Genomic DNA, 121912 nt, shown 5'->3' with positions numbered 1-121912 from the left:
GAATGGCCAGTTAAACCAGCACTATAGACCAGCAACACCAGCTAAAATGACCAGCTTGAGGTGGTACGACAAACAAAACCGGCTGAATTACCATCATAAGCTGGGAAAACCAGCCGAATTTATGTTTTCGCAAGAGTTTTGTTGGTCTAGCAGGTCAACCATCATAGGGTGGTCAAACAAGCTGGTTAACTGGTCTTGAATTTCCCCTTGAGGATCAATAAAGTATCTATCTAGCTATCTCTATCTACTGTATCTATCTAACAAATAGATACCACCTTTAGCTGGTCAGGCTGGTTTTTTTCAACAGGGATGTAGAGCTCAGCATTGTCATTTTATGAAGGAATATGGTTGAAAACAATATTATGAAACAAGGAACATTGTTATATATGGCTTCACGGCATCCTGATCCATAATATCCACAAGCGGTGATCATCAGGGACTTGAGATGGTATCAAAACATATCAGTAGCAGCTCCTGCTACGGACAGGTGGTTTTTATTATGATTTTAAATTTGCCTTGCAACTTGAGCTTAATAGAAGTGGTTGAGAAGAGAAGTGGGCAAGTGGGCCACGCTGCTGAGAAGTGGGTTTGACGTCACTTGGCAATGTTTGCAGTGATTGGTATTTTCTTCTAGCTGTGGTACCTAGGTTTAAGAAGAAACACATTAACAGCAAATCTACTCCTTCCCATTGTACTTGGTACAACTCCTTTTAACCTGGATCTTTATGTTTAACCTTCTATACTAATGAGCCCATGAGTGCGTTCACATCTTTATTTGTAAGAGAATATCCTGGGGCCCTCACCCATGACTCGTCAGGGTTGACTCGGTTGGAAATCCAATAACTGCTTTGCTGCTGTACCCACAGCTGGACACAGCATTCTCATGTAGCAACATTAGTTACATTACTGAGGCCCTCCGCTGGACACAGCATTCTCATGTAGCAACATTAGTTACATTACTGAGGCCCTCTGCTGGACACAACATTCTTATTCAGTTCCATCTCTAGAAGTCCCCTGAACATTCTAAAGGGTATGAGAGGTGGGGCCTGTTGGTCACATGGCACTCAAACTAATCAGAGGGCTGAATGTGATTGATTGGTTTGGGGCCTTTATCCAGAGGGCTGAATGTGATTGGATAAAGGCCTCGGGTGCCACATTTGGACTGAAGAGTGTATAGAGCAGCAGAATGAGCAAGAACACGGAACCATTAAAGGGATTATCATCAAGAAATACAGTATACGCTCTATAGGGGGCGCTGAGTAGAAATACAGTATAAGCTCTATAGGGGGCGCTGAGTAGAAATACAGATACGCTCGATACGCTCAAATTATCGTCGTCGCAATTCAAATTCCACTGGAGCTCCAAGTGGATTTGTACGCAGCCTTACAACACTTTACAGCTCTTCGAGTCACGGTAAAATGTAATTTTTGGTACATAGCTAATTTAGATAAACTTATGGTGTAGGTGCTAGTGTTTTTTTAGGAATCCGCTGTCTTGGTTTGTATAGAAATGAATATTAAGTGACCTACACGTAAGAGGTTGGAGTCGACATACATGACGGTTGGTAATATGTGACGTTCCTGTATATTTTTTCTAAAAAAACGAGCTATGGAAAATCCATAGACAGCAAAAATCCCATTCATTTTGCCAAACTGTAGGAACGCAACCAGTAGGGGGCGATGAGATGACTTTTCCTCCCCATGTGCCCCTGTGTTTTGTGTCTGGCACCAGAGGCAAATTAACTCCTGCAAGCTCATTTCTCAGTCCAGCAGGGCCCGTATTCACAAAGAATTTTAAGGCTAAAACAGAGCCCATCTACGGAGAGCCTGGCCACTCCCTATTAAGTCCCATTGTACCGAATTTTGGTTTCTTGAATTTCCCCTTGGGGATCAATAAAGTATCTATCTATATATCTGTCTATCTAGTTCCACCAGAGTTCCACTGGGGGCGATCGCCATGAGTGAAAAATGAATGGGAGTCTATGGAGCTAGACAGCAAATTTGTCTCCTTCACCTGATTGTCTTTGAGAAATCTCAGATTTGATTGTAGTTTTTACAACAACATGGGTTATAGGTCGAAAGTACTTGTCCTTTCTATTTCTTACAGGTTGGGTCGTTGTTGCCCATAACACGCTAGCATTGTGCTAATGAATGACATCATTAACACGTTTGAAAGGCTTTTTAGAACAATTAAGTGACTTTAAACAATATAATAGTCAACAGTGTGTAGGCCTATTTTATTTGCCTCCCCTGAAATATAACAAAAAAAATATTTCATATCCCGAGAAAAGTGGATTTTGAGGGGTACAGCTCCATAGACCTCCATTCATTCTGCACTTGTGGACGAGCGCCCTCACGTGGAACCAGAGAAGGAACTGCAACCAGTTCAGAAACCGGAAGTTTCGCCTTATTCACCCGGCCGGTGGTGACTACACTTGCCATAGACCTCTCCAGAATAAGTCCCGCTTCCGTAACTTCCGTATCCATCCAACTTCCGGTCGTCAAATGTCTATGGGAAATAACATGGCATTTCGAAAGATCGTACCCGTCAGACTCTGTAGGTGACAAAGTAGAAAAAGCTGGTGGGCCGATTGGCCTACACCAGGGGTGGCCAACCTGCGGCTCCTTGCCTCCTCTCGTGCGGCTCGCGGCTGCTCAACTGATGTCACTTCTCCTTGGATTTATAGTTTTTTTTTTTTTTGAAATAGCCTATATTTCTAGTAAATGAAAACAGATAGATAGATACTTTATTGATCCCCAGGGGAAATTCAAGGTCTCAGCAGCATACATACAACACAAACACATTCTTTAACAGCAGAAGAGTAATTAAAGTATATAATATAAAAACACAACTAAGCAGTAAGGACAGTAGAAGATAAAGGATATGCTAAATATACTAAAATACAAATTATACTAACACTTAATACAATATATAAAAATATACTAAAATACAAATAACAAAATTACAAATTATACTAACACTTAATCTAAATAAATTCTAAAAACAGTATCCACATAGTGGTGATTAATAAATCAGAGGCGCTTGCAATGACTGAGGCAGGGACTGAGCCTGTGATTCTCTGTGCATAGTAAGGTATGGTAAGGTGCTCTAAGGTGCTCTGTGTGAATGAGTGTCATGGTGGTAGTGCAATGGTGATAGTGGTCATGGTGATAGTGCAAATGAGTAAGTCAACAGTGCAACAATGCAGAAATAAAGTAAAGTCTATATATCTATATATTTAACTATTTAAGAAAATGTATAAGTGTGGCCACAGTTCGGCTGTGGCATGGAGGGGGGGGGGGTATGCATATGTGCTAATGTGCTAATATAGCACGCAAACAGTGAGGCATAAAGACAGTGGTACCAAACATGGAGGGGATGAAGAGGCAGACAGACTATGCAGAGAAGTCTATCTCTCCTCTTCCCTTAAGTGAGGCATTGAACAGTTCAATGGCCCTGGGGACAAATGACTTTCTCAGTCTGTCAGTTGTGCAAGGCAGTGAGCGAAGTCTCCAGCTGATCAGGCTCTTCTGTTTAACAATAGTGCTGTGGAGTGGGTGACACTCATTGTCCAAGATGTTGATCAGTTTGTTCAGGGTCCTTTTGTCAGATAGTGAAGTGATCCACTCCAGTTCAGCTCCCACTACAGAGCCAGCTTTCCTTACCAGCCTGTCAATTCGCCCCACATCCTTCTTCCTTGTGCTTCCACCCCAGCATACTACTGCATAGAAGAGGACGCTGGCAACAACAGACTGGTAGAACATCCTGAGGAGCTTACTGCACACATTGAAGGACCGCAGCCTCCTCAGGAAGTACAGCCTGCTCTGCCCTTTCTTGTAGAGTACATCAGTGTTGGCTGACCAGTCCAGTTTATTGTCCAGGTGGAGACCCAGATACTTGTAGGTGCTAACCACCTCCACATTGACCCCATCAATGTGAACTGGTAGCAGAGTGGGCTTAGACCTGCGGAAATCCACCACCATCTCCTTGGTCTTTGAAGTGTTAAGTTGAAGATGATTGAGTTGGCACCATTGCACAAAGTCCTCCACCAGGCTCCTGTACTCCTCCTCCTGCCCGTTCCTGATACACCCCACAATTGCAGTATCATCAGAAAACACTTTTCATAAGTTGATAGTACTGGCAATAGTTAGGCTGCAATATTTAAATTAAAATAATTTTACTGTCATGTTATGGATAGAAGTCTAGCCCATAAAGAAGCAGAAACATTTGTTTCTTTAGCCAGGTGTAATGCTACTGTTGCAATCAGGAAAACCCTGATGCTAAGAGTAGCCTAAATAGAAAGAGGAACACGGACATTCAAAGGGAGGATTAATCTTTTTTGTAGGCTAGCATAACCCTTCTGGTTTAACATAAACACGTTATTTTGGTTAACACGTTAGTTTGGTACTTGGTATACCAGACTTAACTGATGCATAAAGCTTCAAACCTGAACATTTCCCAAAGGCACTGACTTTCGCAAGTACAAGGTAAAGGTAGGATACATAGACGTCAGTCAGAGAAGCAGACACGGTCACATTTGACAGTCACATTGGCATCTTATCAGTTGTTACATCGGAGCATTTCTCATGCTAATAAGTCATTCAGTGATGGGGAATTTGTGATGTGTCAGATATCTTTGCGGCTCTTTTGAGTTGTGTTGAATTTTTTTTTTTGGCTCTTCATGCTGGACTGGTTGGCCACCCCTGGCCTACACACTTCTGCCATCTAGTTTCCACTGGATTTTTTGATTGTCGGTGCCGTTTAAGTAGTAAACGATTATTAATGCTAACCGGGAGCTAGTTCCGATGTACGCGGGCGGAGGAGGGCGTTAGATCTTGCTCTTAACCAACCAGTCACAACCTAACTGATGGTCATTTTCACATGTGATTCATGCGTGGTTTCAGTGGTCTATAAATGTAAATCGTTTGCAAGGTTCAGCCTCTTTTCAACATGACTTAACTTTGGTTTGACTGTGCGAGTTTGTTGGCTGTTATTGAGATATTTGAAAAAGAAAGAAACTGCCAACGAAGACACTAAAAACATGACGAGATGAGATTTTTTTTTCACGAATAACAGATAATGATAAGCAGACTAGGAATCGTATTGAGTCGATAGCTTTATTTTGCATGACCTTGATCAGAACAGTAATGTTTTCAGAATGTATTAACAACCTATCAAACATGATGATTTCACGCAGGGTTAGTGCCACCTCCGTAGACAGGCTCTGGCAAGGGCGTCAGTTTGTTTTTAGAAGTGGTGGGGACAATAACCATAAGCTTGAGTGTGGTTTGAAAAGTGCGGGGTACCCTTATGTAAGCTATTGATCCATTCAACGCTGCATTACAATATGCACAACAGTAGTGTTGCACCGGTTAAGGTTTTTTAATATCCGCACCCACCCGACCTGTCAGGAGAGTTAATCTGCACCCACTCGACCCTCAAAAATATGCACTGATTAACTACCCGAACCTGACCCGACCCGACAAAAAAAAAAAAAAATGTGCCTATAGCCTAGGCTATCCTTTGCAGTTCATATTGAGGTAGAGACAATGCTTTCTTATTAACTAAACACTAAAACAAGAAGAATTTGCACTGTATGATATGCTTCAACAAAAGGCCTTTTCACACAGAGATCACGCTAAATTTGCGGGAAGAGGAGACGTCTTTTTGCCGCAACATGTGTCTGAAAACGAGGTGAAAATTTGCAGGCCTGCTGATCTGTTCACATTATGCCGCATTTTGGGGAGCCAGAAGGCAGGATCAGCTAGTAATGTGACGTGCAACAGGGGCGTGTGGAGTGATAGGCGAAGGCCTTATTATGCGTGGGCCTTCAAGGTCACATTCACTGAGAAACCGTTTAATACTTGTTACTTTCGAAATACTATAGCTCACTCCAAGTTGCATATGCATGCTGCACGTGAAAATGATCTTCTACCCCCATTGCCCGCATTAGCCAATGAAAGAAAATACACGGAAAAACAAGCGAATCAGAAAGAGCCCTTCCCAATGACGCCGAAGGGAAACTGACTACTCATGGCCTCGCCCACCTTGGCTTGTGACCGCCTACAGGAAGACTGGAAGATTTTGCGGCTAGGGGATTGTCTCTCTGCAGCTAGTAGGAGCTAACAGCAAGTTGCCAACATGGCGGAAAAAAAATCGTGCCTGTTTTATTTCTGGCAATAACACATCAATGTTGCATGCCTTGCCTTAGAAACATGAGTTGAGGAAGAAATGGTTCGGATTTATCGTTGGAACACCACCACCGAAGTAGTGCAACATTAGTTCTGTGTTCCAATCATTTCGACCACACTCACTGCCTTAGAAAGTGGTTTTGCATTGATGTTCTGAAAACCTGGTTCTGTACCGTCATGACGATCGACCACCAGCTCACAGGCTGTAAGTACAAACAAACTTTTCCACCTAACGTCTGTTACAAAATAGCATGTTCATATTCTTCACGTTAGCATGCATGAAAAGGGTACGAGCTAGGCTTAGGCTAGCCTATATTACAGGAAGCTACACCAGGCACGTAACTGAAGTGTTCTGTTCGCGACGTGTAAAATCAGAGAATGCCTAATAGGAAGGGCTCTGGTAAAATCCATTAGAGGAATGGTCTATTTTCCCGAACGTAGCCTACAGGCCACTAACACGCCAGGTGTAGCTACTTCCATTGATTAGGCCTATTGGAAGCTAATTGTTGCAGTACATAACGCGAACGGAATGCTTCAGTTACGTGCCTGGTGTAGCTACACTCATAAGAAATTGACCACACTACCCAGAGATTTAGCTTGTTGAACCTATAATCTTCAAACCTAAGCGTTAAACCACAAATAATAATATTAGCAACAATATTTTATGCTCAACTAAGTACGGGTATTGTTCTAGTCTAAACAGGGAAAATCAAAAATACCCCTGCACTATTAGGCTATCACTAGAGCTCAGGTATTTACACTTCAGTCTAATTTGTCTTCTTGCCATTATTACATTGACATACAATGATGTTTTGTTTGATTACTTGCTGTTTACTTAGTGTTTTGTATGTCTTCCAGAGCACATCCTCATGTCAGGCTACACAGCTTTCTAGCCTACATTAGGTCATCACGTTAGAAGCAAAGGTTTGTGATCTAACTTTTATTGTTGTGCTAGTTAGTTTCTAGAAGTCTTTTTCTAGTAGGCTAATACAGGTTCTTATGTGCTCGTCAATGTTTTGGAAAGTCAATTCATGGGTTTCTTCAGGTCACTTTCCACAGGTGTATAAAATCAAGCACCTCGATTATGAATGCAGACTGCATGGTGCTTGATTAATACACCTGTGTAAATGGACCTGATGAAACCCATGAATTGCATAACCGATAGAATTGATATTACTGAATGTCTTCTTGTGGGTGTGCTACTTAGTACATCATACACCTTACCACAGTCACTAAAATATTTTTGTTTCCATTGTGCCAGTACAGTTTTGTGAGATAGTGAATGTCCTGTGTACTATAAGTATATTGTAACTTGACAGTAATACACATTTATTTACTTTAGGAACCCAAACAGAATACTTCATGAAAAGTATGAGTATTGATACAAGCACTTCGGATACACCATGGGCATGGGGGCCTGCTACCTCTACTGCCATCAAGCCTGTTCATCCAAGGCCAGCTAGAAGACCTCGGGTTGATCAAGAGGAGGAGGAGGATGAAAGCGACATCTCCACAATAACACCTGATGGCTCCACCTATGGCCCAGCGCAATCAAAGAGCAATGTAATAAAATCATCACAGCCAACGAATGTGTTTTGTGTGTTGTCCCTTCGGATCCCCAGGACAATACAAGCCGAAACAACAACTCAGACCTTTTTCCCTAAATAATCCCAGCACTATCTTACAAAGGATCTGTAGGCCAGATGTCTGCATTGTCTGGCAAAAAAAGGACATTGTTAATTCTGTGCATAGTTTGGATGTTCTTGTTTTGTGTTTGCATTATTTTAATAGACTGCAATATTACTATTTGTCAGTGTTTCATGGACCACCTAGCAAAAAAAAAAAAACAGTAGACCTACTTCAACAGTATATTACACAATAGGCCTTCTTACTGAACCACCTTGCTTATTGTCTTTGCACCTTGCTTATGGTGTCGGAGGATTCATATGATTTAAACTGGCATAGGTTACATCAGTGTTGCAGAACTGTTTGGATTTACATACAAGTTGGTTCAATATTGCAAACAACTCATCTATTATATTTTACCACATCTACTTGTGGAACACTTGAGAGAGCTTGCGGACCACACTTTGAGTACCACTGCTGTATGTAAATATAATAAAAAGTTGTTTATAGAAAATTGACCTGTTTTGTATATTTGTTTTAGGAGTTTCATCAGTTTTTGTCCCTTTTAAGCTAAAGGTTTATCTTACCTTTCATATCTTCTGTCTCACAGAGGGCCATAGTCGTCATAGTCGAATGTTTAGTGCATTTTGAAGGGAGTACATTATGCTAAGGCAAACTGGTTCTAATCCTGGGTACAGGGTCATACAGACAACAGGGGTACTGGTGTTGCCCATTTTTCTAACCACATGAGCAATCTCCTTACGAAAAAGTAGTATAGGAATCTTATAGTATTTGGGACAAAATATTATAGTAATCTTATAGGAATAATTGGGACATACTGTAGAAGTACTACTAATAACTCTATAATATCCTGTAACCGCTATAGTTTTTCTATAGTAGTCTTATAGTATGTCCAAATACTATAGTGTTCCTATAAGATTACTGTAATATTTAGTCCCAAAATACTATAAGATTCCTATAGTAGGCTACTTTTTCTGTCATACATGACGGAAAACAACTAGAGTAGGCTAACCTGCCAATGTCAGGCTATCAAAGCCATAGTTCTCATTACCGGAGAAGTCTTGCAGCACACATTCTCTGCTTCTGTAGGCATTCTGGTACAATTCCAGCAAAATATAGCTAGGTAGGCGTGTTTGCATTTAGATCTATATATATATTGGGCTATGACCAAGTGGTCTTTCAATGATAGTATCATGGAATTCAAACCATAACTATCTAGCTATTCCGATAGCATTAGCAGGCTAGGTCAGTGGCTGAACTGCATTTAGGGTGCTTACCTGTGTTATGAAGTAAAATATCTACTAGGAAGATTGCAAAGACTTTTGACTGTGTAAAGAAATAGGTCTTTATTTTAAAACGTTTCCAACTGTTTATTACTTGAAAGCAAGATGACGATTGTCACAAACGTTTACCTCTTTTAGGAGAAATTTTAAGCTGACAGGCAATTGTTACCATTCTATTAAACCAACGTTCACCGACAAACGATCAGGAAGCGGTTCTTCTTCCTACTCGAATACTAGGATCAAACACATGAAGTTGTATCTCCGAAGACATTTTGTGCAACAGTTTTGACTCGAGTTTTAGCCAGGTTTTAGCACTGTAAAGTTGAATATGGAGCACAGGCAGAATCGGATGAGGACGCACTGGAGGAAGCGTCACAGTACTGTTAGCCAATCAGAGGTGAATTCATTAGCATGTCATTAATATTCATGACTAGAGGCGAAATCCAGTCGTTCCTCCCCGCCCACCTTCCCCACCAAACTAGAACAGCATGAAACAGACGCAGGAGCATTTTTTTCACCAGAACCGGCTCACAGGGCATTCATCAACACTACAGACCACTGCATCATTAATGAAGAAACCATGAGATGAGACCTTTCAGCAAGTGTGTGATTTCCAAAACCAGAACCGACTGCACTTTAGCTTGCATTTGCTTTGCTGTTGCTTAGAATGTTAGATTCTTGCGATAGATGTCTTCAGACAATAAAAAGTAATTTGGAAGGGAAATTGAAGAGAAGAGTTGCCCCCTGCATTGGCCGTGATTCCCCTTTGAAAATCAGAGGTTCACAGGCTACTGTGGCCTTGGTCAGTGGCGCCGCCAGCCGTAATCCTGTAGCCTATGCACCAGAGGTGGGACCAAGTCACTGTTTGGCAAGTCACAAGTAAGTCCCAAGTCTTAGCACTCAAGTCCAAGTCAAGTCCCAAGTGAATAGAGAGAAGGGCAAGTCGAGTCCAAGTCCAAGTCTCATCAAAGCCAAGTCGAGTCCAAGTCCAAGTCCCAATCTTTTTCAAGTCCTGAACAAGTCATCAGGTACTCTTCACTTAATAATGGCATTATTAGACTATCGATCATAATTTTAACACTTCCATCTAATCCACAGAATTTTTTTTTATAAATACAGATTAAACTACACATACACACTACAGGTGCACACTACACATACACACTACACACTACACACTAAAGGTGCACACTACACATAAACACTACACAATACACACTACACACTACAGGTGCACACTACACACTACACACACACACTACACATACACACTACAGGTGCACACTACACATACACACTACACACTAAAGGTGCACACTACACATACACACTACACACTACAGGTGCACACTACACACTACACAATACACACTACAGGTGCACACTACACACTACACACACACACTACACATACACACTACACACTACAGGTGCACACTACACATACACACTACAGTTGCACACTACACACTACAGGTGCACACTACACAATACAGGTGCACACTACACACTACAGGTACACACACACACTGTGCACTACAGGTGCACACTACACATACACACTACACACTACAGGTACACACTACAGGTGCACACTACACATACACACTACAGGTACACACTACAGGTGCACACTACACGTGCACACTACACATACACACTACAGGTGCACACTACACACTACAGGTACACACTACACATACACACTACACACTACAGGTACACACTACAGGTGCACACTACACACTACAGGTACACACTACACACTACAGGTACACACCCTACACACTATAGATACACACTACAGGTGCACACTACACACTACAGGTGCACACTACACATACACACTACACATACACACTACAGGTGCACACTACACATACACACTACACACTAAAGGTGCACACTACACATACACACTACACACTACAGGTGCACACTACACACACACACTACACACTACAGGTGCACACTACACACTACACAATACACACTACACACTACAGGTGCACACTACACACTACACACACACACTACACATACACACTACACACTACAGGTGCACACTACACATACACACTACAGTTGCACACTACACACTACAGGTACACACACACACTGCGCACTACAGGTGCACACTACACACCACACATACACACTACACACTACAGGTACACACTGCAGGTGCACACTACACATACACAGTACAGGTGCACACTACACACTACAGGTACACACTACACACTACACATACACACTACACACTACAGGTACACACTGAGATTAACGGGCTGTCGTTCAACGATACGGGCACCATGCTGGCTGCGGGTGACGACTCGGGCGACGTGAGGATCGTGGAGGTGCAGAACGGGAAAGTTGTCCGCACGCTGCGCAGACACACAAACATCTGCTCATCTGTCGCCTTCCGACCGCAAAGACCGCAAAGCCTGGTGTCTGCTGGACTCGACATGCAGGTAAGGGTGTGTGTGTGTGTGCTTGGGTAATGCCTGTGTTCCATGTACTATGTACGATGTATAATGAGTCTATGTAAAATGGTCTATAATTGTTGTAGCTTGTATGACATCTTTTTTATGTATGTGTCGCCGATGCTCTCTGGTTGCCCAAAGACTTACTTACACTTACTTACTTGCTTACAACCATCACATCATACAACCATCACATCAGCAGACAAATACATCTCAATGCCCACAACTCCAGAGGAACTGTATTCAACTCGACTCCAAACACGAATGATTAGCAGTGGTCAGAAGAATTGGCCTGCGCAGATCAGAGCACGGGTCACTCTGCTCCAGAGTCCTGCACGGGTCCATGCCCACACCTGCCAAGTTCAGCACCAGATCCGACCCGTCACCCGTGTTAATATCAAAACCGTTTTGGTTCTCATCCGCTACCCGCCAGCACAGATGCTCAATAGCACACACAGTAAACATGCTCAATAGCACACACAGTAAACATGCTCAATAGCACACACAGTACACAGATGCTCAATAGCACACACAGTATAAACAGATGCTCAATAGCACACAGTATAAACAGATGCTCAATAGCACACACAGTAAACATGCTCAATAGCACACACAGTACACAGATGCTCAATAGCACACACAGTATAAACAGATGCTCAATAGCACACACAGTAAACAGATGCTCAATAGCACACACAGTAAACATGCTCAATAGCACATACAGTAAACATGCTCAATAGCACACAGTAAACAGATGCTCAATAGCACACAGTAAACATGCTCAATAGCACACACAGTAAACATGCTCAATAGCACACACAGTAAACATGCTCAATAGCACACACAGTAAACGTGCTCAATAGCACACACAGTAAACGTGCTCAGTAGCACACACAGTAAACAGATGCTCTGGGTGAGGGTCAGCTATGATTGGTAGCCTCTTCATCTGTAAGCGCAGGTGTTACCTTTGCCCCTAATGTGCACGTCATGGTGTTAAACTTTACTGCTATTAGATACTCCTAATGTGCACGTCATGGTGTTAAACTTTACTGCTATTAGATACTCCTAATGTGCACGTGATGGTGTTAAACTTTACTGCTATTAGATACTCCTAATGTGCACGTCATGGTGTTAAACTTCACTGATATTAGATACTCCTAATGTGCACGTCATGGTGTTAAACTTCACTGCTATTAGATACTCCTAATGTGCACGTCATGGTGTTAAACTTCACTGCTATTAGATACTCCTAATGTGCACGTCATGGTGTTAAACTTCACTGCTATTAGATACTCCTAATGTGCACGTCATGGTGTTAAACTTCACTGCTATTAGATACTCCTAATGTGCACGTCATGGTGTTAAACTTTACTGCTATTAGATACTCCTTTACCCCTCGTGCAGGTCATGGTGTTAAACTTTAAGGGCTCAACATGCTTCTACGTCAACTCCACGGCGTAGCTATGCTGCCATTCCTACAGCGTCGTGACCATTTTATGGCAACTAAACGTGTGTGTTGCAGGTGCTGCTGTGGAACCTGCAGAAGACTCGGCCGCTGTGGGCAGTGGACCTGCAGGACTCCCATGAGCAGGCGGAACAGGCGGGTCGTCCCGGTCAGCTGTTCAACCCCCCGCTGGCCCACTGCCCATCCAGTTCAACCCCCCGCAGGCCCATCCGCCTCCTCCTGTGGGGATCTGCTGGCCTGCGCTGCCGAGGACGGCCGTCTGCACCTGCTGCGCGTGGGCACAGGGTCTCATCTGGACCACCAGGGGGCGCTACAGGGCCACAGCCAGGGCGCCTCGCAGGCCCACTTCGTCCACTTCCTGCCGCACCCCTACTGGCTGCTCTCCGCCGGCAACGACGGCCTGGTGGCCCTGTGGGACGTCAGCGCTCACGCGCGCCCCCCGGAGGCCAAGGCCAGCAACAGCAGCCGACCGCCAGCCAGCCGCAGGAAAGCCAGAATCAGGCCGAAGGGTCGACGCCCACCAGCCACAGCCACGCCCCTGGGGGAGGAGCATGCAGGAGGCCCAGAGAGTGCAGCCGCGGGGGAGGGTGTGTGTGAGGGGGCCGAGGCGGGTGTGTGTGGGGCAGGCCCAGGGACACAGGAGAGTACCGGACCCGCTCTCAGCTTCACACACACGGACAAAGTGAACTGGGTCTGCCCCGCCCTGCTCCAGGGCACACCCAGCGTGGTGGTGGCCGACCAGAGCGCCGATCTATACGTGTACCCCCTGACCCTCTAGTGCTGCCCCCTACTGGCCGACCAGAGCGCCGATCTATACGTGTACCCCCTGACCCTCTAGTGCTGCCCCCTACTGGCCGACCAGAGGGCCGATCTATACGTGTACCCTCTGACCCTCTAGTGCTGCCCCCTACTGGCCGATCAGAGCGCTGATTTATACGTGTACCCCCTGACCGCGCTCTAGAGTGTGTGTTTATTAGTGAAAGGTAATAAACTGTGGGCTGCAACATTCACAAAGTATTTCTAACAGAAAGAGAGGTGATGAGTCTGTGTGTGTGTGTGTTTGTCTGTGTGTGTGTGTGTTTGTATGTATGTGTGTGTGTGATGGTGATGATGATGATGATGGTGATGACCTGATATGTGTGTGTGTGTGTGATGGTGATGATGATGGTGGTGATGACCTGACGTGTGTGTGTGTGTGTGTGTGTGTGTGTGTGTGATGGCGGCAGCGGTGATGATGGTGGTGATGTCCTGATGTGTGTGTGTGTGTGTGATGATGATGATGATGATGATGATGATGTGTGCCCCTGATGGAGCTCACTGCACCTGAAGTGTGTGCAGCACGAGACTCACCTGCAGCACGAGACTCACCTGCAGCAGAACTACTGGGTCCTGGTCAGTGAATCCTGATTGGCTGGGATCTTAGATCAGTGAGCCCTGATTGGCTGGGATCTTAGTTTGGGGCAACATATCAACCCGTTCAATCTTATCTGACATCACTGGCTTTGAATAAAAACAAAAACTGTGCCTCTGGCAGAAAGCCTTGTGTGTGTTATATTCTTTATGAAAGACTTGTGTGTGTGTTTGTTATATACTTTAGGAAAGTCTTGTGTGTGTGTGTGTTATATTTTTAAGAAAGCCTTGTGTGTGTGTGTGTGTGTTATATTTTTAGGAAAGCCTTGTGTGTGTGTGTGTGTTATATTTTTAGGAAAGCCTTGTGTTTGTGTGTGTTATATTTTTTATGATAGCCGTGTGTGTGTAGTTTTTATGTGTCTTGTGTATTTCAGTAGGTTCTTTGTTCCAGTGATGCTAATTTTGAACAGGTGTAGTATCTCACTGATAAATGATTATAAACAGGTGTAGTATCACTGATAAATGATTATAAACAGGTGTAGTTGTGTGTCACTGATAAATGATTACAAAACAGGTGTAGTGTTAGAGTGTATGTTTACTGTGTATCCATTCCATGACGAGAATATGTTCTAACTAACACACTGTAGGAGTGAGTTGAAAACGTACTCAAGTAGAAGGTTGGTCAAACAGATCTTTGCCACCATTTACTGGATTCACTCCCCCTACGCTACCCTATGCTCCGGAACAGCTGCTGTGTTCCACCAAGGTACAGGTGCTGCTGTTAATTTGCATATATAAACATAAAATCTCAAAAACTTGTAATACATTTTTTCTTTGGTATGATGTCATTAATCAACTGGAGAAGTTTCATAGTGATATAAATTATTCCCCCCCCTATTAGAGTGTTGAGCACAACTTTGGCCTTTAATCTAAAAAAATAATTTAAAAAAAATATGTTCCACTCCATCCTCGGCGGAAGACTTTTAGTATATGATTCAGGAGGGTATTAGGACCAATAAAAACTATAAGGCATTTCTGTTGCAATTTTCTTTTTGGGCTAGATTGACTGGCCTAATAGGCCTATTCTAACTTTCGCACTGCACCATGGACTTCTCTTCGTCATTCACACACACAGAACACAAACACGCTGAATTAAATGCCCATGGCTGCACATGTCATTTTACATTAAGTCGTCCACTCTCAAGTGAAGGAAATAGGCCTACATTTCTTGCACATCAGACTGCCAGTAAGGCTCGCAGCGAAGGACGTTGCTGAGCACGCCCACATACCGTTTATCTAATGTGGCGCAGGCGCAACACAGCACCGAACACTTGGTAGACGCGGTCCCGTTCCCCAACGCCGCACTCTCTACAGGTGAGACACTCTACACGTTTAACTTCAGGCTCTACCGCGGTGCGACGCCAGCCTCATAGATATTGGAGCCTATCAGGTAAAGCAAGCCTCTACTTCAGACTCACTGACGAACACGTGGTAGACGCGGTCCCGTTCCCCAACGCCGCACTCTCTACAGGTGAGACACTCTACACGTTTAACTTCAGGCTCTACCGCGGTGCGACGCCAGCCTCATAGATATTGGAGCCTATCAGGTAAAGCAAGCCTCTACTTCAGACTCACTGACGAACACGTGGTAGACGCGGTCCCGTTCCCCAACGCCGCACTCTCTACAGGTGAGACACTCTACACGTTTAACTTCAGGCTCTACCGCGGTGCGACGCCAGCCTCATAGATATTGGAGCCTATCAGGTAAAGCAAGCCTCTACTTCAGACTCACTCGGGAAAAAGTTTGATAAAACAATTCACATTGTGGATTTCATAATTGTGATATGTAGATGGAATAGACGCATTAACATTCATTTATCTGGACCACAAACGAGCGCTTTCCTTTATAATTTACATTAAATCCGTCCAAATGTTTGGGAAAGTTGTTGCGTTTTGTTCAGCCGCGCAAGAGGGGCGATGTGGAGGCGTTTACCTGCATGCTGGTTAACTCGGTGTCCTCAGACTGCGCAGTAAAGTTTGCCCTTCGTAGGCCTCCGAAAACCTCGCGGACATGTTGAGATGGGGTGGGGGCCAGGAGATTCAAATGGAGAAGTTTATGTTTGCGAGCTTTAACAATTTAAAACCCAATGGTTTATCCATTGTGGCTACTTTCATCTCTGCAGACTCTTTAAAAAGTAAGCTACTACCAGTCAGCCATTCAAGTCCTTTGTGTATCTTTATGTTACAATCCTGGTCCTTTTTGGGACAAAAGTATTGATCATAGGCCAAGTCATCCCACGCAGCTATTGATATCTGAAGACACGCTGACAGGGATCCGATTGGCACGATTGCATTCATTCCTTAAATGTGAACAAACATTACACTACCAGCACACACACACGTTTATTACATTAAGCACATTGGAGGCTCCACTTAGATAGATAGATACTTTATTGATCCCAAAGGGAAAATTCAACTTATTTACCATGATCCCTAGCCTGGCGAGCCAGACCCACATTAAAATGTAGGGTCTGGGCACTCACCGTTCGCAGTGCTCAGTCCGAGGGGCGGAATAATCAGTTGTCTTTCAAATTCCCTCTGCAAGCAATAGGACGCAATAGGATATTTGTTTTCAAGTAGCAGGGAATTCAAGCCAAACCGTTGAAGCTCTGCCATCAATCATTATGTTAAGCCCACCAAACGACTCTATACACAATTTCAATGCCCTGATTAAGTTTCGATTTCTGGAGCTCACAAGCCAACGGAGAGTTGCTAGACTAGCCCTGGCAGCAAATGTAATTGTAGCCCTGCTGGGGCGCGTCTAGATTTCTAGGCTACATGATCCCCCCCCTAACTCAGTGATTTTCAACCAGTGTGCCGTGAGAGATCAGGTGTACCGCGGGAAATTGTCCAATTTCACTTAATTGGTCCTAAACATTAACTATTTAGTTGTTGCAAAGTAGGCTAGGATATTGTTGAGTAGGCTATCTGTGCCTGCAATGTAGCCTTGAGAACTGGCGGCGAAAATGGATATTAGAAAGCTACAGTGGGCAGTGCTTCGACTTGGCCAGCTTCACTCGCGGTCCATGCGGTATCACGCGACTTTAATTTGTATTTTTCCAGTGAGACGCTGCAACAACCCAAACAACCGGTAGATGGCTCAAGTGAGCAGGGTGTCTCGTAAAAAGAAATGGAGCCTGGAAAACCCTACACAGACTTCACTACAGACTTTAGCAGACTGGTTTAGAAATAATGTAATAGCCAGAAATATGCCTGCCCTGCCCTAATAAAGAAATATTTGGTTAACTGCGAGTGAATCCCGTTTGCAGCCGTAGACGCAGGACAAATGAAACATTCTGGTTTTCTCCGAGTGCAACGATGATAGACAGACATCATTTGGAGTATTAACCTCCGTTGCTCAGCCAAATGCCTTCCTGTTACGTCCTGTTATCACGGAGTTACAGGCGATAAACGATTTTTGATGGTCACAAGTTTACTTCATTAGGGACTGTTCGTTATTTATTTAAGGGGCTACCGGAGGAGTTTTGGGAGCATTAGTCCAAAAAGACGTGACCCTCCCTCGCCAGCAATACATTTTTCTATGACCCTCCAAAGTGATTATGAAAGAATCACTGTGAACTTTTTCCGGGTTTATCGCCTACTGTATTTTAACGTTTTCACATATTTGGCCATAAGCCGTTTATCATAGGCTATCACGAAACCAAACTACAAAGGCGAACACTTTAACAGGGGGAATTAATTGGGCATGAATCATGCTGAACGCTATTTCGCTACCTTAGAATAATAAGGTTCTATCTGCGTTTTGAGTAGGTAGAACCGGGATGATTGAAACGGGGACGAATGAAACATTCCGGTTTTCTCCGAGTGCAACGATGATAGACAGTCATCATTTGGACAAAACATGGAGCATATTAACCTCCGTTGCTCAGCCAAATGCCTTCCTGTTACGTCCTGGTATCACGGAGTTACAAGCGATAAACGATTTTTGATGGTCACAAGTTTACTTCATTAGCGGTTTATTTTTTTGGATTATTAAAGAGTGTTTTTCATTTAAAGGGTTGACTTCGTGCTTATTCAGTAGAGCATGTAGTGCTCTCCCCAATCCCAGACGTTCACATTGCATGTTTGTTTGTAATGGATGCAACCGCGAGATAGGCTATGCATTTGACAATGAGTTGTTAACAGAACCAAGACCTATAGCCCAGCAGCAATCTAGTGACTGATCGTTATTTATTGAAGGGGCCACCGGAGGAATTTTGAGTGCTTCAGTTGGAAGTTGCATGACCCTCTCTTGCCTGCTAGAAATTGTTCAATGACCCTCCGACAGAATTGTTAAAGACATGACCTGCCAATTGTCTTCCGCCCGCGCCACAGCCACACACTTTGTGATAACGTTCTTAAATCAATCTTTCCCGTGAGCTTGCATACCAGTCCTTCCTTTTCAAATGTGTTGCGCCTGTTTGCACAATTTCACAAATAATCATATGTGATTAATAGTATGACAAATAATCCCTGTGCACGGGGACCGAAACAATGCATGCCAACTGTTTCCGTGTTTATCACGTATTTTAACTTTCCCCGCTGTCTTGCCGTTTTAATGTTTTCGCGTAGAATATCCCATATTTTAATACTCTCATAACAGCCCTGCCATCGGGCCTGTCTCTGTGTTGCTCTGTTGCTACCCCTTGCCCTTCCAACGAAACAGATGTCTTCAAATAATCGTTTTCTTTGCTTGAAGGCGAACTTAGAGTGATGTTAACCTATTTAAGTTTAACGGCGCGATTGTCGCGAAAGCACGATTCATTGGCGCTTGCATGTTCGGCCTTATGTCTACGTGCGCACCTGAGGCTACTCGGCTGCAAGAGAAATAATTTCCCCTGTTTGTATGTTCACTGCAAGTTGGCCTACCATAACTTACCAACTCTGCACTGTAGACTGGCTATTTATATTTTTCTGTGAAATAAGCAAATGTATTTGTTCAACTTTATGAAGCAGAATTACGCATAGGGTACTTGGAACATAATACATTTGACAAAGGAAAGATGAATGTTGCTAGTGACAAAATATTAACTTTCAGTGTTTTACGATGTCTTTGTCATGGGGAAGTGTTTTTCCCCATGCATTTATTCTAGGTTACTGTCAGTGACTGCCGTGAGAGAAGCGGGTTCTGTGTTTCGTTCATGTCAGTGACTGACGCGAGAGAAGCGGGGTCTGTGTTGTGTTGCGTTGCGTTGCGTTAATTTATTTTCATTGGGCATACCGTGCCGTGCCGTCCACAGCTCTTCAGTTCTGACAAAGCCAAAATTACTCCTTTTGAAACAATGAGTGCAGGAAGCGCGTTTGTATGGTTATATTGCTTGACGGAGGGGGGGGGGTGGTGTCCCAAGCAGCTTTCAGCCATAAGGCTACTTTGAGAACATTTCAATTCACCCGACACTAATATTCAAAATGTTGAAAACTATTTCGGCATAGCCTATAAAGCAGTTTAATTAAATGGAATGTTAGTTGTAAACAAACGAGCTACTTGGTGAGGCTTGGCCTCACAGATGCGCTCGTGCCTTAGATGGCAGGAAAAATCTTCACGATAGGCCTATTAAATAACCACCCGATTCACGTTGGCTGGGGGGAAGGGGGGCCATCAGACAATTGTGCCCAGTTAATCCGGCCCATCCCCCAAAAAATCACACCTTCCCACCTCTGACAGCTTAAAAGAAGTCAAGAGGACTCCTTACTCACAGACCTATTCACAAACCTGCTGTTTTGAAATCCTATGCAGCTACAGGAGCTTCCAATCGCGAGGAAGCAATTTTGCATTGTAGGCATAACTAACATGCAATAACGCCGCCAACAACAACCAAAACTAGGCTAATCATTGTCAACATGTACATTAAATGTAACATTATTGTGAATCAAATTAAAATGTTCTCTTTTGCAAACGTAGGCATAGTAACAGAATAATTTAATAATGTTACAAAGATACTACATCAATCCGTATGTTTCATTGGGCCACTAGGCTATTTGTTTTGCCTTGATTCATTTAGGCTAGGCCTTTTTATTCAGGGGCCGTATTCACAAAGAATTTTAAGGCTAAAAGTAGCTCCTAACTGGCGAATTTAGGAGCAACTCCTAAAAATAATGGGCGTGGCACTCCTAACTTCAGGACTCCTAATTTTTTCACAAAAAGTAATTCACGAAGCATTTTAGACCTAAAAGTAGCACCTAAGTCTGGGACAGCTTAAGTCGAGAGGACTCCTAACTCACTAAGACCTATTCATAAACAGCTTTTTTGTGGCATTTTACGTTGCGATGTTTTGAAATAGCCTATGCACAACAGGAGCTTCCAATCGCGAGGGAACAATTTTGCATTCATAAAAGGGATGCAATAACGCCACCAACAACAACCAAAACTACTCATTGTTAACATGTAAATGAAATGTAACGTTTCATTGTGAATCAAATTAAAATGTTCTCCTCTTTGCAAACGTAGCCTAGGCATATGGTGACAGATTAATTTAATAATGTTGCAAAGGTAGGCTACTGCATCAATCCATAGGCCTATGTTTCATTAGGCTACTAAGCTATCTGTTTTGCTTTACTCTTTATTCATTTAGGCTAGGCCTTTTTATTCAGTTATTAATCATCTTCCGTCCTTCGCACTACTTGTGTAGCGCACGCATTCTCCGACCTGTCACCTGTCAGTCATCATCGGAAGAGAGGTGTTGGGAATTCCCGCGTTACAATCGTCAGCCAATCAAGGTGGTCACTTCAGTCAAGCTCGTGCATGAGTAATGACGTCATCCATAGCCACGAAGACTCACTCCTAGTTTAGGAGTTGTCTGAAAGGCTTTGTGAATAACTTTTAAGAGAAAACTCCAATCTAAAATCTGTAAGTGCGATTTAGGAGTAGCCTACTCCTAGTAGTAAGATAAAAGCCTTTGTGAATAGCCTACGGCCCCAGTTATTCATCATCTTCTGTCCTTGTGTAGCGCACGCATTCTGAGACCTGTCACTCATCATCGTAAGGGAGGTGTTTGGAATCATGCCCGCCAGCTCGCGTTACAATCATCAGCCAATCAGCCAATCAAGGTGGTCACGCTTGCCCATTTACCCAAATTAATGTTCGAATATTACTGATGATCATTGTTATTTAAGAACATGCAGTGTGCGTAGGGTACCAAAAACATCTTGCTCGTAAAAAAGCATCATAACGCACATTCTGGCGGGTCTGTTATTTACTGTAGGCTGCGCAAACCACATGCCTTTATTTTGGGCAAGCCTGCATTCATTCAACCTTTATTTATTCTCGGAGGGTCATTGAGGGAAGCCCTCATTTTCAATGAAGCCGAAATTACAGAAGCGAAGCAAAGCGCCCCACAAACAAGACAACATTCGAGGCCTTCTGTTGAAGAATTTTATATAAAGCCTGCGCTGACAGTAATCCTCCTGCCCCTGATAGGCCTACCACAGCTGTGGATAGTGTGGAATGTTCAAGTAATAACACAATCCAATGTGTGTCTCAATTGTCCCCCGCTGACCACCTCACACATTTCTCTAGATTTTGCAAAGAACTTACATGACACAATGTCATAAAATATGCCAGTTTTAGGACACAGAATAATGTTTGTAATGATGCCAGGTATTGTCGAAGGTGCATGGTGAAGTGAAATTCTTACTTTGGAAAACAAACATTTGCCGATATCATCGCCGATCATCAGAATATTGCAACAGATTCTGTGTTCTGGACTGTAGGTAACTTGTTAAGCCAGTGGTTCTCAAACTTTTATTTCATTCCCCACTTTGATCAAGGGGCATGACTGATGATAGTGGAGATAACGTGTTATCCCGAGGCTTTTGCAAGTCAGCATCTTCGACGGTAGTCTATTAAAAATATAAGTTTTCAATGTCCTAAACGGAGAGCCATACTTTATTGTTTTTAACGATCTCTATGCTACTCACAAAAATGTAGGCATGGGGACATGATGAAGTAGGTTATCCAACTGTCGTGTGTTAAATTATTGTGATTACGAGCCAGTGGTTTTCAAACATTATGCGTGACTCGGACATCTAACTAAATGCAACAGGCTCATATCGTCCTCGCATTCGCAAAAAGAGGACCAGTGTTTTGTCAAATTGCAAATAGCTATTCGTTTTAACTATTTTTTTATGATGGTAGCCTATACAAAAAGCACTTCATACTATCTTAATCTTGGAATATGGGGAGGGAAGTGGCGCGTCTGCAGTCAGCCAAATATGAATGTAATTCTGTGGCATAAAGCAGATGTAATTGTTTATTGTACAGAGAAACCAAAACGTGGGTCATAGTTGTCTAAGCCTCTATTGCGTAGCCTGTTAAAAACGTCGCCAGATAGTATTAAATCGGCAACAACATTGTTTTCTGCAGAAGCCTACCCAAGGCTACAGATTAATTCTGAACAGTTATTTCTCTACTGGCTCAATTATCACACCACTGTTTTGATTTGCGTAGTTGCGTTAACCCCAACACTGACAATAATGTAGACGGCACATTTCGATTTTCGTGTAGTCAAGCCTTAAGCACCCAAGTAGCCTAAATCGAGGTAATGTTTAATTATGCATGATTTATTTTGTTATTGAATTCGTAGGCTGGGATTACTCTCGGCAACAATTATGTAAGGGACGGCAGGCAGAGCGACGCACAGTGGCTGAAAGTGGTACTAAAGCTTCACGCAGCTTCACGCCGCGTAATGCGCGAATGAAGTGGTCATTTGAAAGCGATGCCCACTGTAGATACGCATTTGGCTCCAGAACATAATCATGATATGGCGGCGACAATCAAGGCCAAAGAAGTATGGAGCTAAATTTGTCTCAATCAGGCTTGGAATTTCACCATTCTGGGGGCAAGGCCACTTGGCCTTCAGTTGGGCATATTTGGTGGGGGGCACAAAGGCCCCATGTCAGGGCCCCAAGGCCAAAGTTAACTATACAGTAGTAGGCTATAAAAATGATCAAAGTTGTATTTAGCCTATTCACTGCAGTAGACCTGCATCACTGTATGAAACATTACAAAAACATGAAACATGACATATTACATAGAACTGTAAATCATCTGATCATCTAATATTTACAGATATATAGGCTATATATAACATTTATTTTATATTTGGCCTGTTATGAAATCATGTATTGAACAATTTAAGCACAGCTCAGCTTTAAGAAACTCAAATAGCCTAGATGCATGCTTAGCATTTTGTGATCATTAATGCTACTTTCACATACTCTTAGTCAGCTGTCCTGATTTATCAATATCTAGGCGATATTTGTAACATTTATTTTGTATTTGGCCCGTTATTAAATCATGTGGAACAGTGCAAAAGCCAAAATTTGGAGACATCCATGGATGTCGAACTTTACTGCAAATTCAAAACTGGATTACTCTGGAACGGCTAACTGTACAGGGGACTGCTTTACACCTTTGTGTTCGGTAAGGTCTCCTGTTTATTCGGATATATGGTTTGTCATGTGTTAAAAGAAGGGTTCGTAAAGTATTCCACCGAGATGAATGGGTAGGGAGATCATGGGACGCAAAACCTTCAGTAGAATGTATGATTAAATTGAATGATATTATTTACTTTTCTCGCGAACCGTTCAACACAGCAATTATCGGCTAACATTGTTTAAAAGGTGAGAAAAAGCTCTTTCATGTGATACTTGTGATGTCTGTGTGATGAATAGGCTACGTCGCGAGTAGTTCAACTGAAAAAGGGTGAATTTGGACGCACTTTCTTTCTTGCGCTGTCACTTTCTCCACTGCGTAAAAGACTAAATTAATTTGCGCTGTGAATGCCAAGATTATTTTGACAGGCCACAGGCTAAATAAAAATCGCTATTAGTAGGACGCAAAGCAGAATATTGAAAGAAGGGGGCACCAAGGCCACCGTGGCCTGTAAACCTCTGATTTTCAAAGGGGCCTCACGGCCAATGCAAGGGGCTACGACGGCCATGGCCGTCGTGGCCGCCGTGAAATTCCTACCCTGGTCTCAATAATATTTGTATATGTGCAGAGGGGGATCCACAAATATTTCTTGACTTGCATTTGTGTTTTGACATCCACAAATAAAAAAAAAAATAAAAAAAATCATTTATAACTTGTAAATTGGTTTTCACAATTGTAGATGTGTATTTGTAAACTAAATGGCATTGGTAAAACTGAAAATTGCCTTTGTGAAATCTAATTTTGCATTTGTGGATCACCAGCACACACAGTTTTCGTTTTCGCATTTGTGGATCAGCATTTGTGGATCACGTATTTTTGAGACAAACTTTGCGGCAGAGAAGCCACCCAGATCCACAAGTAGCCTGCTGACACTGTCTAATCCAGTAGATGGCAGTGTTGTTCTATGGGACTCGTAACCAAAGATTCTTTGCTCATAACACACAGAGCTAGCGAACCTAGTTCTTAAATCTAACAAGTTATGCCTTTTACAACAAGCTTTTTGATGGATAAGTGGTGTTTAATTTCCATAATCTTTGTTTAGTAAACGCATAAAACTGTCAGTTTGCAAGCGAAATCAAGAATTACGATCTTTGAGTTTGAGAAATATTTGTGGATCCCCCTCTGCGCATACATGTATGCAAATATTATTGAGACAAATTTAGCTCCATAAAGAAGCAACGGGTGTCTCTGATTGACGGCAAGTGTCTACACGACTCTGGGTTTTTTGAAACCGGTGAATTTATTTGATCGGTTAATGGCCTCCTTACACCAAACAACTTTGACAAGATTTGGGAAAGATTCTTAAGAGTGGAGTGTTTTGAATAAAGCTTGAATGGGAGGCATTAGTTAAAAGACTACAATCTTTCAAGAATCTTTCCCAAATCTTGTCAAAGTTGTTTGGTGTAAGGGGGCCATTAGGTGTTTGCCTCAAGCAATATGGCCGCCGATGACTGCTAGATAAGTAGGCCTACTTGAAAAGGAAAGGTGCAGAATCTGAACTGATCTGTAAACAAATGAGATTACACTGTGTGGAATTCTGTTACATTTTCAGTTGATGGTGTGCTGCTGTACACGGCCCTCGTATACCAGGAGCCTCCGCTCATCACCAAGATCAAAAAGGAACTGGAGCAGCTTTTAAAGGTGATGCTGCTCTCTGATGTTGCCCTGATGAACTCAGGAAAGGTCCTAGGTCATACTATCTACATGGTAATGTGGGGAAATGTTTGTTTGTGTGGAGACTGAAGTCCACCACACCGAGGACATCATGCCTCCCTCTCCCTCTTGTCAGCACAGCAGCAGGAGCATCAGGCTGAGTTAAGAGAATCAGCGCAGAATGGCCCTCACCAGGATCCTGATTGCTGGAGGGCTGCTACTCTGCCTCTACACACTCTGCTCCTCCACAGCAACGGCAGAGCCGTAAGTGTGTGTATATATATATCACACACACACACACACACAGCAACACCAGAGCCGTGAGTATACACCCCCCCCCCCCCCCCCACACACACACACACACACACACACACACAGCCACGCCAGAGCCGTCAGTATACATACACACACACACACACAGCAACGCCAGAGCCGTGAGTATACATACCCCTTGTCCACACAGATCACCTCTTGTACCTCCTGCTGAGGCTAGCAAGGGGCATCTATCAGGTGGAGAGGGTAGTGGGGGCATCTATCAGATGGAGGGGGTAGTGGGGGCATCTATCAGATGGAGGGTAGTGGGAACCAAATGAGAGATAAAGGATGCTTTGTGGTTCCCTTTTGGAGGTGGGATGTGTAGTCTTTGGCACGCGGACAGGGTTCCGTGTAGTGCTGGGCGGTATCACCAAAAATGTATATGACGGTTTCATGGTATATGACGGAATTTTTTTTTTTCATGCCTAATCAGGTGTTCAGCATTTTCTACTGAACAGAACAGAATTCATGTGGATGTCTTGTTAGCCAACCATGACAGTCAGGATCTTTACTAGCCAGCTAGTATTGTTCAGTTCATGTCTAGAACATTTTTATTTTTAAGGTGAGATGAATGATCCGATCGCCTACTAGCCAAATAGTTACAGCTGTGGAACAATCTCTGTGGAAACTATAGAAATTTTGTGCCGGGAAATCCCTTAACGTTTTTCCTTAACTAAGGAAACCATTTATGGTATTCCGTGCAACACCCTTAAATAAATCCCTTACTTAAGGAGAAATTAAGCCTTAAGGAGAAATTGAGCCTTAAGGGTCACAAACAGGGGTCCTGTCTGAAACAGTGTCGTGCGGTGCAGCGTTCCGAACGTTGTGTAATCAAATGCACCGGTATGGCGGTATATTAAACATTCATATCATAACGAAAATATACACCGGTATTCTGTGAACCGGTATACCGCCCAGCACACCTGCAGTATACATGGAACTAGTGCTATCTCCTCATTTGCAAGCATGAGTGGCATTAAAACATCCCCTTAGTCCTGGGCTTGCCAACCTTTTTTGGCAGGTGAGCCTATTTTGATGTCACAAAATGTTGGCGACCCATATCACAATATGAGCGCGCATCTCATCTCTGGTGTAACATCCAGTCGAGAGCGGTACTTTGATTTTTAAGCACATCAATCAAATATGTCATCCGCGCTGTCTTAAGTTTATTTTTACGTTGCTAGTACATACTAGTTTCAAGAGGTTTTTATAAATATATATTCTTATGTAACATGCTAGTACATTTTAAGATGCCTTATACTCAGCCGACCCCCATTTGAATTTCAGGCGACATGGGGTCCTGACCCCAAGGTTGGGAAACGATGCCTTAGTCATTTAATGGTCATTTAATCTGTACGAATGCTCAGAGGGGGTGTGGGGAAACACATTGCATCTCTGTAGGTCGTTCCTGGTGACCTTCCCTGCCCAGATGAGGTCAGCATCCGAAGCCAAACTGTGTGCCAGCCTCCAGAGTCCTAACGAGACTCTGCACATGTCCATATATCTGACCACCGGAGACGAGAAGAAGATGCTGCACCAGGAGACGTCAGACACAGACTTCCACCGCTGCGTCCACTTCCAGGTCAGTAGCCGGGCCAGGTACATCCACACCTGCAGGGCAGGGGCCAGGTACATACACACCTGCAGGTCCAACTACAAGCACAGGTAGACTGGGCCACAGCGTGCACTCCTCAAGCTCCAGATACGTAGCTGTGTGTGTGTGTAAAATGAGCAGGTGATTGTGCTGCCCCCTTCTGCTTAGATGTAGAGTGGCCACTCTACCTGCTGTAGGTTAGCCTGTAGTCACTACCTGCTGTAGGTTAGCCTGTGATTGTGGTCACTACCTGCTGTAGGTTAGCCTGTGGTCACTCTACCTGCTCTAGGTTAGCCAGTGATCTTGTGTTTACTCTGTTGTTGAACAGGCCCCATCGGTAAATAAAGACTCTGTGCAGAGTATCAAAGTAGAGGTCCAAGGTCGTACATCTCACTGGACTTCAGAGAGTCGGGTGAAGTTCAGGCCAAAACCTGATCCTGTGACCTTCATCCAGACAGATAAACCCATATACAGTCCAGGCCAAACAGGTACGTCCTCCTATAGACGCTTGCATGTACAGCTCAGGCCAAACGGGTACGTCCAGTCATAATAGACGCTTGCATGTACAGCCCAGGCCAAACGGGTACGTCCAGTCATAATAGACGCTTGCATGTACAGCCCAGGCTAAACAGGTACGTCCTCCTATAGACGCTTGCATGTGGTCGCAGAGTCAGTTGTTGTAAACACCCAGATGGTCCAGTTCAAGGTCTGATTCTAACTCTGATTCTCACTTGCAGTGCATTTCAGAGTGGTTACCATGGATACGGAATTCATTCCCCTTCAGCAGAAGGTGAGTCCTGCTGAGTTTTCTGACTGTTTGTGTAGTGAGATAGACGTCCCCTCAGGAGCTGTACTGTAGTGAGGTAGACGTCCCCTCAGGGACTTGTGTAGCGAGGTAGGCGTCCTCTCACTTGAGCACCCATCCAAAACAAAAAACACGAGCTCCATGACGCGCAGCCTTTATTTACTTTACTTCCTATAGCAGGATTTAGTATACATCTATTAAGTAGCGTATTCTAGTCGCCTCCGCTAATACGATTAATGATCTGCCATTCACAGTGGGGCATGTTCTTCCCTGCACACATGTAAAATATGTTAAGCCTACATTTATTCTGCCTCTCATTGGTGCTTAATGGTGTCTGTTAGTCACTTAGGGCGGCGCAAACCAGAACTCTGGGTATTTCTCATATGCATGTTTCTGATATTCTAATTGACACATACTGCCCATGTTCTGCTCTTGACTTTAAAATAAGAAATGGCAGATTTTGAAGCTGCTCTGCCTGAAGCTCATAACTGCCTAACTGGCATGTGAACAGAAACAGAGTCAACAGAAATGTACGTGTGTGGGCTGAATCTCTTAGCTGAGTGCTTTTTGCTCATATTGGGGAGTTTGGCCCTCTCTCTCTGAGGCGTAATTCAACATAAAAACTGAATGTCTGTGGCTCCCTCTACTGGTAGGTCATGGTAACTGTAACTGCCGACAGCTCGGAGCAGTTCCACGCACTGCTATGTAATCACCATCCATTCCAAATATTCTCCTCTGTAGTGCTTTATAGTGTTGGTTTTTAAACACGATCATCATTTAAATAAAGATAAAAGCACTAATCATTTCTCTTCTGTGTCCACAGTACAGCCTGGTGACACTTCAGGTGTGTACATAACGGTGTTTTATATATGTATAATCCTGTGAGGGAAATTTGGTCTCTGCATTTAACCCAATCGGTGAATTAGTGAAACACAAACGGCACACAGTGAACACACAGTGAAGTGAAGCACACACTAATCCCGACGCAGTGAGCTGCCTGCTACAATGGCGGCGCTCGGGGAGCAGTGAAGGGTTAGGTGCCTTGCTCAAGGGCGCTTCAGCCGCGGCCCACTGGTCGGGGCTCGAACCGGCAACCCTCCGGTTACAAGTCCAGAGTGCTGACCAGTGGGGCCATGGCTGCCCCTCAATGTGATGATAATGATAATTATATTATGTTTATCTAATTTACTAATGATAATTATATTTATCTATCTTACGTGCCTTTATGTTTACTCCCCCACACCATACTGTGTTTCTCCCTCGGAATTATTCTGTAGATTAATACATTAGTCATCTCATATTCCACTTGAAAATATCCTTTATTAAATTCCTTTGAACTTGACCATACATATTGTGTGAGTCTAAGGAAAAAGTGCTTGTAGACTGAAATTGAACTGGTGCAACAGCAGCACAAGTTTTAGAGTTCTGTTTTCTCAAAATGTGCGGTTTCATCAGAGTATTAAACTCTGTCGCTTGTTGGCCGTTCTCAGGATCACCGTGGCAACACCATTGGCCAGTGGCTGAACGTGTCGTCGGAGCGTAAGATGCTGCAGCTGTCTCACGCCCTCAACCCAGAGGCTACCCAGGGCTACTACATGCTGTCTGTGACCGGAGAGCAGGGTACAGGGTCTCATCAGTTTCAAGTGAAACAATATGGTATGTTGTTGTTGTCTAGCGTGACACGTGTGTGTGTGTGTGTGTGTGTGTGTTAGTGGCTTCTTGTCCCAAAGTGGGCGTGTCCCTTCGTGCTAGTCCTCCTCCAGAGTCCCACTTTCATTCCAAACTGATGAACATTCCACACTCATATTCCACATTCCACACTCATATTCATGAACATTGCACACTCATATTCCACATTCCACACTCATATTCATGTGCAGATGAACATTCCACACTCATATTAATGAACATTCCACACTCATATTAATGAACATTCCACACTCATATTCATGAACATTGCACACTCATATTCCACATTCCACACTCATATTCATGTGCAGATGAACATTCCACACTCATATTCATGTGCAGATGAACATTCCACACTCATATTAATGAACATTCCACACTCATATTCATGAACATTGCACACTCATATTCCACACTCATATTCATGTGCAGATGAACATTCCACACTCATATTAATGAACATTCCACACTCGTATTAATGAACATTCCACACTCATATTCATGAACATTGCACACTCATATTCCACATTCCACACTCATATTCATGTGCAGATGAACATTCCACACTCATATTCATGAACATTCCACACTCATATTCATGTGCAGATGAACATTCCACACTCATATTAATGAACATTCCACACTCCTATTAATGAACATTCCACACTCATATTAATGAACATTCCACACTCATATTAATGAACATTCCACACTCATATTCCACATTCCACACTCATATTCCACATTCCACACCCATATTCATGTGCAGATGAACATTCCACACTCATATTAATGTGCAGATGAACATTCCACAAAAGGTTGTATATTTAGCACAAGAATATATCTGTTATAAAGTCATCCATGTATTTAGAAGACGGGTTGGAAAATTGTCTTGGCGGACAGCCACCAAATCCAGTAAGTGACGAGTCCCTGACATTTTCCCTCACTACACATTTGGCCTACAACCTTTTTAGTCTGTTCTTGTAAGATTAGCAATCCTTCAAGATGACGCGCTATAGAGCTTTGTTTGTGTTTATATATAATATGTATAGCTATATAGGTTTGTCAGTATGTTTTTTAGGATGTTTTAAGAATAGTGGAAAGCCAACTGGCACGTTTAGGATAATAAAGTTTTTTTGTTACCATGGCGTCTCTTCCTCCTTTCAGTTTTACCCAAGTTTGACGTGACTCTCAACAGCCCAGAGTCAGTGAGTGTGGGAGCAGCAGAGATCCGACTGCAAGCATGTGCCAAGTAAGTGACATGGGGACGGGTCATTCTCAGGAAGTTCATGTGCTTTGCTGTCAATGTGTGAAAAACATGGATGCCACAACAAAGGTTAAAACATATGCTCACCAATCTGAAATACAACTGTGTTTGCTTAAAAATATGGTGTAAGATGCTGGTGAAAGAAGGATATGCAGATTTGGCAAATTCCCAAGTTCACATTAAAACTGCTGGACATGAAAGTCCACATAGACTACAGATGAACTACAACGTGACTACAAAAGTGACGACGAGCCCCCAACTGGGCAACTCCGGTGAAGTACAACAATAACATCTTCAAATAAAGTGATCCGGTGAAGTACAGCGGCCATTAAATGGATAAATCTTCAAACAGAGTGACTTGGGCTGCATCTAGATACATAGATAGATACTTTATTGATCCCCAGGGGAAATTCAAGAATCTCATTCATCTCAAAGCTCTCCTCGCTCCTCCTGCTAGTGCCCCGGAAATCGTTCAAAGCTTATGGTCATCGAGGACGTCTCATTTATCTAATTGTTCCAAGCTCGATGTCATCGAGGATGTCTCATTTATCTAAATGCAACCAGAGGAGGAGAGAATGAGGAGAGGAGGAGAGAGGCGACAGCGCCGATACGCGAGGAAATACGAGAGCATCCTATGGGGAAGTGTTCGGACGAAATTGTGCGATCATGGTCAAAGTCAAGTCGACTTTATTTATATAGCGCATTTCATACAGCGGTCATTCAATGTGCTTTACATAAACAAAAACAGGAATAGCTGATAAAAGCATAGAAGGGCAAGATCATAATAAAAAGAAAACGCACAAGGTAAAATCATTTAAAAATAAAGAACAATTAATAAGAAAAAAAGTAAAGTAATAAACGACAAGGTAGAATAAATATGTAGAAACAGTTTGGTCTGAAGTAAAACTGGCTACAGTTGGGGCCTTTTTTGATATCAAAAACCTAACAGTAGGTTTTACTAACAGGTTTTTCACCTGGGACCATGGAGGCATGTCTGATGGGTATTTAGGTCCTGCTCCATTTACTGATTTAGAAACAAGTAGTAGTGCTTTAAAGTCAAGTCCCTGCACTGGCTTCCAGTAAGTCACAGAATTAAGAATTGGAGTAATGTGGCCAGTTCTTTTTAGTTTTTGTTAGAATCCTAGCTGCATTTTTGTATCACCTGAAGCTGTTTGATAGTCTTTTTAGGAAGGCCTGTGAACAGTCCATTGCAGTAATCAACCCTGCTGGAGATAAATGCATGAATGAGTTTTTCTAAATCATGTTTTGACATCAGCCCTCTAAGTTTGGCAATATTTTTGAGGTGGTAAAAAGCTGATTTAGCTATCGCTTTCATGTGGCTGTTGAAATTTAGATCACTGTCAATTAATACACCCAAGATTTGTAACCGTACCCTTTGCTTTCAACCCTTTTGTGTCAAGGAGAGTGGCAACCCTAAGTCTTTCCTCCTTTTTACCAAATATAATTACTTCAATTTTTTCTTTGTTCAGCTGAAGAAAAATTTGAGACATCCAGGTGTCGATTTGTTCTATACACCGAGACATAGCTTCGTCACCAAACGACTATGGTCCTCTTGAATCTAAGCAAATGTGTGTCATCTGCCATCACCCATCTTGCAGTACAGCTGCAGTTGATGGAGGTTGTTTTCACCTGTTAAGCGTTGTGATTGTGTGGTCTTTTAGCCTTTAAGCGTTGTGCTGTGTGACCTTGTATCCCGTGTTGACCTTGTAGGCCGTGATCTTGTAACCCGTGTTGTCCCTGTTCTCAGGTACACGTTTGGGGCGCCTGTGCCAGGGAAGGCTACTCTGTCTTTGTGTCGAGAGACGGATATCCGAGGATTTGGAGGCGATGACGTTGATCCCACACAATCAGTATGTTGGGAAGAACTGGTGGAGGTAAAGATCTACTTCCACATCATAGTTATTCACTCTTCTGTAAATGTTGCCTCAATATGACTGATTTTGATATTAACGAAATGAACATTAAAATATAAATTAACATTTGTTATGTTTGCCACACATTTATTTCATTTCTGGCATTTAAAATGAAGTTATAACAGTAGGGATTAAAGGGCCAAGTAGACAGTGGTGGAGGAAGTTTACATTCTGACCTACAATTCTAGAGACTGTAATTCTGGTTATCTACTAGGGTGATCTGCTGAGTAATATCATTCAGCAAAACAGGAGAGCCTGAAGTTTAACGGGGTAGACAAGGGAAACGTCGGGTGGATCGTAATGCCAATTATGCTGATTGAACAGAAAAGTTGCTGAGAAAGGTGTCTTTATGATTAAGTTCAGTTTCACTTGCGCAGACGCATAGACATTGAATGAGCGCTCACGTTACTACCCCCCAATTGTAGGCTATGCATCTTTATTTAATCACACACAATTAAGGAATATTTCCTAATCTGGAAAATGTTACGTTTTTTCCGGCCACCGGTTCATTAATAGTCTACCATTCATTTGTGCCGCAAATGATCAGACGTGTGACAGAAGCATGGGCATAGCCTGTAACTTCGCTGATCCGCGGATAGCCCTAACGCTGCAGATAACAGACAGAGAAAGGCACAGAACACAGTTGCATGTACAGTGTAGCCATGGGTCTGGTGAATATAGCCTACCGAATGCAGATGGCTACAAGCTCACGCTTTGCCTGGTCTAGACTAGAAGCTTATGTTTCTAAGAATGCACGTAGCGCTCCAGAATCTTTGGTAGCAACCCCCTGGTAAAACAAACGTGTTTGTCAGAGAGAAAAAAAAAAACTGATCATAAAATGTATCGTAAAAAGGAACGATGGTGTTGTAGAAATGTAGCTGAGTAAAAGTACAGATAATTGCTGTAAAATGTAACGAAGTAAAAGTCAAAAGTATGCACTATAAATTTTACTTAAGTAAAGTACAAATACGTGGAAAATTTACTTAAGTACAGTAACGAAGTATTTGTACTTCGTTACATTCCACCACTGCAAGTAGACCATACTTGTCAACCCTCCTGTTTTTTCCGGGTTTCGGACCTATTTTAACTTTTTTCCCACTGCCTTCCCATCTTAATATTTTTTTCCCCGTAAAATATCCAATATTTTAATACTCTCATAACATTAGCCCTACCACCGCACCTGTCTGTCTATGTAGCCTACTGTTGTCCTGTTGCTACCCCCTTGCCCTTCCAGCGAAGCAGATGTTTTCAAAGCATTGTTTTGCTTGCTTGAAGGCGACTTGGTGATATTAGTCTATTTAAGATAACAGCGTGGTTGTTGTGAGCATGATTTTGATGCCAATCTGTAGGCCATGTAACGGTAGACCTAGCTCTACACCTTGTTTAGTTAGTGCAGCAGTTTTGTTGTCTGATCTTCCTGTTGCTATCAGCAAGAATTCTATGTTGTTGATCTCGTATTTTGGGTGAGACGTGGGGATCTCCCTTATTTTCAACGCTCAATGTTGACAGCTATGAAGTAGACTGACAAACACTTCCTGAGGCTGTGATGATGCAGGTTTGTGGAGTGTTTAATTGTAACTGTGCTTGTTTTATGCCCACAGATGGACAAGTCTGGCTGTGGCTGTTATGTATTCTATATGGCAACATTTACACAGCAAGACTTGAACCAAAAACTGAGGGATATTCTAATATTCAAGGCCACAGTAGTTGAAGAAGGAACAGGTAAGCTAAAGCGACCCTTTTGAAAACTGTTTGTCCACCAAAGGTGCCTTGTCTATATTTCATTTTGTCTTCAGGTATCAGTCGTTCAGAGGTCAAAAACATAGATTTGGACTTCTCTCTTGGGAAACTCTCCTTTGTTGATACACCAAACGTAATTGAGGACGGGGCAGTTATGGAGGGCAAGGTAGGTGAAAAGGTCGTCTCTGCAAACACATCTGCCATGCATGCACTAGAAGTGCATGCACTAGTAGAACCTGCACTAGTAGAACAACAAAAACTAAAAGAACTGACCACATTACTCCAATTCTTAAGTCCTTGCACTGGCTTCCAGTAAGTCACAGAATTGACTTTAAAGCTCTATTGCTTGTTTATAAATCAGTAAATGGAGCAGGACCTAAATACCCGTCAGACATGCTTCAGCAGTACACACCTTCGCGTCCTCTCAGGTCCCAGGTGAAAAACCTGCTAGTAAAACCTACTGTTAGAACTAAACATGGTGAAGCAGCTTTTAGCTGCTATGCGGCTCAGCTGTGGAATCAACTTTCGGATGACATCAAAAAGGCCCCAACTGTAGCCAGTTTTAAATCTAGACTTAAGACCAAACTGTTCTCAGATGCTTTCTGCTAACTGTGCCAAGTTACAAATTCTGAATCTGCCTTGATAATTATTCTACTTTATCTTTTATTACTTTTTTTTTACTACTTTTGCCTTTGTTTTTTGCTTACTAATTATCCTTTATTTTTAAATTATTTTACCTTGTGTTTTATGTTTTCTTTTTATTATGATCTTTACCTTTTAACTATTCTTTGACTATATTGCCCTTCTATGCTTTTATTTGTTATTATTGTTTGGTTTTGTTTATGTAAAGCACATTGAATGACCTCTGTGTATGAAATGCGCTATATAAATAAACTTGACTTGACTTGACTAACCTTGCATGCAAAATAATTGCCCTTCTGGGACAAATAAAGTGTTACTACTACTTTCTCTGCAGATCAAAGCGACCCATTACAATGACACTGGCATCGCTGGGAGGATGGTCCATCTGTTCAAAGGTCCGAGATGGAATGCAGAACTTCTGCTGAACCTGACCACAGACTCCGTTGGAGTGGCCCAGTTCTCTCTCAACACAGCTCCTTTCCCAGGGGACTTTGAGCTCTTTGTAAGCTGGTCACTAGAGTCTTCTGGAAAAATCAGTGAATGCACTGCAGAAAAGCTACGTCTAGTGTCTATGTGAACGTGTTGTGTATAGATTGTGCACAAGCTAATGCTAGTATATTTGAGTCTCTGCGTGTGAGTGCGTGATGCGTATATTCTACACAAGCTACTGCTAGTGTAGTTGAATCTTTGTGTGAGTGTGTCATGTGTATATTGTACACAAGCTAGTGCTAGTGTAGTTGTGACGGTGCTTTGTGGAAGATCCAGGCATTCCTCCTTTCTCATCTCTAATGCCTCTTCCTTTCCAGGCCAGCCTAACTACAGACACCAACACATACAGACCATATAACACCCCATACTATGACTCGGCATCAAAGTCTGTGTCCAGATTAAGAACAGCATCTCCAGACTCGGCGTCCTCCAGCTCTCTGGCCATAATAGATGACAAAATAGATGATGCTCTTCAGTGTGGCAAAGACGTACCCATCACCATTAAGTACACCTTCACTGGGGAGACTTTCAACGCAGACTCTGTGGATGTCATTTATATGGTATGTGGAATACAGGTTCCATTACAGACATCTAAAGTCATTTGAATACTTTGTCATTAGGTTTCCTTGTTTGTTGCAGGTTTTATCAAGAGGACAGATTGTTCATCATGGTTTTGCTGAAGCTTCAGTGAAGGGTTCTCCACCAGTAACTCTGGGTGAGGTTTCCTTCCAGTTGTCCGTCAGTGCTGAGATGGCCCCCTCAGTGCAGGTCCTGGCCTACTGTGTCTTACCCAGTGAGACGGTTCTGGCTGACAGCAAAACCTTCTCAACGGAGAAGTGCTTCATAAACAAGGTACCACACTACAGCATGATATTGTCATGGTAGCACACTACAGCATGTTGTCATGGTAGTGCACTACAGCATGATGGTTGTCATGGAACACACTACAGCATGTTGTCATGGTAGCACACTACAGTGCAATGGTGTAATGGGAGCACACTACAGCATGTTGTTGTCATGGTAGCACAGTAGAGCATGTCATGGTAGCACGCTAGATCAAGGTAGTGGAAAGTTGTCTTTGTCCTCCTCTGCTGCTCTGTGATTGGTTGATAATATGCTGTTGTGTACACAGGTGTCGGTGCAGTTCTTCCCCCCTAAAGCGGTTCCTGGAGAGAAGAGCTCCCTGCAGCTGTCCGCCCAGCCTGGCTCTCTCTGCGGCCTCAGCGCTGTGGATCAGAGCATCTTCATCCTGGAACCTGGGAAACGCCTGAACGCTGACAAGGTTACCAGCACCATGACGACATAGATCTGACCCAGAGGGGACTGGGCCTCTGACGCTCATATGTATTACTGCCCATTACTGCCTGAAGAGAGGAGGAGGAGGGTGGGGGGGGGGGGGGGGGGTGATGCCTGGAGAGAGGGGGGGGGGGGGGTGATGATGATTCCTGAAGAGGGGGGGGGTGATGGGGAGGAGGGGGGTGATGATGCGTTCCTCTTCCCCTCTAGGTTTTTGATCTGTTCCCGCCGATGGACTCATTTGTGGATTATGAAGTTGAAGATCCAGTAGAGTGTCTGAAAGTGAGACCGCGGCGATCTTTGTACTATCCTCCGGGACTCTCTGCAACTGATGCCTTTGCAGCTTTCCAGGTCTGAAAAATAAGCACTTGAACACAGAATAAGTCCATATCCTAATGTCCATAATATCTGTGAAGGAGGAGTCTATCTGCATCTGTGTCTGTTTTAGAGGTTGGGGCTGAAGGCTGTAACTAACCTGGTTTTGCGGACACCAGACTGCTTACTGTACCGGGGGGAGACGTACCACAAGGGATTCGGTAAGAGCACTTAAACATGAAACACACTGTAGACCTTGAATTGAGACACTGTAACCTAATTTAACAATGAGGCTCAATTTACTTGGTGTTTGTAGACCTGACCATTGACCAAGGCCTCTGATTGCTCTAATTAACACTACAGTCCTGTGTCAATGCCATCGCCATAGCAATAACAATGGCTCCCAAGCCTCTCCGAAGGCCTCCAAGCCATTTGTAAAGCAGAAGATGTTATACCTACCAGTCTAAAGCAGAGAGCAGTTTGCTGTGGATGGCAGTAGTAGCACCTTATTTCCAGATCGCGTAGCGTCACAGAGAGAGAGATATGGCACATTCACTGCCTTCAGATCAGCGTAGCGTCAGAGAGAGAGATATGGCACATTCACTGCCTTCAGATCAGCGTAGCGTCACAGAGAGAGAGATATGGCACATTCACTGTCTTCAGATCAGCGTAGCGTCAGAGAGAGATATGGCACATTCACTGCCTTCAATATCAATGGGATCAGATCTCTTACGAAATTCTTACCTTTATGTCAGCAGTAATTGTTTAGGCGCAAACACAAATTCACCATTTAACAAGGGACATTCGAGGGACATTTAAAGTTTCCAATGTCGAGGGACATTTTCTAAATCTGTGAACCCCATTTTAATACCTTAATGCTGTCTGTGTCTGTCTGTGTGTCTGTCTGTCGTTAAACAACATGTAAAGGATTTGGTCAGCGTCAGTAGGTCAGTAGGTATGGGCACTCTACCTTTCATGTCCACAGATGCAGGCAGACTATCACCTCAAGCCTCTGCTGCTGACATGGGGGGTTAATCGTGATGTGCACCGGTGCCTTGACGTGGGGGGGGAGGGGGAGAGACTGGGGGGGGGGGAGCAGAGAGGGCAGGTACTGCATACTGCATACTGCACATGTTGTACGAGTTTGTTTCTGCTTGATAGGGTATCCGTATCGCAAGGTGGCCTTTGGAGTTGCTGGAAATGCTGCACCAGATGCTCCAGTGCCGGAAAGTGTTGGTGTGACTGTTCGTACAATCTTCCCTGAGACGTGGATCTGGGACCTGGCAGAGGTCGGGTAAGTGGCCATGTAGAATCAGGGATCCTGTTTCCAGCACTAGTCTCCAGCCCCATAACCAGCTCCCCATATCCAGCCCCATCACCGTTGCTCTAACGTTGCTCTAACGTTGCTCTAACGTTGCTCTTCACAGGGGGTCTGGAGAAACACAAGTCCCTCTCACTGTCCCTGACACCATCACCACCTGGGAGATGGAGGCGTTCTGCCTGTCCCCCCAGGGCTTCGGTCTGGCCCCACCAGTTCAGCTCACAGTGTTCCAGCCCTTCTTCCTCGAGCTCTCCCTGCCCTACTCCATCATCCGTGGAGAGACCTTTGAGCTCAAAGCAACAGTTTTCAACTACCTGCCCAAGTGCATCATGGTATTACAACAGTTTTCAACTACCTGCCCCAGTGCATCATGGTATTGCAACAGTTTTCAACTACCTGCCCAAGTGCATCATGGTATAGCAACAGATCATGCTCTGAGCATAAGGACTTTGAACTTTCTGGTAGCCAAAGTGTGTTCTGATTGAATTACTTAATTAGCTGTGTGTGTGTGTGTGTGTGTGTGAAACTCGATTCCCTCTCTAGCTTTTTATTTCAACATACCGTATTCGCCCCACAGGGTTACATTGTAGAATCATCCGACGTTGGTATGAAACATGGTGCCCATGATTTGAGTCGTCTGAACTCTTTATTTTTATATGTGTGTGTGTGTGTGTGTGTGTATGTATATATATACACACACACATATATACACACACACATATACACACACACACACACACACGGTATATGTGTGTATGTATGGCTCTGTAAAATACTGTGTACCGTTGCATCTCGTGTGTGTGTTAAACGAGTCCCTCTCTGGTAGGTCACAGTGACTCCAACCCCTTCATCAGACTTCACTCTGACCCCCTCCTCTGATGGCCAGTACTCCTCCTGTCTGTGTGCAGATGGGAGAAAAACCTTCAAATGGACGCTAGTGCCCTCTGTACTCGGTGAGTAACGCTGAGAGAGTTAAAGGAAAGTGGGTAACTTTATTAGACACTGGGACCCTCTGTACTCTGTGAGTAATGCTGAGAGCGTAGAGACACTGTAGTAGTGGACACTGCTGACCTGGGGAAACTTGCCTGCAGGAGAGATGAGCGTGACTGTGAGTGCGGCCGCTGAGCCGTCTCGGACTCTGTGTGGCAATGAAGTGGTGACCGTCCCAGAGAGAGGCCGCGTAGACGCAGTCACTCGCTCCCTCAAGGTCAAGGTAGGCATGCCAGTAGTCCTGCACAAGAACCTCTAGAGCTAAAATCACACTTCTAACATCTGTAACTTCTCTTTTGTAAGGCGGAAGGAACCGAGAAGGCAAGAAGTTTCAGCTGGCTCTTATGTCCAAAGGGTGAGCTCCAATCTTCTGTGTCTATAGTTCACGTGTTGTCCTTATGCATACTCTATGGAATGTATTAATAGATTCTTGTGTTAAAAGGAACCTGATGCTATTCTTGCATGCACTGTTATGTCCATGTATTTTGCCCAGACCTTTATTCATATTAGACCACTGGCCATTGGCCTGCTTGGCCCCCAACTCAGTTCCATGTTGTGTCCACAGGGGGCGCCCTGACGGAGGAGGTGGAGCTGACACTCCCAGGGGATGTAGTTAAGGGATCAGCCAGAGCCTCTGTGTCTGTGCTAGGTACCAACAGTCACATACAACACACGCTTCATATGCACAGCAGAGCCTTACATTGGCTGACTGACTGCTGAAACCCTAACCATGTTTGTCCAACACTCCATGCCTCCTGCAGGAGACATCTTAGGTCGTGCTCTGAAGAACATCGACAGCCTCCTGCAGATGCCTTATGGTTGTGGGGAGCAAAATATGGCCGTCCTCTCCCCAAATATCTACATTCTGCAGTACCTGCAGAACACTGGCCAGCTCACTGCAGACATTAAGGAGAAGGCCACCAACTTCCTCAAAAGCGGTGAGATGTTCTCTTCCTTTTGACAGTAGAGGGCAGTAGAGGGCACATGTCTATGTTCATTATTATGTATCCATCCTGGATAGTAAACCCCTGAACAAGATGGCACCTCTAACTTTTGAGTTCTGTGTGGTAGGCATGACTAATGACTATTTCCCATTTACCTTTGTAGCACCGGGTTGAACCCCTTTTGCCTTCAGAATTGCCTTAATTCTTTATAGCATACACTACCACTACCTCACGGGATCAAAAGAGTATACATACTTATATCTACCAGTCAAAAGTATGGACACACACACACACACACACACACACACACACACACACACTACATGGTACAACAATACCTACAACATCCAAAGTATGACAGAAGACAAAGCTCTCTAGAAATATATTATGACCATGTGTCACATTTCGTATTCTTCACTGTTTACCTCTATATCAAATTTGTTGATAATTGATTTGATATTATTAAAGCCAACTTCATTCTTTTGAAGCAGTGCCTCCCTGTGGCCACACCCCTGGACACGCCCCTGATCTTTAGCAGTGCTCTCGATCACGTCTACATGCCTAAATGCATTGAGTTGCTGCCATGTGATGGGCTGAATAGATATCTGTTAATGAGCAGTTGAACACATGTGCCTAATACAGTGGCTGGTGATTTGGAACATAATAATGAGTAATATGGTTCTAATCAACAGGATACCAGAGGCAGCTGAACTATAAGCATCCTAATGGAGCATACAGCACGTTTGGAACAGGAGATGGAAACACATGGTGAGTCCATCCTGGTTCACAAAGTAAGACACCTGTAGACCACAAGACTCTTGATGTTGTTCTATCACATGCTTTTAATCTGGACATGGTTGATGTAATAGATACTGCATTCTCTGACCACAAATCGGTAACGTTTAATGCGCCGTTTCCCATGATTCAACACATGGCTACTAAAACATCACAGTGCCACTCAAGGAGGTCCTCCCCCTCTACGGCCTCAAATGCATCCTCTCCCCGATCTCTGCACTGAACAGGTGCTTTAAAGCTAATTGTGTTTCTGCATTAAAGCGTAACTCACCAAAATGCAACCTAGGGTCGTCTTGTGAATGTACCCGAGTCAAACTTTCATTTAAAAGCATAATTAGGACCGAAGCGCCACTTTTAAGATTGACAGTATTGTAATCGCCTTGTAATTATTGTATTGCCCTTTATACTGGAGTTGATGAATCATCTCTTGCAAGAGTTGGTACAAAACGCAACCGCTAGACTGCTTACCAGGACAAGGAAACGGGAACACATCACTCCAGTACTGCACTGGCTTCCTGTTAAATTTACAATCCAGTATAAAGTGGCATTGACTGTTTTTAAATCACTAAATGAGCGTGCTCCCGGTTATGTCACAAACATGCTGAACTTTTCCACTCAATAACGACCACTAGGATCTGCATCCCACGCAGAGCTGCCGAGCCAAAGCAAGGAGCGCAGCGGATGGAGTTTTGTTGGAGCGCTTTTTAATTTGGAGGCCGGAGCAGCCCCTCTGTTCCGCTCCGATTCCGCTCACACCAAGAGTCTGAGGCCCAAATTCACCCAGATTTCATTAGGGATGTGCCGATCCAGCTTTTTGCACTTCCGATCCGATACCAATATTGTAGCTTTTAGCATCGGCCGATATCGATACCGGCCGATCCAAGCATGTATTAAAGATTAAAGATATTTACTTATTTTGTTGTTATGCTCATGTTGAAAAGGGTTTTACTCTTAAGAACAACTAGCCAACTTAATTAGGTTAGTTTGAATAATCCACAGTGGTTGGTAATGAGAAGCTGACCTGTTTATTCTTAACAGGGTTAAATAAATACAAAATAATAAATAGTCAATTAACCACACAAACTGAATTGGCATCAGTGCTCTGCTCAAGAGTGTAAACCAAGGCTTAAAAAAGCCATCAGTGTAAACAATATTGTAAACAATATAAAATTACATATAAAAGCAACACACACAAAACCTGAGTAGAAAATAGTCAAATTACCACACACACACTGCATTGGCTATAACAACCCAAATAACTGTCACGCCTTCTACAGTATTGCTATCTCCTCCACACTTTACTGCTCCATCTCCATACTCCAATTTCTACTGTTTGCCCTGGCTGCAGTCTGAGCATGATGGGGAGATTCTTCTTCACAAAGGTGATCATTTCAACATGCTCAGGTGTCAGCCTGCTCCTGTGCTCATCAATGATAAGTGAGACTGCGCTAAAAAGCCTCTCACTGTTGCGTTTTAAAAGCGAAACTGATGCCACAACTGGTCTGTGTTTGCTGAAGTAACCTAGGCTACATTTTTTATTACAGAAAATCAAGCAACATAGCAAGTAGGCCTATCTACACTATTTAGAGACAGGAGCTTAAGTTTACCGCGACAACAGCTGCCACTAATTCACATCGTCGTAGGCTGCGCTGATGCACAGACTAAACGGTAAAAAAAGTTATGATGGCCTACTGGAAGCTTCTGCCCTTTTGGATGTGTAGAGTTGTAGGCCTAGGTGCACTTAGTTGTTAGCGATTGACCAGGTTGCTTTTTGAAATGAAATGCGTTTGTTAGACTTTAATAGGAAAATTAAAGTGCGTGCTGTGCCTATACATTACACAACAATCTTAAATCGCGGAGATAGCTTTGCCTGTCTAACGAATGTTGTCAGCAGCAACATGCATAAGAGCCTTAATAGTAAGAGGGTCTCGCGGACACTCGCGGTCGCGGTTAACATTTAGGCTATATTAATTCAACTGACATGAAATGTTTGCTCGATAACTTTAAATTCTTAGTTGGACATGCACAGACAAGTGGGATGCTGGACAGGTCGCTAGGTGTGCTGAAAAACGCGGACCGGATTTGGGGGGAAAAGCTGAAAAACTGGAATGGATTACCTACATCGGTGCGCTGGAAAACACGGACCGGAGTTTTGAAAACAAACTGTATCGGGAGTCCGGATCGGGCCGATCCCATATTTTTTGCTAATATCGGCGGCCGATCCGATCCAAATATCGGATCGGGACATCCCTAGATTTCATGTCTTCGGAATGAAACCAAGACCGTTACATTTCAAAGATATTGGCCATAGTAAGTTCGTTAGGGATGGAGTTGCTAAATATTTTAGAAAGGAAACTGAATGTCATAGCCTAGGGCCTACTGTACAAGCGTACTATTCCTACAAAACAACTAGATACTAATAATGTAGAGCAAGAACATCCATGTGGTGGTTCCAGTGAGTAAACATTGATTTTGGAATTTAAGATGGTGTGGAATTTTGCGGAAACATGAGTGTTACGGAGAGCAAAAACGTGAGCAATTTGAATATGCTTCATATCAAGTAGCCTAAGGCTGAAGTATAACTTGGATGCTAAACCTGTGTTATTTAGGCAATTAATCCCACTGATCCTTTTAGTTTTAGGTTTATGTGTATTGACATTACCAAGCTTGTTCCTTGTTGCACTGTCGGTGTTGCATTATCTTTTACAATAAATGTTCTATGAGTGACATTGCCGTTGCTCTTAGATCTTTGGGATTTACGTTTTCTAAGGTGACAATTTGGCTTGTAGATTATTGCTTAGTATTATATTAGTAATAGTAATATTGCTTAGAATTGCTTTAAATTGCTTAGTATTATATTAGTAATAGTAATATTAGATTAGTGCTTTCAGTATCCATGCAACGCCTCTGGAACAGCTTACCACCGGAACTCTAATCGGCATCACCTGTGACTGTTTTTAAATCCCTACTAAAAACCCATCTCTTCAGCCCCAGCTGGGGCACCTGCACCGTACGGCGGCGGCCCGGGTCCGATTCCCGCCTCGTGGTCCTTTCCGGATCCCACCCCGACTCTCTCTCCCATTCACTTCCTGTCACTCTCCACCGTCCTATCATTAAACGCATAAAAAGACCAAAAATATATTTTAAAAAAATGTATTATATAATATCTAAAAATTTTTTTTAAAAAAACCATCTCTTCAGACTTGCTTTTAACAGCCACTGAGCCTGTGGAACTATGGATTTGATGCCACTTGTATTTTGTCTGTATATTTATATGTCTGTTTCTCTCGTTTTGGTTTTTGTCTGGAGGTGTCGGCTGTAGTTGATGCTTGAATCATCTTTTAAACTCTGTCTTTTTTAACTGTGAAGCACTTTGGAATGTAATGTGCTATAGAAATGAAAATGACTTGCATACAATGCTCCTAACCTTAGACCACAGCTCTTACCTCTGGACAGAAGCAAACTCAGCGTTGTGTCCATCTCTTCTCCCAGGCTCACTGCATTTGTGTTGAGGTCGTTTGGAAAAGCAAAGTCCTTTGTCTACATTGATCCAAAAGTTATAACGGATGCGAGCACTTGGCTTGGAGGAAACCTTCGACCAGATGGTGTTTTCAATATGCAGGGGAAACTCTTCAACAACAGAATGAAGGTCTGACCTGTATGATACTGGATGCTGAATTCTATTTCATTTCTACTGCTTTCAGCACCTGGATTTCAATCACATGCACGTGCAGGTCGAGTGTTTATATCAACAAAGTCACTCGTGACATGGGGTGACGCATGACCCCGTCCTGGTACTTAAGGTGTGCTCACCCCGGAAGTGACCTCTTGAAATCTTCTCGTGTGGAAGCAGGTTGTTTAGAGTGTTGGCATATTTTCGTGGACGAACGCTGGAATCTTTTCAAACCGTACAGTTGGAGCTGCGATTTTCTCGCCCTCTTATAAGACTGCGATTTGTCTACGTGACTTTCTATTATGATCGGTAAGTACACTTTTCTTTATTAATACCGTTACGAGTGAGCTCGCTCTACTGTGGCAACTAGGCCTATGTGGAATCGTTTGGGTGTTTTTTCGCCTTCTAGCGATTCAGGGTGCCTTAAATACATTTTTGTTTATTGAAATGCTTTCGCGGTCTCGCGGGCTTCTTGAGTTAATGACGGATCTTGTGTTTTCCGCAACATCTTCCTAAGTGAGTTAGAATTCAAGCGAATTCCGCTTTTGTATTGGAAGTGCTAATTTCACGTTTATGAGATTGTTTGTTCGCGTTTTCAAACGCTCTCTTCTGTTTCTTATTTCTAAACTAAGGTGGCGAGGTGAGCGCGTGTTCGCTCCTTATTTGCGCATATTTGTTTAGCCTACTGCGTTTGATAGCCTCCCTGATTTGTTGCGTTTGATTAGCCTCCCTGATGAACTGGAGGATGGCCACGATAAGTGTCCAAGCTGTCTGGGCATGGAACACTTAAGGCAGGGTTTGACAGACCAGGCTTGCATGAATTGCAGTTGCCTGAGCGTAGCTGCAAGGACTGCTAGGCTAGCCCAACTAGAATGGGGGTTAAACTCCCAACCACCCCCTGCAAGGAGCCGCATGGGATCCCCAAAAGCAGAAACGCAGAGCAGACACACGGGAGGCCTCTGCTAAGAGGAGGCTTAAACTCCCTACGCCAGATCCTTTAAACCAGAAGGTAGAAGACATGGCTTCGGAGTTCACTCAGATTAAAGCGATGCTCCTTAATCTACAAGGGGAGCACAGCCTGCTGGCGATCACGCAGCAGCCGCTTCAAGGTCTTCATCAGAGCAGCCCCCTGTGCTGTCCCCAGCTGGGGGTGCCCGAGAGGAGGATGGGCTCTCCGAGGCTCTGATAGAGAGCACATCGACGGTTGATGAGTGGGCGGATGATCTGGGAGATGTAGAGTCTTATGGCTCGTACACCCAGGATGCTTCTGGACACAGCTCACAGAAGGGCTCAGTTGCTAGCCACACATCAGCGATCAAACCCGCTGTGAAGATAGCGCTGGCACGCCTGGGCTTAGATGCAGCACCAGCGCAGGTAGGCCCCTTCTACTGCATCTTTTAGCGTGCCTCCTTCAGCTCCTTTCATTGAGGAGTTACAGAGATGCTGGGCTGACCCCAGACGTTTCTCCCATCTCCCCAGCGACTGCAGAACCCTGGCTAGTATGCAGGATGCAGCCAGTCATGGGCTGGACCGCATGCCGTTTATAGGGCCGGCACTTGCCGCCCTTATCCTTTCACCTGATGAGGCATTAAGGCCAGATGCACGTTGTCCCCGGCCACAGTGTCGCCTGACTGACGAGCTTATTGGGAAGAGCTATGACTCACCGGCGCGGGTTGCGCGCATAGGCAACTCAATGTCGCACCTTATACTGTCCCTGTCACAGACCCTCCAGTCCTCTGGAGCAGACCAGTCGGCAGAAGTGCTGAGTGAGGCCTCACTGAAAGCATTTGGGTACATGACAAGGGAACTGGGGAGACTAATGTCGTCCCTGACCCTGACACGGCGACAGATATGGCTGGCTCAGTCACCATTGTCTGAGCCCTGCAGGAAAGCCCTTTGTTGTCTCACGGTGGTTCCTGGACAACTCTTTGGGCCTGCCGCACAGCAAACGCTCGAACGCAGCCTACAGGTAACGCAAACCAGGCAGCAGTTTGCTAGCCTGCGCCGTGTATCCGTTCGGGGACAGAGGCCCGCTACGGCGGGTGATACTCTTCAGCCAATAAGGCGGACCTTTGCACAGGGGTCAACAAGGCCAGAGCGGTTTCGCCGGCCTGCTGAGAACCAACCCTCACAGGGAACGGCGCACGCCTGAATATTGCCCCTTTCGGAATAGGAGGGGGCGAGGAGGTAGACAGTGACGTCTACAGGCCGGCGGTCGGACGTTTCACCAGAGAACAGCTCAATTACTGGGAAGTGAATACAGCAGACCCCTGGGGTAGTGTCAACCCTGTCAAAAGGGTACACCATCCAGTTCAAGCACCGACCGCCGAGGTTTCAAGGGGTCAAAATGACTGAAGGACCAGGGCAAGGCTCTGGCCCTACGCCAGGAGGTTCGGGCCCTCCTGGAAAAGGGGGCCCTCCAGCAACTAGGGTCACCATCACAAGACTGTGGGTTCTATACACATATTTTTTAATTCCAAAGAAGGGGGGTGGACTTCGCCCCATACTGGATCTAAGGCTGTTGAACAGCCATCTAAAGGTATTCAAATTCCATATGCTTCACACAGCAGAGGTATTACAAAGCGTCAAGCAAGACGTCTGGTTTACAACCATAGACCTGAAAGATGCATATTTTCATATTCCAATTGCACTTCACCACAGGCAATTCCTCCGCTTCGCTTTCGAGGGGAGGTCTTACCAGTTCCGGGTCCTGCCATCGGAATCTCTCTGGCCCCCCGGACCTTAACAAGATTTGCTGCGGCAGCCCTGGCTCCGCTTCAAGGCAGAGGTATGCGCATCCTTCTTTACCTAAATGATTGCCCTTGTCTGGGAACAGAGAAGCCAGAGGCATTAAGGGACTCAGCCCTGCTAGTCGCTCATGTCACCAGGCTAGGGCTAACTGTGAATTTCGGGAAGAGCTCCCTAATCCCCAGCCAGCAGACGGTGTTCATTGGAATCGAAACTGGACTCGCAGACAATGAGGGCAACCCCATCTCAGAGGAGGGTAGGCGAGATTCTCCTCTGCATAGTGTGATTCAGGAGAGGCTGAGCTCTGACGCTCAGGTCCTTCCAGGCGCTGTTGGGCATGCTTACAGCAGCTTCTTCCGTAGTCCCCCTGGGCCTTCTTTTCTTTGAGGCCTCTCCAAATATGGATGAACAGGCTAGGGTTTCATCCAAAGCACCACAGGCACAGACTGGTGACCGTTACCACCAGTTGCCTAAAAGGGTTACAGCCATGGAAGAAGCATTCGTTCCTGACTGCCGGGGTTCGTTTAGGGATCATACCTTCTCGCAGAGAAGTGGTAGAGACCGACGCATCCCTGGCCGGATGGGGGGCTGTTTGGCAGTGCAGAACTGCCCAAGGCACATGGGACCCTTGACAGAGGGAACAAAACATAAATTTGTTGGAGCTACAGGCAGTCGCTCTTGCTCTCGAGCATTTCCTGCCAGTCTTAGCAGGGAGACATGTCCTTATAAGGACAGACAACATGTCAGTGGTTTACCATATCAACCACCAGGGGAGCACAAGGTCTCTAGCATCCCTGAGGCTGATTCAGCAGCTACTCTCATGGGCCTACCCTCGGCTATTGAGCCTGAGGGCAATGCACATCCCAGGCACACGGAATGTCACAGTGGACTTCTTGTCCAGGCAACACCCCGATCCAGGGGAATGGAGGCTGAACCTAGAAGTGGTGCACGCCATCTGGCACCAATATGGCAGAGCGGAGGTGGATCTTTTCGCCTCTCAAGCCACAACACACTGCCCCCTCTGGTTCTCACTCAGGGAGTCAACAAGCCCCTTGGGCCAGGATGCGCTGCCGCATGGGTGGCCCCAGCAGCTCCTATATGCATTCCCCCCACTCCCGCTCATACTACCCACTCTAGAGAGGATTCTCTGGGAGGGCCACCAAGTGCTGCTTGTAGCCCCCAGGTGGCCAGGGAGAGTCTGGTTCCCGGTGCTATGCAGCCTACTGGACGGACAGCCTTGGCGTCTCCCTGTGCGCATAGACCTCCTCTCTCAGCTGGGTGGCCGGATCTGGCATCCGAACCCAGCACGATTGCAACTTTGGGTGTGGCCTCTGAAGGGCCTGAACCACTGCTAGGGGCATGTGACCCTGCAGTGGTACAGACTATCCACAACTCACGGGCACCTTCCACTAATGCGCTTTACGCTAATAGGTGGAAGCTTTTTATACAATGGTGCCAAGAACATGGACAGGAGCTATCCTCAGTTTTCTACAATCGCGGTTTGATGACGGACTGGCGGCATCCACTATCAAGGTGTATGTAGCTGCAATATCAGCTAGGCATAACAAGGTAGAGGGAGTTACAGTGGGATCCCATAGTCTGGTGACCCGTTTTCTCAAGGGTGCTCAGCGACTGAGGCCCCCTCAAAGAAGGATGATACCTTCCTGGGACTTGCCGCTGGTGCTGAATGCACTGTGTCGGCACCCTTTTGAACCTCTGGGGAGGTCGGGATTAAAATGGTTGTCTTTGAAGACTGCTTTTCTCCTAGCCATGTCATTGGCGAAGAGAGTGGGAGAGCTACACGCGCTGTCTGTCAGCCGGGAGTGCCTACAATGGACTTCCGATGGCACAGGGGTGACCCTGTGGCCGAACCCGGCATTTTTACCTAAAACCTTCTCTGCAACGTATGCTAACCAGCCGCTCAGTCTGGGAGCATTCGAGCCCCCAGCCCAGGGAGAGGAACCGGGGCAAGGTGACATTCTTCTATGCCCAGTCCGAGTATTGAAAGCCTATATCGAACAGACCGCTGCCCTCCAGCAGTCACATTCATTATTCATCTGCCACACTGGACATGCGCGGGGCCTGGCTTTGTCCAAGCAACGGCTATCCAAGTGGATCGTGGAGGCCATCAGCTATGCCTACTCTGATAGTGGCTTACCGGTTCCACCTCGCGTTCGTGGTCACTCAACTCTGAGTGTAGCTGGGTCATGGTCAGTACTACGCGGAGTCCCACTTTCCGACATATGCATGGCGGCCTCATGGGCATCGACTTGCACATTTGCAAGGTTTTATAGGGTCAATAGCCACAGCCACCCTCTCAAGCCATTAAAAGGGTATGTAGATCTTCCTCGTGACCCTGTTGGAATTTGTCATCCAGGTGCTGAAAGCACCGCCTCTGGCGGTCAGTAGAAATGAAATAGAATAATTGTTACGTATGTAACCGCGGTTCTATGAATTTCGGATGACCGCCAGAGCTTGGCAGTCACTCGGAAGGCGAACGAGAAGATTGCCAAGAGGTCACTTCCGGGGTGAGCGCACCTTAAGTACCGGGACGGGGGTCATGCGTCACCCCATGTCACGAGTGACTTTGTTGATAAACACTCGACCTGCACGTGCATGTGATGGAAATCCAAAATTCATAGAACCGTGGTTACATACGTAACCATCGTTTTCAGTGTTGATGAGAGTTTTTCATTGTTTTATAGGGGGGTGTAAGCGATGATGTAACAATAACAGCTTACATCGCTGCATCAATGCTTGAGCTGAATATGAGCACTGTTACGGTAGGTAAATCTGTCTCAAACCATCTCCTCTATCAAAGGTTTCATTGAGATGCTTTATCTTTTCCATAGCTGTCTGAACATGACTAGAAAGTCATACCCCTTTTGTACCGCTCATGAGAAATATAACCTTTGACCAGAATGTTTAAAAAATAATCTATTTTTATTACTTCAGCAAGAAACCATGAGGTTCCTGAAGTCCTCCGCCAGTGACCGCTCCAACACCTACACCACCGCTCTGCTGGCCTACACCTTCAGCCTCGCTGGGGAAGCAGACCTCCGAGCTGAGCTGCTGAAACACTTGGACAGCGTAGCGACCTCTGCTGGTAGGACACGTTGTGCAGTGTGCCAGAACCGACATAGATGAGCAAACACGTGCATCTGCTGCCTTTATCTCCTACGGCTCATGTCTTTATCTCATACGGCTCATGTCTTCAACGAGAAGATATGATCACATATCGCCAGTACTAAAATCACTACACTGGCTCCCAGTAAAACAAAGAATTGATTTTAAAATACTTCTTATTGTTTTTAAATCATTGAATGGCTTAGCCCCATCATATATCTCTGATATGATCACTGCATATACTCCAGCCAGATGCCTACGGTCCTCAAGCAAAGGTCTCCCCGAGAATCCCGAGAATAAATACTAGTTCCGCTCATGGTGCTTTTAGTCACTATGCCCCTACTCTCTGGAACTCCCTACCTTCTGAACTGAAATCTTCCCAATCAGTGAACTCTTTTAAAAACAGACTGAAAACATATTTATTTGCCTCAGCTTTTGGTTAAAATTGAAGGTCTTTCCAAGTTGGTGTGGCGACTTTCATTTTTATTACTTTTATCAGAAATTCTTATTTCTAGTACCATTTTTTTATTTTACTATTAATGTGTTTTAATGTCTATTTGATAATGTTTTCTAAAAGCACATTGGAGTCTGTGTATGCATATGAAATGTGCTATATAAATAAACTTGAATTGAATGTCTATCTCCTACGGCTCATGTCTTCTCAGGGAGTCTCCTGCACTGGTCTCAGTCCTCATCAGAGCAAGCTGATTCCCTGGCAGTGGAGACGAGTGCTTATGTGCTGTTAGCTGTTCTCACCAAACCCGCCCTGACGGCTGCAGACCTGGGCTATGCTTCCAGGATCGTCAACTGGCTGGTGAAGCAGCAGAATCCGTATGGAGGCTTCTCTTCCACACAGGTGCTCCACACACCTTTCCTTTCTAAGCTGTTTGTGTGTGTGTGTGTGTGTGTGTGTGTGTGTGTGTGTGTGCTGACGGCTGGGTGTGTGTGTGTGTGTGTGTGTGCTGACGGCTGGGTGTGTGTGTGTGTGTGTGTGTGCTGACGGCTGGGTGTGTGTGTGTGTGCTGACTGCTGTGTGTGTGTGTGTGTGTGTGTGTGTGTGTGTGTGCTGACTGCTGTGTGTGTGTGTGTGTGTGTGTGTGTGTGTGTGTGTGTGTGCTGACTGCTGTGTGTGTGTGTGTGTGTGTGTGTGCTGACTGCTGTGTGTGTGTGTGTGTGTGTGCTGACTGCTGGGTGTGTGTGTGTGTGTGTGCTGACTGCTGGGTGTGTGTGTGTGTGTGTGTGTGTGTGCTGACTGCTGGGTGTGTGTGTGTGTGTGTGTGTGTGTGCTGACTGCTGTGTGTGTGTGTGTGTGTGTGCTGACTGCTGGGTGTGTGTGTGTGTGTGTGTGTGTGTGTGCTGACTGCTGTGTGTGTGTGTGTGTGTGTGTGTGTGTGTGTGTGCTGACTGCTGGGTGTGTGTGTGTGTGTGTGTGTGTGTGTGCTGACTGCTGTGTGTGTGTGTGTGTGTGTGTGTGTGTGTGTGTGTGTGTGTGTGTGTGTGTGTGTGTGTGTGTGTGCTGACTGCTGGGTGTGTGTGTGTGTGTGTGTGTGCTGACGGCTGGGTGTGTGTGTGTGTGTGTGTGTGCTGACTGCTGTGTGTGTGTGTGTGTGCTGACTGCTGGGTGTGTGTGTGTGTGTGTGTGCTGACGGCTGGGTGTGTGTGTGTGTGTGTGTGTGTGTGTGCTGACGGCTGGGTGTGTGTTCTCTCAGGACACGGTGGTGGCACTGCAGGCTCTGGCTCTGTATGCCACCAAGGTCTTCAGCCCACATGGCTCCGGCACAGTGACCGTGCGGTCAGCAGGGGGCGACACACACCAGTTTGATGTGAACCAGCACAACACACTGCTGTACCAGGAGAGGGCGCTGCGCCACGTTCCTGGGAAGTACAGCGTGGACGTGAAGGGCTCTGCATGCGCTTCTGTGGGGGTCAGTGGAAAAGAACTTGTTTCTAAACTATTGATGATGGATACTCTGTCCGTGACATTTCTTCACATCTCTCGCCCTCTTCAACAGGTCGCTCTCTTCTACAACATCCCCACTCCCAGTAAACATTCAACCCTGAGCATTAAGACTCAAGCCAAGCCTCTGACTGAGGGACAGTGCAACAAGGCCGATGGGCAACAGGCCTTCAGCCTCCACATCACAGTCCAGTATGTGTGTGTGTGTGTGTGTGTGTGGGCAGCAGGCCTTCACAGTACAGTATGGAGCTCCATGCAGCGCCTGCTTCTGCTCTCTTTGACTGAACTAGTCTGACCGCATCCGTTCTAATAGTTATTCCTCCTTTCTTGTGCAGATACACATCCGTTCTAATAGTTATTCCTCCTTTCTTGTGCAGATATAACGGACCACTGCAGAGCACGAACATGGTGATAATAGATGTGAAAATCTTATCTGGCTTCACTGCTGACGCTGAAAAAGTAAGTTGTCCCTCCTACATCTGTTGCTCTGTGTGCACCATCCATAATGTTGCTGATGGAGGCTGTGTTGTGTGTGTGTGTGTGTGTGCACCATCCATAATGTTGCTGATGGAGGCTGTGTTGGTGTGTGTGTGCACCATCCATAATGTTGCTGATGGAGGCTGTGTTTGTGTGTGTGCACCATCCATAATGTTGCTGATGGAGGCTGTGTTGGTGTGTGTGCATCATCCATAATGTTGCTGATGGAAGCTGTGTTGGTGGGCGTGTGTGTGTGTGTGTGTGTGTGCACCATCCATAATGTTGCTGATGGAAGCTGTGTGTGTGTGTGTGTGTGTGTGCGCGCGCCATCCATAATGTTGCTGATGGAGGCTGTGTTGGTGTGTGTGTGTGCGCACCATCCATAATGTTGCTGATGGAGGCTGTGTTGGTGTGTGTGCACCATCCATAATGTTGCTGATGGAAGCTGTGTGTGTGTGTGTGTGCACCATCCATAATGTTGCTGATGGAAGCTGTGTTGGTGTGTGTGCACCATCCATAATGTTGCTGATGGAGGCTGTGTGCACCATCCATAATGTTGCTGATGGACGCTGTGTTGGTGTGTGTGCATCATCCATAATGTTGCTGATGGAAGCTGTGTTGGTGGGCGTGTGTGTGTGTGTGTGTGTGTGCACCATCCATAATGTTGCTGATGGAAGCTGTGTGTGTGTGTGTGTGTGTGTGCGCGCGCCATCCATAATGTTGCTGATGGAGGCTGTGTTGGTGTGTGTGTGTGCGCACCATCCATAATGTTGCTGATGGAGGCTGTGTTGGTGTGTGTGCACCATCCATAATGTTGCTGATGGAAGCTGTGTGTGTGTGTGTGCACCATCCATAATGTTGCTGATGGAAGCTGTGTTGGTGTGTGTGCACCATCCATAATGTTGCTGATGGAGGCTGTGTGCACCATCCATAATGTTGCTGATGGACGCTGTGTTGGTGTGTGTGTGCACCATCTATAATGTTCTGTGTTTTAACAGCTTCAGGGCAGCATGTTTGTGGACCGAGTTGACAGGAAAGATGACCACATCCTTGTGTATCTGTCAGAGGTAAGGCCATCTGTAAGAATCCTGGTTTTCACTGAAACATGCTGCACCTACTTGCGCTCTGTCCATCTGATGTGATGTGTTTCTTTTGATTTCCAAACAGGTTCGAAAGGATATACCTGTTGACTACGAACTGACCATCCAACAGGATTTGCCAGTCACCAACCTGAAGCCAGCAGGGGTCAAGGTGTATGACTACTACCAGACCAGTAAGACTCCATAGACCAAGACCAGCATTACATATATGTATAATTACATTGCCATGGATACAGCAGTGCTAGTAAGCCCCTGACCAATGAAATCTCTCTCTCTCAATCAGGTGACCAAGCTGAGGCTGAGTACTCCTCCCCTTGTGCAGGTCAGTTAGTCTGCTGAGTCCTCTAAAGAACAACAACAGGTCCCAATATTCTATTTAACGTGTGTGTGTGTGTGTGTGTGTGTCCTCCCCTTGTGCAGGTCAGGGGACAGCAGAAGGAAGAGGTCATTAAGTGGAAATTATTTTGACATTTCAACTCTTTAACTTGCTGATGTGTTTGATTGTATATCTGTAATAAATACTGCAATCCTAGCATTTGTCTCATGTTCATACTGTTCAGAGGATTGTCAGTTGAAGACAATATGTTTATGAAAGAATATGAATGAAAACAGTATTACCGTACATCCCTGCTGAAAAAAACGGCAAGAAACCAGCTTCTGCTGGTCTTTGCTGGTTTTCTTCCAGCTATTGCTGGACTTTGCTGGTTGGGCCACCAGCTGGATATGCTGGCGTGACCATCTGAGGAAGTTGGTCATGCTGGTGTGACCAGCCTGTCTTGTGGGATACAGCTGGTGCAAGATGGTCATGCTTGTGACCAGTCTGTCAAGCTGGCCATGCTGGTTTGCTAGAATGACCAACATAAACTGGAATGGCCAGTTAAACCAGCACTATAGACCAGCAACACCAGCTAAAATGACCAGCTTGAGGTGGTACGACAAACAAAACCGGCTGAATTACCATCATAAGCTGGGAAAACCAGCCGAATTTATGTTTTCGCAAGAGTTTTGTTGGTCTAGCAGGTCAACCATCATAGGGTGGTCAAACAAGCTGGTTAACTGGTCTTGAATTTCCCCTTGAGGATCAATAAAGTATCTATCTAGCTATCTCTATCTACTGTATCTATCTAACAAGCTGGTCAACCAGCAAACCACCTTTAGCTGGTCAGGCTGGTTTTTTTCAACAGGGATGTAGAGCTCAGCATTGTCATTTTATGAAGGAATATGGTTGAAAACAATATTATGAAACAAGGAACATTGTTATATATGGCTTCACGGCATCCTGATCCATAATATCCACAAGCGGTGATCATCAGGGACTTGAGATGGTATCAAAACATATCAGTAGCAGCTCCTGCTACGGACAGGTGGTTTTTATTATGATTTTAAATTTGCCTTGCAACTTGAGCTTAATAGAAGTGGTTGAGAAGAGAAGTGGGCAAGTGGGCCACGCTGCTGAGAAGTGGGTTTGACGTCACTTGGCAATGTTTGCAGTGATTGGTATTTTCTTCTAGCTGTGGTACCTAGGTTTAAGAAGAAACACATTAACAGCAAATCTACTCCTTCCCATTGTACTTGGTACAACTCCTTTTAACCTGGATCTTTATGTTTAACCTTCTATACTAATGAGCCCATGAGTGCGTTCACATCTTTATTTGTAAGAGAATATCCTGGGGCCCTCACCCATGACTCGTCAGGGTTGACTCGGTTGGAAATCCAATAACTGCTTTGCTGCTGTACCCACAGCTGGACACAGCATTCTCATGTAGCAACATTAGTTACATTACTGAGGCCCTCCGCTGGACACAGCATTCTCATGTAGCAACATTAGTTACATTACTGAGGCCCTCTGCTGGACACAACATTCTTATTCAGTTCCATCTCTAGAAGTCCCCTGAACATTCTAAAGGGTATGAGAGGTGGGGCCTGTTGGTCACATGGCACTCAAACTAATCAGAGGGCTGAATGTGATTGATTGGTTTGGGGCCTTTATCCAGAGGGCTGAATGTGATTGGATAAAGGCCTCGGGTGCCACATTTGGACTGAAGAGTGTATAGAGCAGCAGAATGAGCAAGAACACGGAACCATTAAAGGGATTATCATCAAGAAATACAGTATACGCTCTATAGGGGGCGCTGAGTAGAAATACAGTATAAGCTCTATAGGGGGCGCTGAGTAGAAATACAGATACGCTCGATACGCTCAAATTATCGTCGTCGCAATTCAAATTCCACTGGAGCTCCAAGTGGATTTGTACGCAGCCTTACAACACTTTACAGCTCTTCGAGTCACGGTAAAATGTAATTTTTGGTACATAGCTAATTTAGATAAACTTATGGTGTAGGTGCTAGTGTTTTTTTAGGAATCCGCTGTCTTGGTTTGTATAGAAATGAATATTAAGTGACCTACACGTAAGAGGTTGGAGTCGACATACATGACGGTTGGTAATATGTGACGTTCCTGTATATTTTTTCTAAAAAAACGAGCTATGGAAAATCCATAGACAGCAAAAATCCCATTCATTTTGCCAAACTGTAGGAACGCAACCAGTAGGGGGCGATGAGATGACTTTTCCTCCCCATGTGCCCCTGTGTTTTGTGTCTGGCACCAGAGGCAAATTAACTCCTGCAAGCTCATTTCTCAGTCCAGCAGGGCCCGTATTCACAAAGAATTTTAAGGCTAAAACAGAGCCCATCTACGGAGAGCCTGGCCACTCCCTATTAAGTCCCATTGTACCGAATTTTGGTTTCTTGAATTTCCCCTTGGGGATCAATAAAGTATCTATCTATATATCTATCTATCTAGTTCCACCAGAGTTCCACTGGGGGCGATCGCCATGAGTGAAAAATGAATGGGAGTCTATGGAGCTAGACAGCAAATTTGTCTCCTTCACCTGATTGTCTTTGAGAAATCTCAGATTTGATTGTAGTTTTTACAACAACATGGGTTATAGGTCGAAAGTACTTGTCCTTTCTATTTCTTACAGGTTGGGTCGTTGTTGCCCATAACACGCTAGCATTGTGCTAATGAATGACATCATTAACACGTTTGAAAGGCTTTTTAGAACAATTAAGTGACTTTAAACAATATAATAGTCAACAGTGTGTAGGCCTATTTTATTTGCCTCCCCTGAAATATAACAAAAAAAATATTTCATATCCCGAGAAAAGTGGATTTTGAGGGGTACAGCTCCATAGACCTCCATTCATTCTGCACTTGTGGACGAGCGCCCTCACGTGGAACCAGAGAAGGAACTGCAACCAGTTCAGAAACCGGAAGTTTCGCCTTATTCACCCGGCCGGTGGTGACTACACTTGCCATAGACCTCTCCAGAATAAGTCCCGCCTCCGTAACTTCCGTATCCATCCAACTTCCGGTCGTCAAATGTCTATGGGAAATAACATGGCATTTCGAAAGATCGTACCCGTCAGACTCTGTAGGTGACAAAGTAGAAAAAGCTGGTGGGCCGATTGGCCTACACCAGGGGTGGCCAACCTGCGGCTCCTTGCCTCCTCTCGTGCGGCTCGCGGCTGCTCAACTGATGTCACTTCTCCTTGGATTTATAGTTTTTTTTTTTTTTTAAATAGCCTATATTTCTAGTAAATGAAAACAGATAGATAGATACTTTATTGATCCCCAGGGGAAATTCAAGGTCTCAGCAGCATACATACAACACAAACACATTCTTTAACAGCAGAAGAGTAATTAAAGTATATCATATATAAAAACACAACTAAGCAGTAAGGACAGTAGAAGATAAAGGATATGCTAAATATAATAAAATACAAATTATACTAACACTTAATACAATATATAAAAATATACTAAAATACAAATAACAAAATTACAAATTATACTAACACTTAATCTAAATAAATTCTAAAAACAGTATCCACATAGTGGTGATTAATAAATCAGAGGCGCTTGCAATGACTGAGGCAGGGACTGAGCCTGTGATTCTCTGTGCATAGTAAGGTATGGTAAGGTGCTCTAAGGTGCTCTGTGTGAATGAGTGTCATGGTGGTAGTGCAATGGTGATAGTGGTCATGGTGATAGTGCAAATGAGTAAGTCAACAGTGCAACAATGCAGAAATAAAGTAAAGTCTATATATCTATATATTTAACTATTTAAGAAAATGTATAAGTGTGGCCACAGTTCGGCTGTGGCATGGAGGGGGGGGGGGGGGGGTATGCATATGTGCTAATGTGCTAATATAGCACGCAAACAGTGAGGCATAAAGACAGTGGTACAAGTGGCTAGTGGACAGACAGTACCAAACATGGAGGCAGACAGACTATGCAGAGAAGTCTATCTCTCCTCTTCCCGTAAGTGAGGCATTGAACAGTTCAATGGCCCTGGGGACAAATGACTTTCTCAGTCTGTCAGTTGTGCAAGGCAGTGAGCGAAGTCTCCAGCTGATCAGGCTCTTCTGTTTAACAATAGTGCTGTGGAGTGGGTGACACTCATTGTCCAAGATGTTGATCAGTTTGTTCAGGGTCCTTTTGTCAGATAGTGAAGTGATCCACTCCAGTTCAGCTCCCACTACAGAGCCAGCTTTCCTTACCAGCCTGTCAATTCGCCCCACATCCTTCTTCCTTGTGCTTCCACCCCAGCATACTACTGCATAGAAGAGGACGCTGGCAACAACAGACTGGTAGAACATCCTGAGGAGCTTACTGCACACATTGAAGGACCGCAGCCTCCTCAGGAAGTACAGCCTGCTCTGCCCTTTCTTGTAGAGTACATCAGTGTTGGCTGACCAGTCCAGTTTATTGTCCAGGTGGAGACCCAGATACTTGTAGGTGCTAACCACCTCCACATTGACCCCATCAATGTGAACTGGTAGCAGAGTGGGCTTAGACCTGCGGAAATCCACCACCATCTCCTTGGTCTTTGAAGTGTTAAGTTGAAGATGATTGAGTTTGCACCATTGCACAAAGTCCTCCACCAGGCTCCTGTACTCCTCCTCCTGCCCGTTCCTGATACACCCCACAATTGCAGTATCATCAGAAAACTTCTGCATGAAAATACTTTTCATAAGTTGATAGTACTGGCAATAGTTAGGCTGCAATATTTAAATTAAAATAATTTTACTGTCATGTTATGGATAGAAGTCTAGCCCATAAAGAAGCAGAAACATTTGTTTCTTTAGCCAGGTGTAATGCTACTGTTGCAATCAGGAAAACCCTGATGCTAAGAGTAGCCTAAATAGAAAGAGGAACACGGACATTCAAAGGGAGGATTAATCTTTTTTGTAGGCTAGCATAACCCTTCTGGTTTAACATAAACACGTTATTTTGGTTAACACGTTAGTTTGGTACTTGGTATACCAGACTTAACTGATGCATAAAGCTTCAAACCTGAACATTTCCCAAAGGCACTGACCTTCGCAAGTACAAGGTAAAGGTAGGATACATAGACGTCAGTCAGAGAAGCAGACACGGTCACATTGGCATCTTATCAGTTGTTACATCGGAGCATTTCTCATGCTAATAAGTCATTCAGTGATGGGGAATTTGTGATGTGTCAGATATCTTTGCTCTTTTGAGTTGTGTTGAATTTTTTTTTGGCTCTTCATGCTGGACTGGTTGGCCACCCCTGGCCTACACACTTCTGCCATCTAGTTTCCACTGGATTTTTTGATTGTCGGTGCCGTTTAAGTAGTAAACGATTATTAATGCTAACCGGGAGCTAGTTCCGATGTACGCGGGTGGAGGAGGGCGTTAGATCTTGCTCTTAACCAACCAGTCACAACCTAACTGATGGTCATTTTCACATGTGATTCATGCGTGGTTTCAGTGGTCTATAAATGTAAATCGTTTGCAAGGTTCAGCCTCTTTTCAACATGACTTAACTTTGGTTTGACTGTGGGAGTTTGTTGGCTGTTATTGAGATATTTGAAAAAGAAAGAAACTGCCAACGAAGACACTAAAAACATGACGAGATGAGATTTTTTTTCACGAATAACAGATCATGATAAGCAGACTAGGAATCGTATTGAGTCGATAGCTTTATTTTGCATGACCTTGATCAGAACAGTAACGTTTTCAGAATGTATTAACAACCTATCAAACATGATGATTTCACGCAGGGTTAGTGCCACCTCCGTAGACAGGCTCTGGCAAGGGCGTCAGTTTGTTTTTAGAAGTGGTGGGGACAATAACCATAAGCTTGAGTGTGGTTTGAAAAGTGCGGGGTACCCTTATGTAAGCTATTCATCCATTCAACGCTGCATTACAATATGCACAACAGTAGTGTTGCACCGGTTAAGGTTTTTTAACATCCGTACCCACCCGACCTGTCAGGAGAGTTAATCTGCACCCACTCGACCCTCAAAAATATGTACTTATTAACTACCCGAACCTGACCCGACAAAAAAAAAAAAAAATGTGCCTATAGCCTAGGCTATCCTTTGCAGTTCATATTGAGGTAGAGACAATGCTTTCTTATTAACTAAACACTAAAACAAGAAGAATTTGCACTGTATGATATGCTTCAACAAAAGGCCTTTTCACACAGAGATCACGCTAAATTTGCGGGAAGAGGAGGCGTCTTTTTGCCGCAACATGTGTCTGAAAACGAGGTGAAAATTTGCAGGCCTGCTGATCTGTTCACATTATGCGGCATTTTGGGGAGCCAGAAGGCAGGATCAGCTAGTAATGTGACGTGCAACAGGGGCGTGTGGAGTGATAGGCGAAGGCCTTATTATGCGTGGGCCTTCAAGGTCACATTCACTGAGAAACCGTTTAATACTTGTTACTTTCGAAATACTATAGCTCACTCCAAGTTGCATATGCATGCTGCACGTGAAAATGATCATTGCCCGCATTAGCCAATGAAAGAAAATACACGGAAAAACAAGCGAATCAGAAAGAGCCCTTCCCAATGACGCCGAAGGGAAACTGACTACTCATGGCCTCGCCCACCTTGGCTTGTGACCGCCTACAGGAAGACTGGAAGATTTTGCGGCTAGGGGATTGTCTCTCTGCAGCTAGTAGGAGCTAACAGCAAGTTGCCAACATGGCGGGAAAAAAAATCGTGCCTGTTTTATTTCTGACCACCAGCTCACAGCTGTAAGTACAAACAAACTTTTCCACCTAACGTCTGTTACAAAATAGCATGTTCATATTCTTCACGTTAGCATGCATGAAAAGGGTACGAGCTAGGCTTAGGCTAGCCTATATTACAGGAAGCTACACCAGGCACGTAACTGAAGTGTTCTGTTCGCGACGTGTAAAATCAGAGAATGCCTAATAGGAAGGGCTCTGGTAAAATCCATTAGAGGAATGGTCTATTTTCCCGAACGTAGCCTACAGGCCACTAACACGCCAGGTGTAGCTACTTCCATTGATTAGGCCTATTGGAAGCTAATTGTTGCAGTACATAACGCGAACGGAATGCTTCAGTTACGTGCCTGGTGTAGCTACACTCATAAGAAATTGACCACACTACCCAGAGATTTAGCTTGTTGAACCTATAATCTTCAAACCTAAGCGTTAAACCACAAATAATAATATTAGCAACAATATTTTATGCTCAACTAAGTACGGGTATTGTTCTAGTCTAAACAGGGAAAATCAAAAATACCCCTGCACTATTAGGCTAAGTTGCTATCACTAGAGCTCAGGTATTTACACTTCAGTCTAATTTGTCTTCTTGCCATTGACATACAATGATGTTTTGTTTGATTACTTGCTGTTTACTTAGTGTTTTGTATGTCTTCCAGAGCACATCCTCATGTCAGGCTACACAGCTTTCTAGCCTACATTAGGTCATCACGTTAGAAGCAAAGGTTTGTGATCTAACTTTTATTGTTGTGCTAGTTAGTTTCTAGAAGTCTTTTTCTAGTAGGCTAATACAGGTTCTTATGTGCTCGTCAATGTTTTGGAAAGTCAATTCATGGGTTTCTTCAGGTCACTTTCCACAGGTGTATAAAATCAAGCACCTCGATTATGAATGCAGACTGCATGGTGCTTGATTAATACACCTGTGTAAATGGACCTGATGAAACCCATGAATTGCATAACAGATAGAATTGATATTACTGAATGTCTTCTTGTGGGTGTGCTACTTAGTACATCATACACCTTACCACAGTCACTAAAATATTTTTGTTTCCATTGTGCCAGTACAGTTTTGTGAGATAGTGAATGTCCTGTGTACTATAAGTATATTGTAACTTGACAGTAATACACATTTATTTACTTTAGGAACCCAAACAGAATACTTCATGAAAAGTATGAGTATTGATACAAGCACTTCGGATACACCATGGGCATGGGGGCCTGCTACCTCTACTGCCATCAAGCCTGTTCATCCAAGGCCAGCTAGAAGACCTCGGGTTGATCAAGAGGAGGAGGAGGATGAAAGCGACATCTCCACAATAACACCTGATGGCTCCACCTATGGCCCAGCGCAATCAAAGAGCAATGTAATAAAATCATCACAGCCAACGAATGTGTTTTGTGTGTTGTCCCTTCGGATCCCCAGGACAATACAAGCCGAAACAACAACTCAGGCCTTTTTCCCTAAATAATCCCAGCACTATCTTACAAAGGATCTGTAGGCCAGATGTCTGCATTGTCTGGCAAAAAAAGGACATTGTTAATTCTGTGCATAGTTTGGATGTTCTTGTTTTGTGTTTGCATTATTTTAATAGACTGCAATATTACTATTTGTCAGTGTTTCATGGACCACCTAGCAAAAAAAAAAAAAACAGTAGACCTACTTCAACAGTATATTACACAATAGGCCTTCTTACTGAACCACCTTGCTTATTGTCTTTGCACCTTGCTTATGGTGTCGGAGGATTCATATGATTTAAACTGGCATAGGTTACATCAGTGTTGCAGAACTGTTTGGATTTACATACAAGTTGGTTCAATATTGCAAACAACTCATCTATTATATTTTACCACATCTACTTGTGGAACACTTGAGAGAGCTTGCGGACCACACTTTGAGTACCACTGCTGTATGTAAATATAATAAAAAGTTGTTTATAGAAAATTGACCTGTTTTGTATATTTGTTTTAGGAGTTTCATCAGTTTTTGTCCCTTTTAAGCTAAAGGTTTATCTTACCTTTCATATCTTCTGTCTCACAGAGGGCCATAGTCGTCATAGTCGAATGTTTAGTGCATTTTGAAGGGAGTACATTATGCTAAGGCAAACTGGTTCTAATCCTGGGTACAGGGTCATACAGACAACAGGGGTACTGGTGTTGCCCATTTTTCTAACCACATGAGCAATCTCCTTACGAAAAAGTAGTATAGGAATCTTATAGTATTTGGGACAAAATATTATAGTAATCTTATAGGAATAATTGGGACATACTGTAGAAGTACTACTAATAACTCTATAATATCCTGTAACCGCTATAGTTTTTCTATATAGTAGTCTTATAGTATGTCCAAATACTATAGTGTTCCTATAAGATTACTGTAATATTTAGGCTACTTTTTCTGTCATACGTGACGGAAAACAACTAGAGTAGGCTAACCTGCCAATGTCAGGCTATCAAAGCCATAGTTCTCATTACCGGAGAAGTCTTGCAGCACACATTCTCTGCTTCTGTAGGCATTCTGGTACAATTCCAGCAAAATATAGCTAGGTAGGCGTGTTTGCATTTAGATCTATATATATATTGGGCTATGACCAAGTGGTCTTTCAATGATAGTATCATGGAATTCAAACCATAACTATCTAGCTATTCCGATAGCATTAGCAGGCTAGGTCAGTGGCTGAACTGCATTTAGGGTGCTTACCTGTGTTGTGAAGTAAAATATCTACTAGGAAGATTGCAAAGACTTTTGACTGTGTAAAGAAATAGGTCTTTATTTTAAAACGTTTCCAACTGTTTATTACTTGAAAGCAAGATGACGATTGTCACAAACGTTTACCTCTTTTAGGAGAAATTTTAAGCTGACAGGCAATTGTTACCATTCTATTAAACCAACGTTCACCGACAAACGATCAGGAAGCGGTTCTTCTTCCTACTCGAATACTAGGATCAAACACATGAAGTTGTATCTCCGAAGACATTTTGTGCAACAGTTTTGACTCGAGTTTTAGCCAGGTTTTAGCACTGTAAAGTTGAATATGGAGCACAGGCAGAATCGGATGAGGACGCACTGGAGGAAGCGTCACAGTACTGTTAGCCAATCAGAGGTGAATTCATTAGCATGTCATTAATATTCATGACTAGAGGCGAAATCCAGTCGTTCCTCCCCGCCCACCTTCCCCACCAAACTAGAACAGCATGAAACAGACGCAGGAGCATTTTTTTCACCAGAACCGGCTCACAGGGCATTCATCAACACTACAGACCACTGCAACATTAATGAAGAAACCATGAGATGAGACCTTTCAGCAAGTGTGTGATTTCCAAAACCAGAACCGACTGCACTTTGGTTAGCTTGCATTTGCTTTGCTGTTGCTTAGAATGTTAGATTCTTGCGATAGATGTCTTCAGACAATAAAAAGTAATTTGGAAGGGAAATTGAAGAGAAGAGTTGCCCCCTGCATTGGCCGTGATTCCCCTTTGAAAATCAGAGGTTCACAGGCTACTGTGGCCTTGGTCAGTGGCGCCGCCAGCCGTAATCCTGTAGCCTATGCACCAGAGGTGGGACCAAGTCACTGTTTGGCAAGTCACAAGTAAGTCCCAAGTCTTAGCACTCAAGTCCAAGTCAAGTCCCAAGTGAATAGAGAGAAGGGCAAGTCGAGTCCAAGTCCAAGTCTCATCAAAGCCAAGTCGAGTCCAAGTCCAAGTCCCAATCTTTTTCAAGTCCTGAACAAGTCATCAGGTACTCTTCACTTAATAATGGCATTATTAGACTATCGATCATAATTTTAACACTTCCATCTAATCCACAGAATTTTTTTTTATAAATACAGATTAAACTACACATACACACTACAGGTGCACACTACACATACACACTACACACTACACACTAAAGGTGCACACTACACATACACACTACACACTACAGGTGCACACTATACATACACACTACACACTACAGGTGCACACTACACACTACACAATACACACTACACACTACACACACACACTACACATACACACTACAGGTGCACACTACACATACACACTACAGTTGCACACTACACACTACAGGTGCACACTACACAATACAGGTGCACACTACACACTACAGGTACACACACACACTGCGCACTACAGGTGCACACTACACATACACACTACACACTACAGGTACACACTACAGGTGCACACTACACATACACACTACACACTACAGGTACACACTACAGGTGCACACTACACATGCACACTACACATACACACTACAGGTGCACACTACACACTACAGGTACACACTACACACTACACATACACACTACACACTACAGGTACACACTACACACTACAGGTACACACTACACACTACAGGTACACACCCTACACACTATAGATACACACTACACATACACACTACACACTACACACTAAATGTACACACTACACATACACACTACACACTACAGGTGCACACTACACATACACACTACACACTACAGGTGCACACTACACACTACACAATACACACTACACACTACAGGTGCACACTACACACTACACATACACACTACACACTACAGGTACACACTACAGTTGCACACTACACACTACAGGTGCACACTACACACTACAGGTACACACACACACACTGCGCACTACAGGTGCACACTACACACTACACATACACACTACACACTACAGGTGCACACTACACATACACACTACACACTACAGGTACACACTGCAGGTGCACACTACACGTGCACACTACACATACACACTACAGGTGCACACTACACACTACAGGTACACACTACACACTACACATACACAGTACACACTACACATACACACTACACACTACAGGTGCACACTACACACTACAGGTACACACCCTACACACTATAGATACACACTACACACTACACATACACACTACAGGTGCACACTACACACTACAGGTGTACACTACACACTACACACACACACTACACACTACAGGTGCACACTACACACTACAGGTACACACTACACACTACAGGTGCACACTACACATACACACTACAGGTACACACTACAGGTGCACACTACACGTGCACACTACACATACACACTACAGGTGCACACTACACACTACAGGTACACACTACACATACACACTACACACTACACACTACAGGTGCACACTACACACTACAGGTACACACTACACACTACAGGTACACACCCTACACACTATAGATACACACTACACACTACACATACACACTACACACTACACACTACAGGTGCACACTACATGTGCACACTACACACTACAGGTGTACACTACACACTACACACACACACTACACATACACACTACACACTACAGGTGCACACTACACATACACACTACAGGTGCACACTACACACTACAGGTACACACACACACTGCACACTACAGGTGCACACTACACACTACACATACACACTACACACTACAGGTGCACACTACACACTACAGGTGCACACTACACACTACAGGTACACACCCTACACACTATAGATACACACTACACACTACAGGTGCACACTACACATACACACTACACATACACACTACAGGTGCACACTACACAATACAGGTGCACCCTACACACTACAGGTACACACACACACTGCGCACTACAGGTGCACACTACACACTACACATACACACTACACACTACAGGTGCACACTACACATACACACTACACACTACAGGTACACACTGCAGGTGCACACTACACGTGCACACTACACATACACACTACAGGTGCACACTACACACTACAGGTACACACTACAGGTGCACACTACACACTACAGGTACACACTACACATACACACTACACACTACAGGTACACACTACACACTACAGGTGCACACTACACACTACAGGTACACACCCTACACACTATAGATACACACTACACACTACACACTACAGGTGCACACTACAGGTGCACACTACAGGTGTACACTACACACTACACACACACACTACACATACACACTACAGGTGCACACTACACATACACACTACAGGTGCACACTACACACACTACAGGTACACACACACACTGCACACTACAGGTGCACACTACACACTACACATACACACTACACACTACAGGTGCACACTACACATACACACTACACACTACAGGTGCACACTACACGTGCACACTACACATACACACTACAGGTGCACACTACACACTACAGGTACACACTACACATACACACTACACACTACAGGTACACACTACACACTACAGGTGCACACTACAGGTGCACACTACACACTACAGGTGTACACTACACACTACACACACACACTACACATACACACTACACACTGCAGGTGCACACTACACATACACACTACAGGTGCACACTACACACTACAGGTACACACACACACTGCACACTACAGGTGCACACTACACATACACACTACACACTACAGGTGCACACTACACATACACACTACACACTACAGGTGCACACTACACACTACAGGTGCACACTACACACTACACATACACACTACAGGTACACACTACAGGTACACACTACACACTACAGGTACACACTACACACTACAGGTACACACCCTACACACTACAGATACACCCTACAGATACACACTACAGGTACACACTACACACTACAGATACACACACACTACAGATACACACTACACACTACAGATACACACTACAGATACACACAGGACCTTTTCAAGGCACTTAGGGGGCCTCAGGTTTAATGGGACCTAGAGGGCCCTACATCCAACCACATAATCTTTCCTATCTTGTGTTTTATTTATAAAGTGCGTACAGTGCATACGCATAAAATGGTAACATTTGAACACAACCCCCCCCCCCCCCACACACACACACACACACAAACACACCAACCCCCCACCAAAATCCCGTATAATTAAGCAATATAGCACGAGTGAGAGTGGGGTTGGTCATGGATATTCCCACGGGTGTTGTTCGGCCGTAGCCACGAGGCCGGAGGCCCACTCTCACTCGTGCTATATTGCTTAATTATACGTCAAATTGTGTCAAATCTTCGCATTGTATCGCGGAGTGATTTATTATTAGCTGTGCAAAGTCTGAGTTGAAATGTCCAGGGATATTCCAACTCATGGAAAGTCTCTCGGCCAATCAGAAACAAATAAATAGTTCCATAGAACCCAATTGTTGTATAATCTTTTTTGTAAACATTATATCGAATTTTATATGTGCATACACATGTAAAAAATAATAACTGACCAAAATAATTGACCAAATGGTCAGTGGTTATATTGCGTGCTATGTCAGTGTGCACCATCCCATTGTAGATCGCTGGTCTGATTTCGTTGTTTTGTCGTCCTGTGTCCAGACTATAAAGCCGGCGGACATCGCCACAGTGCGGAAGCTGGGGAAGCCGCCTCACCTGATCATGCGCATCATGGACGCAGTGCTGATCCTCTCCCCAGCGGCGCCCGGCCTCCTGTACGTACCGCACGGGGAGGCGGTGAGTGTGTTGGACCCCAGGAACCTGAAAGAGCCCGTAGAGCATCTGAGCGGAATCGGTGAAGATGAGATTAACGGGCTGTCGTTCAACGATACGGGCACCATGCTGGCTGCGGGTGACGACTCGGGCGCCGTGAGGATCGTGGAGGTGCAGAACGGGAAAGTTGTCCGCACGCTGCGCAGACACACAAACATCTGCTCATCTGTCGCCTTCCGACCGCAAAGACCGCAAAGCCTGGTGTCTGCTGGACTCGACATGCAGGTAAGGGTGTGTGTGTGTGTGCTTGGGTAATGCCTGTGTTCCATGTACTATGTACGATGTATAGTGAGTCTATGTAAAATGGTCTATAATTGTTGTAGCTTGTATGACATCTTTTTTATGTATGTGTCACCGATGCTCTCTGGTTGCCCAAAGACTTACTTACACTTACTTACTTGCTTACAACCATCACATCATACAACCATCACATCAGCAGACAAATACATCTCAATGCCCACAACTCCAGAGGAACTGTATTCAACTCGACTCCAAACACGAATGATTAGCACTGGTCAGAAGAATTGGCCTGCGCAGATCAGAGCACGGGTCACTCTGCTCCAGAGTCCTGCACAGGTCCATGCCCACACCTGCCAAGTTCAGCACCAGATCCGACCCGTCACCCGTGTTAATATCAAAACCGTTTTGGTTCTCATCCGTTACCCGCCAGCACAGATGCTCAATAGCACACACAGTAAACATGCTCAATAGCACACACAGTACACAGATGCTCAATAGCACACACAGTATAAACAGATGCTCAATAGCACACAGTATAAACAGATGCTCAATAGCACACACAGTAAACATGCTCAATAGCACACACAGTACACAGATGCTCAATAGCACACACAGTAAACAGATGCTCAATAGCACACACAGTAAACAGATGCTCAGTAGCACACACAGTAAACATGCTCAATAGCACACAGTAAACAGATGCTCAATAGCACACAGTAAACATGCTCAATTGACCGATCCCAAGCCCCGCCCCCTTTTGCTATGTCACAATGAGGACTTCGGAGGACCTCGGTCAACCTCGGTCAATTTTGAAATTTCTAGTGGCCATTCGGTATGACAATACGCCAGTTATGCGAATGCTATAATGCTTCTTTTGCGAGTAGCTTAAGTAACTAAATAACTAAAGAGCTCAAAAAGGTTCAAAGATAAGCCTGGGATACTTGTAGAAGTGACATCCGATATCCTGACCGTGTGAAACGTTAACACACATAGGCCTAACTTTGCATAACAACCTTTGCATAACTTTGGATAGGCTGCTACTTTTCAGTAAAGAAATCTGAGTGTGTACGAAAATGTTCCCTTTATTTGTGTTCATAACTAGGCTACACACAAAAACATAACTAAATATGGTTTCCACTGATGAAACGACAACATAAGCCTACGCAAAAAATTATACCTACCTTGCAGGAACTGAACTCGCATATTCATACGATTGGAAGACGCGCAAAAGAATACACCTTCAATCACGTATCGCCTTACACACAACAAGAATACTTTCAGCTTTGCTACCTTGCCATGTTTAACTTGGGATAGAAGACTGTTCACAGAAATAAGCTAATGATCATTTTTTCAACAAACGCAATAATAGCCTATACTGCGATGCATTATTGATGGCTGAACGAGAGATAGCCAATGTCTTCTAAAGATCGAATCATGTGCAGATTCAAAACTATGCAGTCTCGAAATCGCCCATATTAGACAAAGGCTACTACATTGCCCACGTTTAAATTAATTATAGCATAAGCGGGCAAGTCTAGTGCAAGACAAATCACGTCTGCAAACTGCAGATATGTCAAACGTGATAGGCATGGGTTTGAACTCGGAGTGGTTTTTTTTTTCAATACACTTGTATCATGTTTATTTGAACTCTTCCTTCTAAAGCAGCCATTCAAAATAATAAGTAGGCTATCGGCCTACCGAAGAGAAGCTATCTCTCCACCTCCCCAACATGAGCTGCTTGGCTAGTCACTCTCCCAAGTTGCGTGGGAACTTGGATCTGCAGCACTTGGTCCCGTCTTCTATTAATCCTCGAAATATGGTTAGATTTTGTTATGGACACGTCAACACCATATTTTTGCACAGACCTGTTTATTGAATCAGTCACATCTGCAGCAAATAAGGTAAACTACCTGCTCGTGATAACGTGCTAATTGTTTATCCCCAGTTAACATGCATCCCATTAAGATCCACGACACCGGATTTGTTTGTCCTCAATTTGTGGTGTTCCACCTCGTTGATAACAGCAGACATTGTGAATGTGTACATCTGCATACTGAAGGCCTTTCTGGCCTCTGTTTTTTGAATATGTCAAGATTACTTGACCCCCAGAAATCCAGCATACACTGTTGCACTCGGCTAAATGGGAGTGCTGCGTCCCCATGTTGAACACGCGTTCTCGCACACTTTCCTGCAAACTTGTCCGACTTAGCAACAGTAACTATGGGACTGACAATGGGAGGAGGGGCTTGGGATCGGTCAATAGCACACACAGTAAACAGATGCTCAATAGCACACACCGTAAACAGATGCTCAGTAGCACATACAGTAAACATGCTCAATAGCACACAGTAAACAGATGCTCAATAGCACACAGTAAACATGCTCAATAGCACACACAGTAAACAGATGCTCAATAGCACACACAGTAAACATGCTCAATAGCACACACAGTAAACGTGCTCAATAGCACACACAGTAAACATGCTCAATAGCACACACAGTAAACATGCTCAATAGCACACACAGTAAACAGATGCTCAATAGCACACACAGTAAACGTGCTCAATAGCACACACAGTAAACATGCTCAATAGCACACACAGTAAACAGATGCTCTGGGAGAGGGTCAGCTATGATTGGTAGCCTCTTCATCTGTAAGCGCAGGTGTTACCTTTGCCCCTAATGTGCACGTCATGGTGTTAAACTTTACTGCTATTAGATACTCCTAATGTGCACGTCATGGTGTTAAACTTTACTGCTATTAGATACTCCTAATGTGCACGTCATGGTGTTAAACTTCACTGCTATTAGATACTCCTAATGTGCACGTCATGGTGTTAAACTTTACTGCTATTAGATACTCCTAATGTGCACGTCATGGTGTTAAACTTTACTGCTATTAGATACTCCTAATGTGCACGTCATGGTGTTAAACTTTACTGCTATTAGATACTCCTAATGTGCACGTCATGGTGTTAAACTTTACTGCTATTAGATACTCCTTTACCCCTCGTGCAGGTCATGGTGTTAAACTTTAAGGGCTCAACATGCTTCTACGTCAACTCCACGGCGTAGCTATGCTGCCATTCCTACAGCGTCGTGACCATTTTATGGCAACTAAACGTGTGTGTTGCAGGTGCTGCTGTGGAACCTGCAGAAGACTCGGCCGCTGTGGGCAGTGGACCTGCAGGACTCCCATGAGCAGGCGGAACAGGCGGGTCGTCCCGGTCAGCTGTTCAACCCCCCGCTGGCCCACTGCCCATCCAGTTCAACCCCCCGCAGGCCCATCCGCCTCCTCCTGTGGGGATCTGCTGGCCTGCGCTGCCGAGGATGGCCGTCTGCACCTGCTGCGCGTGGGCACAGGGTCTCATCTGGACCACCAGGGGGCGCTACAGGGCCACAGCCAGGGCGCCTCGCAGGCCCACTTCGTCCACTTCCTGCCGCACCCCTACTGGCTGCTCTCCGCCGGCAACGACGGCCTGGTGGCCCTGTGGGACGTCAGCGCTCACGCGCGCCCCCCGGAGGCCAAGGCCAGCAACAGCAGCCGACCGCCAGCCAGCCGCAGGAAAGCCAGAATCAGGCCGAAGGGCCGACACCCACCAGCCACAGCCACGCCCCTGGGGGAGGAGCATGCAGGTGGCCCAGAGAGTGCAGCCGCGGGGGAGGGTGTGTGTGAGGGGGCCGAGGCGGGTGTGTGTGGGGCAGGCCCAGGGACACAGGAGAGTACCGGACCCGCTCTCAGCTTCACACACACGGACAAAGTGAACTGGGTCTGCCCCGCCCTGCTCCAGGGCACACCCAGCGTGGTGGTGGCCGACCAGAGCGCCGATCTATACGTGTACCCCCTGACCCTCTAGTGCTGCCCCCTACTGGCCGACCAGAGCGCCGATCTATACGTGTACCCCCTGACCCTCTAGTGCTGCCCCCTACTGGCCGACCAGAGGGCCGATCTATACGTGTACCCCCTGACCCTCTAGTGCTGCCCCCTACTGGCCGATCAGAGCGCTGATTTATACGTGTACCCCCTGACCGCGCTCTAGAGTGTGTGTTTATTAGTGAAAGGTAATAAACTGTGGGCTGCAACATTCACAAAGTATTTCTAACAGAAAGAGAGGTGATGAGTCTGTGTGTGTGTGTGTTTGTCTGTGTGTGTGTGTGTTTGTATGTATGTGTGTGTGTGATGGTGATGATGATGATGATGGTGATGACCTGATATGTGTGTGTGTGTGTGATGGTGATGATGATGGTGGTGATGACCTGACGTGTGTGTGTGTGTGTGTGTGTGTGATGGCGGCGGCGGTGATGATGGTGGTGATGTCCTGATGTGTGTGTGTGTGTGTGATGATGATGATGATGATGATGATGATGATGTGTGCCCCTGATGGAGCTCACTGCACCTGAAGTGTGTGCAGCACGAGACTCACCTGCAGCACGAGACTCACCTGCAGCAGAACTACTGGCTCCTGGTCAGTGAATCCTGATTGGCTGGGATCTTAGATCAGTGAGCCCTGATTGGCTGGGATCTTAGTTTGGGGCAACATATCAACCCGTTCAATCTTATCTGACATCACTGGCTTTGAATAAAAACAAAAACTGTGCCTCTGGCAGAAAGCCTTGTGTGTGTTATATTCTTTATGAAAGACTTGTGTGTGTGTTTGTTATATACTTTAGGAAAGTCTTGTGTGTGTGTGTGTGTGTGTTATATTTTTAAGAAAGCCTTGTGTGTGTGTGTGTGTGTTATATTTTTAGGAAAGCCTTGTGTGTGTGTGTGTGTTATATTTTTAGGAAAGCCTTGTGTTTGTGTGTGTTATATTTTTTATGATAGCCGTGTGTGTGTAGTTTTTATGTGTCTTGTGTATTTCAGTAGGTTCTTTGTTCCAGTGATGCTAATTTTGAACAGGTGTAGTATCTCACTGATAAATGATTATAAACAGGTGTAGTATCACTGATAAATGATTATAAACAGGTGTAGTTGTGTGTCACTGATAAATGATTACAAAACAGGTGTAGTGTTAGAGTGTATGTTTACTGTGTATCCATTCCATGACGAGAATATGTTCTAACTAACACACTGTAGGAGTGAGTTGAAAACGTACTCAAGTAGAAGGTTGGTCAAACAGATCTTTGCCACCATTTACTGGATTCACTCCCCCTACGCTACCCTATGCTCCGGAACAGCTGCTGTGTTCCACCACGGTACAGGTGCTGCTGTTAATTTGCATATATAAACATAAAATCTCAAAAACTTGTAATACATTTTGTCTTTGGTATGATGTCATTAATCAACTGGAGAAGTTTCATAGTGATATAAATTATTCCCCCCCCTATTAGAGTGTTGAGCACAACTTTGGCCTTTAATCTAAAAAAATAATAAAAAAAAAATATGTTCCACTCCATCCTCGGCGGAAGACTTTTAGTATATGATTCAGGAGGGTATTAGGACCAATAAAAACGATAAGGCATTTCTGTTGCAATTTTCTTTTTGGGCTAGATTGACTGGCCTAATAGGCCTATTCTAACTTTCGCACTGCACCATGGACTTCTCTTCGTCATTCACACACACAGAACACAAACACGCTGAATTAAATGCCCATGGCTGCACATGTCATTTTACATTAAGTCGTCCACTCTCAAGTGAAGGGAATAGGCCTACATTTCTTGCACATCAGACTGCCAGTAAGGCTCGCAGCGAAGGACGTTGCTGAGCACGCCCACATACCGTTTATCTAATGTGGCGCAGGCGCAACACAGCACCGAACACTTGGTAGACGCGGTCCCGTTCCCCAACGCCGCACTCTCTACAGGTGAGACACTCTACACGTTTAACTTCAGGCTCTACCGCGGTGCGACGCCAGCCTCATAGATATTGGAGCCTATCAGGTAAAGCAAGCCTCTACTTCAGACTCACTGACGAACACGTGGTAGACGCGGTCCCGTTCCCCAACGCCGCACTCTCTACAGGTGAGACACGCTACACGTTTAACTTCAGGCTCTACCGCGGTGCGACGCCAGCCTCATAGATATTGGAGCCTATCAGGTAAAGCAAGCCTCTACTTCAGACTCACTCGGGAAAAAGTTTGATAAAACAATTCACATTGTGGATTTCATAATTGTGATATGTAGATGGAATAGACGCATTAACATTCATTTATCTGGACCACAAACGAGCGCTTTCCTTTATAATTTACATTAAATCCGTCCAAATGTTTGGGAAAGTTGTTGCGTTGTGTTCAGCCGCGCAAGAGGGGCGATGTGGAGGCGTTTACCTGCATGCTGGTTAACTCGGTGTCCTCAGACTGCGCAGTAAAGTTTGCCCTTCGTAGGCCTCCGAAAACCTCGCGGACATGTTGAGATGGGGTGGGGGCCAGGAGATTCAAATGGAGAAGTTTATGTTTGCGAGCTTTAACAATTTAAAACCCAACGGTTTATCCATTGTGGCTACTTTCATCTCTGCAGACTCTTTAAAAAGTAAGCTACTACCAGTCAGCCATTCAAGTCCTTTGTGTATCTTTATGTTACAGTCCTGGTCCTTTTTGGGACAAAAGTATTGATCATAGGCCAAGTCATCCCACGCAGCTATTGATATCTGACGACACGCTGACAGGGATCCGATTGGCACGATTGCATTCATTCCTTAAATGTGAACAAACATTACACTACCAGCACACACACGTTTATTACATTAAGCACATTGGAGGCTCCACTTAGATAGATAGACAGATAGATAGATACTTTATTGATCCCCAAGGGAAAATTCAACTTTTATTTACCATGATCCCTAGCCTGGCGAGCCAGACCCACATTAAAATGTAGGGTCTGGGCACTCACCGTTCGCAGTGCTCAGTCCGAGGGGCGGAATAATCAGTTGTCTTTCAAATTCCCTCTGCAAGCAATAGGACGCAATAGGATATTTGTTTTCAAGTAGCAGGGAATTCAAGCCAAACCGTTGAAGCTCTGCCATCAATCATTATGTTAAGCCCACCAAACGACTCTATACACAATTTCAATGCCCTGATTAAGTTTCGATTTCTGGAGCTCACAAGCCAACGGAGAGTTGCTAGACTAGCCCTGGCAGCAAATGTAATTGTAGCCCTGCTGGGGAGCGTCTAGATTTCTAGGCTACATGATCCCCCTAACTCAGTGATTTTCAACCAGTGTGCCGTGAGAGATCAGGTGTACCGCGGGAAATTGTCCAATTTCACTTAATTGGTCCTAAACATTAACTATTTAGTTATTGCAAAGTAGGCTAGGATATTGTTGAGTAGGCTATCTGTGCCTGCAATGTAGCCTTGAGAACTGGCGGCGAAAATGGATATTAGAAAGCTACAGTGGGCAGTGCTTCGACTCACTCGCGGTCCATGCGGTATCACGCGACTTTAATTTGTATTTTTCCAGTGAGACGCTGCAACAACCCAAACAACCGGTAGATGGCTCAAGTGAGCAGGGTGTCTCGTAAAAAGAAATGGAGCCTGGAAAACCCTACACAGACTTCACTACAGACTTTAGCAGACTGGTTTAGAAATAATGTAATAGCCAGAAATATGCCTGCCCTGCCCTAATAAAGAAATATTTGGTTAACTGCGAGTGAATCCCGTTTGCAGCCGTAGACGCAGGACAAATGAAACATTCTGGTCTTCTCCGAGTGCAACGATGATAGACAGACATCATTTGGAGTATTAACCTCCGTTGCTCAGCCAAATGCCTTCCTGTTACGTCCTGTTATCACGGAGTTACAGGCGATAAACGATTTTTGATGGTCACAAGTTTACTTCATTAGGGACTGTTCGTTATTTATTTAAGGGGCTACCGGAGGAGTTTTGGGAGCATTAGTCCAAAAAGACGTGACCCTCCCTCGCCAGCAATACATTTTTCTATGACCCTCCAAAGTGATTATGAAAGAATCACTGTGAACTTTTTCCGGATTTATCGCCTACTGTATTTTAACGTTTTCACATATTTGGCCATAAGCCGTTTATCATAGGCTATCACGAAACCAAACTACAAAGGCGAACACTTTAACAGGGGGAATTAATTGGGCATGAATCATGCTGAACGCTATTTCGCTACCTTAGAATAATAAGGTTCTATCTGCGTTTTGAGTAGGTAGAATCGGGATGATTGAAACGGGGACGAATGAAACATTCCGGTTTTCTCCGAGTGCAACGACAGTCATCATTTGGACAAAACATGGAGCATATTAACCTCCGTTGCTCAGCCAAATGCCTTCCTGTTACGTCCTGGTATCACGGAGTTACAAGCGATAAACGATTTTTGATGGTCACAAGTTTACTTCATTAGTGGTTTATTTTTTTGGATTATTAAAGAGTGTTTTTCATTTAAAGGGTTGACTTCGTGCTTATTCAGTAGAGCATGTAGTGCTCTCCCCAATCCCAGACGTTCACATTGCATGTTTGTTTGTAATGGATGCAACCGCGAGATAGGCTATGCATTTGACAATGAGTTGTTAACAGAACCAAGACCTATAGCCCAGCAGCAATCTAGTGACTGATCGTTATTTATTGAAGGGGCCACCGGAGGAATTTTGAGTGCTTCAGTTGGAAGTTGCATGACCCTCTCTTGCCTGCTAGAAATTGTTCAATGACCCTCCGACAGAATTGTTAAAAAAGACATGACCCTCCCCTGCCAATTGTCTTCCGCCCGCGCCACAGCCACACACTTTGTGATAACGTTCTTAAATCAATCTTTCCCGTGAGCTTGCATACCAGTCCTTCCTTTTCAAATGTGTTGCGCCTGTTTGCACAATTTCACAAATAATCATATGTGATTAATAGTATGACAAATAATCCCTGTGCACGGGGACCGAAACAATGCATGCCAACTGTTTCCGTGTTTATCACGTATTTTAACTTTCCCCGCTGTCTTGCCGTTTTAATGTTTTCGCGTAGAATATCCCATATTTTAATACTCTCATAACAGCCCTGCCATCGGGCCTGTCTCTGTGTTGCTCTGTTGCTACCCCTTGCCCTTCCAACGAAACAGATGTCTTCAAATAATCGTTTTCTTTGCTTGAAGGCGAACTTAGAGTGATGTTAACCTATTTAAGTTTAACGGCGCGATTGTCGCGAAAGCACGATTCATTGGCGCTTGCATGTTCGGCCTTATGTCTACGTGCGCACCTGAGGCTACTCGGCTGCAAGAGAAATAATTTCCCCTGTTTGTATGTTCACTGCAAGTTGGCCTACCATAACTTACCAACTCTGCACTGTAGACTGGCTATTTATATTTTTCTGTGAAATAAGCAAATGTATTTGTTCAACTTTATGAAGCAGAATTACGCATAGGGTACTTGGAACATAATACATTTGACAAAGGAAAGATGAATGTTGCTAGTGACAAAATATTAACTTTCAGTGTTTTACGATGTCTTTGTCATGGGGAAGTGTTTTTCCCCATGCATTTATTCTAGGTTACTGTCAGTGACTGCCGTGAGAGAAGCGGGTTCTGTGTTTCGTTCATGTCAGTGACTGACGCGAGAGAAGCGGGGTCTGTGTTGTGTTGCGTTGCGTTGCGTTAATTTATTTTCATTGGGCATACCGTGCCGTGCCGTCCACAGCTCTTCAGTTCTGACAAAGCCAAAATTACTCCTTTTGAAACAATGAGTGCAGGAAGCGCGTTTGTATGGTTATATTGCTTGACGGAGGGGGGGGGGGGGTGGTGTCCCAAGCAGCTTTCAGCCATAAGGCTACTTTGAGAACATTTCAATTCACCCGACACTAATATTCAAAATGTTGAAAACTATTTCGGCATAGCCTATAAAGCAGTTTAATTAAATGGAATGTTAGTTGTAAACAAACGAGCTACTTGGTGAGGCTTGGCCTCACAGATGCGCTCGTGCCTTAGATGGCAGGAAAAATCTTCACGATAGGCCTATTAAATAACCACCCGATTCACGTTGGCTGGGGGGAAGGGGGGCCATCAGACAATTGTGCCCAGTTAATCCGGCCCATCCCCCAAAAAATCACACCTTCCCACCTCTGACAGCTTAAAAGAAGTCAAGAGGACTCCTTACTCACAGACCTATTCACAAACCTGCTGTTTTGAAATCCTATGCAGCTACAGGAGCTTCCAATCGCGAGGAAGCAATTTTGCATTGTAGGCATAACTAACATGCAATAACGCCGCCAACAACAACCAAAACTAGGCTAATCATTGTCAACATGTACATTAAATGTAACATTATTGTGAATCAAATTAAAATGTTCTCTTTTGCAAACGTAGGCATAGTAACAGAATAATTTAATAATGTTACAAAGATACTACATCAATCCGTATGTTTCATTGGGCCACTAGGCTATTTGTTTTGCCTTGATTCATTTAGGCTAGGCCTTTTTATTCAGGGGCCGTATTCACAAAGAATTTTAAGGCTAAAAGTAGCTCCTAACTGGCGAATTTAGGAGCAACTCCTAAAAATAATGGGCGTGGCACTCCTAACTTCAGGACTCCTAATTTTTTCACAAAAAGTAATTCACGAAGCATTTTAGACCTAAAAGTAGCACCGAAGTCTGGGACAGCTTAAGTCGAGAGGACTCCTAACTCACTAAGACCTATTCATAAACAGCTTTTTTGTGGCATTTTACGTTGCGATGTTTTGAAATAGCCTATGCACAACAGGAGCTTCCAATCGCGAGGGAACAATTTTGCATTCATAAAAGGGATGCAATAACGCCACCAACAACAACCAAAACTACTCATTGTTAACATGTAAATGAAATGTAACGTTTCATTGTGAATCAAATTAAAATGTTCTCCTCTTTGCAAACTGTAGCCTAGGCATATGGTGACAGATTAATTTAATAATGTTGCAAAGGTAGGCTACTGCATCAATCCATAGGCCTATGTTTCATTAGGCTACTAAGCTATCTGTTTTGCCTTACTCTTTATTCATTTAGGCTAGGCCTTTTTATTCAGTTATTAATCATCTTCCGTCCTTCGCACTACTTGTGTAGCGCACGCATTCTCCGACCTGTCACCTGTCAGTCATCATCGGAAGAGAGGTGTTGGGAATTCCCGCGTTACAATCGTCAGCCAATCAAGGTGGTCACTTCAGTCAAGCTCGTGCATGAGTAATGACGTCATCCATAGCCACGAAGACTCACTCCTAGTTTAGGAGTTGTCTGAAAGGCTTTGTGAATAACTTTTAAGAGAAAACTCCAATCTAAAATCTGTAAGTGCGATTTAGGAGTAGCCTACTCCTAGTAGTAAGATAAAAGCCTTTGTGAATAGCCTACGGCCCCAGTTATTCATCATCTTCCGTCCTTGTGTAGCGCACGCATTCTGAGACCTGTCACTCATCATCGTAAGGGAGGTGTTTGGAATCATGCCCGCCAGCCCGCGTTACAATCATCAGCCAATCAGCCAATCAAGGTGGTCACGCTTGCCCATTTACCCAAATTAATGTTCGAATATTACTGATGATCATTGTTATTTAAGAACATGCAGTGTGCGTAGGGTACCAAAAACATCTTGCTCGTAAAAAAGCATCATAACGCACATTCTGGCGGGTCTGTTATTTACTGTAGGCTGCGCAAACCACATGCCTTTATTTTGGGCAAGCCTGCATTCATTCAACCTTTATTTATTCTCGGAGGGTCATTGAGGGAAGCCCTCATTTTCAATGAAGCCGAAATTACAGAAGCGAAGCAAAGCGCCCCACAAACAAGACAACATTCGAGGCCTTCTGTTGAAGAATTTTATATAAAGCCTGCGCTGACAGTAATCCTCCAGCCCCTGATAGGCCTACCACAGCTGTGGATAGTGTGGAATGTTCAAGTAATAACACAATCCAATGTGTGTCTCAATTGTCCCCCGCTGACCACCTCACACATTTCTCTAGATTTTGCAAAGAACTTACATGACACAATGTCATAAAATATGCCAGTTTTAGGACACAGAATAATGTTTGTAATGATGCCAGGTATTGTCGAAGGTGCATGGTGAAGTGAAATTCTTACTTTGGAAAACAAACATTTGCCGATATCATCGCCGATCATCAGAATATTGCAACAGATTCTGTGTTCTGGACTGTAGGTAACTTGTTAAGCCAGTGGTTCTCAAACTTTTATTTCATTCCCCACTTTGATCAAGGGGCATGACTGATGATAGTGGAGATAACGTGTTATCCCGAGGCTTTTGCAAGTCAGCATCTTCGACGGTAGTCTATTAAAAATATAAGTTTTCAATGTCCTAAACGGAGAGCCATACTTTATTGTTTTTAACGATCTCTATGCTACTCACAAAAATGTAGGCATGGGGACATGATGAAGTAGGTTATCCAACTGTCGTGTGTTAAATTATTGTGATTACGAGCCAGTGGTTTTCAAACATTATGCGTGACTCGGACATCTAACTAAATGCAACAGGCTCATATCGTCCTCGCATTCGCAAAAAGAGGACCAGTGTTTTGTCAAATTGCAAATAGCTATTCGTTTTAACTATTTTTTTATGATGGTAGCCTATACAAAAAGCACTTCATACTATCTTAATCTTGGAATATGGGGAGGGAAGTGGCGCGTCTGCAGTCAGCCAAATATGAATGTAATTCTGTGGCATAAAGCAGATGTAATTGTTTATTGTACAGAAAAATAAAAATGACATGTCAAGCAGTCAATTGACTACATTGCAGTCAAGAAGTAGGGCAAATTAATTTACGAAACCAAAACGTGGGTCATAGTTGTCTAAGCCTCTATTGCGTAGCCTGTTAAAAACGTCGCCAGATAGTATTAAATCGGCAACAACATTGTTTTCTGCAGAAGCCTACCCAAGGCTACAGATTAATTCTGAACAGTTATTTCTCTACTGGCTCAATTATCACACCACTGTTTTGATTTGCGTAGTTGCGTTAACCCCAACACTGACAATAATGTAGACGGCACATTTCGATTTTCGTGTAGTCAAGCCTTAAGCACCCAAGTAGCCTAAATCGAGGTAATGTTTAATTATGCATGATTTATTTTGTTATTGAATTGTAGGCTGGGATTACTCTCGGCAACAATTATGTAAGGGACGGCAGGCAGAGCGACGCACAGTGGCTGAAAGTGGTACTAAAGCTTCACGCAGCTTCACGCCGCGTAATGCGCGAATGAAGTGGTCATTTGAAAGCGATGCCCACTGTAGATACGCATTTGGCTCCAGAACATAATCATGATATGGCGGCGACAATCAAGGCCAAAGAAGTATGGAGCTAAATTTGTCTCAATCAGGCTTGGAATTTCACCATTCTGGGGGCAAGGCCACTTGGCCTTCAGTTGGGCATATTTGGTGGGGGGCACAAAGGCCCCATGTCAGGGCCCCAAGGCCAAAGTTAACTATACAGTAGTAGGCTATAAAAATGATCAAAGTTGTATTTAGCCTATTCACTGTAGTAGACCTGCATCACTGTATGAAACATTACAAAAACATGAAACATGACATATTACATAGAACTGTAAATCATCTGATCATCTAATATTTACAGATATATAGGCTATATATAACATTTATTTTATATTTGGCCTGTTATGAAATCATGTATTGAACAATTTAAGCACAGCTCAGCTTTAAGAAACTCAAATAGCCTAGATGCATGCTTAGCATTTTGTGATCATTAATGCTACTTTCACATACTCTTAGTCAGCTGTCCTCTGATTTACCAATATCTAGGCGATATTTGTAACATTTATTTTGTATTTGGCCCGTTATTAAATCATGTGGAACAGTGCAAAAGCCAAAATTTGGAGACATCCATGGATGTCGAACTTTACTGCAAATTCAAAACTGGATTACTCTGGAACGGCTAACTGTACAGGGGACTGCTTTACACCTTTGTGTTCGGTAAGGTCTCCTGTTTATTCTGATATATGGTTTGTCATGTGTTAAAAGAAGGGTTCGTAAAGTATTCCACCGAGATGAATGGGTAGGGAGATCATGGGACGCAAAACCTTCAGTAGAATGTATGATTAAATTGAATGATATTATTTACTTTTCTCGCGAACCGTTCAACACAGCAATTATCGGCTAACATTGTTTAAAAGGTGAGAAAAAGCTCTTTCATGTGATACTTGTGATGTCTGTGTGATGAATAGGCTACGTCGCGAGTAGTTCAACTGAAAAAGGGTGAATTTGGACGCACTTTCTTTCTTGCGCTGTCACTTTCTCCACTGCGTAAAAGACTAAATTAATTTGCGCTGTGAATGCCAAGATTATTTTGACAGGCCACAGGCTAAATAAAAATCGCTATTAGTAGGACGCAAAGCAGAATATTGAAAGAAGGGGGCACCAAGGCCACCGTGGCCTGTAAACCTCTGATTTTCAAAGGGGCCTCACGGCCAATGCAAGGGGCTACGACGGCCATGGCCGTCGTGGCCGCCGTGAAATTCTTTCCCTGGTCTCAATAATATTTGTATATGTGCAGAGGGGGATCCACAAATATTTCTTGATTTGCATGTGTGTTTTGATGTCTACAAATAAAAAAAATAATATTTGTAACTCGTATATTGATTTTTACAAATATAGATGTGCATTTGTAAATACAAGAAATTCACATTTATAAAACCGAAAATTTCATTTGTGAAATGTGATTCTGCATTTGTGGATCACCAGCACACGCATTCTTCGCTTTCCAAAGTTACGTGTTTTTGAGACTTTCTTCACATGAAAGTCACACAAATCCACACATAAATAGGCCTACTTTAATTCACCGGCACACAGAAATCGCAATCCAGTAGATGGCGACATCCACAAATATTTCTTGACTTGCATTTGTGTTTTGACATCCACAAATAAAAAAAAAAAAAAAAAAAAAATCATTTATAACTTGTAAATTGGTTTTCACAATTGTAGATGTGTATTTGTAAACGAAATGGCATTGGTAAAACTGAAAATTGCCTTTGTGAAATCTAATTTTGCATTTGTGGATCACCAGCACACACAGTTTTCGTTTTCGCATTTGTGGATCAGCATTTGTGGATCACGTATTTTTGAGACAAACTTTGCGGCAGAGAAGCCACCCAGATCCACAAGTAGCCTGCTGACACTGTCTAATCCAGTAGATGGCAGTGTTGTTCTATGGGACTCGTAACCAAAGATTCTTTGCTCATAACACACAGAGCTAGCGAACCTAGTTCTTAAATCTAACAAGTTATGCCTTTTACAACAAGCTTTTTGATGGATAAGTGGTGTTTAATTTCCATAATCTTTGTTTAGTAAACGCATAAAACTGTCAGTTTGCAAGCGAAATCAAGAATTACGATCTTTGAGTTTGAGAAATATTTGTGGATCCCCCTCTGCGCATACATGTATGCAAATATTATTGAGACAAATTTAGCTCCATAAAGAAGCAACGGGTGTCTCTGATTGACGGCAAGTGTCTACACGACTCTGGGTTTTTTGAAACCGGTGAATTTATTTGATCGGTTAATGGCCTCCTTACACCAAACAACTTTGACAAGATTTGGGAAAGATTCTTAAGAGTGGAGTCTTTTGAATAAAGCTTGAATGGGAGGCATTAGTTAAAAGACTACAATCTCAAGAATCTTTCCCAAATCTTGTCAAAGTTGTTTGGTGTAAGGGGGCCATTAGGTGTTTGCCTCAAGCAATATGGCTGCCGATGACTGCTAGATAAGTAGGCCTACTTGAAAAGGAAAGATGCAGAATCTGAACTGATCTGTAAACAAATGAGATTACGCTGTGTGGAATTCTGTTACATTTTTAGTTGATGGTGTGCTGCTGTACACGGCCCTCGTATACCAGGAGCCTCCGCTCATCACCAAGATCAAAAAGGAACTGGAGCAGCTTTTAAAGGTGATGCTGCTCTCTGATGTTGCCCTGATGAACTCAGGAAAGGTCCTAGGTCATACTATCTACATGGTAATGTGGGGAAATGTTTGTTTGTGTGGAGACTGAAGTCCACCACACCGAGGACATCATGCCTCCCTCTCCCTCTTGTCAGCACAGCAGCAGGAGCATCAGGCTGAGTTAAGAGAATCAGCGCAGAATGGCCCTCACCAGGATCCTGATTGCTGGAGGGCTGCTACTCTGCCTCTACACACTCTGCTCCTCCACAGCAACGGCAGAGCCGTAAGTGTGTGTATATATATATATATATATATATCACACACACACACACACACACACACACACACAGCAACACCAGAGCCGTGAGTATACACCCCCCCCCCCCCCACACACACACACACAGCAACACCAGAGCCGTGAGTATACACCCCCCCCCCCCCCCACACACACACACACACACAGCCACGCCAGAGCCGTCAGTATACATACACACACACACACACACAGCAACGCCAGAGCCGTGAGTATACATACCCCTTGTCCACACAGATCACCTCTTGTACCTCCTGCTGAGGCTAGCAAGGGGCATCCATCAGGTGGAGAGGGTAGTGGGGGCATCTATCAGATGGAGGGGGTAGTGGGGGCATCTATCAGATGGAGGGTAGTGGGAACCAAATGAGAGATAAAGGATGCTTTGTGGTTCCCTTTTGGAGGTGGGATGTGTAGTCTTTGGCACGCGGACAGGGTTCCGTGTAGTGCTGGGCGGTATCACCAAAAATGTATATGACGGTTTCATGGTATATGACGGAATTTTTTTTTTTCATGCCTAATCAGGTGTTCAGCATTTTCTACTGAACAGAACAGAATTCATGTGGATGTCTTGTTAGCCAACCATGACAGTCAGGATCTTTACTAGCCAGCTAGTATTGTTCAGTTCATGTCTAGAACATTTTTATTTTTAAGGTGAGATGAATGATCCGATCGCCTACTAGCCAAATAGTTACAGCTGTGGAACAATCTCTGTGGAAACTATAGAAATTTTGTGCCGGGAAATCCCTTAACGTTTTTCCTTAACTAAGGAAACCATTTATGGTATTCCGTGCAACACCCTTAAATAAATCCCTTACTTAAGGAGAAATTAAGCCTTAAGGAGAAATTGAGCCTTAAGGGTCACAAACAGGGGTCCTGTCTGAAACAGTGTCGTGCGGTGCAGCGTTCCGAACGTTGTGTAATCAAATGCACCGGTATGGCGGTATATTAAACATTCATATCATAACGAAAATATACACCGGTATTCTGTGAACCGGTATACCGCCCAGCACACCTGCAGTATACATGGAACTAGTGCTATCTCCTCATTTGCAAGCATGAGTGGCATTAAAACATCCCCTTAGTCCTGGGCTTGCCAACCTTTTTTGGCAGGTGAGCCTATTTTACATTACATTACATTACATTTGGCTGACGCTTTTTAACCAAAGCGACTAACAACATGGTAAACAGTAAGTTTTAGAACAATTCTCACAATTTTAGGACAGTTTAAAAAAAAACATTAGAGTACAGTAAGAATAAGTGCGTCGGTGAGTGCTGTTTTTAACATTTACTTGTCAGTTTAAAACGGCTGGTGAGTGCTAGGATCAGTAAGACTTGTTGTAAGTGTTGCTATGAGAGTAGATGTTCTCTAAAGAGCTGGGTCTTCAGGAGTTTTTTGAAAGTGGAAAAGGATGTCCCTGCCCTTGTAGGAACTGGCAGTGTGTTCCACCAACGAGGAACAACAGATGAGAAAAGTTTGGATTGGTTTGAGCGCACCGGTGGTAGAGCTAGACGTCGTTCGTCAGAGGAGCGCAGCGGTCTGGAGGTAGTGTAAGTCTGTATGAGGGCATTCAAGTAGGTGGGAGCAGAACCGGAGACTACTTTGTAGGCAAGCGTTAGAGACTTGAATTTGATGCGGGCCGCCATAGGTAGCCAGTGTAGCTGGATGAGCAGCGGGGTAACATGTGCCCTTTTGGGTTGGTTGTAGACCAGGCGCGCCGCCGCGTTCTGGATCATCTGAAGTGGTTTCACTGCGCAGGCTGGGAGACCTGTCAGGAGGGCATTGCAGTAGTCGAGTCGTGAGATGACTATTGCCTGAACCAGAAGTTGGGTAGCATCTTGAGTCAATTAAGTCCTGATTTTCCGTATGTTGTAGAGTGCAAAACGGCATGACCGGGCGACTGAGGCAACATGATCCGAGAAGTTTAGTTGGTTGTCAAGAACAACTCCTAGATTTCTTGCAGTCCTGGTCGGTGAAACAGACAGGGAGTCAAATTTGATGTTGATGTCGTGGTGTATGGTAGGTTTAGCTGGGATGACCAGCAGTTCAGTCTTTGATTTTTTGATTTTGATGTCACAAAATGTTGGCGACCCATATCACAATATGAGCGCGCATCTCATCTCTGGTGTAACATCCAGTCGAGAGCGGTACTTTGATTTTTAAGCACATCAATCAAATATGTCATCCGCGCTGTCTTAAGTTTATTTTTACGTTGCTAGTACATACTAGTTTCAAGAGGTTTTTATAAATATATATTCTTATGTAACATGCTAGTACATTTTAAGATGCCTTATACTCAGCCGACCCCCATTTGAATTTCAGGCGACATGGGGTCCTGACCCCAAGGTTGGGAAACGATGCCTTAGTCATTTAATGGTCATTTAATCTGTACGAATGCTCAGAGGGGGTGTGGGGAAACACATTGCATCTCTGTAGGTCGTTCCTGGTGACCTTCCCTGCCCAGATGAGGTCAGCATCCGAAGCCAAACTGTGTGCCAGCCTCCAGAGTCCTAACGAGACTCTGCACATGTCCATATATCTGACCACCGGAGACGAGAAGAAGATGCTGCACCAGGAGACGTCAGACACAGACTTCCACCGCTGCGTCCACTTCCAGGTCAGTAGCCGGGCCAGGTACATCCACACCTGCAGGGCAGGGGCCAGGTACATACACACCTGCAGGTCCAACTACAAGCACAGGTAGACTGGGCCACAGCGTGCACTCCTCAAGCTCCAGATACGTAGCTGTGTGTGTGTGTAAAATGAGCAGGTGATTGTGCTGCCCCCTTCTGCTTAGATGTAGAGTGGCCACTCTACCTGCTGTAGGTTAGCCTGTAGTCACTACCTGCTGTAGGTTAGCCTGTGATTGTGGTCACTACCTGCTGTAGGTTAGCCTGTGGTCACTCTACCTGCTCTAGGTTAGCCTGTGATTGTGGTCACTACCTGCTGTAGGTTAGCCTGTGGTCACTCTACCTGCTCTAGGTTAGCCAGTGATCTTGTGTTTACTCTGTTGTTGAACAGGCCCCATCGGTAAATAAAGACTCTGTGCAGAGTATCAAAGTAGAGGTCCAAGGTCGTACATCTCACTGGACTTCAGAGAGTCGGGTGAAGTTCAGGCCAAAACCTGATCCTGTGACCTTCATCCAGACAGATAAACCCATATACAGTCCAGGCCAAACAGGTACGTCCTCCTATAGACGCTTGCATGTACAGCTCAGGCCAAACGGGTACGTCCAGTCATAATAGACGCTTGCATGTACAGCCCAGGCCAAACGGGTACGTCCAGTCATAATAGACGCTTGCATGTACAGCCCAGGCTAAACAGGTACGTCCTCCTATAGACGCTTGCATGTGGTCGCAGAGTCAGTTGTTGTAAACACCCAGATGGTCCAGTTCAAGGTCTGATTCTAACTCTGATTCTCACTTGCAGTGCATTTCAGAGTGGTTACCATGGATACGGAATTCATTCCCCTTCAGCAGAAGGTGAGTCCTGCTGAGTTTTCTGACTGTTTGTGTAGTGAGATAGACGTCCCCTCAGGAGCTGTACTGTAGTGAGGTAGACGTCCCCTCAGGGACTTGTGTAGCGAGGTAGGCGTCCTCTCACTTGAGCACCCATCCAAAACAAAAAACACGAGCTCCATGACGCGCAGCCTTTATTTACTTTACTTCCTATAGCAGGATTTAGTATACATCTATTAAGTAGCGTATTCTAGTCGCCTCCGCTAATACGATTAATGATCTGCCATTCACAGTGGGGCATGTTCTTCCCTGCACACATGTAAAATATGTTAAGCCTACATTTATTCTGCCTCTCATTGGTGCTTAATGGTGTCTGTTAGTCACTTAGGGCGGCGCAAACCAGAACTCTGGGTATTTCTCATATGCATGTTTCTGATATTCTAATTGACACATACTGCCCATGTTCTGCTCTTGACTTTAAAATAAGAAATGGCAGATTTTGAAGCTGCTCTGCCTGAAGCTCATAACTGCCTAACTGGCATGTGAACAGAAACAGAGTCAACAGAAATGTACGTGTGTGGGCTGAATCTCTTAGCTGAGTGCTTTTTGCTCATATTGGGGAGTTTGGCCCTCTCTCTCTGAGGCGTAATTCAACATAAAAACTGAATGTCTGTGGCTCCCTCTACTGGTAGGTCATGGTAACTGTAACTGCCGACAGCTCGGAGCAGTTCCACGCACTGCTATGTAATCACCATCCATTCCAAATATTCTCCTCTGTAGTGCTTTATAGTGTTGGTTTTTAAACACGATCATCATTTAAATAAAGATAAAAGCACTAATAATTTCTCTTCTGTCTCCACAGTACAGCCTGGTGACGCTTCAGGTGTGTACATAACGGTGTTTTATATATGTATAATCCTGTGAGGGAAATTTGGTCTCTGCATTTAACCCAATCGGTGAATTAGTGAAACACAAACGGCACACAGTGAACACACAGTGAAGTGAAGCACACACTAATCCCGACGCAGTGAGCTGCCTGCTACAATGGCGGCGCTCGGGGAGCAGTGAAGGGTTAGGTGCCTTGCTCAAGGGCGCTTCAGCCGCGGCCCACTGGTCGGGGCTCGAACCGGCAACCCTCCGGTTACAAGTCCAGAGTGCTGACCAGTGGGGCCATGGCTGCCCCTCAATGTGATGATAATGATAATTATATTATGTTTATCTAATTTACTAATGATAATTATATTTATCTATCTTACGTGCCTTTATGTTTACTCCCCCACACCATACTGTGTTTCTCCCTCGGAATTATTCTGTAGATTAATACATTAGTCATCTCATATTCCACTTGAAAATATCCTTTATTAAATTCCTTTGAACTTGACCATACATATTGTGTGAGTCTAAGGAAAAAGTGCTTGTAGACTGAAATTGAACTGGTGCAACAGCAGCACAAGTTTTAGAGTTCTGTTTTCTCAAAATGTGCGGTTTCATCAGAGTATTAAACTCTGTCGCTTGTTGGCCGTTCTCAGGATCACCGTGGCAACACCATTGGCCAGTGGCTGAACGTGTCGTCGGAGCGTAAGATGCTGCAGCTGTCTCACGCCCTCAACCCAGAGGCTACCCAGGGCTACTACATGCTGTCTGTGACCGGAGAGCAGGGTACAGGGTCTCATCAGTTTCAAGTGAAACAATATGGTATGTTGTTGTTGTCTAGCGTGACACGTGTGTGTGTGTGTGTGTTAGTGGCTTCTTGTCCCAAAGTGGGCGTGTCCCTTCGTGCTAGTCCTCCTCCAGAGTCCCACTTTCATTCCAAACTGATGAACATTCCACACTCATATTCCACATTCCACACTCATATTCATGAACATTGCACACTCATATTCCACATTCCACACTCATATTCATGTGCAGATGAACATTCCACACTCATATTAATGAACATTCCACACTCATATTAATGAACATTCCACACTCATATTAATGAACATTCCACACTCATATTAATGAACATTCCACACTCATATTCATGAACATTGCACACTCATATTCCACATTCCACACTCATATTCATGTGCAGATGAACATTCCACACTCATATTCATGAACATTCCACACTCATATTCATGTGCAGATGAACATTCCACACTCATATTCATGAACATTCCACACTCATATTCATGAACATTCCACACTCATATTCCACATTCCACACTCATATTCATGTGCAGATGAACATTCCACACTCATATTAATGTGCAGATGAACATTCCACAAAAGGTTGTATATTTAGCACAAGAATATATCTGTTATAAAGTCATCCATGTATTTAGAAGACGGGTTGGAAAATTGTCTTGGCGGACAGCCACCAAATCCAGTAAGTGACGAGTCCCTGACATTTTCCCTCACTACACATTTGGCCTACAACCTTTTTAGTCTGTTCTTGTAAGATTAGCAATCCTTCAAGATGACGCGCTATACAGCTTTGTTTGTGTTTATATATAATATGTATAGCTATATAGGTTTGTCAGTATGTTTTTTAGGATGTTTTAAGAATAGTGGAAAGCCAACTGGCACGTTTAGGATAATAAAGTTTTTTTGTTACCATGGCGTCTCTTCCTCCTTTCAGTTTTACCCAAGTTTGACGTGACTCTCAACAGCCCAGAGTCAGTGAGTGTGGGAGCAGCAGAGATCCGACTGCAAGCATGTGCCAAGTAAGTGACATGGGGACGGGTCATTCTCAGGAAGTTCATGTGCTTTGCTGTCAATGTGTGAAAAACATGGATGCCACAACAAAGGTTAAAACATATGCTCACCAATCTGAAATACAACTGTGTTTGCTTAAAAATATGGTGTAAGATGCTGGTGAAAGAAGGATATGCAGATTTCAAGTGACAAAAATGGCAAATTCCCAAGTTCACATTAAAACTGCTGGACATGAAAGTCCACATAGACTACAGATGAACTACAACGTGACTACAAAATTGACGACGAGCCCCCAACTGGGCAACTCCGGTGAAGTACAACAATAACATCTTCAAATAAAGTGATCCGGTGAAGTACAGCGGCCATTAAATGGATAAATCTTCAAACAGAGTGACTTGGGCTGCATCTAGATACATAGATAGATACTTTATTGATCCCCAGGGGAAATTCAAGAATCTCATTCATCTCAAAGCTCTCCTCGCTCCTCCTGCTAGTGCCCCGGAAATCGTTCAAAGCTTATGGTCATCGAGGACGTCTCATTTATCTAATTGTTCCAAGCTCGATGTCATCGAGGATGTCTCATTTATCTAAATGCAACCAGAGGAGGAGAGAATGAGGAGAGGAGGAGAGAGGCGACAGCGCCGATACGCGAGGAAATACGAGAGCATCCTATGGGGAAGTGTTCGGACGAAATTGTGCGATCATGGTCAAAGTCAAGTCGACTTTATTTATATAGCGCATTTCATACAGCGGTCATTCAATGTGCTTTACATAAACAAAAACAGGAATAGCTGATAAAAGCATAGAAGGGCAAGATCATAATAAAAAGAAAACGCACAAGGTAAAATCATTTAAAAATAAAGAACAATTAATAAGAAAAAAAGTAAAGTAATAAACGACAAGGTAGAATAAATATGTAGAAACAGTTTGGTCTGAAGTAAAACTGGCTACAGTTGGGGCCTTTTTTGATATCAAAAACCCAACAGTAGGTTTTACTAACAGGTTTTTCACCTGGGACCATGGAGGCATGTCTGATGGGTATTTAGGTCCTGCTCCATTTACTGATTTAGAAACAAGTAGTAGTGCTTTAAAGTCAAGTCCCTGCACTGGCTTCCAGTAAGTCACAGAATTAAGAATTGGAGTAATGTGGCCAGTTCTTTTTAGTTTTTGTTAGAATCCTAGCTGCATTTTTGTATCACCTGAAGCTGTTTGATAGTCTTTTTAGGAAGGCCTGTGAACAGTCCATTGCAGTAATCAACCCTGCTGGAGATAAATGCATGAATGAGTTTTTCTAAATCATGTTTTGACATCAGCCCTCTAAGTTTGGCAATATTTTTGAGGTGGTAAAAAGCTGATTTAGCTATCGCTTTCATGTGGCTGTTGAAATTTAGATCACTGTCAATTAATACACCCAAGATTTGTAACCGTACCCTTTGCTTTCAACCCTTTTGTGTCAAGGAGAGTGGCAACCCTAAGTCTTTCCTCCTTTTTACCAAATATAATTACTTCAATTTTTTCTTTGTTCAGCTGAAGAAAAATTTGAGACATCCAGGTGTCGATTTGTTCTATACACCGAGACATAGCTTCGTCACCAAACGACTATGGTCCTCTTGAATCTAAGCAAATGTGTGTCATCTGCCATCACCCATCTTGCAGTACAGCTGCAGTTGATGGAGGTTGTTTTCACCTGTTAAGCGTTGTGATTGTGTGGTCTTTTAGCCTTTAAGCGTTGTGCTGTGTGACCTTGTATCCCGTGTTGACCTTGTAGGCCGTGATCTTGTAACCCGTGTTGTCCCTGTTCTCAGGTACACGTTTGGGGCGCCTGTGCCAGGGAAGGCTACTCTGTCTTTGTGTCGAGAGACGGATATCCGAGGATTTGGAGGCGATGACGTTGATCCCACACAATCAGTATGTTGGGAAGAACTGGTGGAGGTAAAGATCTACTTCCACATCATAGTTATTCACTCTTCTGTAAATGTTGCCTCAATATGACTGATTTTGATATTAACGAAATGAACATTAAAATATAAATTAACATTTGTTATGTTTGCCACACATTTATTTCATTTCTGGCATTTAAAATGAAGTTATAACAGTAGGGATTAAAGGGCCAAGTAGACAGTGGTGGAGGAAGTTTACATTCTGACCTACAATTCTAGAGACTGTAATTCTGGTTATCTACTAGGGTGATCTGCTGAGTAATATCATTCAGCAAAACAGGAGAGCCTGAAGTTTAACGGGGTAGACAAGGGAAACGTCGGGTGGATCGTAATGCCAATTATGCTGATTGAACAGAAAAGTTGCTGAGAAAGGTGTCTTTATGATTAAGTTCAGTTTCACTTGCGCAGACGCATAGACATTGAATGAGCGCTCACGTTACTACCCCCCAATTGTAGGCTATGCATCTTTATTTAATCACACACAATTAAGGAATATTTCCTAATCTGGAAAATGTTACGTTTTTTCCGGCCACCGGTTCATTAATAGTCTACCATTCATTTGTGCCGCAAATGATCAGACGTGTGACAGAAGCATGGGCATAGCCTGTAACTTCGCTGATCCGCGGATAGCCCTAACGCTGCAGATAACAGACAGAGAAAGGCACAGAACACAGTTGCATGTACAGTGTAGCCATGGGTCTGGTGAATATAGCCTACCGAATGCAGATGGCTACAAGCTCACGCTTTGCCTGGTCTAGACTAGAAGCTTATGTTTCTAAGAATGCACGTAGCGCTCCAGAATCTTTGGTAGCAACCCCCCGGTAAAACAAACGTGTTTGTCAGAGAGAAAAAAAAAAACTGATCATAAAATGTATCGTAAAAAGGAACGATGGTGTTGTAGAAATGTAGCTGAGTAAAAGTACAGATAATTGCTGTAAAATGTAACGAAGTAAAAGTCAAAAGTATGCACTATAAATTTTACTTAAGTAAAGTACAAATACGTGGAAAATTTACTTAAGTACAGTAACGAAGTATTTGTACTTCGTTACATTCCACCACTGCAAGTAGACCATACTTGTCAACCCTCCTGTTTTTTCCGGGTTTCGGACCTATTTTAACTTTTTTCCCACTGCCTTCCCATCTTAATATTTTTTTCCCCGTAAAATATCCCATATTTTAATACTCTCATAACATTAGCCCTACCACCGCACCTGTCTGTCTATGTAGCCTACTGTTGTCCTGTTGCTACCCCCTTGCCCTTCCAGCGAAGCAGATGTTTTCAAAGCATTGTTTTGCTTGCTTGAAGGCGACTTGGTGATATTAGTCTATTTAAGATAACAGCGTGGTTGTTGTGAGCATGATTTTGATGCCAATCTGTAGGCCATGTAACGGTAGACCTAGCTCTACACCTTGTTTAGTTAGTGCAGCAGTTTTGTTGTCTGATCTTCCTGTTGCTATCAGCAAGAATTCTATGTTGTTGATCTCGTATTTTGGGTGAGACGTGGGGATCTCCCTTATTTTCAACGCTCAATGTTGACAGCTATGAAGTAGACTGACAAACACTTCCTGAGGCTGTGATGATGCAGGTTTGTGGAGTGTTTAATTGTAACTGTGCTTGTTTTATGCCCACAGATGGACAAGTCTGGCTGTGGCTGTTATGTATTCTATATGGCAACATTTACACAGCAAGACTTGAACCAAAAACTGAGGGATATTCTAATATTCAAGGCCACAGTAGTTGAAGAAGGAACAGGTAAGCTAAAGGGACCCTTTTGAAAACTGTTTGTCCACCAAAGGTGCCTTGTCTATATTTCATTTTGTCTTCAGGTATCAGTCGTTCAGAGGTCAAAAACATAGATTTGGACTTCTCTCTTGGGAAACTCTCCTTTGTTGATACACCAAACGTAATTGAGGACGGGGCAGTTATGGAGGGCAAGGTAGGTGAAAAGGTCGTCTCTGCAAACACATCTGCCATGCATGCACTAGAAGTGCATGCACTAGTAGAACCTGCACTAGTAGAACAACAAAAACTAAAAGAACTGACCACATTACTCCAATTCTTAAGTCCTTGCACTGGCTTCCAGTGAGTCACAGAATTGACTTTAAAGCTCTATTGCTTGTTTATAAATCAGTAAATGGAGCAGGACCTAAATACCCGTCAGACATGCTTCAGCAGTACACACCTTCGCGTCCTCTCAGGTCCCAGGTGAAAAACCTGCTAGTAAAACCTACTGTTAGAACTAAACATGGTGAAGCAGCTTTTAGCTGCTATGCGGCTCAGCTGTGGAATCAACTTTCGGATGACATCAAAAAGGCCCCAACTGTAGCCAGTTTTAAATCTAGACTTAAGACCAAACTGTTCTCAGATGCTTTCTGCTAACTGTGCCAAGTTACAAATTCTGAATCTGCCTTGATAATTATTCTACTTTATCTTTTATTACTTTTTTTTTACTACTTTTGCCTTTGTTTTTTGCTTACTAATTATCCTTTATTTTTAAATTATTTTACCTTGTGTTTTATGTTTTCTTTTTATTATGATCTTTACCTTTTAACTATTCTTTGACTATATTGCCCTTCTATGCTTTTATTTGTTATTATTGTTTGGTTTTGTTTATGTAAAGCACATTGAATGACCTCTGTGTATGAAATGCGCTATATAAATAAACTTGACTTGACTTGACTAACCTTGCATGCAAAATAATTGCCCTTCTGGGACAAATAAAGTGTTACTACTACTTTCTCTGCAGATCAAAGCGACCCATTACAATGACACTGGCATCGCTGGGAGGATGGTCCATCTGTTCAAAGGTCCGAGATGGAATGCAGAACTTCTGCTGAACCTGACCACAGACTCCGTTGGAGTGGCCCAGTTCTCTCTCAACACAGCTCCTTTCCCAGGGGACTTTGAGCTCTTTGTAAGCTGGTCACTAGAGTCTTCTGGAAAAATCAGTGAATGCACTGCAGAAAAGCTACGTCTAGTGTCTATGTGAACGTGTTGTGTATAGATTGTGCACAAGCTAATGCTAGTATATTTGAGTCTCTGCGTGTGAGTGCGTGATGCGTATATTCTACACAAGCTACTGCTAGTGTAGTTGAATCTTTGTGTGAGTGTGTCATGTGTATATTGTACACAAGCTAGTGCTAGTGTAGTTGTGACGGTGCTTTGTGGAAGATCCAGGCATTCCTCCTTTCTCATCTCTAATGCCTCTTCCTTTCCAGGCCAGCCTAACTACAGACACCAACACATACAGACCATATAACACCCCATACTATGACTCGGCATCAAAGTCTGTGTCCAGATTAAGAACAGCATCTCCAGACTCGGCGTCCTCCAGCTCTCTGGCCATAATAGATGACAAAATAGATGATGCTCTTCAGTGTGGCAAAGACGTACCCATCACCATTAAGTACACCTTCACTGGGGAGACTTTCAACGCAGACTCTGTGGATGTCATTTATATGGTATGTGGAATACAGGTTCCATTACAGACATCTAAAGTCCTTTGAATACTTTGTCATTAGGTTTCCTTGTTTGTTGCAGGTTTTATCAAGAGGACAGATTGTTCATCATGGTTTTGCTGAAGCTTCAGTGAAGGGTTCTCCACCAGTAACTCTGGGTGAGGTTTCCTTCCAGTTGTCCGTCAGTGCTGAGATGGCCCCCTCAGTGCAGGTCCTGGCCTACTGTGTCTTACCCAGTGAGACGGTTCTGGCTGACAGCAAAACCTTCTCAACGGAGAAGTGCTTCATAAACAAGGTACCACACTACAGCATGATATTGTCATGGTAGCACACTACAGCATGTTGTCATGGTAGTGCACTACAGCATGATGGTTGTCATGGAACACACTACAGCATGTTGTCATGGTAGCACACTACAGTGCAATGGTGTAATGGGAGCACACTACAGCATGTTGTTGTCATGGTAGCACAGTAGAGCATGTCATGGTAGCACGCTAGATCAAGGTAGTGGAAAGTTGTCTTTGTCCTCCTCTGCTGCTCTGTGATTGGTTGATAATATGCTGTTGTGTACACAGGTGTCGGTGCAGTTCTTCCCCCCTAAAGCGGTTCCTGGAGAGAAGAGCTCCCTGCAGCTGTCCGCCCAGCCTGGCTCTCTCTGCGGCCTCAGCGCTGTGGATCAGAGCATCTTCATCCTGGAACCTGGGAAACGCCTGAACGCTGACAAGGTTACCAGCACCATGACGACATAGATCTGACCCAGAGGGGACTGGGCCTCTGACGCTCATATGTATTACTGCCCATTACTGCCTGAAGAGAGGAGGAGGAGGAGGGGGGGGGGGGGTGATGCCTGGAGAGAGGGAGGGGGGGGGGGGGTGGTGATGATTCCTGAAGAGGGGGGGGTGATGGGGAGGAGGGGGGTGATGATGCGTTCCTCTTCCCCTCTAGGTTTTTGATCTGTTCCCGCCGATGGACTCATTTGTGGATTATGAAGTTGAAGATCCAGTAGAGTGTCTGAAAGTGAGACCGCGGCGATCTTTGTACTATCCTCCGGGACTCTCTGCAACTGATGCCTTTGCAGCTTTCCAGGTCTGAAAAATAAGCACTTGAACACAGAATAAGTCCATATCCTAATGTCCATAATATCTGTGAAGGAGGAGTCTATCTGCATCTGTGTCTGTTTTAGAGGTTGGGGCTGAAGGCTGTAACTAACCTGGTTTTGCGGACACCAGACTGCTTACTGTACCGGGGGGAGACGTACCACAAGGGATTCGGTAAGAGCACTTAAACATGAAACACACTGTAGACCTTGAATTGAGACACTGTAACCTAATTTAACAATGAGGCTCAATTTACTTGGTGTTTGTAGACCTGACCATTGACCAAGGCCTCTGATTGCTCTAATTAACACTACAGTCCTGTGTCAATGCCATCGCCATAGCAATAACAATGGCTCCCAAGCCTCTCCGAAGGCCTCCAAGCCATTTGTAAAGCAGAAGATGTTATACCTACCAGTCTAAAGCAGAGAGCAGTTTGCTGTGGATGGCAGTAGTAGCACCTTATTTCCAGATCGCGTAGCGTCACAGAGAGAGAGATATGGCACATTCACTGCCTTCAGATCAGCGTAGCGTCAGAGAGAGAGATATGGCACATTCACTGCCTTCAGATCAGCGTAGCGTCACAGAGAGAGAGATATGGCACATTCACTGCCTTCAGATCAGCGTAGCGTCAGAGAGAGATATGGCACATTCACTGCCTTCAATATCAATGGGATCAGATCTCTTACGAAATTCTTACCTTTATGTCAGCAGTAATTGTTTAGGCGCAAACACAAATTCACCATTTAACAAGGGACATTCGAGGGACATTTAAAGTTTCCAATGTCGAGGGACATTTTCTAAATCTGTGAACCCCATTTTAATACCTTAATGCTGTCTGTGTGTGTCTGTCTGTCGTTAAACAACATGTAAAGGATTTGGTCAGCGTCAGTAGGTCAGTAGGTATGGGCACTCTACCTTTCATGTCCACAGATGCAGGCAGACTATCACCTCAAGCCTCTGCTGCTGACATGGGGGGTTAATCGTGATGTGCACCGGTGCCCTGACGTGGGGGGGGGAGGGGGAGAGACTGGGGGGGGGGAGCAGAGAGGGCAGGTACTGCATACTGCATACTGCACATGTTGTACGAGTTTGTTTCTGCTTGATAGGGTATCCGTATCCCAAGGTGGCCTTTGGAGTTGCTGGAAATGCTGCACCAGATGCTCCAGTGCCGGAAAGTGTTGGTGTGACTGTTCGTACAATCTTCCCTGAGACGTGGATCTGGGACCTGGCAGAGGTCGGGTAAGTGGCCATGTAGAATCAGGGATCCTGTTTCCAGCACTAGTCTCCAGCCCCATAACCAGCTCCCCATATCCAGCCCCATCACCGTTGCTCTAACGTTGCTCTAACGTTGCTCTAACGTTGCTCTAACGTTGCTCTAACGTTGCTCTAACGTTGCTCTTCACAGGGGGTCTGGAGAAACACAAGTCCCTCTCACTGTCCCTGACACCATCACCACCTGGGAGATGGAGGCGTTCTGCCTGTCCCCCCAGGGCTTCGGTCTGGCCCCACCAGTTCAGCTCACAGTGTTCCAGCCCTTCTTCCTCGAGCTCTCCCTGCCCTACTCCATCATCCGTGGAGAGACCTTTGAGCTCAAAGCAACAGTTTTCAACTACCTGCCCAAGTGCATCATGGTATTGCAACAGTTTTCAACTACCTGCCCCAGTGCATCATGGTATTGCAACAGTTTTCAACTACCTGCCCAAGTGCATCATGATATTGCAACATTTTTCAACTACCTGCCCAAGTGCATCATGGTATAGCAACAGATCATGCTCTGAGCATAAGGACTTTGAACTTTCTGGTAGCCAAAGTGTGTTCTGATTGAATTACTTAATTAGCTGTGTGTGTGTGTGTGTGAAACTCGATTCCCTCTCTAGCTTTTTATTTCAACATACTGTATTCGCCCCACAGGGTTACATTGTAGAATCATCCGACGTTGGTATGAAACATGGTGCCCATGATTTGAGTCGTCTGAACTCTTTATTTTTGTGTGTGTGTGTGTGTGTGTGTGTGTGTGTGTGTGTGTGTATGTATATATACACACACACACACACACACACACACATATATACACACACACACACACACACACACGGTATATGTGTGTATGTATGGCTCTGTAAAATACTGTGTACCGTTGCATCTCGTGTGTGTGTGTGTTAAACGAGTCCCTCTCTGGTAGGTCACAGTGACTCCAACCCCTTCATCAGACTTCACTCTGACCCCCTCCTCTGATGGCCAGTACTCCTCCTGTCTGTGTGCAGATGGGAGAAAAACCTTCAAATGGACGCTAGTGCCCTCTGTACTCGGTGAGTAACGCTGAGAGAGTTAAAGGAAAGTGGGTAACTTTATTAGACACTGGGACCCTCTGTACTCTGTGAGTAATGCTGAGAGCGTAGAGACACTGTAGTAGTGGACACTGCTGAAGCTGACCTGGGGAAACTTGCCTGCAGGAGAGATGAGCGTGACTGTGAGTGCGGCCGCTGAGCCGTCTCGGACTCTGTGTGGCAATGAAGTGGTGACCGTCCCAGAGAGAGGCCGCGTAGACGCAGTCACTCGCTCCCTCAAGGTCAAGGTAGGCATGCCAGTAGTCCTGCACAAGAACCTCTAGAGCTAAAATCACACTTCTAACATCTGTAACTTCTCTTTTGTAAGGCGGAAGGAACCGAGAAGGCAAGAAGTTTCAGCTGGCTCTTATGTCCAAAGGGTGAGCTCCAATCTTCTGTGTCTATAGTTCACGTGTTGTCCTTATGCATACTCTATGGAATGTATTAATAGATTCTTGTGTTAAAAGGAACCTGATGCTATTCTTGCATGCACTGTTATGTCCATGTATTTTGCCCAGACCTTTATTCATATTAGACCACTGGCCATTGGCCTGCTTGGCCCCCAACTCAGTTCCATGTTGTGTCCACAGGGGGCGCCCTGACGGAGGAGGTGGAGCTGACACTCCCAGGGGATGTAGTTAAGGGATCAGCCAGAGCCTCTGTGTCTGTGCTAGGTACCAACAGTCACATACAACACACGCTTCATATGCACAGCAGAGCCTTACATTGGCTGACTGACTGCTGAAACCCTAACCATGTTTGTCCAACACTCCATGCCTCCTGCAGGAGACATCTTAGGTCGTGCTCTGAAGAACATCGACAGCCTCCTGCAGATGCCTTATGGTTGTGGGGAGCAAAATATGGCCGTCCTCTCCCCAAATATCTACATTCTGCAGTACCTGCAGAACACTGGCCAGCTCACTGCAGACATTAAGGAGAAGGCCACCAACTTCCTCAAAAGCGGTGAGATGTTCTCTTCCTTTTGACAGTAGAGGGCAGTAGAGGGCACATGTCTATGTTCATTATTATGTATCCATCCTGGATAGTAAACCCCTGAACAAGATGGCACCTCTAACTTTTGAGTTCTGTGTGGTAGGCATGACTAATGACTATTTCCCATTTACCTTTGTAGCACCGGGTTGAACCCCTTTTGCCTTCAGAATTGCCTTAATTCTTTATAGCATACACTACCACTACCTCACGGGATCAAAAGAGTATACATACTTATATCTACCAGTCAAAAGTATGGACACACACACACACACACACACACACACACACACACACTACATGGTACAACAATACCTACAACATCCAAAGTATGACAGAAGACAAAGCTCTCTAGAAATATATTATGACCATGTGTCACATTTCGTATTCTTCACTGTTTACCTCTATATCAAATTTGTTGATAATTGATTATTTTATTGATTTGATATTATTAAAGCCAACTTCATTCTTTTGAAGCAGTGCCTCCCTGTGGCCACACCCCTGGACACGCCCCTGATCTTTAGCAGTGCTCTCGATCACGTCTACATGCCTAAATGCATTGAGTTGCTGCCATGTGATGGGCTGAATAGATATCTGTTAATGAGCAGTTGAACACATGTGCCTAATACAGTGGCTGGTGATTTGGAACATAATAATGAGTAATATGGTTCTAATCAACAGGATACCAGAGGCAGCTGAACTATAAGCATCCTAATGGAGCATACAGCACGTTTGGAACAGGAGATGGAAACACATGGTGAGTCCATCCTGGTTCACAAAGTAAGACACCTGTAGACCACAAGACTCTTGATGTTGTTCTATCACATGCTTTTAATCTGGACATGGTTGATGTAATAGATACTGCATTCTCTGACCACAAATCGGTAACGTTTAATGCGCCGTTTCCCATGATTCAACACATGGCTACTAAAACATCACAGTGCCACTCAAGGAGGTCCTCCCCCTCTACGGCCTCAAATGCATCCTCTCCCCGATCTCTGCACTGAACAGGTGCTTTAAAGCTAATTGTGTTTCTGCATTAAAGCGTAACTCACCAAAATGCAACCTAGGGTCGTCTTGTGAATGTACCCGAGTCAAACTTTCATTTAAAAGCATAATTAGGACCGAAGCGCCACTTTTAAGATTGACAGTATTGTAATCGCCTTGTAATTATTGTATTGCCCTTTATACTGGAGTTGATGAATCATCTCTTGCAAGAGTTGGTACAAAACGCAACCGCTAGACTGCTTACCAGGACAAGGAAACGGGAACACATCACTCCAGTACTGCACTGGCTTCCTGTTAAATTTACAATCCAGTATAAAGTGGCATTGACTGTTTTTAAATCACTAAATGAGCGTGCTCCCGGTTATGTCACAAACATGCTGAACTTTTCCACTCAATAACGACCACTAGGATCTGCATCCCACGCAGAGCTGCCGAGCCAAAGCAAGGAGCGCAGCGGATGGAGTTTTGTTGGAGCGCTTTTTAATTTGGAGGCCGGAGCAGCCCCTCTGTTCCGCTCCGATTCCGCTCACACCAAGAGTCTGAGGCCCAAATTCACCCAGATTTCATTAGGGATGTGCCGATCCAGCTTTTTGCACTTCCGATCCGATACCAATATTGTAGCTTTTAGCATCGGCCGATATCGATACCGGCCGATCCAAGCATGTATTAAAGATTAAAGATATTTACTTATTTTGTTGTTATGCTCATGTTGAAAAGGGTTTTACTCTTAAGAACAACTAGCCAACTTAATTAGGTTAGTTTGAATAATCCACAGTGGTTGGTAATGAGAAGCTGACCTGTTTATTCTTAACAGGGTTAAATAAATACAAAATAATAAATAGTCAATTAACCACACAAACTGAATTGGCATCAGTGCTCTGCTCAAGAGTGTAAACCAAGGCTTAAAAAAGCCATCAGTGTAAACAATATTGTAAACAATATAAAATTACATATAAAAGCAACACACACAAAACCTGAGTAGAAAATAGTCAAATTACCACACACACTGCATTGGCTATAACAACCCAAATAACTGTCACGCCTTCTACAGTATTGCTATCTCCTCCACACTTTACTGCTCCATCTCCATACTCCAATTTCTACTGTTTGCCCTGGCTGCAGTCTGAGCATGATGGGGAGATTCTTCTTCACAAAGGTGATCATTTCAACATGCTCAGGTGTCAGCCTGCTCCTGTGCTCATCAATGATAAGTGAGACTGCGCTAAAAAGCCTCTCACTGTTGCGTTTTAAAAGCGAAACTGATGCCACAACTGGTCTGTGTTTGCTGAAGTAACCTAGGCTACATTTTTTATTACAGAAAATCAAGCAACATAGCAAGTAGGCCTATCTACACTATTTAGAGACAGGAGCTTAAGTTTACCGCGACAACAGCTGCCACTAATTCACATCGTCGTAGGCTGCGCTGATGCACAGACTAAACGGTAAAAAAAGTTATGATGGCCTACTGGAAGCTTCTGCCCTTTTGGATGTGTAGAGTTGTAGGCCTAGGTGCACTTAGTTGTTAGCGATTGACCAGGTTGCTTTTTGAAATGAAATGCGTTTGTTAGACTTTAATAGGAAAATTAAAGTGCGTGCTGTGCCTATACATTACACAACAATCTTAAATCGCGGAGATAGCTTTGCCTGTCTAACGAATGTTGTCAGCAGCAACATGCATAAGAGCCTTAATAGTAAGAGGGTCTCGCGGACACTCGCGGTCGCGGTTAACATTTAGGCTATATTAATTCAACTGACATGAAATGTTTGCTCGATAACTTTAAATTCTTAGTTGGACATGCACAGACAAGTGGGATGCTGGACAGGTCGCTAGGTGTGCTGAAAAACGCGGACCGGATTTGGGGGGAAAAGCTGAAAAACTGGAATGGATTACCTACATCGGTGCGCTGGAAAACACGGACCGGAGTTTTGAAAACAAACTGTATCGGGAGTCCGGATCGGGCCGATCCCATATTTTTTGCTAATATCGGCGGCCGATCCGATCCAAATATCGGATCGGGACATCCCTAGATTTCATGTCTTCGGAATGAAACCAAGACCGTTACATTTCAAAGATATTGGCCATAGTAAGTTCGTTAGGGATGGAGTTGCTAAATATTTTAGAAAGGAAACTGAATGTCATAGCCTAGGGCCTACTGTACAAGCGTACTATTCCTACAAAACAACTAGATACTAATAATGTAGAGCAAGAACATCCATGTGGTGGTTCCAGTGAGTAAACATTGATTTTGGAATTTAAGATGGTGTGGAATTTTGCGGAAACATGAGTGTTACGGAGAGCAAAAACGTGAGCAATTTGAATATGCTTCATATCAAGTAGCCTAAGGCTGAAGTATAACTTGGATGCTAAACCTGTGTTATTTAGGCAATTAATCCCACTGATCCTTTTAGTTTTAGGTTTATGTGTATTGACATTACCAAGCTTGTTCCTTGTTGCACTGTCGGTGTTGCATTATCTTTTACAATAAATGTTCTATGAGTGACATTGCCGTTGCTCTTAGATCTTTGGGATTTACGTTTTCTAAGGTGACAATTTGGCTTGTAGATTATTGCTTAGTATTATATTAGTAATAGTAATATTGCTTAGAATTGCTTTAAATTGCTTAGTATTATATTAGTAATAGTAATATTAGATTAGTGCTTTCAGTATCCATGCAACGCCTCTGGAACAGCTTACCACCGGAACTCTAATCGGCATCACCTGTGACTGTTTTTAAATCCCTACTAAAAACCCATCTCTTCAGCCCCAGCTGGGGCACCTGCACCGTACGGCGGCGGCCCGGGTCCGATTCCCGCCTCGTGGTCCTTTCCGGATCCCACCCCGACTCTCTCTCCCATTCACTTCCTGTCACTCTCCACCGTCCTATCATTAAACGCATAAAAAGACCAAAAATATATTTTAAAAAAATTTATTATATAATATCTAAAAATTTTTTTAAAAAAAACCATCTCTTCAGACTTGCTTTTAACAGCCACTGAGCCTGTGGAACTATGGATTTGATGCCACTTGTATTTTGTCTGTATATTTATATGTCTGTTTCTCTCGTTTTGGTTTTTGTCTGGAGGTGTCGGCTGTAGTTGATGCTTGAATCATCTTTTAAACTCTGTCTTTTTTAACTGTGAAGCACTTTGGAATGTAATGTGCTATAGAAATGAAAATGACTTGCATACAATGCTCCTAACCTTAGACCACAGCTCTTACCTCTGGACAGAAGCAAACTCAGCGTTGTGTCCATCTCTTCTCCCAGGCTCACTGCATTTGTGTTGAGGTCGTTTGGAAAAGCAAAGTCCTTTGTCTACATTGATCCAAAAGTTATAACGGATGCGAGCACTTGGCTTGGAGGAAACCTTCGACCAGATGGTGTTTTCAATATGCAGGGGAAACTCTTCAACAACAGAATGAAGGTCTGACCTGTATGATACTGGATGCTGAATTCTATTTCATTTCTACTGCTTTCAGCACCTGGATTTCAATCACATGCACGTGCAGGTCGAGTGTTTATATCAACAAAGTCACTCGTGACATGGGGTGACGCATGACCCCGTCCTGGTACTTAAGGTGTGCTCACCCCGGAAGTGACCTCTTGAAATCTTCTCGTGTGGAAGCAGGTTGTTTAGAGTGTTGGCATATTTTCGTGGACGAACGCTGGAATCTTTTCAAACCGTACAGTTGGAGCTGCGATTTTCTCGCCCTCTTATAAGACTGCGATTTGTCTACGTGACTTTCTATTATGATCGGTAAGTACACTTTTCTTTATTAATACCGTTACGAGTGAGCTCGCTCTACTGTGGCAACTAGGCCTATGTGGAATCGTTTGGGTGTTTTTTCGCCTTCTAGCGATTCAGGGTGCCTTAAATACATTTTTGTTTATTGAAATGCTTTCGCGGTCTCGCGGGCTTCTTGAGTTAATGACGGATCTTGTGTTTTCCGCAACATCTTCCTAAGTGAGTTAGAATTCAAGCGAATTCCGCTTTTGTATTGGAAGTGCTAATTTCACGTTTATGAGATTGTTTGTTCGCGTTTTCAAACGCTCTCTTCTGTTTCTTATTTCTAAACTAAGGTGGCGAGGTGAGCGCGTGTTCGCTCCTTATTTGCGCATATTTGTTTAGCCTACTGCGTTTGATAGCCTCCCTGATTTGTTGCGTTTGATTAGCCTCCCTGATGAACTGGAGGATGGCCACGATAAGTGTCCAAGCTGTCTGGGCATGGAACACTTAAGGCAGGGTTTGACAGACCAGGCTTGCATGAATTGCAGTTGCCTGAGCGTAGCTGCAAGGACTGCTAGGCTAGCCCAACTAGAATGGGGGTTAAACTCCCAACCACCCCCTGCAAGGAGCCGCATGGGATCCCCAAAAGCAGAAACGCAGAGCAGACACACGGGAGGCCTCTGCTAAGAGGAGGCTTAAACTCCCTACGCCAGATCCTTTAAACCAGAAGGTAGAAGACATGGCTTCGGAGTTCACTCAGATTAAAGCGATGCTCCTTAATCTACAAGGGGAGCACAGCCTGCTGGCGATCACGCAGCAGCCGCTTCAAGGTCTTCATCAGAGCAGCCCCCTGTGCTGTCCCCAGCTGGGGGTGCCCGAGAGGAGGATGGGCTCTCCGAGGCTCTGATAGAGAGCACATCGACGGTTGATGAGTGGGCGGATGATCTGGGAGATGTAGAGTCTTATGGCTCGTACACCCAGGATGCTTCTGGACACAGCTCACAGAAGGGCTCAGTTGCTAGCCACACATCAGCGATCAAACCCGCTGTGAAGATAGCGCTGGCACGCCTGGGCTTAGATGCAGCACCAGCGCAGGTAGGCCCCTTCTACTGCATCTTTTAGCGTGCCTCCTTCAGCTCCTTTCATTGAGGAGTTACAGAGATGCTGGGCTGACCCCAGACGTTTCTCCCATCTCCCCAGCGACTGCAGAACCCTGGCTAGTATGCAGGATGCAGCCAGTCATGGGCTGGACCGCATGCCGTTTATAGGGCCGGCACTTGCCGCCCTTATCCTTTCACCTGATGAGGCATTAAGGCCAGATGCACGTTGTCCCCGGCCACAGTGTCGCCTGACTGACGAGCTTATTGGGAAGAGCTATGACTCACCGGCGCGGGTTGCGCGCATAGGCAACTCAATGTCGCACCTTATACTGTCCCTGTCACAGACCCTCCAGTCCTCTGGAGCAGACCAGTCGGCAGAAGTGCTGAGTGAGGCCTCACTGAAAGCATTTGGGTACATGACAAGGGAACTGGGGAGACTAATGTCGTCCCTGACCCTGACACGGCGACAGATATGGCTGGCTCAGTCACCATTGTCTGAGCCCTGCAGGAAAGCCCTTTGTTGTCTCACGGTGGTTCCTGGACAACTCTTTGGGCCTGCCGCACAGCAAACGCTCGAACGCAGCCTACAGGTAACGCAAACCAGGCAGCAGTTTGCTAGCCTGCGCCGTGTATCCGTTCGGGGACAGAGGCCCGCTACGGCGGGTGATACTCTTCAGCCAATAAGGCGGACCTTTGCACAGGGGTCAACAAGGCCAGAGCGGTTTCGCCGGCCTGCTGAGAACCAACCCTCACAGGGAACGGCGCACGCCTGAATATTGCCCCTTTCGGAATAGGAGGGGGCGAGGAGGTAGACAGTGACGTCTACAGGCCGGCGGTCGGACGTTTCACCAGAGAACAGCTCAATTACTGGGAAGTGAATACAGCAGACCCCTGGGGTAGTGTCAACCCTGTCAAAAGGGTACACCATCCAGTTCAAGCACCGACCGCCGAGGTTTCAAGGGGTCAAAATGACTGAAGGACCAGGGCAAGGCTCTGGCCCTACGCCAGGAGGTTCGGGCCCTCCTGGAAAAGGGGGCCCTCCAGCAACTAGGGTCACCATCACAAGACTGTGGGTTCTATACACATATTTTTTAATTCCAAAGAAGGGGGGTGGACTTCGCCCCATACTGGATCTAAGGCTGTTGAACAGCCATCTAAAGGTATTCAAATTCCATATGCTTCACACAGCAGAGGTATTACAAAGCGTCAAGCAAGACGTCTGGTTTACAACCATAGACCTGAAAGATGCATATTTTCATATTCCAATTGCACTTCACCACAGGCAATTCCTCCGCTTCGCTTTCGAGGGGAGGTCTTACCAGTTCCGGGTCCTGCCATCGGAATCTCTCTGGCCCCCCGGACCTTAACAAGATTTGCTGCGGCAGCCCTGGCTCCGCTTCAAGGCAGAGGTATGCGCATCCTTCTTTACCTAAATGATTGCCCTTGTCTGGGAACAGAGAAGCCAGAGGCATTAAGGGACTCAGCCCTGCTAGTCGCTCATGTCACCAGGCTAGGGCTAACTGTGAATTTCGGGAAGAGCTCCCTAATCCCCAGCCAGCAGACGGTGTTCATTGGAATCGAAACTGGACTCGCAGACAATGAGGGCAACCCCATCTCAGAGGAGGGTAGGCGAGATTCTCCTCTGCATAGTGTGATTCAGGAGAGGCTGAGCTCTGACGCTCAGGTCCTTCCAGGCGCTGTTGGGCATGCTTACAGCAGCTTCTTCCGTAGTCCCCCTGGGCCTTCTTTTCTTTGAGGCCTCTCCAAATATGGATGAACAGGCTAGGGTTTCATCCAAAGCACCACAGGCACAGACTGGTGACCGTTACCACCAGTTGCCTAAAAGGGTTACAGCCATGGAAGAAGCATTCGTTCCTGACTGCCGGGGTTCGTTTAGGGATCATACCTTCTCGCAGAGAAGTGGTAGAGACCGACGCATCCCTGGCCGGATGGGGGGCTGTTTGGCAGTGCAGAACTGCCCAAGGCACATGGGACCCTTGACAGAGGGAACAAAACATAAATTTGTTGGAGCTACAGGCAGTCGCTCTTGCTCTCGAGCATTTCCTGCCAGTCTTAGCAGGGAGACATGTCCTTATAAGGACAGACAACATGTCAGTGGTTTACCATATCAACCACCAGGGGAGCACAAGGTCTCTAGCATCCCTGAGGCTGATTCAGCAGCTACTCTCATGGGCCTACCCTCGGCTATTGAGCCTGAGGGCAATGCACATCCCAGGCACACGGAATGTCACAGTGGACTTCTTGTCCAGGCAACACCCCGATCCAGGGGAATGGAGGCTGAACCTAGAAGTGGTGCACGCCATCTGGCACCAATATGGCAGAGCGGAGGTGGATCTTTTCGCCTCTCAAGCCACAACACACTGCCCCCTCTGGTTCTCACTCAGGGAGTCAACAAGCCCCTTGGGCCAGGATGCGCTGCCGCATGGGTGGCCCCAGCAGCTCCTATATGCATTCCCCCCACTCCCGCTCATACTACCCACTCTAGAGAGGATTCTCTGGGAGGGCCACCAAGTGCTGCTTGTAGCCCCCAGGTGGCCAGGGAGAGTCTGGTTCCCGGTGCTATGCAGCCTACTGGACGGACAGCCTTGGCGTCTCCCTGTGCGCATAGACCTCCTCTCTCAGCTGGGTGGCCGGATCTGGCATCCGAACCCAGCACGATTGCAACTTTGGGTGTGGCCTCTGAAGGGCCTGAACCACTGCTAGGGGCATGTGACCCTGCAGTGGTACAGACTATCCACAACTCACGGGCACCTTCCACTAATGCGCTTTACGCTAATAGGTGGAAGCTTTTTATACAATGGTGCCAAGAACATGGACAGGAGCTATCCTCAGTTTTCTACAATCGCGGTTTGATGACGGACTGGCGGCATCCACTATCAAGGTGTATGTAGCTGCAATATCAGCTAGGCATAACAAGGTAGAGGGAGTTACAGTGGGATCCCATAGTCTGGTGACCCGTTTTCTCAAGGGTGCTCAGCGACTGAGGCCCCCTCAAAGAAGGATGATACCTTCCTGGGACTTGCCGCTGGTGCTGAATGCACTGTGTCGGCACCCTTTTGAACCTCTGGGGAGGTCGGGATTAAAATGGTTGTCTTTGAAGACTGCTTTTCTCCTAGCCATGTCATTGGCGAAGAGAGTGGGAGAGCTACACGCGCTGTCTGTCAGCCGGGAGTGCCTACAATGGACTTCCGATGGCACAGGGGTGACCCTGTGGCCGAACCCGGCATTTTTACCTAAAACCTTCTCTGCAACGTATGCTAACCAGCCGCTCAGTCTGGGAGCATTCGAGCCCCCAGCCCAGGGAGAGGAACCGGGGCAAGGTGACATTCTTTTATGCCCAGTCCGAGTATTGAAAGCCTATATCGAACAGACCGCTGCCCTCCAGCAGTCACATTCATTATTCATCTGCCACACTGGACATGCGCGGGGCCTGGCTTTGTCCAAGCAACGGCTATCCAAGTGGATCGTGGAGGCCATCAGCTATGCCTACTCTGATAGTGGCTTACCGGTTCCACCTCGCGTTCGTGGTCACTCAACTCTGAGTGTAGCTGGGTCATGGTCAGTACTACGCGGAGTCCCACTTTCCGACATATGCATGGCGGCCTCATGGGCATCGACTTGCACATTTGCAAGGTTTTATAGGGTCAATAGCCACAGCCACCCTCTCAAGCCATTAAAAGGGTATGTAGATCTTCTTCGTGACCCTGTTGGAATTTGTCATCCAGGTGCTGAAAGCACCGCCTCTGGCGGTCAGTAGAAATGAAATAGAATAATTGTTACGTATGTAACCGCGGTTCTATGAATTTCGGATGACCGCCAGTCACTCGGAAGGCGAACGAGAAGATTGCCAAGAGGTCACTTCCGGGGTGAGCGCACCTTAAGTACCGGGACGGGGGTCATGCGTCACCCCATGTCACGAGTGACTTTGTTGATAAACACTCGACCTGCACGTGCATGTGATGGAAATCCAAAATTCATAGAACCGCGGTTACATACGTAACCATCGTTTTCAGTGTTGATGAGAGTTTTTCATTGTTTTATAGGGGGGTGTAAGCGATGATGTAACAATAACAGCTTACATCGCTGCATCAATGCTTGAGCTGAATATGAGCACTGTTACGGTAGGTAAATCTGTCTCAAACCATCTCCTCTATCAAAGGTTTCATTGAGATGCTTTATCTTTTCCATAGCTGTCTGAACATGACTAGAAAGTCATACCCCTTTTGTACCGCTCATGAGAAATATAACCTTTGACCAGAATGTTTAAAAAATAATCTATTTTTATTACTTCAGCAAGAAACCATGAGGTTCCTGAAGTCCTCCGCCAGTGACCGCTCCAACACCTACACCACCGCTCTGCTGGCCTACACCTTCAGCCTCGCTGGGGAAGCAGACCTCCGAGCTGAGCTGCTGAAACACTTGGACAGCGTAGCGACCTCTGCTGGTAGGACACGTTGTGCAGTGTGCCAGAACCGACATAGATGAGCAAACACGTGCATCTGCTGCCTTTATCTCCTACGGCTCATGTCTTTATCTCATACGGCTCATGTCTTCAACGAGAAGATATGATCACATATCGCCAGTACTAAAATCACTACACTGGCTCCCAGTAAAACAAAGAATTGATTTTAAAATACTTCTTATTGTTTTTAAATCATTGAATGGCTTAGCCCCATCATATATCTCTGATATGATCACTGCATATACTCCAGCCAGATGCCTACGGTCCTCAAGCAAAGGTCTCCCCGAGAATCCCGAGAATAAATACTAGTTCCGCTCATGGTGCTTTTAGTCACTATGCCCCTACTCTCTGGAACTCCCTACCTTCTGAACTGAAATCTTCCCAATCAGTGAACTCTTTTAAAAACAGACTGAAAACATATTTATTTGCCTCAGCTTTTGGTTAAAATTGAAGGTCTTTCCAAGTTGGTGTGGCGACTTTCATTTTTATTACTTTTATCAGAAATTCTTATTTCTAGTACCATTTTTTTATTTTACTATTAATGTGTTTTAATGTCTATTTGATAATGTTTTCTAAAAGCACATTGGAGTCTGTGTATGCATATGAAATGTGCTATATAAATAAACTTGAATTGAATGTCTATCTCCTACGGCTCATGTCTTCTCAGGGAGTCTCCTGCACTGGTCTCAGTCCTCATCAGAGCAAGCTGATTCCCTGGCAGTGGAGACGAGTGCTTATGTGCTGTTAGCTGTTCTCACCAAACCCGCCCTGACGGCTGCAGACCTGGGCTATGCTTCCAGGATCGTCAACTGGCTGGTGAAGCAGCAGAATCCGTATGGAGGCTTCTCTTCCACACAGGTGCTCCACACACCTTTCCTTTCTAAGCTGTTTGTGTGTGTGTGTGTGTGTGTGTGTGTGTGTGTGTGTGTGTGTGTGTGTGTGCTGACGGCTGGGTGTGTGTGTGTGTGTGTGTGCTGACGGCTGGGTGTGTGTGTGTGTGTGTGTGCTGACTGCTGGGTGTGTGTGTGTGTGTGTGTGTGCTGACGGCTGGGTGTGTGTGTGTGTGTGTGTGTGTGTGTGCTGACGGCTGGGTGTGTGTGTGTGTGTGTGTGTGCTGACTGCTGTGTGTGTGTGTGTGTGTGCTGACTGCTGGGTGTGTGTGTGTGTGTGTGTGCTGACGGCTGGGTGTGTGTGTGTGTGTGTGTGTGTGTGTGCTGACGGCTGGGTGTGTGTTCTCTCAGGACACGGTGGTGGCACTGCAGGCTCTGGCTCTGTATGCCACCAAGGTCTTCAGCCCACATGGCTCCGGCACAGTGACCGTGCGGTCAGCAGGGGGCGACACACACCAGTTTGATGTGAACCAGCACAACACACTGCTGTACCAGGAGAGGGCGCTGCGCCACGTTCCTGGGAAGTACAGCGTGGACGTGAAGGGCTCTGCATGCGCTTCTGTGGGGGTCAGTGGAAAAGAACTTGTTTCTAAACTATTGATGATGGATACTCTGTCCGTGACATTTCTTCACATCTCTCGCCCTCTTCAACAGGTCGCTCTCTTCTACAACATCCCCACTCCCAGTAAACATTCAACCCTGAGCATTAAGACTCAAGCCAAGCCTCTGACTGAGGGACAGTGCAACAAGGCCGATGGGCAACAGGCCTTCAGCCTCCACATCACAGTCCAGTATGTGTGTGTGTGTGTGTGTGTGTGTGGGCAGCAGGCCTTCACAGTACAGTATGGAGCTCCATGCAGCGCCTGCTTCTGCTCTCTTTGACTGAACTAGTCTGACCGCATCCGTTCTAATAGTTATTCCTCCTTTCTTGTGCAGATACACATCCGTTCTAATAGTTATTCCTCCTTTCTTGTGCAGATATAACGGACCACTGCAGAGCACGAACATGGTGATAATAGATGTGAAAATCTTATCTGGCTTCACTGCTGACGCTGAAAAAGTAAGTTGTCCCTCCTACATCTGTTGCTCTGTGTGCACCATCCATAATGTTGCTGATGGAGGCTGTGTTGTGTGTGTGCACCATCCATAATGTTGCTGATGGAAGCTGTGTTGGTGGGCGTGTGTGTGTGTGTGTGTGTGTGTGTGCACCATCCATAATGTTGCTGATGGAAGCTGTGTGTGTGTGTGTGTGTGTGCGCGCACCATCCATAATGTTGCTGATGGAGGCTGTGTTGGTGTGTGTGTGTGCGCACCATCCATAATGTTGCTGATGGAAGCTGTGTTGGTGTGCGTGTGTGTGTGTGTGTGCACCATCCATAATGTTGCTGATGGAGGCTGTGTTGGTGTGTGTGCACCATCCATAATGTTGCTGATGGAAGCTGTGTGTGTGTGTGTGTGTGTGTGCACCATCCATAATGTTGCTGATGGAAGCTGTGTTGGTGTGTGTGCACCATCCATAATGTTGCTGATGGAGGCTGTGTGCACCATCCATAATGTTGCTGATGGACGCTGTGTTGGTGTGTGTGTGCACCATCCATAATGTTCTGTGTTTTAACAGCTTCAGGGCAGCATGTTTGTGGACCGAGTTGACAGGAAAGATGACCACATCCTTGTGTATCTGTCAGAGGTAAGGCCATCTGTAAGAATCCTGGTTTTCACTGAAACATGCTGCACCTACTTGCGCTCTGTCCATCTGATGTGATGTGTTTCTTTTGATTTCCAAACAGGTTCGAAAGGATATACCTGTTGACTACGAACTGACCATCCAACAGGATTTGCCAGTCACCAACCTGAAGCCAGCAGGGGTCAAGGTGTATGACTACTACCAGACCAGTAAGACTCCATAGACCAAGACCAGCATTACATATATGTATAATTACATTGCCATGGATACAGCAGTGCTAGTAAGCCCCTGACCAATGAAATCTCTCTCTCTCAATCAGGTGACCAAGCTGAGGCTGAGTACTCCTCCCCTTGTGCAGGTCAGTTAGTCTGCTGAGTCCTCTAAAGAACAACAACAGGTCCCAATATTCTATTTAACGTGTGTGTGTGTGTGTGTGTGTGTGTGTGTGTGTGTGTCCTCCCCTTGTGCAGGTCAGGGGACAGCAGAAGGAAGAGGTCATTAAGTGGAAATTATTTTGACATTTCAACTCTTTAACTTGCTGATGTGTTTGATTGTATATCTGTAATAAATACTGCAATCCTAGCATTTGTCTCATGTTCATACTGTTCAGAGGATTGTCAGTTGAAGACAATATGTTTATGAAAGAATATGAATGAAAACAGTATTACCGTACATCCCTGCTGAAAAAAACGGCAAGAAACCAGCTTCTGCTGGTCTTTGCTGGTTTTCTTCCAGCTATTGCTGGACTTTGCTGGTTGGGCCACCAGCTGGATATGCTGGCGTGACCATCTGAGGAAGTTGGTCATGCTGGTGTGACCAGCCTGTCTTGTGGGATACAGCTGGTGCAAGATGGTCATGCTTGTGACCAGTCTGTCAAGCTGGCCATGCTGGTTTGCTAGAATGACCAACATAAACTGGAATGGCCAGTTAAACCAGCACTATAGACCAGCAACACCAGCTAAAATGACCAGCTTGAGGTGGTACGACAAACAAAACCGGCTGAATTACCATCATAAGCTGGGAAAACCAGCCGAATTTATGTTTTCGCAAGAGTTTTGTTGGTCTAGCAGGTCAACCATCATAGGGTGGTCAAACAAGCTGGTTAACTGGTCTTGAATTTCCCCTTGAGGATCAATAAAGTATCTATCTAGCTATCTCTATCTACTGTATCTATCTAACAAGCTGGTCAACCAGCAAACCACCTTTAGCTGGTCAGGCTGGTTTTTTTCAACAGGGATGTAGAGCTCAGCATTGTCATTTTATGAAGGAATATGGTTGAAAACAATATTATGAAACAAGGAACATTGTTATATATGGCTTCACGGCATCCTGATCCATAATATCCACAAGCGGTGATCATCAGGGACTTGAGATGGTATCAAAACATATCAGTAGCAGCTCCTGCTACGGACAGGTGGTTTTTATTATGATTTTAAATTTGCCTTGCAACTTGAGCTTAATAGAAGTGGTTGAGAAGAGAAGTGGGCAAGTGGGCCACGCTGCTGAGAAGTGGGTTTGACGTCACTTGGCAATGTTTGCAGTGATTGGTATTTTCTTCTAGCTGTGGTACCTAGGTTTAAGAAGAAACACATTAACAGCAAATCTACTCCTTCCCATTGTACTTGGTACAACTCCTTTTAACCTGGATCTTTATGTTTAACCTTCTATACTAATGAGCCCATGAGTGCGTTCACATCTTTATTTGTAAGAGAATATCCTGGGGCCCTCACCCATGACTCGTCAGGGTTGACTCGGTTGGAAATCCAATAACTGCTTTGCTGCTGTACCCACAGCTGGACACAGCATTCTCATGTAGCAACATTAGTTACATTACTGAGGCCCTCCGCTGGACACAGCATTCTCATGTAGCAACATTAGTTACATTACTGAGGCCCTCTGCTGGACACAACATTCTTATTCAGTTCCATCTCTAGAAGTCCCCTGAACATTCTAAAGGGTATGAGAGGTGGGGCCTGTTGGTCACATGGCACTCAAACTAATCAGAGGGCTGAATGTGATTGATTGGTTTGGGGCCTTTATCCAGAGGGCTGAATGTGATTGGATAAAGGCCTCGGGTGCCACATTTGGACTGAAGAGTGTATAGAGCAGCAGAATGAGCAAGAACACGGAACCATTAAAGGGATTATCATCAAGAAATACAGTATACGCTCTATAGGGGGCGCTGAGTAGAAATACAGTATAAGCTCTATAGGGGGCGCTGAGTAGAAATACAGATACGCTCGATACGCTCAAATTATCGTCGTCGCAATTCAAATTCCACTGGAGCTCCAAGTGGATTTGTACGCAGCCTTACAACACTTTACAGCTCTTCGAGTCACGGTAAAATGTAATTTTTGGTACATAGCTAATTTAGATAAACTTATGGTGTAGGTGCTAGTGTTTTTTTAGGAATCCGCTGTCTTGGTTTGTATAGAAATGAATATTAAGTGACCTACACGTAAGAGGTTGGAGTCGACATACATGACGGTTGGTAATATGTGACGTTCCTGTATATTTTTTCTAAAAAAACGAGCTATGGAAAATCCATAGACAGCAAAAATCCCATTCATTTTGCCAAACTGTAGGAACGCAACCAGTAGGGGGCGATGAGATGACTTTTCCTCCCCATGTGCCCCTGTGTTTTGTGTCTGGCACCAGAGGCAAATTAACTCCTGCAAGCTCATTTCTCAGTCCAGCAGGGCCCGTATTCACAAAGAATTTTAAGGCTAAAACAGAGCCCATCTACGGAGAGCCTGGCCACTCCCTATTAAGTCCCATTGTACCGAATTTTGGTTTCTTGAATTTCCCCTTGGGGATCAATAAAGTATCTATCTATATATCTATCTATCTAGTTCCACCAGAGTTCCACTGGGGGCGATCGCCATGAGTGAAAAATGAATGGGAGTCTATGGAGCTAGACAGCAAATTTGTCTCCTTCACCTGATTGTCTTTGAGAAATCTCAGATTTGATTGTAGTTTTTACAACAACATGGGTTATAGGTCGAAAGTACTTGTCCTTTCTATTTCTTACAGGTTGGGTCGTTGTTGCCCATAACACGCTAGCATTGTGCTAATGAATGACATCATTAACACGTTTGAAAGGCTTTTTAGAACAATTAAGTGACTTTAAACAATATAATAGTCAACAGTGTGTAGGCCTATTTTATTTGCCTCCCCTGAAATATAACAAAAAAAATATTTCATATCCCGAGAAAAGTGGATTTTGAGGGGTACAGCTCCATAGACCTCCATTCATTCTGCACTTGTGGACGAGCGCCCTCACGTGGAACCAGAGAAGGAACTGCAACCAGTTCAGAAACCGGAAGTTTCGCCTTATTCACCCGGCCGGTGGTGACTACACTTGCCATAGACCTCTCCAGAATAAGTCCCGCCTCCGTAACTTCCGTATCCATCCAACTTCCGGTCGTCAAATGTCTATGGGAAATAACATGGCATTTCGAAAGATCGTACCCGTCAGACTCTGTAGGTGACAAAGTAGAAAAAGCTGGTGGGCCGATTGGCCTACACCAGGGGTGGCCAACCTGCGGCTCCTTGCCTCCTCTCGTGCGGCTCGCGGCTGCTCAACTGATGTCACTTCTCCTTGGATTTATAGTTTTTTTTTTTTTTGAAATAGCCTATATTTCTAGTAAATGAAAACAGATAGATAGATACTTTATTGATCCCCAGGGGAAATTCAAGGTCTCAGCAGCATACATACAACACAAACACATTCTTTAACAGCAGAAGAGTAATTAAAGTATATAATATAAAAACACAACTAAGCAGTAAGGACAGTAGAAGATAAAGGATATGCTAAATATACTAAAATACAAATTATACTAACACTTAATACAATATATAAAAATATACTAAAATACAAATAACAAAATTACAAATTATACTAACACTTAATCTAAATAAATTCTAAAAACAGTATCCACATAGTGGTGATTAATAAATCAGAGGCGCTTGCAATGACTGAGGCAGGGACTGAGCCTGTGATTCTCTGTGCATAGTAAGGTATGGTAAGGTGCTCTAAGGTGCTCTGTGTGAATGAGTGTCATGGTGGTAGTGCAATGGTGATAGTGGTCATGGTGATAGTGCAAATGAGTAAGTCAACAGTGCAACAATGCAGAAATAAAGTAAAGTCTATATATCTATATATTTAACTATTTAAGAAAATGTATAAGTGTGGCCACAGTTCGGCTGTGGCATGGAGGGGGGGGGGGGGGTATGCATATGTGCTAATGTGCTAATATAGCACGCAAACAGTGAGGCATAAAGACAGTGGTACCAAACATGGAGGGGATGAAGAGGCAGACAGACTATGCAGAGAAGTCTATCTCTCCTCTTCCCTTAAGTGAGGCATTGAACAGTTCAATGGCCCTGGGGACAAATGACTTTCTCAGTCTGTCAGTTGTGCAAGGCAGTGAGCGAAGTCTCCAGCTGATCAGGCTCTTCTGTTTAACAATAGTGCTGTGGAGTGGGTGACACTCATTGTCCAAGATGTTGATCAGTTTGTTCAGGGTCCTTTTGTCAGATAGTGAAGTGATCCACTCCAGTTCAGCTCCCACTACAGAGCCAGCTTTCCTTACCAGCCTGTCAATTCGCCCCACATCCTTCTTCCTTGTGCTTCCACCCCAGCATACTACTGCATAGAAGAGGACGCTGGCAACAACAGACTGGTAGAACATCCTGAGGAGCTTACTGCACACATTGAAGGACCGCAGCCTCCTCAGGAAGTACAGCCTGCTCTGCCCTTTCTTGTAGAGTACATCAGTGTTGGCTGACCAGTCCAGTTTATTGTCCAGGTGGAGACCCAGATACTTGTAGGTGCTAACCACCTCCACATTGACCCCATCAATGTGAACTGGTAGCAGAGTGGGCTTAGACCTGCGGAAATCCACCACCATCTCCTTGGTCTTTGAAGTGTTAAGTTGAAGATGATTGAGTTGGCACCATTGCACAAAGTCCTCCACCAGGCTCCTGTACTCCTCCTCCTGCCCGTTCCTGATACACCCCACAATTGCAGTATCATCAGAAAACACTTTTCATAAGTTGATAGTACTGGCAATAGTTAGGCTGCAATATTTAAATTAAAATAATTTTACTGTCATGTTATGGATAGAAGTCTAGCCCATAAAGAAGCAGAAACATTTGTTTCTTTAGCCAGGTGTAATGCTACTGTTGCAATCAGGAAAACCCTGATGCTAAGAGTAGCCTAAATAGAAAGAGGAACACGGACATTCAAAGGGAGGATTAATCTTTTTTGTAGGCTAGCATAACCCTTCTGGTTTAACATAAACACGTTATTTTGGTTAACACGTTAGTTTGGTACTTGGTATACCAGACTTAACTGATGCATAAAGCTTCAAACCTGAACATTTCCCAAAGGCACTGACCTTCGCAAGTACAAGGTAAAGGTAGGATACATAGACGTCAGTCAGAGAAGCAGACACGGTCACATTTGACAGTCACATTGGCATCTTATCAGTTGTTACATCGGAGCATTTCTCATGCTAATAAGTCATTCAGTGATGGGGAATTTGTGATGTGTCAGATATCTTTGCGGCTCTTTTGAGTTGTGTTGAATTTTTTTTTTGGCTCTTCATGCTGGACTGGTTGGCCACCCCTGGCCTACACACTTCTGCCATCTAGTTTCCACTGGATTTTTTGATTGTCGGTGCCGTTTAAGTAGTAAACGATTATTAATGCTAACCGGGAGCTAGTTCCGATGTACGCCGGCGGAGGAGGGCGTTAGATCTTGCTCTTAACCAACCAGTCACAACCTAACTGATGGTCATTTTCACATGTGATTCATGCGTGGTTTCAGTGGTCTATAAATGTAAATCGTTTGCAAGGTTCAGCCTCTTTTCAACATGACTTAACTTTGGTTTGACTGTGCGAGTTTGTTGGCTGTTATTGAGATATTTGAAAAAGAAAGAAACTGCCAACGAAGACACTAAAAACATGACGAGATGAGATTTTTTTTTCACGAATAACAGATAATGATAAGCAGACTAGGAATCGTATTGAGTCGATAGCTTTATTTTGCATGACCTTGATCAGAACAGTAATGTTTTCAGAATGTATTAACAACCTATCAAACATGATGATTTCACGCAGGGTTAGTGCCACCTCCGTAGACAGGCTCTGGCAAGGGCGTCAGTTTGTTTTTAGAAGTGGTGGGGACAATAACCATAAGCTTGAGTGTGGTTTGAAAAGTGCGGGGTACCCTTATGTAAGCTATTGATCCATTCAACGCTGCATTACAATATGCACAACAGTAGTGTTGCACCGGTTAAGGTTTTTTAACATCCGCACCCACCCGACCTGTCAGGAGAGTTAATCTGCACCCACTCGACCCTCAAAAATATGCACTGATTAACTACCCGAACCTGACCCGACCCGACAAAAAAAAAAAAAAATGTGCCTATAGCCTAGGCTATCCTTTGCAGTTCATATTGAGGTAGAGACAATGCTTTCTTATTAACTAAACACTAAAACAAGAAGAATTTGCACTGTATGATATGCTTCAACAAAAGGCCTTTTCACACAGAGATCACGCTAAATTTGCGGGAAGAGGAGACGTCTTTTTGCCGCAACATGTGTCTGAAAACGAGGTGAAAATTTGCAGGCCTGCTGATCTGTTCACATTATGCCGCATTTTGGGGAGCCAGAAGGCAGGATCAGCTAGTAATGTGACGTGCAACAGGGGCGTGTGGAGTGATAGGCGAAGGCCTTATTATGCGTGGGCCTTCAAGGTCACATTCACTGAGAAACCGTTTAATACTTGTTACTTTCGAAATACTATAGCTCACTCCAAGTTGCATATGCATGCTGCACGTGAAAATGATCTTCTACCCCCATTGCCCGCATTAGCCAATGAAAGAAAATACACGGAAAAACAAGCGAATCAGAAAGAGCCCTTCCCAATGACGCCGAAGGGAAACTGACTACTCATGGCCTCGCCCACCTTGGCTTGTGACCGCCTACAGGAAGACTGGAAGATTTTGCGGCTAGGGGATTGTCTCTCTGCAGCTAGTAGGAGCTAACAGCAAGTTGCCAACATGGCGGAAAAAAAATCGTGCCTGTTTTATTTCTGGCAATAACACATCAATGTTGCATGCCTTGCCTTAGAAACATGAGTTGAGGAAGAAATGGTTCGGATTTATCGTTGGAACACCACCACCGAAGTAGTGCAACATTAGTTCTGTGTTCCAATCATTTCGACCACACTCACTGCCTTAGAAAGTGGTTTTGCA

At 44.6% G+C, this 121912-nt stretch overlaps 4 protein-coding genes across 9 annotated transcripts; all 4 read left to right on the top strand.

Annotated features, from left to right (window-relative positions):
• The first annotated feature begins 15645 nt into the window (after nt 1-15645).
• On the top strand, nt 15646-55317 carry LOC121706374 (alpha-2-macroglobulin-like protein 1). Of its 6 annotated transcripts, none has more exons than XM_042088022.1 (37): nt 15646-15796; nt 25468-25556; nt 25710-25832; nt 27285-27465; nt 27806-27965; nt 28215-28267; nt 29106-29126; nt 29773-29938; nt 31139-31223; nt 33007-33133; nt 34774-34894; nt 34969-35078; nt 35889-36056; nt 36361-36603; nt 36683-36895; nt 37176-37325; nt 37550-37690; nt 37788-37875; nt 38816-38948; nt 39082-39307; nt 39802-39928; nt 40067-40188; nt 40269-40320; nt 40531-40614; nt 40727-40903; nt 41602-41677; nt 45197-45353; nt 50831-50908; nt 51081-51231; nt 51917-52107; nt 52961-53176; nt 53264-53400; nt 53586-53667; nt 54684-54752; nt 54853-54958; nt 55069-55107; nt 55206-55317. In XM_042088022.1, the coding sequence occupies exons 3-37, from the start codon at nt 25750-25752 to the stop codon at nt 55235-55237; spliced, it is 4365 nt and encodes a 1454-aa protein (XP_041943956.1). In that variant the 5' UTR covers nt 15646-15796; nt 25468-25556; nt 25710-25749; the 3' UTR covers nt 55238-55317. The 6 variants fall into 6 exon arrangements, with proteins under 6 accessions (XP_041943956.1, XP_041943953.1, XP_041943955.1 ...); XM_042088019.1 differs by having other exon boundaries at nt 25705-25832; XM_042088021.1 differs by lacking the exon at nt 15646-15796 and adding an exon at nt 15803-16110.
• A 13858-nt stretch (nt 55318-69175) lies between these two features.
• Nucleotides 69176-73536, top strand: LOC121706946 (WD repeat-containing protein 53-like). Its single transcript, XM_042089103.1, has 4 exons — nt 69176-69664; nt 72816-72945; nt 73043-73315; nt 73385-73536. Exons 1-4 carry the CDS (start codon nt 69176-69178, stop codon nt 73534-73536), a joined length of 1044 nt encoding a protein of 347 aa, XP_041945037.1.
• Nucleotides 73537-75457: 1921 nt separating this feature from the next.
• LOC121706941 (alpha-2-macroglobulin-like protein 1) lies at nt 75458-90135 on the top strand. Its single transcript, XM_042089095.1, has 7 exons — nt 75458-75559; nt 85389-85477; nt 85631-85753; nt 88218-88398; nt 88803-88962; nt 89212-89264; nt 90103-90135. The coding sequence occupies exons 3-7, from the start codon at nt 85671-85673 to the stop codon at nt 90133-90135; spliced, it is 510 nt and encodes a 169-aa protein (XP_041945029.1). The 5' UTR covers nt 75458-75559; nt 85389-85477; nt 85631-85670.
• Nucleotides 90136-90748: 613 nt separating this feature from the next.
• Nucleotides 90749-115229, top strand: LOC121706384 (alpha-2-macroglobulin-like protein 1). Its single transcript, XM_042088065.1, has 30 exons — nt 90749-90935; nt 91867-91951; nt 93749-93875; nt 95516-95636; nt 95711-95820; nt 96631-96798; nt 97103-97345; nt 97425-97637; nt 97918-98067; nt 98288-98428; nt 98526-98613; nt 99546-99678; nt 99845-100070; nt 100622-100748; nt 100893-101014; nt 101095-101146; nt 101357-101440; nt 101553-101729; nt 102438-102513; nt 106031-106187; nt 111655-111732; nt 111905-112055; nt 112741-112931; nt 113315-113530; nt 113618-113754; nt 113942-114023; nt 114582-114650; nt 114751-114856; nt 114967-115005; nt 115118-115229. The coding sequence occupies exons 1-30, from the start codon at nt 90824-90826 to the stop codon at nt 115147-115149; spliced, it is 3813 nt and encodes a 1270-aa protein (XP_041943999.1). The 5' UTR covers nt 90749-90823; the 3' UTR covers nt 115150-115229.
• Nucleotides 115230-121912: the final 6683 nt, after the last annotated feature.

The sequence above is a fragment of the Alosa sapidissima genome, chromosome 4 (genome assembly GCF_018492685.1).
Source record: "Alosa sapidissima isolate fAloSap1 chromosome 4, fAloSap1.pri, whole genome shotgun sequence".
Classification (NCBI taxonomy): Eukaryota; Metazoa; Chordata; class Actinopteri; order Clupeiformes; family Clupeidae; genus Alosa; species Alosa sapidissima.
Note: the sequence above shows the minus strand (reverse complement) of the source record. Positions and strands in the feature narration are given on the sequence as shown.

What these genes read in the sequence shown, in the direction of transcription:
- LOC121706374 (XM_042088022.1), top strand. Translation starts at nt 25,750, where the DNA reads ATGGCCCTCACCAGGATCCTGATTGCTGGAGGGCTGCTACTCTGCCTC. An exon ending in AGAAGTGCTTCATAAACAAG is followed by an intron (nt 36,896 to 37,175) that starts GTACCACACTAC and finishes TTGTGTACACAG; the next exon opens with GTGTCGGTGCAGTTCTTCCC. An exon ending in GAGGCTTCTCTTCCACACAG is followed by an intron (nt 52,108 to 52,960) that starts GTGCTCCACACA and finishes GTGTTCTCTCAG; the next exon opens with GACACGGTGGTGGCACTGCA.
- LOC121706946 (XM_042089103.1), top strand. Translation starts at nt 69,176, where the DNA reads ATGGTCAGTGGTTATATTGCGTGCTATGTCAGTGTGCACCATCCCATT. An exon ending in CTGCTGGACTCGACATGCAG is followed by an intron (nt 69,665 to 72,815) that starts GTAAGGGTGTGT and finishes TGTGTGTTGCAG; the next exon opens with GTGCTGCTGTGGAACCTGCA. An exon ending in GCTGGCCCACTGCCCATCCA is followed by an intron (nt 72,946 to 73,042) that starts GTTCAACCCCCC and finishes GCGTGGGCACAG; the next exon opens with GGTCTCATCTGGACCACCAG.
- LOC121706941 (XM_042089095.1), top strand. Translation starts at nt 85,671, where the DNA reads ATGGCCCTCACCAGGATCCTGATTGCTGGAGGGCTGCTACTCTGCCTC. An exon ending in TCCACAGCAACGGCAGAGCC is followed by an intron (nt 85,754 to 88,217) that starts GTAAGTGTGTGT and finishes GCATCTCTGTAG; the next exon opens with GTCGTTCCTGGTGACCTTCC. An exon ending in ACCGCTGCGTCCACTTCCAG is followed by an intron (nt 88,399 to 88,802) that starts GTCAGTAGCCGG and finishes GTTGTTGAACAG; the next exon opens with GCCCCATCGGTAAATAAAGA.
- LOC121706384 (XM_042088065.1), top strand. Translation starts at nt 90,824, where the DNA reads ATGCTGCAGCTGTCTCACGCCCTCAACCCAGAGGCTACCCAGGGCTAC. An exon ending in ACAGGAGATGGAAACACATG is followed by an intron (nt 102,514 to 106,030) that starts GTGAGTCCATCC and finishes CTCTTCTCCCAG; the next exon opens with GCTCACTGCATTTGTGTTGA. An exon ending in TCCTTGTGTATCTGTCAGAG is followed by an intron (nt 114,651 to 114,750) that starts GTAAGGCCATCT and finishes ATTTCCAAACAG; the next exon opens with GTTCGAAAGGATATACCTGT.